General features: G+C 49.5%; 5 protein-coding genes and 1 long non-coding RNA gene across 8 annotated transcripts; 3 read left to right on the plus strand and 3 right to left on the minus strand.

Annotated features, from left to right (window-relative positions):
- Positions 1–4,391: 4,391 nt before the first annotated feature.
- On the plus strand, positions 4,392–11,039 carry LOC116956909 (uncharacterized). Its single transcript, XM_032978793.2, has 6 exons — positions 4,392–4,757; positions 5,232–5,496; positions 6,207–6,344; positions 6,737–7,016; positions 8,784–9,251; positions 10,074–11,039. The coding sequence occupies exons 2-5, from the start codon at positions 5,324–5,326 to the stop codon at positions 9,237–9,239; spliced, it is 1,047 nt and encodes a 348-aa protein (XP_032834684.2). The 5' UTR covers positions 4,392–4,757; positions 5,232–5,323; the 3' UTR covers positions 9,240–9,251; positions 10,074–11,039.
- An 892-nt stretch (positions 11,040–11,931) lies between these two features.
- On the plus strand, positions 11,932–37,380 carry LOC142906632 (uncharacterized). 3 transcript variants are annotated; one of them, XM_076054866.1, is made up of 10 exons: positions 11,932–12,520; positions 16,942–17,114; positions 29,205–29,849; positions 31,308–31,714; positions 32,738–32,833; positions 33,382–33,627; positions 34,239–34,261; positions 36,165–36,318; positions 36,616–36,752; positions 37,227–37,380. In XM_076054866.1, exons 3-10 carry the CDS (start codon positions 29,318–29,320, stop codon positions 37,279–37,281), a joined length of 1,650 nt encoding a protein of 549 aa, XP_075910981.1. In that variant the 5' UTR covers positions 11,932–12,520; positions 16,942–17,114; positions 29,205–29,317; the 3' UTR covers positions 37,282–37,380. The 3 variants fall into 3 exon arrangements, with proteins under 3 accessions (XP_075910981.1, XP_075910980.1, XP_075910982.1); XM_076054865.1 differs by having other exon boundaries at positions 16,961–17,114; XM_076054867.1 differs by lacking the exon at positions 16,942–17,114.
- A 16,989-nt stretch (positions 37,381–54,369) lies between these two features.
- Positions 54,370–90,839, minus strand: LOC116956982 (uncharacterized). The gene is made up of 10 exons (XM_032978894.2): positions 87,156–90,839; positions 72,781–72,874; positions 71,849–71,980; positions 68,878–68,982; positions 68,340–68,453; positions 66,566–66,639; positions 59,458–59,800; positions 58,726–59,253; positions 56,550–56,864; positions 54,370–56,131 (listed from the first exon to the last, which is right to left on the minus strand). The coding sequence occupies exons 1-10, from the start codon at positions 87,204–87,206 to the stop codon at positions 55,038–55,040; spliced, it is 2,850 nt and encodes a 949-aa protein (XP_032834785.2). The 5' UTR covers positions 87,207–90,839; the 3' UTR covers positions 54,370–55,037.
- Positions 90,840–91,465: 626 nt separating this feature from the next.
- LOC116956934 (uncharacterized) lies at positions 91,466–105,280 on the minus strand. The gene is made up of 9 exons (XM_032978821.2): positions 105,192–105,280; positions 103,876–104,010; positions 103,604–103,708; positions 100,690–100,800; positions 100,162–100,244; positions 99,545–99,887; positions 98,414–98,935; positions 97,536–97,862; positions 91,466–97,201 (listed from the first exon to the last, which is right to left on the minus strand). The coding sequence occupies exons 3-9, from the start codon at positions 103,644–103,646 to the stop codon at positions 96,060–96,062; spliced, it is 2,571 nt and encodes an 856-aa protein (XP_032834712.2). The 5' UTR covers positions 103,647–103,708; positions 103,876–104,010; positions 105,192–105,280; the 3' UTR covers positions 91,466–96,059.
- Positions 105,281–116,655: 11,375 nt separating this feature from the next.
- LOC116956935 (uncharacterized) lies at positions 116,656–137,616 on the plus strand. Its single transcript, XM_032978822.2, has 10 exons — positions 116,656–116,917; positions 124,479–124,572; positions 126,314–126,448; positions 128,407–128,511; positions 129,590–129,700; positions 131,010–131,080; positions 131,885–132,212; positions 132,413–132,928; positions 134,600–134,914; positions 135,649–137,616. Exons 1-10 carry the CDS (start codon positions 116,867–116,869, stop codon positions 137,268–137,270), a joined length of 3,348 nt encoding a protein of 1,115 aa, XP_032834713.2. The 5' UTR covers positions 116,656–116,866; the 3' UTR covers positions 137,271–137,616.
- LOC142906634 (uncharacterized) lies at positions 129,962–142,758 on the minus strand. Its single transcript, XR_012930399.1, has 2 exons — positions 142,627–142,758; positions 129,962–132,135 (listed from the first exon to the last, which is right to left on the minus strand). It is a non-coding gene; the product is annotated as an uncharacterized LOC142906634 (long non-coding RNA).
- Between the last annotated feature and the right edge of the window lie 625 nt (positions 142,759–143,383).

Raw genomic sequence — 143,383 nt, forward strand, 5'->3', positions numbered from 1 at the left:
CCATAAGTTGGCGTTCTCGTGCTCCATTGGGGGTTGGTCAATTCCCTCCCTGGTGTTAGCCGGGATGGCTCCTTTTTTGTTTAAAGGTTGAGGGAGCGGGGGGGGGGTTATGTATTGACTGAGGTGACAGACGGCTTACCTAAGACAAGCGTACGGGCAGGCCGACAGTCGGGAAGTCGGCGGCCATGGCCTCTGATTGGTGCAGAGAGGCCTCCGATTGGCGCAGAGAGGCCTCCAATTTGCGCAGAGAGGCCTCCGATTGGTGCAGAAAGACCTCCAATTGGCGCAGAGAGGCCTCCGATTGCCGCAGAGAGACCTCTGATTGGCGCAGAGAGGCCTCTGATTGGCGCAGAGAGGCCTCCGATTGGCGCAGAGAGACCTCCGATTGGCGCAGAGAGACCTCCAATTGGTGCAGAGAGGCCTCCAATTGGCGCAGAGAGGCCTCCGATTGGCGCAGAGAGACCTCCGATTGGCGTAGAGAGACCTCCAATTGGCGCAGAGAGGCCCCCGATTGGCGCAGAGAGGCCTCCAATTGGCGCAGAGAGGCCTCCAATTGGCGCAGAGAGCTTCCAGGGTGATTGGTCGGAAGGCGAGGATCAAAGAGATTGGGGGGCGGGGGGGGGGTGGGCGGAGATTCCCAAAACGTCAAATGTGGGAAGCGAGGGTCGAAGGCTGTCGGTGGAGGAAGGAAGGAGCATTGGCTACAGGGTTTGGGGGGATCGAAGCTTCACGGAGAGGTGTGGGGGGCTCGAGGATCGTGCAAGGGGACGGCTGGAGAGCAGACGGAGTTCGATTACCGAAGATCCAAGGCTGGGCCCAGGGAGTCCTGTGTCCAAATAAAGTCTCCGATCAAAGGTCAGCACGTGTGGGAGTCAATGCACGAGGGTGGATGGCGGTCGCGGTCGCAGTGAGCTCCTCCCGGCAGGCGAGGAGGCCGAGTTGGCTGGGTCACGGAGCCCGCATGCCCGGCCACCGCGTGGCCCGGCCACCGTGTGGCCCGGCCACAGAGTGGCCCGGCCACAGAGTGGCCCGCCCACAGAGTGGTGGTGGCCAGGTCACCACTTGCTCAAGCAGCTTTGTTTGGCCGGATAAAGGGGGCTAAAGAGGCGCTGGAGACGAGCTGGAATGATGGGTGAGTGGGTGAGTGAGTGGGTGCGTGGGTGAGTGGGTGAGTGGGTGGGTGAGTGAGTGGGTGAGTGTGTGAGTGGGTGAGGGAGTGATACGGGCTAGAGAAGAGATGGAGTGACGTGGTACAGGAAGATGTGGAGCTGAGTGGACTTGCCGATGACTGGTACCAGCGGTGTCAAGATCGACCTCTTTGGAGGAGGCTCGTGAAGGACGCTACTGGGCAGTTGGAGGCAGTCGCCCTCCGGCAACAACGGAGGGCCGAGGAGCGACGCTCACAACAACTCGCGGAGCACTGGGCGGATAAAACACAGCAGGTTGGCACAGTAGGGGGGGTACAGCTGGTGGTGCCACTCATCTCAGTCAGTACAACCCATGGCACCTGCTGGGTCTGTCCCGTGATCTCCTGCCAGCGGGCGTTCGACCCTTCACGTGGACTGAACGTGCACATAGCCTGGCACAAGCGCCATGGTGACGTCACCTCCACTTCGTGGAGCCTGGCGGTTGTTGTTGGAGGGAGCTTAAAATCAAATAGCAAGACAGAGAGCCCCGGAGATCCATGCAGACTCCGACGATGCAGGAGGTTTCTTATCTTAACTTGAATGTAAATGGCGCCCTATACGCGAGGCGCTTTACAAATGGGCCCTAAGTGGTCCAATAAGGGTGGCCAAAGGTGATGTGCTCGATCGGGATGGGGTGCGGGGGTAGGAGTTGGAATGGGAATTGCGGAGGGGTGGAGGGAAGGAGGCCCAGGGAGGACAGCGAGTGGCTTGAGGTCTTGAATGGATGGGGTGGAAACTGGACAGGAATGGTCTGAATCTATGGGCCTCTGTGAGTCTCTGTGTATCTCTGTGAGTCTCTGTGAGTCTCTGTGTATCTCTGTGTATCTGTATGAGTCTCTGTGTATCTGTATGAGTCTCTGTGTATCTCTGTGAGTCTCTGGGTATCTCTGTGAGTCTCTAGGTATCTGTATGAGTCTCTGGGTATCCCTGTGTATCTGTATGAGTCTCTGTGTATCTCTGTGTGTCTCTGTGTATCTCTGGGTATCTCTGTGTGTCTCTGTGTCTCTCTGTGTGTCTCTGGGTATCTCTGTGTGTCTCTGTGTGTCTCTGTGTATTTAGGTGTATCTCTGTGTGTCTATGTGTATCTCTGTGTGTCTCTGTGTATCGTTGTGTATCTCTGTGAGTCTCTGGGTGTCTCTGTGTGTCTCTGTGAGTCTCTGTGTATCTCTGTGTATCTCTGTGAGTCTCTGTGTATCTGTCTGAGTCTCGGGGTATCTCTGTGTGTCTCTGTGTGTCTCTGTGTATTTATTTGCATCTCTGTGTATCTCTGTGAGTATCTGGGTATCTGTATGAGTCTCGGGGTATCTATGTGTATCTGTATGAGTCCCGGGGTATCTATGTGTATCTCTGTGTGTCTCTGGGTATCTCTGTGTGTCTCTGGGTATCTCTGTGTATCTCTGTGAGTCTCTGTGTATCTGTTTGAGTCTTGGGGTATCTCTGTGTCTCTCTGTGTGTCTCTGTGTCTCTCTGTATGTCTCTGTATATATATGTGAGTCTCTGTGTATCTCTGTGAGTCTATGTGTGTCTCTGTGTATCTTTGTGAGTATCTGTGTATCTCTGTGAGTCTCTGTGTGTCTCTGTGTATCTCTGTGAGTCTCTGTGTGTCTGTATGAGTCTCTGTGTATCTCTGTGTCTCTGTGAGTCTCTGTGTATATTTGTGTCTCTGTGAGTCTCTGTGTGTCTCTGTGAGTCTCGGGGTATCTCTGTGTGTCTCTGTGAGTCTCTTTGAGTCTCTGTGTCTCTGTGAGTCTCTGTGTATCTCTGTGTATCTCTGTGCATCTCTGTGAGTTTCTGGGTATCTCTGTGAGTCTCTGGGTATCTCTGTGAGTCTCTGGGTATCTGTATGAGTCTCGGGGTATCTATGTGTATCTGTTTCAGTCTCGGGGTATCTCTGTGTATCTTTGTGTGTCTCTGGGTATCTCTGTGTATCTCTGTGTGTCTCGGGTTATCTCTGTGTCTCTGTGTGTCTCTGTGTATTTCTGTGTATCTCTGTGTGTCTCTGGGTATCTGTGTATCTGTATGAGTCTTGGGGTATCTCTGTGTGTCTCTGTGTGTCTCTGTGTATCTCTGTGTGTCTCTGGGTATATCTGTGTATCTCTGTGTGTCTCTGTTTGAGTCTCGGGGTATCTCTGTGTGTCTGTGTGTCTCTGTGTATCTCTGTGTGTATGGGGAGCGCTGCTCTGTGTATTTCGATTAGTCTATTTGTATCTGTGTGTATTTCTATGAATCTGTGAGTTTCTTTGTATCTTTGTAAGTCTCCGGGAGTCTCTGTGTATTGCTATGAGCCTCTGTGAATTTCTGTGCATTTCTATGAATCTCTGTGCATCTCTGTGCATCTCTGTGTATCTCTATACGTCTCTGTGAATCACTGTGTATCACTGTGTATCTCTGTGAGTCTTTGTATCTCTATGAGTCTCTGTGTATTTACCTGAGTCTCTGTGTATTTCTTTGAGTTTCTGTGTATCTCTTTGAATCTCTTTAAGTCTATTTGTATCTCTGTAAGTCTCTGTGAATCTGTGTATCTCTATAAGTCTCTGTGAGTCTCTGTGTCGCTGTAAGTCTCTGTGAATCTGTGTGTATCTCTGTAAGTATTTATATCTCTATGAGTCCCTGTGTATTTCTTTGAGTTTATGTGTATCTCTGTGTATCTCTTTGAGTCTCTGTGAGTCTTTAGTATCCCTGTAAGTCTCTCTGAATCTGTATATCTCTATGAGTCTATGTGAGTCTCTGTGTATCTCTGTGAATCTGTGTATCTCTAGGAGTCTCTCCCCCCCACCTCTCCCTCTCCCCCCACCTCTCCCCCACACCACCACGATCGCCAGCTACCGTGACCGGTCTAACACGGACACGCCCAGCCACTCAGCACCCACGGACGACTCAGCACAGATGGGGGCAGGAGGAGAGTAGCTCACGACCGCCCCCCCCCCCCCCATGATTACCAATAATCACCACCAATCACCAATAACCAATCACCAATAGTCATCACCAATAATAATAACCAATCACCAAACATCATCACCAATAAGCAATCACCAATAATAACCATCACCAATAACCAATCACCAAACATCATCACCAATAAGCAATCACCAATAAGCATCACCAATCATCAATAATCACCACCACCACCAGCGTCTCTGAACGAGCCCCAAAGCAAAACGCCCTGGGGGCTCCCCCGCTCGCCTATAAATGCCCTGGGGGCTCGCAGGCGCGACGGCTTCCTCGTGTTGTGGCAACTCATCGCGCCACCCCATGCGCTCCCGTGGGGACATCGCGTTATGCCATCTCTGTGACTCTTTGTCTAGAGTTTGTACAGCTACGTGATTATCTGTCTATGTCAATGTGAATATTCTGTCCGTGTACGTGAAATATATTTAACTAAAGTTTTTTTAACTCGCAAAAAGATACCCAGAGAGAGAGGGGGGAGGGGAGAGACGGAGAGTTTTAAACGTGAAATCGTTTTGGTGGTGTCCAGGGAGGAAAGGATCGTGATAATTCTTACTTTTTATGCACTTTTTATTTACTACCGAGTCCGAAAACGTCGCTGTTGGTGAGGAAACCGCGAGCCGGGTGAGTGGTGTGGGGAGCGGTGGTGCTGCGGTTAGCTCGCTGTGTGGGGAGCGGTGGTGCTGCGGTTAGCTCGCTGTGTGGGGAGCGGTGGTGCTGCGGTTAGCTCGCTGTGTGGGGAGCGCTGGTGCTGCGGTTAGCTCGTTGTGTGGGGAGCGGTGGTGCTGCGGTTAGCTCGTTGTGTGGGGAGCGGTGGTGGTCCGGTTAGCTCGCTGTGTGGGGAGCGGTGGTGCTGCGGTTAGCTCGCTGTGTGGGGAGCGGTGGTGCTGCGGTTAGCTCGCTGTGTGGGGAGCGGTGGTGCTGCGGTTAGCTCGCTGTGGTGTGTGGGGAGTGGTGGTGCAGGGGCTCTTGAATCGCCGTCACTGGCAGCAGCAGTCGGGGAGCTCGAGGCCGTCGTGATCGACTCTCGGAGTCTCTGCCTCCCCTGTGGGGGTCTCTGTCCGTGCAGTAATCCCCCCCCCCCTCCACCAACCCTAGCTGTCGCTACAGTGACTGGATCAGCGTCACAGGCTGTCACGTGCCTCGTCGCTGTCACGTGCCTCGTCGCTGTCACGTGCCTCGCCGCCGCCATGAGGGAGGAGATTGCGGCTGCGGTGTTCTTCTTGACGCGCCTCGCGCGCAAGGGTGAGCGCCTGGACGAGCGCCGCGTGGCGCGCCTCACCGCCAAACTCACGGTGGGCCTCCTTGACCGCTACAAGAACCACTGGTACCCTGAGCAGCCCAGCCGTGGACAGGCCTACAGGTGTGGGGGGGGGAGTGATTGGATTATGGGGTGGGTGTGGTGTGTCGTGGATGGGGTGGTGTGGTTTGGTCGTGTAGTGGTTAGCTCTGCGCTATGAACCCGGCGACCCCAGTTAAATTCCCGTTCGCCCACCCACTCCAGGTGACGACTATTAAAACCGGTTCTGGGCCTCGCCTAGATCGACTCGGCCTCAATTAAGTACCTGGTGCGGTGTCGTAAACATCGCTACTGGGGAGAGGCAAAGGCGGTCGGGCGGGCTGGTGCTGTGCCGAGCCAACCTCATTCATAGGTGCTGCTACGCGCTGATGGAACTTGCCCCATAAAGTATTTCGAGCTATACTGGAGGAAGGGGGGTCTTTGTGTTTGCTGGGTGCATGGACTCCTCGACTTAAGAACGAGTCGGGTTCCAGAGGTACTGTGTTCGAAAGTCTAGTAGTTTGCAAGTCAAACTTTACTCCTGTCAATTCCAAACGTGTTGTACGGCGTGTACACTAAACACGAAGTAGCTTTAAAAGTTAGATAATCGCCTGCAGATGTATATGCCACCTCTGAAATCTCTTGCACCGCGGTTGAACTTACGACTCTGGGTCACAGCAGGCGACTTGACATACAGGACGGTTTTGTTTGTATCTCCTGAAAGTTCGTAAATTAAAATCTTCTAAAGTAGAAGAGTCCCTTTTTTACTGTTCCTGCTGCTGATTCTGCTCCAGGTGCCTGCGCATGAACGGCATCGCGGCGGTGGACCCGGTGCTGGCGACGGCGTGTGAGGCGAGCGGCGTCGCCTACGTGGAGCTGTGCCTCCCGCGTGAGCTCACCGTCTGGGTCGACCCTGGGGAGGTCAGCTGCAGGTTTGACTCCCGCGACCATAGGGCCCCAACAGCATTGTCCCCCGTAGGTTTTGACTTGACTTTCGTGACTTGCTGGAATTCATATTCGTTGGTTCTTTCGGTGAAGTCGTGTAGATAGAAAAATAAGAAAAAAAACAGCGAATTTTTTTTTCCGTTTTTATTCACATTTTTTTTATCTACGTGACTTTACCAAAAGAACCAAAGAATGACTGCCCATGGGCTCGACAACACTGCCCTGCCTTCTGTCCGTGGTATTCCCTCCACGCCCCTCTTTCTCTCATCTCCCGTCTCCATCTCTCTGCCCCGGTTGGTGTCTTTCTCTCTCCCCCACCCTCAACACCCCCCCCTGGTCCCCAGCCAATCTACCTGTGTGTGGCGATTCTTCCGTGCAGGTACGGCGAGAAGAGCCACGCGTTCACTGTCACGAGTCTCGCTTGGGGCAGCGAGCCGGCCTCGCTCAGCATCAGCGCCGCCGTGGAGAGGGCCACTGGTGACTCCACCACCGGCTCCTCTCCCCCATCTTCTCCGGCCTTCTCCACCGTCGCCCTCACCGCCTCCTCCTCGTCGTCCATTTCTTCCTCCGTCGCGTCTCTCCACTCGGACGACGCCGCGGGGAACTTCCAGGCGGCGCAGCCAATCGAGACGGTTTGCAACCCCAACAGCGTCTACCAGGTGCGGGGGGGCGGGGGGTGCCTGGCGGGGTTCGGAATCGGATTATTTGAGATTGCAGGAGGAATCTGATGAGAACGTTACAACAACAAAAATGATGGTGACGCGAAGTACAGGAAGACGGGTAAACGCCTTGCACGGATGGACATGACATTTAAACCATCCCCATCTTACGGAGCTATTAACTTTATTTTTCAAAAGCGACCCTGGCTACCGCAATTGATAGCTCAACCAAAGTGGGGCCCCATCGTTTGGAATTTTATAGCAGCAAAATAATCCAAATATCCGAAACGCACGTTTTTCTCAAATGTGAAGGGGGTTAAAAAAAACCCAGAGGACTGACGAAATCCACGCGACCAACGGGGTGACGCAAACTCCAAATATTAAACAGCGGGCGTCTCGCCGGCTTATCACAGGGTGCCTGTGGTGTTCAGGCTTCGCTATCGAGGCTAGTTCAGGCGGTGATAATTATCAACTGCTCACCATCCCGATTGTAAACACACGCGGTAAGCCTTCTATTATTTTTATAAAATAATTTTGTCTGCTACAAATGTCCAAATGAAACAATTGATATCTTGGTGTGCTTTACCTGGGTAGGATGGTTTAGTGTTGTATCTGTTTTCTTTAATGTTCAAACGCCAAATATATACTAATATAAAAACGATTTTACCAGGTAAGGGCCCACCTGAGTTGCGTAGTTTTTTTTCAGAAGTAGCCTGGCTGCCACACAAGCTCAACGAAGTGGCTTTAGCGTGTGAATTTATAGCAGACAAACGCTGTAAAAAAAACACGTTTCTAAACGTGGAGGGGGAAAAACCGGGAGGCCCGGAAAAAAAAATCCAGGGAGGGACGCGCAAACTCCAAATATACATCCATAATAGAGGTTATTGGGTTGGATCACGTAAATCTAGATGCGTCGTTAAACCCGCCAACAGCCAATTAAGGTTTATCAATTAAACTAAACGTGTAATTCGGTAAGAGTACAGCAGTAATCGGTTGGGTGTTGCACAGTGAACTCGCAACATTTACAATTCTAGTACCGTGACGTTTCACCATTAATTACAACCGGCATCTGGCGATGGATCGGTTGCGACCTCCCGCATACTAGGCGAGCAAGATGGCCTCTGGCCGCCTATTGCAAGGCATCAAAGTCGACAAGGACCACACGTGCTTGTGGCCAAAGCATGCAAACACGCACACTCTGATAATTGAACACTCGGGAGGCTTTCGCCAACAAAAAGAAGTCCTTTTTGGGTTTGATCGTGTGAATATAAATGTAACGTTGTACTCGAATTGTAAATGTGGTGGGCTTACTCTGCAACACACCGGTATGAACTGGTAACCAAAATGGCACGTTTGTTCATGTGACAAACCCCTCGCTAATTGGCTGTCCGGGTGGTGGCAGGTTTGACGACACTTGTATTTTCGTGTCGCTCGAACCCCAAAAAACACCACCTGGAGCTCTGATAACGTTTTGTCACCAGGTGTCTGTGGTTAATTCAGACTTTGATGCCTTTCCAAGAGGTCTCTACTTTGCGTTTTAACATCTTAAGCACTTCCGTTTTATTGCCAGCCGGGGTTAAATGTCTGTTATTTTTGTTATTTTGATAGCACTACCAAAAATGTCCCATAGACTGCTAACGTGAGTTTTTTTTTTACAAATTGCAATTGTTTTCACTTTTATTTAATGCGTCTGTAGTTGCGCGTAATGCGGCAATCCGCTGTCTTAATGCGCTCCTGCACGCTCCGCCCCTCCGACCCCATGTTCAGGTGCAGCAGCAGCAAGCCCGCGCGTTCTCCGCATCGGTGCCGTCGTCGCTGTCATCGTCGTCGCTGTCGTCCTCCGCATCGTCGTCTGCCGCACCGGAGTGGGGATGCTCCCGCACGGACGCCTCTCTGCTGCTGTTCCCCTCCTCCACCGCTGCGTGCTTCACGGCGCTGACTCTGCCTCCCCATCTTCCTCCTCCCCCGCATCATCCTCCCACCCTGGCCGCCCGCCCTCCGCGCGGCTTCCCGGGCAAGGCGGCCCCCCGCCTCTGCCTGCCCCTGCGGCGTCGCGCCGAGAGGCCGCGTCCCTACGACGGCTGCCGTGGCGGCAGGAGGGTGCGAGCGGGCCGAGGGGCCGACCGTTTCCACTGGGTCAACCCGGCAACCCTCGCCAAGGCTGCGGCCACCGGCTGGAGGCCCCTGGCGGTCGACGCCTACAACCCCGTCTACTTCTGCTGAGCGCCACCCCAGGTGCGTTCGTCTTTGGTTGTGTGTGGGTGTAGTTGTGTGTGTGTGTGCGTTGGGAGTGGTAGTGTAGTGATTAGCGCTACGCTGCACTATAAACCTGTTCATCCGAGTTTGATTCCCGCTCACGGCCAACACCGGTGGGCGATCATCTGAAGCGGTCCTGGGCCTCCTCCCCTAGGGCGACTCGGCCTCAATTTGAGTACCTGGTGCGATGCGTAAAAAAAACATTGCAAATGGGGAGACAAAGGCGGTGTGGTGTTGGCCACCCACCCCATCGTGTGCCATTCCGGCCTTTATAGGTGCTACTTGCTATAACAGCACTTGCCCCAACAGTCTCTTCAGGCTACATGGGGATCTTTATTTTTGTCTTTTGATGGGGAGTGGTAATGCACAAGTTGGCGTTGTCCAGTGCTGGAGACCCAATGGTGGTCTTGAACGGTAACCCCGAGAATGCCGCTCCCGATTTATCTCAATCGGTCCTGGGCTTCCTTCCCCCCCCCCACCCCCAAGGTCGACTCTGCCTCAAATGGGTACCTGGGGCAGTGTATAAAACATCGCTACTGGGGGAAACTAAGGCGGCCAGAGATGGTACTGGCCACCCACGCCTTTGTGTGCCACAGTGCCCGGCCGCCATCAGTGCTGATACTCGCTACGAACAGCGCTCGCCCCGACAATCCGTTGGAGGCGATTTATGGGGGGGGGGGGGCTGGAACTCTTGGTTGCTGCCCATCGTTTGTGTGCGTACAAATCTCGATTTGTAAAGTGTGAACGTCTTTGGCACCGTACGTAAGCCAACGTACTAACGGTGCGGGTCCGTTCCCCAAGGCAACGCGCGGACCCTCCATGACTCTGGAGCTGCCGCTGCTGCTCCACGGCACTGCTCTTGGTGGGGGTGGGGCCTGGGTGGGGGTGGGGCCTGGGTGGGGGGCGTGGTTCGTGGGACGGGGGCGGGGCCTGGGTGGGGGGCGTGGTTCGTGGGATGGGGGCGAGGCCTGGGTGGGGGGGCGTGGCTCGTGTAGCCGAGTGCCATTGTGCACTGCCAAGATTAAGTTATCGAACCCTGGGCCATAATAAAAATATATATATAAAAAATACATTTGAGCCACATTTGGAAGTCGGGGTGGGGATAACTTTCAGCTTCGTGTCTTTTTTAAAAATGGTTTGAATTGTCTTTAACTACTTTTGCCGTGAGGTTTTTAAGCCATGAGGTTCAACTCGCACGTGAAAGCACTACATTCCAGGAATGGATAATCAACCAATCTTAAAAATATATTCTACTTTAATAAAGACGTCCAATAGCTCTTTAAGAACACTTGGCGTGCGTGACGGCTGGCGGTAATTGTGATTGTGTCGCCTTGCCATGAATAGTTTATATATTTTTTTACAGTAGTTTTATGCTTTATCTGTTTTTATATTGGCACTTTGATAAGCATGTTTACACAATGAACCACCACTCTCACGGTGTTTTTGTAGAGACGATTTGGATGCGGTGTTGGGCTCTGCACTAACTCACCCCCTGGGTCTGCAGATTAATGTGTGCATCGATTTGATTAACATCGCGTTTTAGAAACCGACAGATCCGCGATTGGCGTTCGAGAGTTGTTACACCTTCATTATTGAACACACGCGTGCACACACCAACGCATGCACATGTATTTTAAATATTCCAAACTGCGTTTAAGTTTGCCTAATTGCGTTCAGAAATAGAGTTTTATTTTATGGATGTTTTGGGGATTGGCGGGTAAAAAGATGACATTGTATGAAATAATAAAATGCTGGACTTTTTATAAATTTCTTTCAATCTTTCCCGGTTTGCGAATTCCCATCGTCGTGTGCATGGCCACTTGGCAGTGGTCCCCCACGAGCCGCCGCCAGACAATTCTCTATACACTGCACGATACACGACACCTATATAATACACTATACTACTATACACTATACTAGTAACCAATTGTTTAACGTGACGAACCTTAATGGCTGCGTCAGATGGTGGAGGGGCTACGACGCATACTTGTGCGATGTAACCCAATACACCTTTTGTGAGCACGTTTCTTGCTCCAATACTCAACTTTCATTTGAGGGCACAACGCTCTCTCCCTGTGGCCCAGGCTTTGGTTCGCGATGCTTCAACTTCATCCTCCCTCCAAGCGGTCCCTTTGCCTCGTGCCCCCCCCCCTTTTTATATCCCTCGGGTGCATTCAACATCGCTAGCACTGGGGAGACAAAGGCGGTCGGGCGTGGCACTGGCACCCCCTGTGCCACAGCGCTGTTAGCTTTCATAGGTGCCGCAACGACTCTACTAAAAGCACTTGCCCCTTATAGTCTGTAAAGGCTATACGGGGGGATATTTGTCCGTGTGTAAAAGTGTATCTGTCTATGGGGAGACAAAGGCGGCCGGGCGTGTTGGTGCTGGCCACCCCTCTGTGTGCGCCACCAGTGGCGGTCTTCAGACTGCTGCTAGCGAGTAGCAGCACTTGCCTCTGCGGCCCAGCTAAAGGCTACCCAGGGCACCTTTGTCTTTGATGTAAACGCGCACGGATGACGCGCCGCGTGGCATTCCCCGGGGTTCGGAGACCCCCTCCAACCCCCTACCCCCATCTACCCCGCTCCACCCCCCTACCCCCTCCTCCACCCCCCACCCCTCCTCTGCCCCCCCCCACAGGGAAACCGAAGATCTGTAACGAATCTGATCGGCCCAATATAGCGGCAGCATCGGCAGCAGGCATAGCGGGGATACCAGAGAAGGCAGCACCCACAGTGACTCACCCATAGAGATAGTCACTCATAGACATCACTCTCACCCATAGTCACTCACCCATAGAGATCACTCACCCATAGAGATCCTCACTTGCCCATAGACATCACTCATTTATAGAGATCCTCACTCACCCATAGTCACTCACCCATAGAGAACTCACTCACCCATCGAGATCGCTCACTCAGCCATAGAGATCCTCACTCGCCCATAGAGATCCTCACACAGACACATGCACAAACAAACCCGTAAATATCCTCATTCATAGAGATCCTCACTCGTAGAGAGCAGGGACTGAGACGGAGACAAACACAGACGGAGCGACAAGGACACAGATAGAGACACACACACAGATATATAGGGAGAGACACAGAGACAGACACGAGAGAGAGACGGTGAGAAGTTGGGGGTGGGGGATACTGGATGTGGTGGGCTGGGCGGGTGCCCACGTAACCGCGATGGGAGCCAGAGAGGAGTGCTGACAGAGAGCGCTGATTCTTCTGGCACGGACAGCGAGGTAAGGCACAGAACCCGACAGACATATACACACACATAGACAGACAGACACACATAGACAGACAGACAAACATATAGATACCTAGCCTTATACACAGACAAGACAAAGATCCCCCATATAGCCTTAACAGACTGTAGGGACAAGTGCTGTTAGCGAGCACCTATGAAGGCCGGTAACGGTACACGAGGGGGTGGGTGGCCAGCACCACGCCCGACCGCCTTTGTCTCCCTAGTGGCAATGTTTAAACACTGCACGAGGTACTCATTTGAGGCTGAGTCGACCTAGGGGAGGCCCGGGATCGGTTAAGATAATCGTCACTGGTGTTGGCCGTGAGCGGGAATCGACCCCGTGTCGCCAGGTTCGTAGCGCAGCGCGCTAACCGCTACACTACCGCTCCCCACATACATACACACACAGACACGCACACAGACACACACAGACACCTAGCCCTATACACACATACATACACGTATAGACCTCGTCCTACATAGACATACATACACCTAACTCTAGACACACAGACACGTACCTACGCCTATACGTACATACGTAGACACACAGCCATACACACAAATGCAAAGATCCCCCGTATAGTCTCAACAGACTTGGGGCAAGTGCTGTTAGCGAGCACCTATGAAGGCCGGCACTGGCACACGAGGGGGTGGGTGGCCAGCACCACGCCCGGCCGCCTTTGTCTCCCCAGTGGCGATGTTTACACATTGCACCAGGTACTCATTTAAGACTGAGTCGACCTAGGGGAGGCCCAAGACCGGTTCAAATAATCGTCACTGGTGTTGGACGTCTAACACGCACACACTGACCTACCACACACGCCTAACACAAACGCGCCTAACACACACAGGCCAAAAACACACACGTCTAACACGCACACGCCTAACACACACACTGACCAAACACACACACGTCTAACACACACGGACCGAACACACGCCTAACACACACACACACATCTAACACAGACCAAAAACACACACGTCTAACACACACACACACATCTAACACGCACACGCCTAACACACACACTGACCAAACACACACACTGACCAAACACACACACACACACGTCTAACACACACGGACCGAACACACACGCCTAACACACACACGTCTAACACAGACCAAACACGCACACGTCTAACACGCACACGCCTAACACACACACACAGACCAAACACACACACGTCTAGCACGCACATGCCGAAGACACACAGACCAAACACACACATGCCTAACACACACACAGACCTTATACACATGCGTCTAATATACACACACGCCTAACACACACATACCTAACACACATACGTCTAACATACACAAACGCCGAAAACACACCGACCTTAACACACTCGCACGCATAACACACACACGGACCTCGCACACACACACACGGACCTTAACACACACACGTCTAACACACACACACACGCCTAATACACACGGGCCTAACACACACACGGACCTGAACACACACACACGCCTAACACACACATGGGCCTAACACACACACACGCCTAACACACACAGGGACCAAACACATAACTAAAACACACACGTCTAACACACACGTCTAACACACACACGCCTAACACACGCACACTGATCTAACACACACGCCTAACACACACGCAAACTGATCTAACACACACACGTCTAACACACACACACGCCTAACAACACACGGACCTAAGACACACGCCGAACACAAACACACACGGACCTAACACGCACACTGATCTAACACACACTGATCTAACACACACACACGGATCTCACACACACTGATCTAACACACACACACTGATCTAACACACACATACTGATCTCACACACACGGGCCTAACACACTGATCTAGCACACACACACTGATCTAACACACACACACTGATCTAACACACACACACTGATCTAGCACACACACACTGATCTAACACACACACACACTGATCTAACACACACACTGATCTAACACACACACACGGATCTCACACACACTGATCTAACACACACACACTGATCTAACACACACATACTGATCTCACACACACGGGCCTAACACACACTGATCTAGCACACACACACTGATCTAACACACACACTGATCTAACACACACACACTGATCTAACACACACACATTGATCTAACACACACCACACACTGATCTAACACACACGGATCTCACACACACACTGATCTAACACACACACACACACTGATCTAACACACACCACACACTGATCTAACACACACTGATCTAACACACACACACTGATCTTACACACACACACTGATAGAGGTGATGGTACAGTGAGCTCCTGAACATTTGTTTTATTTTCTTACAATTCGTACATCTTCTGTGGTCACATCTGTTGCATTTTTATGGTGGAGGTCTTGCGATTAGCTACGCATCTTACATTATGAGACCTCCTTTGCCAGTAACAAGATATAGGAATAGGTTTTACCCTTTTACCCTTTTTAACCAATGGAGACTAGGCTCTAAGAAAAGCCGTCTCGGGTGTGGGCCAATCAAATTCAAGGACAGTGCATATTATTATCAGAGTTGTCTTTTTTGTCTGCATTTTGACTGCTTGTGTTGTGGTTATTGCAAACATGATGCCTTGAATAAAGGTGTCAGTTTTTGTGCCAGTTTAAAGGGTAAAACCTGTTCCTATAGCTACGCATCTTCTTCTTCATGTACGCGTCTCGGGTTTTTAGTAGTTGTTGTTGTGGTTGTTGTCAAGCTCTAATTGTTTGTGGTGGTGTGAGGCTTTGCCATCCTGGTGTGTAGGCGAGGTCTGAGTAGCCTAGGCCGGCCTCGCCCTTTGCTTAAACACCTGTTCCCATCTTGATTTGAAGCTTTCTTGACTGCAGGAATCCATACTCAATGGTTCTTTCGGTAAAGCCACGTAGGTAGAAAATTAATAGTTCACGGCGTTTCGATCGCAACACAAGCAATCGTCATCAGGTGGGACAACCACAGCAAGAAAAAAACTGCTGAAGTAGGCGCCTACTTTGATCGAAACCTCTCCTCTTTATTACACCTCGTTCATCACGCGTCTCTGTCGCCTTCTCCGTGTTCATTTAGCCGTGATAGTTGGCAATGTTTCGTTTATTTGTGTCGCGTTGCGCCTTGTGATGCTGCACCAGGCCTTTGAGGCCTAGCATCCAGGCAAGGCCTGTCTTTGGCAGGCCTCGCTCATTGTGTTTCTTTTTGTTCCCCCATCAGTCTTCACTGGATTTATATTTTCTGTTGTATGAAGATATAATAATAGGGTTTTAACTTCCCTGGCAGTGACAACACAGCAGGTGTTAAGATGTTTAAACACCAAATATAAAGTTTGAAAGAAATAATAGGTTTTACCCTTTCTGACAGTAATAACACAGCAGGTGTTGCTGTGGTTTTCACACCTGATGATGATTGCTTGTGTTGCAGTCGAAACGTGAGAATTTTATTGTTTTATATTTTTATTATTTTATTGTTTCCCTTCTACGTGACTACCAAAAGAACCAAGAATAGATATTAATATGTTCACACACCAATTAGAAAGTTTGAAAAAAGAATATGAATAGGTTTTACTCTTTCTAGCAGTAATAACATAACAGGTGTTAAGATGTTCAAACATTAATTAGAAAGTTTGAAATAAATAAGGATAGGTTTTACCCTTTCTGACAGTTATAAAACAGCAGGTGTTAAGATGTTCAAACACCAAATATAAACTTTGCGAGGAATCGTGACTGCATTAACCACGCACGATACTGGTGGCGAACATGCAAACCAAAACATGCTCTGATAGTTATAAATGATTCGTTGTCTTTGATACTGATTGGTCTCCACTGTTCACCTTTTGGCGTTGTCCTCCGGTCTGCCACTGGTGGTGAGACTTGGCCCTAAAGAAGGCCGCTATCTCTGGTAGGGACCAATCAGTTTCAAAGACAACGCATCGTTTATCATTATCAGAGCATGTTTTGGTTTGCATATCCACCACAAGTAGCGTGTGTGGTTAATGCAGACGATTCCTCGCAAAAGTTTATATTTGGTGTTTGAGCATCTTAACTCCTATTTTATTGCCAGAAAGGGTAAAACCTGTTATTGTTTTTTAATACTTTGATACAGGCAAATAATGTCCCATTTTACTTTCTGTTGTGTTTATTGCCCTCTCGTACTTTTTTTAAACGTCTCGTAGTTGGCTGTGTGTACTCTCCTCTCCACACCCCTCTCCTGCTTGACTGCAGTGTGTCCTGACCCATAAAAACATCAGAATAGCTGCAGTCGTGATTAATACATCTAGTGTTAGGTAATATAATGCTGTTCGGCTCTAGCTTTCATAGTGTCGTATTTTTGTTGGTGTAGCACTGTGTTATAGTTTTTTTTAACTTGCAATGGGCCACGTATACGAGCATAACATCTGCTGGAAAGTCGACTCCTGCAGCTGCCGGGCGCAACTCAATGCCGCGTCGCGCGCTGCTTTGCCTCGCCGGACGTGACCATCGAGGCACTCGCAGACGTCACCCGCAGACGTCACTCGCAGACGACGTCACCCCCAGCTCGCGACGTCACGTGCGCTGCCAAGGTTAGCAGACAAGGCGGTGTTTCTGCATCTCGACCGAGTCTGCTGCAGGACTGAACAATTAATCGATTTCAAATTGAAATCGCAGTTTGAAACAATGCGATTAGAAAATCGCAAAGGCTGCGGTTTTTTTGCGATTTGGAAAGTCTTATTACTTTCTTATTGGAATTGTTACTTTTTTATTATTATAACTTTATTTATTTAACTTAATTGTTCTATGTTTGATTGTTCTATTTAAATTAAAACATTTTAAAAAATACATGTTGGAAGCAATTAATATATTTTAAGTTATCCTTGCATTAGAATATATAGAGCAGTTCATATTTTGATGGTATCACGTGGTAATGCTCCATCACATGTTTTAAATCTATTACACAGTGAATATTGAACTGAAGCTTGACTTTAACAAATTTAATCGTCAATCAAATGGCAATATCTGTCAAGAAAGTCGCAATTAGAGATGTTCCCCAAATCGTTCAGCCCTCGTCTGCTGCAGTGAACCGCGGCTCTGGAGGCTGAACTCTGTCTCGGCGGGCTTCTTTGTACCGCTTGAGCCACTGACATCTCCACCCACAAGGATCGCTCTCGAATATTCCCCCCCCCCCCCCCCCCCGAACAATCCCTGATGAAATACTGGAGGAGAACATCGTCCAGCTTGGCAAGATCACGTCGCCTTTCTTACCCAGTCCCTATGGGGACCAAGATTCCAAGTGCTGCTCAATCCTCAAGAGCAATGCGAAGGGAGCTTCATTGTGAATTTTGAGGATATTCTTCTTTGGTTCTTTCGGTAAAGTCACGTAGAATGAGAATAAAATAATAAATTGATAAAATTTTATTGTGTTATTTTACTTTATCAATTTATTATTTTATTCTCATTTTACGTGACTTTACCGAAAGAACCAAAGAAGATGAATCCTTGCAGTCACGAAAGCTTTAAATCGAAATTTTAGGATATTGTTCACAGAATTTACGATGCTGCCGACATGCTAATGTGGGGGAAATACAAAGAGAAAAGAGATTCGAGGGTGGTGAAATTGCGATAGAGCCTGCAAACAAAGGCAGAGAGGCGCAGCAAGAACCGGTGGAAGCAGCAATGCATCTTCAGGCCGCGACTCCCATTGGCAAACGTCGGCTCCTACTCCCGAATTGAGTGTATTGATGCAGGGTGAAGCATCTCCCTGCCCTGCGTTGTCTTGCAAGAGGAAGTTCAACAGATCTGGTTCCAGCTTACACGAAGCAGAGGTGGGGGTGGAGGACGCAGTCGGTGGCATCTCTCCACCGGAGTCAGAGGAAGAACCTCGGAGCGACAAGGAGAGTGATGGAGAACATTGCTCAGAAGACGGCAGAAATGTGCACGCCTCGGTGGAAAAAGGCACGAGGGGGTCACAAGAAACGCCCACAAGCAGCGGCCCAATCCCTGCCCAAGAAATGGAGTCATCAATCGCTGAAGCTGAACAGCCAACGTGTGAAGGAACCAACGCCGAATATGCAAGATGACGAGGCCACATCAACAGGAGGGAATGATAAAAAAAATATTCAGGTGACATCAGCAAGCCTCAATACATGCACAAACAAAGCTCTTGACCCCTGCAGGGGATATATGCTCAGACAGCACCCAGCTAAATGATGTCGGGGATGGGGGGTGAATCTGCTACCCGGGAAGGAGAAGCAGCAGTCGCAAGTCCTGAGGAGCAGCACGGTGTGGGTGACACCCAAGAGCGCCATGAGGATCGTGAAGAGACGTGAACCCTAAAGGGCAGCAAGCCGTGGGCAATACCCAAGAGCGCCCAGGAAGTCGTGGGGACGTGAACCCCGATTTAGTTTCTGCCAACCGGTTTGCAGCACTAGCACTGGATAACTCAGATTCACCGAGTGACGAAGACGCTGGGGTTACGGCATTGGTACCCTGGAGCAAGGCGATGAGGCACTGACTTCTCCAGAGAGACTCCTGGAGTTACTCGAAAGTGTGCCTCGAACATAAAGAAGAAAACAGACTTTAACAGAGTGATCTCTTCCCTGCGGGGCGCTATACAACTCGGCCAGCGAGGTAAGAGGAAGATGGGGAAGAGCGAGATCACGAGACTGGACCGATTCCGTGAGGCTCTCTCCGGAAGTGAAAAGATGCTCAGATAGGGAGTGCTAGCTGACAGCTACGTGGCTCTTGGCGTCTTTAAATATAAATGGATGCAGAAGTGCACTTCGCAGATTCTGCGTAATTTGATTTGGCAAAAGAGCAAACGTGCTCGGTTGTCTTCCTACAAGGGACCAACCTCGTGGAGGAGGATGGGCCACGCTGGAAGGTAGACTTGGATTAGAAGATTTTCTTGTCACCTTTCTAACACAACTGCAGGGGCGGCAACTCTGCTGTCCCCAGGCTTCGTATCAGAAGAAGTCCATGGCAAAAAAAATGTAGTAGGTGGTAGAGTCCTTGTTGCAAAATTCCAAGGAACTACCGTTCACCTCATCAGTGTCTATGCACATACCTCTGATATAGGATACGGTTCTACTTTTGAAGCATATAGCCACACATTTGGCAGGTATCCCCGTGGATGAATGTGTTGTTGTAGGTGGGGACTTCAACTGCACAATTTGGATCAATGGATAGGTCTGGGATAGAGCGCTGCCCTCGTGCCAGCGAGCGACTCATCCGGCGGCTGAAAGACAATGGCCCTGATAGACCTGTGGAGAGAATGCCACCCCAACACAGCCGCATTCAACTTCGTTGGTAACAAAAGTTCTGCCAACTTCGTTGGCAGAACTTTCACTCGGTCCAGGTTGGACAGGCGCTACCCATCACATCATCATCTCTCTCCAATGCACTACGAGCAGACATTCGGCCAACACCTTTTTTCTGATCACCATCTGGGAACACATACAATAAGCCGCACGGCTATGAATCCCCTCTACAAAGGGTTGCTGCGAGACTTCCTTAATGAACTTACCCATGCCATTGCCCCTCGGATAAGGTCGGCGCTTCCATCGGTAGTGTCCAGGAACAGCTCAGTACTCGCCCTCCCAGTGAAACACTGCCGGTTAGGCCTTTAAATGCAGGAGGGCAGACGCCTGATTATCGAAGGTTGTCTCGGCAAGGCGGTTGCAGCTATAGAAGTCGATCTAAAAACCTGTCACAGGCGTGACCTCTGCCTCTTGATGGTTACATCACAGCCATCAGCAGACGGCACTCAGCATGTCTGGGGGCGGGTGCTTCATGCGAACAAAATGCCCCAGAGTGGAAGCTTTTCTACCCACAGCCGAGCCCTAACAAGCTTGGGGATCTAAGCTGGATGGTCGCCCATGGGGCTGGATGGTCGCCCATGCGGCGATTGCAACACAACGGTGTCCGGCCAGGTTTGTGGACACAGATTCCAGCTGCCCTCGCTGTGGAGATGAGAGCCGATCCCACTGGTTCCTTAGGTGACGGAGCCTCCTTGTTCCAACCGCCGAGGAACCTGTGGCTCAAGTTTCAGCTGCACTTCTTTCCCAGGCTCCTCTTGCGCCTAGGCCGCAAAGCCACTGGCAGTGAGGGGCGTTCGGGAGCCGCTGCTCCGCGCTCCGCTGAGCCACGGGAAGCTCGCCATTTGACCCTTACGGCGGGACCCCGGGGTTCCCATAAGCCCTCGGCTCTCGCATAAACTGCGTTGTGACATCGTCTTACGTTTTTTGAAGGCGAACGATACGGCAATCTATTCCTCTCAGCGAGCTCTACATGACGCGCTAATCAAACTTTCAAAGTTTTGTTTGTGACTACGGCAATTTTGGCAATGACAGGTGCTCGGTGAAGAACGAGAGGGTTGACTTCTGGCGGGTCGCGGCGTTTATGAGCGCGGAGGGGACGGAGTCGCCAAAAAGAATTAATTAATTACGAACTTTATTTGAAGCATTCACACCTGATGACGGATGCTTGTGTTGCAATCGAAACGTCGTTTTCTATTTTTTTTATTTCCTTTCGATGTGACTTCACTGAAAGAACCAAAGAGTAATTAATTACGATTTTGACTTCCGGTTATTCAAGACCCCAGGGTTTCGCCATAAGGTTAATTTGTAGAGCCGGCGAGCAGGCGGGGGAGGGTCACGAGGGCACGACTCTGGGGAGGCTGCAGCTTTTCCAGAAGCTTGTTGCGAGCGAGGTTCCGACTGCATTACCGATTTGCGCTCTTCACTAACGCGGTACCTGAGTTTGTGTTTCACAAATGGTGCGCTGGTGGGGTGCTCTGCTCAGTGGATGATAGAGGCACCGGGTCTAGATTAGCCGCTGCACGCACTGGTGGAGCCAGTGGGGGGGGGGGGGGGGGGGGTGGCACGTGCCCCCCCAATTATCCGAACGAAATCCCTAATTTTGATGGGATTATTGGGGTTTATTAGTGATTTATCCGCATTTTGCGACCCCCACTGCCACCGTGTGGCATATTATTACGTGCCAGGGACACTATGAGATGATAGGACAAAAGTCCTAGTCCATAATTGGCAATAAGTAACGGCAAAGCAGTTCCAAGCGACTCGGAGAATTGTGCGCAGTTGTGTATACAGTACACGACTTCCCTGAAGGCAAATACCTTCAGCGAGCGCGATGCCGATCACACGCGTCGAATACAGAGCAAGGGGCAAGCCCTTACTTACTAACAACTCCTTACTAACAACTCATATTTTTTATTGCTGGAGGGGTTGCCCCCCCCCTACCTGAAAATCCTGGCTCCGCCATTGGCTGCTGCACGTGTAGGCTTTGTTAATGCGCACGCGGTGGCTTTCAGTGATCACGGTTGCTTTACATTGAGTAAAATTAAATAGCATAATGGAAAAATATAAAAAATGGAATGATGATAAACGGACACCTGATCGTGTATTTGATGGAATTGAGACGTGTAACTGATTAGTACAAACAAATACACAGACCTAACACACAACAACCACCATTCGCCACTAAGTGGCGGTGACGTCACCACGATGCTTGTGCCAGGCCATGTGCACCTTGAGGCCACGTGAAGTGTCCAACGCCCGCGGGCAGGAGGTCACGGGGCAGACCCAGGTGCCACGGGTCGACTGACTGAGATGACTGGCTGGTGCACCATCTGTGCCCCTTACTGTGCCAACCTGCTGTGCTTTAGCCACCCGGCGCTCCGCTCGTTGTTGTGAGCGTCGCTCCTCCGCCCTCCGTTGTTGTTGGAGGGCGACTGCCTCCAACTGCCTAATAGCGTCCTTCACGAGCCTCCTCCACAGAGGCCGATCTTGACACCGCTGGTACCAGTCATCAGCAAGTCCACTCAGCTCCACGTCCTCCTGTACCACATCACTCCATCACTTCTCTAGCCCGAGCCGCACCCATTTAGCCCCCTCGATCCGGCCGAACAAAAGTTATTTCGGCATGCGGTGGCTGGCATGCGGGCTCCATGACCCAGCCAACGCAGCCTTGTCTGCCGGAGGAGCTCACCGATGGGACCTTGCCCAGATCTTTCAAGGATTTGTGAGCTCCTCACACAATCCAGCCTGGCTAAACCCTGGATCGATCGAAGGTAGGCCAGCCTAAATGTTTCCAACCGGCGAAGATGCTCCATTAAGGGGGTCCACGTTTCGCAAGCGTAGAGAAGGGAGGGAATGACCGTGGCCGAGAAGACCTGAAGCTTAGTGCGGAGCGACAGACCAGGTAGCTTCCACACAGCATTACGCAACCGATTAAAAGATATTGCCGCTCGACTGATTCGGAGTGAGAGCTCTGCTGTTAAACTGGAGCCGGTCATAAGCACACTGCCCAGGTATGGGAAACTCTCCACTCTCTCCACAACTGCTCCATCACCGATTGGGAGTTGTGGGGGTGGAGTGTCCGATGGTACAAAATAGCCAGGCAGGCGCTTAGTTTTGGTGGGGCTGATGGTAAGGCCGCATCTCTTCGTGGCATGCTTTTAGTCTCAGCAGCAGCGCCTCCAACTCCTCCTCTGAATGAGCAGCTATTACCAAATCATCAGCATACATAACGTGGTTGAACAATAGGGAGCCATCCCTTGACCGCACCTGGGCATCGATCAGCCTCCCATTTTATCTGTACCAAATGGAGATTCCCCCGGTACAGCTATTGAAAGCTTCACGAACTACGTGGTCAAAATAGATGTTAAATAATGTGGGAGCCAGAGGACATCCCTGTCGCACCCCAAGGTGTACAGGGAATGGCTCTGACTCCTGGCCACGTAGTTTTACCCGGGCCCGCTCACCATCATGAAGGTCCTTAATGATCGTGAGCAGAGGGTCAGGGACTCCAAAAGCATGAAGAACAACCCAGAGCCCAGGCCTACTGATGGTATCATATGCCTTGACCAGGTCAATAAAGCAGAGATGTAGGTCTTGTTGGAATTCCCTACACCTCTGCTGTAGCAGACGGACAGAAAATATGGCATCTGTGCAGGACCGCCCTTTCCTGAAACCGCATTGGGGCTCCGCAAGCCTCTCCTCAGCGTGCCTGGCGAGGTGATGTTGAAGAATCCTTGCCAGGACCTTTCCCGGCACACTGAGGAGTGAGATGCCCCTGTAGTTGTTACAGTCTGTGCGGTCCCCCTTCTTAAAGAGGGGGCCCACCAGGGCATCCTTCCAATTCTGCGGAACCCGTCCAGTGGTCCAGACTGTTGTTATGATGTCATATAGGGCAGTCTGTGCACAAACGCCACCCTCCCTCAGCATTTCGCTTGGGAGATCATCTCTGCCCGCTGCCTTTCCTGGTCTCAGACTCTGGATCGCCTTCAGTACTTCCTCAACAGATGGTACTTCAGCCAGCCACTCACAGGTGATGAATTTTTCCAATATTTGAGGCACCGCAGCCTCAGCAGCGACATCCTCACTTTGTGCCACGATGTTTTCCTGGCCGAGGGATTTTCCCTCCCCCAGGACCTCACAGAAATGCTCAGCAAATCTGCAAACTTGTTCCTGGGGGTCAGAGATTGGATCACCGTTTTTTACCCTAATGATGGTAATAGGTGTGGCACTGCAGGTTACTTTTTTGATGGAGTTAAATAGAGATTTGTGATCGAGGGCCACTAAGGCAGACGCCATCTCCTCAGCAACCCGCGACCACCACCCATCCTTGCAGCGCCTCACGGCTCTCCGAACCTCCGAGGGAAGGCTGCGGTAAGCCTCCTCATTCTCTGACGTGGGATTCTGTAGCCGATGACAGTGGGCCTGTCGCTTTTTCTCAACCATTCTGAACACCTCCTCTGTCATCCAGGGTCTCTGGGGAGGTCTGGACTGCGTACCCAAAGCAGCCATTGCCGCTGCATGAGTCACAGTCCTAAACCTCGCCCACTTACCCTCGACGTCAGGAGGAGTGGGGGACGATGCCAATCCCAGCCGCAAGCGATGATGAAATTCTCGCTTGCAACTTTCATCAGATAACTGATACCAGGCCACTTTAGGTTGGAATGGAGTCCTGGGTGTACACCCACCACCGGAGTGGAAGAATGGCAGGCTCATCTTACAGATGACTAGTCGATGGTCAGAGGGCAGATCAGCTCCACGGTAGGTCCTGGTGTCAAGGACATGGGCTCGCATCCGCTGGTCCGTCACTATGTAGTCCAGCAGATGTTCTTGCTTGTACCCGGCATGCATCCATGATGTTTTGTGGATGTGCCGATGCCGGAACAGCGTGTTGGTAATTACAAGCCCATGGGCTGCACAAAAATCTAGCAGCCTCCTACCGTTGTTATTGAGCTGATCTGGCCCATGCCCTCCAATCACTCCAGGCCTGGTGCCAGCATCATGACCAACTCAGGCATTGAAGTCACCCAACATGATGACTCTATCCTGAGGTGCCACTTTAGCCAGCACCTGTGACAGGAGGTCATTGAACGCATCTGACTCATCGGCTTTGCCTGCATTCCTCCACGGATGTTCGTCTTTGGTGGGGGCATAAGTAACCACGACCACCACTCCTCGCCGGTTGATGGGAAGGCGAGCCCAAAGTATTCTGGGGCTTACAGCTTCCCACACCTCACCGCCATGCTCCCACGCCCCCTTCATTATTTTGTTCAAAAGAAGAGCCACACCCTGTTGTTTGGCAGTCTGCTGCCCCGAGTAGAGGACTGTCCACCCCTCATGGTAGCAGGAGCTAGAACCGGTCCACCGGACCTCCTGAACGCCACAGAGATCCAGGCGGTACCGGTCCAGCTCCCGACAGAGGAGTGGCAGCCTCTCCTCCGCAGTGAGCGTTCGAACATTCCACATGGCCACACGAAGTGGCTTTTCGTTGTTTCTGGAGGAGCCCCGAGGGTAGAGATTCAATCTCCTGGCTCCGCCAATTGGGGTTTGGCCAGGAGACGTCATAGACGCCTGTCCCCCCGGGGCCTCTGGCACAAGCTTATTAGTTACATGTTTCAGTTTAACTCGTGGTTTAGTGGTAATTAATTGAGGGTGGAGGGGTTACCAGCCCCTCGCACCCGTCCAGAGCCCCCGTTTAGCCACTGTGGTGGACACAGACGCCATGAGGGGAGGAGCCAATCGGAATTGGCCCTCCCCCCACAGCACTGTCCAGGACAGAGTTGCCCGTCCGGCAACACACACTAACACACACACACTAACACACACTAACACACACACACTAACACACACACTAACACACACTGACCTAACACACACACTGACCTAACACACACACACCCACACTAACACACACACACTAACAACAACAACAACAACCGCCATTCGCCACTAAGTGGCGGTGACGTCACCACGACGCTTGTGCCAGGCTATGTGCACCCTGAGGCCACGTGAAGTGTCGAACGCCCGCTGGCAGGAGGTCACGGGGCAGACCCAGGTGCCACGGGTCGACTGACTGAGATGACTGGCTGATGCACCACCTGTGCCCCCTACTGTGCCAACCTGCTGTGCTTTAGCCACCCGGCGCTCCGCTCGCTGTTGTGAGCGTCGCTCCTCCGCCCTCCGTTGTTGTTGGAGGGCGACTGTCTCCAACTGCCCAGTAGCATCCTTCACGAGCCTCCTCCACAGAGGCCGATCTTGACACCGCTGGTACCAGTCATCGGCAAGTCCACTCAGCTCCACGTCCTCCTGTACCACATCACTCCATCTCTTCTCTAGCCCGTGCCGCGCCCGCTTTGCCCCCTCAATCCGGCCAAACAAAAGCTGTTTCGGCATGCGGTGGCTGGGCATGCGGGCTACATGACCCAGCCATCGCAGCCTTGCCTGCCGGAGGAGCTCACCGATGGGACCCTGCCCAGATCTTTCAAGGATTTGTGAGCTCCTCACACAATCCAGTCTGGTTAAACCCAGGATGGATCGTAGGCAGGTCAGCCTAAATGTTTCTAACCGGCGAAGATGTTCCATTAGGGGGGTCCACGTTTCGCAAGCGTAGAGAAGGGAGGGAATGACCGTGGCCGAGAAGACCTGAAGCTTAGTGCGGAGCGACAGACCAGGTAGCTTCCACACAGCGTTACGCAACCGATGAAAAGATATTGCCGCTCGACTGATTCGGAGTGAGACCTCTGCTGTTAAACTGGAGCCAGTCATAAGCACACTGCCCAGGTATGGGAAACTCTCCACTCTCTCCACAACTGCCCCATCACCGATTGGGAGTTGTGGGGGTGGAGTGTCCGATGGTACAAAATACCCAGGCAGGTGCTTAGTTTTGGTGGGGCTGATGGTAAGGCCCCACCTCTTAGTGGCACGCTCCAGTCTCAGCAGCAGCGTCTCCAACTCCTCCTCTGACTGAGCAGCTATTACCAAGTCATCAGCATACATAACGTGGTTGAGCAATAGGGAGCCATCCCTTGACCGCACCCGGGCATCGATTAGCCTCCCATTATATCTGTACCATATGGAGATTCCCCCGGTACAGCTATTGAAGGCTTCACGAACTACGTGGTCAAAATAGATGTTAAATAATGTGGGAGCCAGAGGACATCCCTGTCGCACCCCAAGGTGTACAGGGAATGGCTCTGACTCCCGGCCACGTAGTTTTACCCGGGCCCGCTCACCATCATGAAGGTCCTTAATGATCGTGAGCAGAGGGTCAGGTACTCCAAAAGCACGAAGAACGACCCAGAGCCCAGGCCTACTGATGGTATCATAGGCCTTGACCAGGTCAATAAAGCAGAGATGTAGGTCTTGTTGGAATTCCCTACACCTCTGCTGTAGCAGACGGACAGAAAATATGGCATCTGTGCAGGACCGCCCTTTCCTGAAACCGCATTGGGGCTCCGCAAGCCTCTCCTCAGCGTGCCTGGCAAGGCGATGCTGAATAATCCTTGCCAGGACCTTTCCCGGCACACTGAGGAGTGAGATGCCCCTGTAGTTGTTACAGTCTGTGCGGTCCCCCTTCTTAAAAAGGGGGACCACCAGGGCATCCTTCCAATCCTGCGGAACCCGTCCAGTGGTCCAGACTGTTGTTATGATGTCATATAGGGCAGTCTGTGCACAAACGCCACCCTCCCTCAGCATTTCGCTTGGGAGATCATCTCTGCCCGCTGCCTTTCCTGGTCTCAGACTCCGGATCGCCTTCAATACTTCCTCAGCAGATGGCACCTCAGCCAGCCACTCACAGGGGGTGACTTCATCCAATATTTGAGGCACCGCAGCCTCAGCAGGGTCATCCTCACTTTGTGCCACGATGTTTTCCTGGCTGTGGGATTTTCCCTCCCCCAGGACCTCACAGAAATGCTCAGCAAATCTGCGAACCTGTTCCTGGGGGTCGGAAATTGGATCACCGTTTTTTCCCCTAATGATGGTAATAGGTGTGGCGCTGCAGGTTACTTTTTTGATGGAGTTAAATAGCGATTTGTGATCACGGGCCACTGAGGCAGACTCCATCTCCTCAGCAACCCGCGACCACCACCCATCCTTGCAGCGCCTCACGGCTCTCCGAACCTCCGAGCGAAGGCTGCGGTAAGCCTCCTCATTCTCTGACGTGGGATTCTGTAGCCGATGACAGTGGGCCTGTCGCTTTTTCTCAACCATCCTGAACAACTCCTCTGTCATCCAGGGTGTCTGGGGAGGTCTGGACCGCGTACCCAAAGCAGCCATTGCAGCTGCATGAGTCACAGTCCTAAACCTCGCCCATTTACCCTCGACATCAGGAGGAGTCGGGGACGATGCCAATCCCAGCCGCAAGCGATGATGAAATTCTCGCTTGCAACTTTCATCAGATAACTGAGACCAGGCCACTTTAGGTTGGAATGGGGTCCTGGGTGTACACCCACCACCGGAGTGGAAGAATGGCAGGCGCATCTTACAGATGACTAGTCGATGGTCAGAGGGCAGATCAGCTCCACGGTAGGTCCTGGTGTCAAGGACATGGGCTCGCATTCGCTGGTCCGTCACTATGTAGTCCAGCAGATGTTCTTGCTTGGACCCGGCATGCATCCATGATGTTGTGTGGATGCGCCGATGCCGGAACAGCGTGTTGGTAATTACAAGCCCATGGGCTGCACAAAAATCTAGCAGCCTCCTACCATTGTTATTGAGCTGATCTGGCCCATGCCCTCCAATCACTCCAGACCAGGTGCCAGTATCATGACCAACTCGGGCATTGAAGTCACCCAACATGATGACTCTATCCCGAGGGGCCACTTTAGCCAGCACCTGTGACAGGAGGTCATAGAAGGCATCTGACTCATCGGCTTTGCCTGCATCCCTCCACGGATGTTCATCTTCGGTGGGGGCATAAGTAACCACGACCACCATTCCTCGCCTCCGGTTGATGGGAAGGCGAGCCCAAAGTAGCCTGGGGCTTACAGCTTCCCACACCTCACCGCCACGCTCCCACGCCCCCTAACACACACACTAACACACACACACTGACCTAACACACACTCACCTAACACACACTGACCTAACACACACACACTAACACACACTAACACACACACTAACACACACACTAACACACACACTAACACACACACTAACACACTGACCTAACACACACACTAACACAAACACACACAAACACACACAAACACACACACTAACACACACACACTGACCTAACACACACACACCAACACACACACACAGTGCAACTGGCAGCCGAGATCGTCGGTCTTACATCTCCGATAAATGTCGGATTAAAATCTTCTCCTTGTGTCTCGGCCCCTCGTGTCGTAGACACCGCAGAGTCTCCCGCGTGGCCCACGTGAGGAGATCATTTGTAGCAAAGAGGAGAGAAGAGGAGAGAAGAGGAGAGAAGAGGAGAGAAGAGGAGAGAAGAGGAGAGAGCCATGGACTCGGGACGGCCCGGACATCCAGAGGATGGAGTCGGAGGAGTCGGAGTCGGAGGGCTCGATTCTGCCCCCAGCACCGCCACTCCCCATGGGGAGTTCCGCTCTGAGACGGGGGTATGGGACAGGCACGAAGCCTCAACCCGCACTGCAGGCCATGAGAATGAGAATGGCGAGGTGGATGAGGTGGACGAGGAGATGGAGGAGGACGAGGAGGTGGAGGATGAGGAGGAGGATGAGGAGGATGAGGAGGAGGAGGATCATGAGGAACTGGAGGCGGAGTTTGGTAACGGAGACCGGCATGGTGACGAGGGCCGCCCGGGAGATGGGAAGGAGGTGGAGACGGAGGGACTGGCGGGGCGTGGAGCCACTGGTGGAGGTGGTGAAGGTGGTGAAGGTGGTGAAGGTGGTGGAGGTGGTGGACGTGGTGGAGGAGATGCTGAGGCGTGGGGTGTGATCAGCGGTGGCGCAGAGGAACGGCAGCAGCACGGAGCGGACAGCCTTCGCATCGATACTGCTGCTACTCATAGAGGTGATGGTGGAGGTGATGGTGGTGGTGATGGTCGTGATGGAGGTGATGGTAATCGTGGCGGTAATGGTGATGGAGGTGATGGTGGTGGTGGTGATGATGGTGGTCTTAGATAGAGCAGCAGCAGGGTGACGTCATCGTCAGTTAACCCAATCAGGTGCAGAGATCAGAGGCGGGGAGGGGGAGGGTATTGTAATTATATAATAGATTAGTAATCAGTTGTTATGATTAGTAATCAGTTATAGATTAGTAATTCGTTGTAACGTGTATTATTTAATATCTGAACCCAATTACTATACCCAATCCGGTGCTGAGATCAGAGGCGGCGAGGGGGGGGGTCTGATGGAGTTTGTTCACGTTGACACTGTTCATGTTGACACTGTTCACATTTACACTGTTCATATTGACACTGTTCACGTTAACACTGTTCATGTTAACACTGTTCACGTTGACACTGTTCATGTTGACACTGTTCATGTTGACACTGTTAATGTTGACACTGTTCATGTTGACACTGTTTGTGTTGACACTGTTCACATTTACACTGTTCACGTTGACACTGTTCACGTTGACACTGTTCACGTTGACACTGTTCACGTTGACACTGTTCATGTTAACACTGTTCACGTTGACACTGTTCATGTTGACACTGTTCATGTTGCCACTGTTCACGTTGACACTGTTCACATTGACACTGTTCATGTTAACACTATTCACGTTGACACTGTTCATGTTGACACTGTTCACGTTGACACTGTTCACATTGACACTGTTCACATTGACACTGTTCATGTTAACACTGTTCACGTTGACACTGTTCATGTTGACACTGTTCACGTTGGCACTGTTCACATTGACACTGTTCATGTTGACACTGTTCACATTGACACTGTTCATGTTAACACTGTTCATGTTGACACTGTTCATGTTGACACTGTTTGTATTGACACTGTTCACGTTGACACTGTTTATGTTGACACTGTTCACATTAACACTGTTCACGTTGACACTGTTCACGTTGACACTGTTTATGTTGACACTGTTCACGTTAACACTGTTCATGTTAACACTGTTCATGTTGACACTTTGTGTTGACACTGTTCACGTTGACACTTCATGTTAACACTGTTCACGTTGACACTGTTCATGTTGACACTGTTCATGTTGACATTGTTCACATTGACACTGTTCACATTGACACTGTTCACGTTAACACTGTTCACGTTAACACTGTTCATGTTGACACTGTTCATGTTGACACTGTTCATGTTGACACTGTTCACGTTGACACTGTTCACGTTGACACTGTTCATGTTAACACTGTTCACGTTGACACTGTTCACATTGACACTGTTCATGTTGACACTGTTCATGTTGACACTGTTCATGTTAACACTGTTCACATTGACACTGTTCACATTGACACTGTTCATGTTGACACTGCTCATGTTGGCGTTCAAGCTGCTGCTCCTAGCGATGATGGCAACGCTGGTGGCGACGATGGTGGCGGTGGCGACGATGGTGGTGGCGACGATGGTGGTGGTGGTGGCGACGATGGTGGTGGTGGCGACGATGGTGGCGGTGGCGACGATGGTGGTGGTGGTGGCGACGATGGTGGTGGTGGCGACGATGGTGGTGGTGGCGACGAATTGAATAACGGCGTTGACTTCGAAGGCAGCGAAGAGGACGACGACGACGCTGACGACGACGACGACGACGACGACGACGTCTGCAGGAGGCACGCCGGGGAGCCGCTGGAGTCGTTCTGCTGCGACGAGCAGCGCCTGGGGTGCCGCGCCTGCGCTGCCTCCTGTGCCGCACAGGGCCACCAAGTGGTCAGCGCCTACGAGGAGTTCGCCACTCAGCGGGTGGGTGGGGCCCTCCACCACGGCAACCCTACCCCACCCCACCCAACCCACCCACTTACCCACCCACTTACCCACCCACATAACCACCCACCCATTCACCCACCCACCAACCCACCCACCTACCCACCCACGCACACACCTACCCACCCACCCACCCACCAACCCACCCACCTACCCACCAACCCACCAACCCACCCACCTACCCACCAACCCACCCACCTACCCACGCACACACCCACCCACCTACCCACCCACCAACCCACCCACCAACCCACCCACCTACCCACGCACACACCCACCCACCTACCCACCCACCCACCAACCCACCCACCTACACACCAACCCACCCACCTACCCACCCACGCACACACCCACCCACCTACCCACCCACCAACCCACCCACCAACCCACCCACCTACCAACCCACCCATCTACCCACCCACGCACACACCCACCCACCTACCCACCCACCAACCCACCCACCCACCAACCCACCCACCTACCCACCAACCCACCCACCTACCCACCCACGCACACACCCACTCACCTACCCACCCACCAACCCACCCACCTATCCACCCACGCACACACCCACCTACCCACCCACCCACCAACCCACCCACCCACCTACCCACCAACCCACCCACCTACCCACCCACGCACACACCCACCCACCTACCCACCCACCCACCAACCCACCCACCAACCCACCCACCTATCCACCCACGCACACACCCACCTACCCACCCACCAACCCACCCACCCACCTACCCACCAACCCACCCACCTACCCACCCACGCACACACCCACCCACCTACCCACCCACCCACCAACCCACCCACCTACCCACCTACCCACCAAGCCACCCACCTACCCACCCACGCACACACCCACCCACCTACCCACCCACGACCCACCCACCTACCCACCCACCACCCACCCCCACCCTCCACCACCCCCGAGACGACCCAGGGGCAGGCCCCGGGGCGTCCTCATGCCGCCGCTCCGCACCCCTTCCACAGAGGGCTCTTGTCGACCTCCGGACGGCGCTGGGCGACCGCAGGAGGAGCGTGGAGAGCCACATCCACTACCTGCAGGGCAGCTGCACCAGCCTGCAGGTAAATACGCCTCCTACATCTCCTACAACTTCTCCTACACCTCATCCTTCACCTCCTCCAACACCTCATCCTACACATCCTATAGGTACCTACACCTCCTCCTGCAAGTTCCTCCACCTCCTGCACCTCCGACACCTCATCCTACTCCTCCACCTCTTCCATCTCCACCTCCATCTCCTCCACCTCTCCCCCCACTTCTGCCACCCCACCCACCCCCCTCCATTTCCTCCTCCACCACCTCCCACCACCCCCACCCCACTCCACCCACTTCACCTCACCCATCCCCACCCACTCCACCCCACCCACACTACCCCACCACCATCCACCCACCCACGCCACCCCACCCACCCCACCCACCCCACTCCACCCACTTCACCCACTCCACCCCACCCACCCCACCCACCCCACTCCACCCACTCCACCCACTCCACCCCACCCACCCCACTCACTCCACCCCACCCACACTACCCCACCACCATCCACCCACCCACCCCAACCCCACCCACCTACCAATTCACCCCACCCCACCCACCCACCGCCACCGCAAGGAGTCTGCGGAGCGTGTGCGCGAGCGCGTCCGGGACAAGTACGCGGAGCTGCGCCGCCTGGCGCGGGGCGAGGAGGCGGCGGTGCTGGCGCTGCTGGGCGAGGAGCTGCAGCGGGAGCTGCGGGGGGCCGAGCGCGAGCTGCAGGCGCTGCGTGGGGCCACGCTCCGGCCCCTGAGGGACGCCCACGGGAGGCTGGGGGAGCTGCTGCGTGTGGGGGACGCGGACGGGATGCTCGCCTTCCTCAAGGTGGGGGGGTGGTGGTGGGGGTGGGGGTGGTGGGGTGGTGGTGTTTGTGGGGGGTGGTGGTGGTAGGGTGGTGGGGGTGGAGGTGGGGGTGGTGGGGGGGTGATAGTGTGTAGTGTAGTGGTGTGTGGTAGTGTATAGTGTATAGTAGTGTAGTATATAGCGCATAGTAGTTTAGTGTATAGTAGTGTAGTGTATAGTGTAGTGTATAGTAGTGTAGTGTATAGTGGTGTAGTGTATAGTGGTGTAGTGTATAGTGTAGTGTATAGTGTAGTGTAGAGTGTAGTGTATAGTAGTGTAGTGTATAGTGTAGTGTAGTGTATAGTAGTGAAGTGTATAGTGGTGTAATGTATAGTGTAGTGTATAGTAGTGTAGTGTATAGTGGTGTAGTGTATAGTGGTGTAATGTATAGTGTAATGTATAGTGTAGTGTATAGTAGTGTAGTGTATAGTAGAGTAGTGTATAGTAGTGTAGTGTATAGTAGTGTAGTGTATAGTGTAGTGTATAGTAGTGTAGTGTATCGTGGTGTAATGTGTAGTGTAGTGTATAGTGTAGTGTATAGTAGTGCATCTCGCGACCACTCTCACCTTGTTTATTCTCTCTTCTGTCGACAGATCCGCAAGCCGAATTTCGACAAGTGAGTTACGGGGGGAGGGGGGTGTGTAGCATCTGTCGTGTGTGTAGGTTGTAGTTTGTGTAATGAGTACAGGGGTGTGTGTATTGTGTGTACATGTGCAGTGTGTAGGATGTGTCGCGTGTGTCGCATGTGTAGTGACTTCCTCTAAGACGCTAAGGTGGCACTTCTTTTATCTAATCTTGATTTGAAGCTTTCATGACCGCAGGAATCCATACTCTTTGTTTTTTTCAGTAAAGTGACGTAGTAGGTAGAAATAAAATAAAATAAAACAAATCATGACGTTTCAATCGCAACACAAGTGGTCGTCATCAGGCAAAGGAGTCAGCCTCTAAAGGCAAATTGTTTATGAAGGTTTGGGGATGCGCATTGCCCAAGTGTATCAACAATGCCAAAAGCACACGGGCTGTGCACGAGTGCCAATGCAGCAACAATGGCAATGTTACTGCTATATTGGCATTGCTACTGCATTGGCATTGTTGCTGCATTGGCATTGTTGCTGCATTGGCACTCATGCACTGCCCATGCTACACTTGTGCTACTCCCATTCCCAAACCTTCATAAACAGTTTGCCTTTAGAGGCTGATTCCTTTGCCTGATGACGACCGCTTGGGTTGCGATCGAAACGTCGTGATTTGTTTTATTTTATTTAACCGAGCACCCTTTGCACAATACACACCCTACACTGGTGCACACTCTTCTGTCGCAACTCTACGTGGGTCGCTCGCCTATACACAACTCTACGTGGGTCGCTCGCCTATACACAACTCTACGTGGGTCGCTAGCCTATACACAACTCTACGTGGGTCGCTCGCCTATACACAACTCTACGTGGGTCGCTCGCCTATACACAACTCTGTGGGTCGCTCGCCTATACACAACTCTACGTGGGTCGCTCGCCTATACACAACTCTGTGGGTCGCTCGCCTATACACAACTCTACGTGGGTCATGAGCCTATACACAACTCTGTGAGTCGCTCGCCTATACACAACTCTACGTGGGTCGTTCGCCTATACACAACACGAGTCGTCTGACACTGACGGCGCTGAACCGAGACAGCCAACTACCTTCTAGCATCACAATATCGAGTGAAGACGACAGCGACGATCTTCAAAAGCACGACGGGGTTTCCACTCCAAACGACAGCCCCGAGCTCTCGCTCAGGGCCTCCTTTTATGCTCCCAGGGGCGTGGCCTCGCTCCGCCCTGGCCACGCCCCATCTCTAGAGCCTACCAGCCAGTTCCCAAGCTTCCCCCATGTGCCCCTTCTGTAACCTTTCCACCAGATATCCCCTCTGGTGTATCACGTGGACTGCTGACGTCAGGGCTGCTGCAAGCCATAGATCCCCTTCCTTGCCATCAGCCACAGCTATGCTGTTACATTACTTATTCTATGTCACTACACATGTGTAGTGTGTAGTGTGTGCAGTGTGTAGTTTTTGTAGTGCGTACGTGTCTAGAGTGTAGTACGTGTAGCTGCAGTGTGTGCAGTGTGGGTGTAGTGTGTATGTGTGTACGTGTGTGGTGTGTGTAGTGTATGCAGCGTGTTTAGGGTGAACTATCAGCATCACCATCGTCATCACCAGCACCATCAGCGTCACCGCTGCATTGATGTTCATGCAGAGGCTGACTGCTGCTGCTGCTGATGAGACACTGGGTGTCGAAACCGGTCCAGAGTTCTGCTGTCGTGCACCCACCCCTACCCACCCACCCCTACATACCCCTACCCACCCCTACCCACCCCTACTCATCCCTACCCACACCGACCCCTACCCACACCCACCCTTACCCACCTCTACTCACCCCTACCCACACCCACCCCTACTCACCCCCACCCCTACCCACCCATACCCACCCTTACCCACCCCCTACCCACCCCACCTCCCCGTGACCCCCCCCCCCCAGGTTGTGGGCTGAGCCCCCCACGGAGCGTCCGCCGCTGTCCCGTGAGCTCAGCGCTGAGAAGGTGGCGCTGCTGGAGGAGGCAGTGGACGAGCGACTCCGCAGCTTCGGCTCCATCTCCGTGCCGGCGGCTGCCAACGCGCCCCCTTCCATGAGTGTGGGTGGGGGGTGGGTAGGGGGGTGGGTGGGGAGGTGGGGGGGTGAATGGGGTGAGTGGGTGGGCGGGCGGGTGAGTGGGTGAGGGAGTGAGTGTGGGGGGGGGAGTGGGTGGGAGGGTGAGTGGGTGGGTGGGCGGGTGTGCGGGTGAGTGGGTGTGCGGGTGAGTGGGTGGGTGGGAGGGTGAGTGGGTGGGTGGGAGGGTGAGTGGGTGGGTGGGAGGGTGAGTGGGTGGGTGGGCGGGAGTGAATATTTCATCCCTCCCCGTGCTGTCTTTGCCCCCCCCTTCCCCCACCAGACGCCCGCTCCCCCACGCTGGACCCCTCCACGGCCCACCCCAGGCTGCTGCTCTCGGCCGACCTGCGCAGCGCGGCGTGCGGGGAGCGCAAACAGCGCTGCGCCGACAACTCGGGACGCTTTGACTACTGGGAGCAGGTAGGCAACACCGTGCCAGGCTAGGTGCAGGAGGTCTCGGGACAGACCCGGCAGGTGACATGGATTGGCTGACTGAGATGACCGGTAGATCCACCTCCATCTGTGCCCCCTACTGTGCCAACTTGCTGTGCTTTAGTCGCCCGTCGCTCCGCTCGTTGTTGTGAGCATCGCTCCTCCGCCCTCCGTTGTTGCTAAAGGGCGACTGCCTCCGACTTTGCTGTTTTTTCCTGGATTTTTGCTGTTGCGTGTAGTCACTTTAAGATGTTTCTTGTTCGTGTTTTTGTTTGTTGCGGTTGAACCCGAGTGAAGAGCCGCATGGCTCACAGGGTTATACCTAATAAATGAAACTGAAAACTGAAAATTAAAACTGCCCAGCAGTAGCAGCGTCCTTCACGAGCCTCCTCCTCCACAGAGGCCGATCTCGACACGACCGGCACCCCACCCACCTCCACCCTCCCTACCACCCACCCCCAGGTCCTCGCCACGCAGGCTTACGGCCCGGGCCGCCACTACTGGGAGCTGGACGTGAGTCGCGCCGCTTACTGGCGCGCGGGCGCCGCCTACGGCAGCATCGCGCGCAAGGGCAGCGCCAACGCCTGCGGCCTGGGCCGCAACGCGGTGTCGTGGTGCGCGCGCCGCGCCGGCTCCAGCTACACGGCCGTGCACGCCGAGCGGCGCTCAGAGCTGGCGATGGGCGGCCGAGGGGGAGGAGCCTCTGCCGGGGGAGGAGCCAGAGCCGGGGGCGTGGCCGGGGCAGGGGGCGCCGGAGGGCGCGACGGCAGCGGCGGCCAGCAGGCTCGGCTGCGCCGGCTGGGCGTCTACCTGGACTACGACGCCGGCGAGCTGTCGTTCTACGACGCGGAGCAGCCCGCCGTGCCGCTGCACACGTTCCTGGTGCCCGGGGGGTTCACTCAGCCCCTGCACCCGGCCCTGAGGCTCAGCGGGTTCCACGCGTGCAGCTGCATCACCGTGTGCAGCCTGCGGGGCCCGGCGGAGCGGGGCGGAGACGAGGGAGATGGGGAGGGCAGCGACTGACGGACGACGCGGAGAGTGTGGGGTGGAGAGTGGGGGGTGGGGTGGAGAGGGGGGGGTGGGGTGGAGAGTGGGGGGTGGGGTGGAGAGTGGGGGGTGAGAGAGTGGGGGGTGGGATTAGAGAGTGGGGGTGGGAGAGTGGGGGTGGAGAGTGTGGGGTGGAGAGTGGGGGGTGGGGTGGGGTGGGCGAGTGGGGGGTAGGGTGGAGAGTGGGGGGTGGGGTGGGCGAGTGGGGGGTGGGGTGGGAGAGTGGGGGGTGGGGTGGGAGAGTGGGGGTGGGAGAGTGGGGGTGGGAGAGTGGGGGGTGGGAGAGTGGGGGGTGGGGTGGAGAGTGGGGGGTGGGAGAGTGGGGGGTGGGGTGGAGAGTGGGGGGTGGGGTGGGAGAGTGGGGGGTGGGAGAGTGGGAGGTGGGGTGGAAAGTGGGGGGTGGGTGGGAGAGTGGGGGGTGGGTGGAGAGTGGGGGGTGGGGTGGGAGAGTGGGGGGTGGGAGAGTGGGGGGTGGGGTGGAGAGTGGGGGGTGGGAGAGTGGGGGGTGGAGTGGGGGGTGGGGTGGGAGAGTGGGGGGTGGGGTGGAGAGTGGGGGGTGGGAGAGTGGGGGGTGGGAGAGTGGGGGGTGGGAGAGTGGGGGTGGGAGAGTGGGGGGTGGGGTGGAGAGTGGGGGGTGGGGTGGAGAGTGGGGGGTGGGGTGGAGAGTGGGGGGTGGGGTGGAGAGTGGGGGGTGGGGTGGAGAGTGGGGGGTGGGGTGGAGAGTGGGGGGTGGGGTGGAGAGTGGGGGGTGGGGTGGGAGTGTGGGGGGTGGGGTGGAGAGTGGGGGTGGGGTGGAGAGTGGGGGGTAGGGTGGAGAGTGGGGGGTAGGGTGGAGAGTGGGGGGTGGGGTGGGAGAGTGGGGGGGGGGTGGGAGAGTGGGGGGAGAGTGGGGAGTGGGGTGGGAGAGTGGGGGGTGGGGTGGAGAGTGGGGGATGGGGGTGGTGGTTTATGGGGGAGTAAGGGTCGCGCTGGGATTGGCTGATGACTGGAGGAGATTTGGTGGCAAAGGAGGAGTCGGAGTAGGAGGATTTGGGTGAATTTTCAGAAAAGTTCCAGAAATATCGGGCGGGTGGAGTGTGTAGGGGGGATTAGAGGGTGGAGGGAGGGTCAGTGGGGGGGGGGGGGTTAGGGGGGGCACACATCCCGGGGTGTGTGATGCGTGCGGATCCGAGGAACGCCCATTTGGCAGCGATTTGGTACTTGAGGTTGCACAGCTGGTGGTGCATCTGCCAGTCAATCCACCTATGGCACCTGCAGGGTCTGTCCCGTGACCTCGTGCACCTAGCCTGGGACCGTAGGGGGGCACGGGTGGTGCAGCTGCCAGCCATCTCGGTCGGTCAACCCGTGGCACCTGCAGGGTCGCGTCCCGTGACCCCCCGTGCCAGCAGCGAGCCTTCGACGCTTCGCGTGATGGCCTCAATTTGCACGGAGCCAGGCGACATCACCGTGGTGACGTCACAAAGGCAGATGTAGCTGCTGTTGTTGTTGACGTTGTTGTTGACGTGGCTGGGTATCCTCCTTGAGTAAACAACTCGGAGACGACCGTCCCCTGACGTTAGTTTCGCACAAAAACGTTTCGTGTTGCACCGCAGACAACGATGGAGGTTTGCACCGCTTAGGCCACCTGTGAGCGCTGTGACGGTGCCGCATTGAATCTGAGTCTTTGATAAATTATGTTAATTTCGCAGGCCTACACGCGGATTCATTATACGGCAAAAAGCTTTGCCTCTCGTCTTCCCATCTTGACTCCTGTCTCGTCTCCTGTCGCGGGTTGCAGGCCACGTGGCATTCCCAGCCTCCAATGAGGAGGCATCGAGGTTCAGTCGCACGCCATTTCTCTTCCTGTCGTGGACAGTGCAGTAACTTGACAGTAATTGTAGAGGAAACAGTACGTTAACTTTACAGGAAACAGTACGGTAACTTTATAGGAAACAGTACTGTAACTTTACAGGAAACACTACGGTAACTTTACAGGAAACTGTACGGTAACTTTACAGGAAACTGTACGGTAATTTTACAGGAAACACTACGGTAACTTTACAGGAAACAGTACGGTAACTTTACAGGAAACAGTACGGTAACTTTACAGGAAACAGTACGGTAATTTTACAGGAAACAGTACGGTAACTTTGCAGGAAACACTACGGTAACTTTACAGGAAACAGTACGGTAACTTTACAGGACACAGTACGGTAACTTTACAGGACACAGTACGGTAACTTTACAGGAAACAGTACGGTAACTTTACAGGAAACACTACGGTAACTTTACAGGAAACACTACGGTAACTTTACAGGAAACACTACGGTAACTTTACAGGAAACACTACGGTAACTTTACAGGAAACACTACGGTAAACAGGACGCCTTTTGGCGTCCTCTGGTCTAACACCGTTTTGAGACGAGGCTCGAAAGAAAGCTGTCTCTGGTGTGGACCAATCAGTTTCAAAGACAATGCCAATACTAGATTTAAGCTTTCGTGACTGCTAGGATCCATACTCACACATCCGCAGAGGTACCCCTTGACAAAGGAATTAGCATAGAATTTAGCATTGAAATAGCTGAGTGATTAGCTTGTAACTGGTTACAGAAATAGCTATGTTATAGTCAGAGCATATACATTCACCGAGGCACCTAGTACTAATCAAACAGGAGAATTTAGCGAAGCACAACCACGCTTAGACAGCGGACCTTTAAACTGTGTGCGAGCAAACAAGGTGTTCTGACAAAGAAATTAGCATAAAAATTAGCATTTGATTGGCCGATTTTAGAAAAGAGGTGGTGTACGTGCCGGTGGACTTGCCGTTTGGCACGGGGGGGGGGGGGGGGGAGGGGGGGAGGGGGAGTTTACCTATTGATGGTGTGAAAAGGAATTTATAAGAGCTGCGAAAGTTTGGGGTACCACTACTTGAAAAAATATACTGCACCATTGAAACTAGTTTAATGTTTAGTTCGATTTAGAACATCTTTCCAATGGTTGCTTAATTTGAAACCATCTTCTCGGTTGAAATTGTGTCTGTGTTTGTAGATCTGAATTGCTTCATGAACAAATCTCTGATAAAAGCACGTGGGTTTGCAAAGAACCTTGGTATCGGAGAAAATTATATCGTGATCCCCCACAGCGTTGTAACAGTGATCAGCCACGGCAGAAGAATTCCGATTTGTGCTCGCGAATTCGGTCAGAGACATGTCGCTTTGTCTCCCCGATATCGCAATCACCGCAGGTACAACTCAATTTGTAAACCCCGGGGTAGGAATGACATCCTTCACGGATGGGATCAGATCACGAATTTTGTGTACTGTATTGAACCGGACCTGGATCTTGTGTTTAGAATTTTGGAAATCTTTTTAGTAACGCCTGCTATATATGGAAGTGTGATGGTTTTGACCGGAGTATCAAGTGGTTGTTTCTGTATGGAGGGAGAAACAGCTTGGCGGATGGCACGGTCTGAGTAACCATTCCTTTTGAGGGCCAGGTGTACATGTTTTAATTCACTGGTCAGGTGGTGTTGGTCCGAAATGCAATGAGCCCTATGGTAAAAAGTTTTGATGAGAGAATTATTTTGGGCTGGGTGGTGGTGGGAATCAGGTTTCAAGTAGGAATCTGTGTAGGTGGGTTTCCTGTAGACAGAATGCCACAATGAGCCATCAGGTCTCCTCTCAAACAGAACATCTAAGAATGGTAGCTTGCCATCTTTCTCCACTTCCATGGTGAATTTGATGGCGGGATGTCTGGAATTGATGTGGTGTAGGAAAAGGTTCAGAGCTGGGAGGCCATGTGGCCAAATGAGGAAAGTGTCATCCACATATCTCTTCCACAGGGAAGGTCTGAGGGTGGAAGTCTGGATGGCGTCTGATTCAAATTTCTCCATGAAAATATTGGATATCACTGGTGATAAGGGGGATCCCATGGGGGTACCCTCATTTTGTTTGTAGAAGGAGCCATTCCAAGTAAAGTAGGTATTGTTGAGGCAGTGCCTAACCAGTGCAGGGTGTCGGGGTCTAGTCCATGTTGGACCAAATTTTCAATTATTTCAATGGTATCAGGTACTGGGACCTTGGTGAACAAAGAGACCACATCGAAGCTGACAAGAATATCGGCAGGGGACAGTACAACGTCTTTGACCATAGAGACCAATTGGGCTGAGTTAAGTACTGCTGAAGCGGTCTTGCCAGTGAAAGGCAGCAAGGTATCTGGCAGAAAACAGGCTAGTCTATAGGTAGGGGAGTTGATCGTGGATACGATGGGTCGAAGTGGGGTGCCTTCTTTATGAATCTTGGGGAGACCATAGAATCTAGGGGGTCTTGCAGCAGGTTTTAGGGAGGGACGTTTAGTTGGGTCGATTAGGGAGGTCGAACTTGTGATGATCTTGTTGGTTTTTATCGCTAGGCTATTAGTAGGGTCATTTTTTTATTTTTGAGTAACTTCCATCGTTGAGCAGATTCTGGATTTTGTTGTTGTATGAATCTTTATCCATAATAACAGTAGCGTTGCCTTTATCGGCTGACACACTTCCATATATAGCAGGCGTTACTAAAAAGATTTCCAAAATTCTAAACAAACACAATATCCAGGTCCGGTTCAATACAGTACACAAAATTCGTGATCTGATCCCATCCATGAAGGATGTCATTCCTGACTTACAGTACCCCGGGGTTTACAAATTGAGTTGTACCTGCGGTGATTGCTATATCCGGGAGACAAAGCGACATGTCTCTGACCGAATTCGCGAGCACAAATCAGATTTGAAACACGGCAAAACGAATTCTTCTGCCGTGGCTGATCACTGTTACAACGCTGTGGGGGATCACGATATAATTTTCTCCGATACCAAGGTTCTTTGCAAACCCACGGGCTTTTATCAGAGATTTGTTCATGAAGCAATTCAGATCTACAAACACAGACACAATTTCAACCGAGAAGATGGTTTCAAATTAAGCAACCATTGGAAAGATGTTCTAAATCGAACTGAACATTAAACTAATTTCAATGGTGCAGTATATTTTTTCAAGTAGTGGTACCCCAAACTTTTGCAGTTTTTATAAATTCCCTTTTCACACCATCAATAGGTAAACTCCTCCTCCCCCCCCCCCCCCCCCCGTGCCAAACGGCAAGTCCACCGGCACGTACACCACCTCTATTCTAAAATCGGCCAATCAAATGCTAATTTTTATGCTAATTTCTTCGTCAGAACACCTTGTTTGCTCGCACACAGTTTAAAGGTCCGCTGTCTAAGCGTGGTTGTGTTTCGCTAAATTCTCCTGTTTGATTAGTACTAGGTGCCTCGGTGAATGTATATGCTCTGACTTTAACATAGCTATTTCTGTGACCAGTTACAAGCTAATCACTCAGCTATTTCAATGCTAAATTCTATGCTAATTCCTTTGTCAAGGGGTACCTCTGCGGATGTGTATACTTTAACTTAGCTATTTCAATGAGCCATTTCAATGCTAAATTATATGCTAATTCCTTTGTCAAGGCGCTTTGTTTTCTTCTCACACAGCTTAAAGGTCGTGATCTAAGCGTGGCTTTTCTCACTCCAGCGCTGTCCTCCAGACAGTCTCGCCCCTTCACCTGACGAAGGCCACTTGTGTTGTGGCCGAAACGTCGTGATTTTTTGTTATTTTATTTTCACCTACGTGACTTAACCCAATAGAACCAAAGAGTACAATGCCAATATCTTATCAGAGTGTGTTTTTTGTTTGCTTTCTGACCACAAGTTTCGTGGTTAATGCAGACATGATTCCTTGTTAAAGATTTCAGATTGGTGTTTTAACATTTTTACACCTGTTTCGTTGCCAGTAAAAAGGGGAAAACCTATTCTCATGTTTTGGTACTGGCAAAGGAGGTCCCATTAAGTACGGTAACCGTACACTACATAATTTTTTGTTTATTCTATACCTTTACCGTACACGTTATATTCCTCACTAGGTTACTCTCATCGTATTTTACGTTCAAAATACTCTCCCGTCTAAGGTGTTGGGTTGATCCAGGGTAGCGCAAAACAACCGGAGGGGTGGGTGGGTGTCGTTTTGCGACCCGGGAACCAAACCACCTCCGAGTTCTCCCCGCAACGCCGTGGAGTTTGGGGATTTGCCAATTGTGGCGAGTTTCAAGAATGCTACCCCCCGCAGTGGGAAAAGGCTTGCCTCACAGGAGGGGCGTTTTATCCATGCCGTATGCATGTCATGACCCAGGGGTTGCGCAGTTGAGGTGGTACCGACGTAATAAAGGATGCTGAGTCTCTTCCCCCGTGTAGTGGTGGTGGTAGTGGTCGTGTTGGTAGTGGTCGTGTGGTTGTCCGCCTCCAGCAACAACGGAGGGCAGAGGAGTGACGCTCACAACAATGAGCAGAGCGCCAGGCTGCTAAAATACAACACGTAGGCACAGTAGGGGGTACAGCTGGTGGTGCATCTACTGATCATCTCAGACGGTCAACCCATGGCACCTGGGTCTGTCCTAAGACCTCCTTTCAGCGAACCTTCGACACTTCACGTGGCCTCAAAGTACACCTGGCCTGGCACAGGCGCCGTGGTGACGTCACCATCACTTAGTGGCATTGGCAGGGGTATTGGTATTGGTTGCTTGGTGTGAACCCCCCCCCTAATGGAACATCTTCGTGGGTTAGATAGATTGAGGCTGGACCTGCCTACGATTCATCCTGTGTGTAACCTGTAGGCTGTGTTGTGTGAGGAGCTCACAAATGTTTGAAAGATCTGGACACAGCCTCATCGGTGAGCTCCTCCGGCAGGCAAGGTAGCATTGGCTGGGCCATGTAGCCCGCATGCCCAGCCACCGCATGCCCAAACAGCTTTTGTTCGGCCAGATAGAGGGGGCTAAACAGGCCTGGCATGGGCTAGAGAAGAGATGGAGTGATGTGGTACAGGACGATGTGGAGCAGCTGAAGCGAGCTGCCACAAAAAAATAGCTCAATGAAGTGGCTTAGCTCGATATTTATAGCAGCCAAATAATCTGAATGCACATTGATTCTAAACGTGGAGGGAAAAACCGGGGGGACCCGGAGAAAATAAATCCACGCGACCAAGGGAAGAGAGACACGCAAACTCAAAATATAGAGCAGGCATCAGGATCGGGAACGAACCGACGACCTCCTGTATACTGACGAGGAAGATCACATCGAGCCATCGTGGTGATGAGAAAGAGAGAGACACAAACTCCAAATATACAGCAGCAAACATTGTCAGGGTCGGGATCAAAACCACGACTTCCTGTATACCAGGCGAGGTAGTTAACATCATCTAACCACCGTGGTGATGGGAGAGAGAAACATGAAAACTCAAAATATACAGCAGCAGACATCGTCAGGGTCGGCATTGAAACCACGACCTCCTGTATACCAGGCGAGGTAGTTAACATCTTCTAACCACCGTGGTGATGATGAGAGAGACATGCAAACTACAAATATACAGCAGCAGACATCGTCAGGGTCGGTATCGAACCCACCAGCTGCAGTATAGTAGGCGAGGTAGTTAACATCTCCTGGCCACGGCGGTGCCCCCAGATGGTTTCACTCGCACCCCCCCCTCCCCACCACTCCACGCCTACCTGTGCAAGAGCGGAGAGCATACACATGGCCCCTACCATCGGCCAACGAATATTGGACGAGCGGATGGAAGGGATCCGTGTGCCAAAACGCCCCGCGTGCCGTTTTTGAGCAGCCTCCTAATTCGCCTTCAACTGATATCGCCGCTTCTGATGTCCGTCGCCTTTCGGTGTGGAACGGCGCGCCTCGCGACTCTCAACGCCCCATGCCTTCCCAACTTGCTGCCGCCACCGTGGACTTTGGTCTGGCGGAGTCGATCAACCGGCGGTGTTGAACGAGCGCCATAAACGACACTCGCGAGTTGCAGGGTTTCGGGGGGGGGGGGGGGGGCATACGGTCGCTCCACAAACACCGTGTGGGTGAAGTTGGCTGGGTGTCGGAATGGGTAGTTGGGTGGGTGGTTGGGTGGGCATGTTGAAGACAGTCGCCCTCCAGCAGCAGCAACAACAGTGAAGCAGAGCACCGGGCGACTAAAACGCAGCGAGTTGGCACAGTAGGGGGCACAGATGGTGTGCATCGGCCACTCGTCTCATTCGGTCAACCCATAGCACGTGCAGGGTCTCTCCCGTGACCTGCCAGCAGCGAGCTTTTGACACTTGACGAGGCAGCCTCAAAGTGCACCTAGCCTGGCAAAGGTGCCGTGGTGACGTCACAATCGCTTCGTGACGAATGGCAGGTATTAGTGTAGCGGTTAGCGCTGCACTATGAACCCAGCAGAAACCCGAATTAAATTCCCGCTCATGGCCACCAACACCAGTATCGATTATCTGAACCGGTCTTGGGCCTCCCTTGGGTCGACTCAGCCTCAAATGCGTTCCTGGTGGGATGAGTAGTAAACATCGCCACAAGGGAGGCACCGTGGAGAACGCTTTAAGACGCAGAAGCCACGACGCATCTTCTTACGGCGATTCTAAAACACATTTGAACAGAGAGTCGGTCCGGCTTGGAGATTTTGTTACTCTCGAGTTGAGTTTGTGGATGTTCACCTGTTAAATGCCGGTTGCACGCAGCTGATACAAACGGCAAATGGTGTCTCTACTAAGAATGGGTTTGTACCCTTTCTGGCAATAATTAAACAGGAGTTGTGTTAAGATGTTCCAACCATCAATGACCAAGTTTAGAGGGATTGATTTGGATACCTGATGGGGGGTTCCGAATATAAAATAAGCTGTTATCATAATTTTGAGCAAGTTTTGAGACGTCAAGGCTTTGACATGAGACATTGACTGCGCTAATCGTTAAACTGTAGATGCACCGTCCAATCTCCACTGTAGGTAGATCTGAGCGTCATCTGCATAAAAGTGGTGGCTGAGCCTTTGATAATAAAGCTCCAAATGGGGCCAAATAGACAGAACGGGGTGGTACCTAAAGCTGATCCCCCCCAGAGGGACACCGCGAGGGTCTGTGTTAGTTGTGGATTTATAGGTGCCCATCGTGACAAATTGCTTACGGTTTGAGAGATTGGAGTTGAACCCTTTCACCATGGTGTCTGAGATCCCCGTCAAGACTTCCAGTCGGTTGAGAGTGAGGCACGGGGTGATCAAGGCTGCGCTTAGGTCAAGGAGGATCAGAGTACTTGGAGAATCGTCATCAAGAGCAATTAGGATGTAATTAATTATCATCACTAAGGCTGGTTTCAGAGATATAACCAGATCTAAAACCAGACTTAAATGGATCGAGTAGATTAATTATTGACGGCTGGTGTAAATGAAACTATGAAGCGACGGCTCGCTCAAGATTCTTAGATGGAAAAGGGAGATTTGAGATTGGGCGGAAGTTGCTAAGGACGGCTGAATCTCGACCCGGCATCTTGAGAAGCAGTGTTAGAGGAGGCTCTTGATTATCTGGGCTCATGACAGGGAAGACAGCCGTGGATAATCCAAAAGTATACATTTTTCACAGACCTCTATGCCAAAAAAATACGAATATAGGTGTAATGACGACTTGATACACTTCTCTTGATGTCACTTTATTGAAGATGCATTCACTTGACATCAGATGGAGACCCCACTGCACCAGCCCCAAGTCTCCTGCGCCCCTCCCTTATATACCAACCGAGGTCACGCCCCCCCTTCCCGAACCTTCTCGCTGAATCTGGACGCTCGCTCCACTGGCAGACTCTCCTCTTCCGTCACCTGACCATGCTCCCTTCTCGATTATTCCCGGAGCCACCAGTTCCTTCGCACTTAAAACCGATGCCCCTGTCATTACCTGCCGTGGCCACTAGGGCATTTGCACTGTAGGCCTGTCATTACCTCCCGTGGCCACTAGTCCACTCACAGCGCATGTAGGCTTTACTGTGTCATTACATGGGTATAGATTATATTTAAGAACATAGTTTAATACGTAGGCTTTCGCTACCAATATCATCCATAATAGTTTTTTTTTGTTAGAGCGCGTAAATATAAATGTGTCGTTAAACCCGCCACTACCTGACACAGCCAATAAGTAAGGTTTGTCACGTAAAGAAAATATGCCAATTCGTTATGAGTACAGCACACCGGTTTGCTGGAGACCAAAGGCAAAACATTTACAACCTGAGTACGACGTTTCGCCAGAAATTACAACTAGCTTCATCAGGCTAGTTAAACTCCAACACACTGATGTGCTGTGCTAGTAACGAATTGGCATGTTCTGTTTACCTGACAAACTTTGCTAATTGGCTGTCGGGTGGTAGCGGGTTTAACGACACATTTATACTCTTTAGTTCTTTCGGAAAAGTCACGGAGGTAGAAAAATAACAGATCAAGACGTTTTGATTGCAACACAAGCAATCGTCATCAGGTGGGACAACCACAGCAAGAAAAATCTGCTGAAGTAGGTTGTCCCACCTGATGATGATTGCTTGTGTTACGATCGAAACGTCATGATCTATTATTTTAAAGCCCACGTGACTTTATCGAAAGAACCAAAGAGTATGGATTGCTGCAGTCAAATTGACACATTTATACTTAAATTTTGATTTTAAGCTTCCGTGACTGCAGTGATTCATATTATTGGTTCTTTTGGTAAAGTCACGTTGAAAGGAAACAATAAAATAATAAAATATATATAAAACAATAACATTTTTATGACGTTTCGACTGCAACACAAACAGTCATCATCAGGTGTGAACACCAGCGGCAAGAACATTTGAAAGAAGTGGCGGTTTGTATCTGTTTATTTATTTATAAACGTTAGCACCACGGATAGCGATTTGACAGTTTGTTTGGATGAATGAGTCCATCTATGTTCGGAAAAGAGGAGGGGGGAGACGAAAAATTAATGTATGCTGTCTGAAAGCCACCGTAAGCATGAACAATCAATTAAGACCCGAAATGGTTTATCAAATCCTTACAATGATTGCTAAGCCAGAATCCATCTTCTCGGTTGAAATTGTCTCTGTGTATGTGGATAGCCCCATGAACAAATCTCTCATGGTAGCCAGATGGCTTGCAAATAACCTCTGTCTTGGAGAAGTCAATGTCATGTGAGCCTACTGAATTATAACAGTGATCTGTCATGGCCGAGGTGTTGGTCCTACCGTGTTTAAGGTCTGCTTTGTGTTCACGAATGCGGTCCGAGATATGTCGTTTGGTTTCTCCAATGTAACTACTACCACAGAGGCAACTTAGTTTGTAGACACCAGGGTACTGTATTTCTGGAATCACATCTTTTACAGACGGAACCAGATCACGGATTTTATGTAATGTGTTGAAACGGACCTGGATCTTGTGTTTATTCAAGATTTTGGAGATATTTTTTGTGATCCCCGCAATGTAGGATAAAGTGATGGCTTTGAAAGGCTCCTCAAGAGGGTCCTTCTTCATGGTTTGAGTGATAGCTTTGCGGATTGTATAGTCGCAGTAACCATTAGCCTTAAGAGCTTGGTGTACGTGCTTGAGTTCACTGCCTATGTGTTCCTGGTCGGATATGCATTGGGCTCTAGGGTGCAGAGTCTTGATGAGAGAATTCTTCTATGATGGATGGTGGTGGGAATCCGGTTTCAGATAAGCATCCGTATGGGTAGCTTTCCTGTATACAGAGTGGCTCATTGAACCATCAGGTCTCTTTTATTAGGACATCCAAAAAAGTTAGCTTGCCATCCTTTTCGACTTCCATGGTAAATCTGATGGCTGGGTGTATGGAATTGATGTGGTCGAAGAATTGGTCTAGAGCAGGCCGGCCATGTGGCCAGATGACAAAAGTGTCATCCACGTACCTCTTCCAAAAGGTTGGGCGCAGAGTGGCAGTCTGGATGGCGTCAGTCTCAAATTTCTCCATGAAAATGTTGGCTATAACCGGAGATAGGGGGGAGCCCATTGGGGTGCCCTCAGTTTGTTTGTAGAAAGTTCCATTCCAAGTGAAGAATGTATTGGTTAAGCAGTGTCTCACCAGGGGAGTACCTCAGTATGTAGTCCTTGATGAACCAATTCTTCAATGATTGCGATGGTGCAGGTACAGGAACTTTGGTGAATAAGGAAACTACATCAAAACTGACAAGCAGGTCGTCTGGGGACAGGGAAATACCCTTGATTATCGATACCAGGAGAGTAGAATTTTGTACCGCAGAGGTGGTTTTTCCAGTGAAAGGCCGCAGGATTTCAGACAGAAAACGAGCCAGTTTGTAGTTGGGGGAGTTGATAGTAGAGACGATGGGACGAAGGGGTGTATCTACTTTATGTATTTTTGGTAAGCCATATAATCTTGGTGGCCTGGCAGGAGAAGGTTTCAACGAAAACTGTTTAGTTTGATCAATTAATGCGGTTGAATCAGAAATTATTTTGTTGGTTTGTGTGACGAGGCTGTTGGTGGGATCTATTTTTATTTTTGTAAAGCTGCCATCGTCGAGTAATTCTTTAATTTTGTTGTTATATTCTATTTAATCCATGATGACAGTAGCATTGCCCTTGTCGGCTGAGAGGATTACAATGTCATCCCTCAACAAACTCCGGGATAAGAAGGCTCAGCTGATCGAGTCTCTCACCTTTCTGAAGAGATGCCGCGACTCTGGGGTAATCCCAATCGCATTTACACTGACCTCTGCTGCTGTAACTTCTTCCTATGCGAAACGAATTCTTTCCAAAACTAGCTTAGCTCTTCTCTCAGAGAAAAGCAGACTTATACACACCGAACTAGATCAGTTAGACAAGACACTCTACAAATCACACTTATCATTGACGGCAACAATGTCCACATCGGATTGGGAACATGTAGACAATGACTGCCTCTTCAGCTGATACTATGTCGACCAAATGTAAGGACAACCTGATTTCCAAATTTAACCTCCTCTCCAATAAAAGACTGGACCCACACACCAAAAAGCTAGACGTTAACAAAGTCGTAATTAATCGCAGTAACAGTTCTATTTCCGATGGTCTGAAATCCGTTTTAGCTAAAGGTTTAAACTTTGCAGTCACACCTTAACACATACCAGTTAATGATATCATTGCCCAAGTAGACTTGGCTCTCAAGGGCCTGGGTCACATCGTTGCAGACGTAGCAAGATCTGAAATCGCTGCAACCCTCAAAAACGCTGAGATGCCAGCTAGCAACCTCAGCAAAGATGAGCGTTTTGAATTAAATAAATTTAAAAAGAGGGATGACATTGTAATCCTCTCAGCCGACAAGGGCAATGCTACTGTCATCATGGATAAAATAGAATATAACAATAAAATTAAATAATTACTCGATGATGGCAGCTATACAAAAATAAAAAGAGATCCCACCAACAGCCTCGTCACACAAACCAACAAAATAATTTCTGATTCAACCGCATTAATTGATCAAACTAAACAGTTTTCGTTGAAACCTTCTGCTGCCAGGCCACCAAGATTATACGGCTTACCAAAAATACATAAAGTAGAAACACCCCTTTGTCCCATCGCCTCTACTATCAACTCCCCCATCTACAAACTGGCTCGTTTTCTGTCTGAAATCCTGCGGCCTTTCACTGGAAAAACCACCTCTGCAGTACAAAATTCTACTCACCTGGCATCGAAAAACAAGGGTATTTCCCTGTACCCAGACGACCTGCTTGTCAGTTTTGATGTAGTTTCCTTATTCACCGAAGTTCCTGTACCTGACACCATCGCAATCATTGAAGACTTGGTTCATCAAGGACTAAACACTGAGGTACCCCCCCTGGTGAGACACTGCTTAACCAATACATACTTAACTTGGAATGGAACTTTCTACAAACAAACTGAGGGCATACTCTTTGGTTCTATTCGGTAAAGTCACGTAAAAGTATAAAACAACAAAAAATAAAAATAAAAATAAATTCACGTTTAGGCCACAACACAAGTGGCCTTCATCAGGTGAAGGGACCAGACTGTCTCAAGGACAGCGCTGGAGTGAACACAGCCAAGCTCAGACCGCGACCTTTAAGCCTGTGTGAGAGGAATTAAGGTGCCTTGACAAAGGAATTAGCATAAAAATTAGCATTTAATTGGCGGACTTAGCATGATGAACGGTGTAGAGGGGGTGAACATGTGCAGATCGGCAAGGGGTGGAGGGGGAGTTTACATATTGATGGTGTGAAAAGGGAATTTAAGCAGCTGCGAAAGTTTGGGATACCACTACTTGAAAAATATAACCAGTGAATATATAAATATAACCAGTGAATGGATACTCTGACCATATCATTCCAGCGCTGTCCTACCAGACAGTCTCGCCCCTTCACCTGATGAAGGCCGCTTGTGTTGTGGCCAAAACGTCGTGAGAATATTATTGTGTTATTTTATTTTATCAATTTATTATTTTATTCTCATTCTACGTGACTTTACCGAAAGAACCAAAGAAGTTGAAAAATATACTATACCATTGAAAATTAGTTTAATGTTTGGTTCGATTTAGAACAACTTTCCAATGGTTGCTTAATTTGAAACCATCTTCTCGGTTGAAATTGTGTCTGTGTTTGTAAATCTGAATTGCCTCGTGAACAAATCTATGATAAAAACCCGTGGGTTTGCAAAGAACCTTGGTATCGGAGAAAATTATATCGTGATCACCCACAGCGTTGTAAAAGTGATCAGCTACGGCAGAAGAATTCGTTCTGCCGTGTTTCAAATCTGATTTGTGCTCGCGAATTCGGTCAGAGACATGTCGTTTCGTCTCCCCGATATAGCAGTCACGACAGGTGCAGATCAATCTGTAAACTCCGGGGTACTGTAAGTCAGGAATGACATCCTTCACGGAAAGGATCAGGTCACAGATTTTGTGTACTGTATTGAACCGGACCAGGTTCTTGTGTTTGTTTAGAATTTTGGAGATCTTTTTAGTAACGCCTGCTATATATGGCAGTGTGATGGTTTTGATCGGAGTATCAAGTGGTTGTTTCTGTATGGAGGGAGAAACAGCTTGGCGGATGGTATGGTCAGAGTATCCATTCCTTTTGAGGGCCAGATGCACATGTTTTAATTCACTGGTCAGGTGGTGTTGGTCTGAAATGCAATGAGCCCTGTGGTCTAACGTTTTGATGAGATAATTATTTTGCGTCGGGTGGTGGCGGGAATCAGGTTTCAAGTAGGAATCTGTGTGGGTGGGTTTCCTGTAGACAGAATGTCGCAATGAGCCATGTACTTTTACGTGACTTGACTGAATAGAACCAAAGAGTATGGATCCTTGCAGTCACGAAAGCTTCAAATCTAAAACTGAGGGCACCCCAATGGGCTCCCTCCTATCTCCGGGTATAGCCAACATTTTCATGGAGAAATTTGAGACTGACGCCATCCAGACTGCCACTCTGCGCCGAACCTTTTGGAAGAGGTACGTAGATGACACTTTTGTCATCTGGCCACATGGCCGGCCTGCTCTAGAACAATTCTTCGACCACATCAATTCCATACACCCAGCCATGAGATTTACCATGGAAGTCGAAAAAGATGGCAAGCTACCTTTTTTGGATGTCCTAATAAAAAAAAGATCTGATGGTTCAATGAGCCACTCTGTCTACAGGAAAGCTACCCATACAGATGCTTATCGGAAACCGGATTCCCACCACCATCCATCACAGAAAAATTATCTCATCAAGACTCTGCACCATAGAGCCCAATGCATATCCGACCAGGAACACATAGGCAGTGAACTCAAGCACGTACACCAAGCTCTTAAGGTTAATGGTTACTCCGACTATACAATCCGCAAAGCTATCACTCAAACCATGAAGAAGGACCCTCTTGGGGAGCCTTTCAAAACCATCACTTTACCCTACATAGCGGGGATCACAAAAAAGATCTCCAAAATCTTGAATAAACACAAGATCCAGGTCCATTTCAACACATTACATAAAATCCGTGATCTGGTTCCATCTGTAAAAGATGTGATTCCAGACGTACAGTACCCTGGTGTCTACAAACTAAGTTGCCTCTGTGGTAGTAGTTACATTGGAGAAACCAAACGCCATATCTCGGACCGCATTCGTGAACACAAAGCAGACCTTAAACACGGTAGGACCAACACCTCGGCCGTGGCAGTTCACTGTTATAATTCAGTAAGCTCACATGACATTGACTTCTCCAAGACAGAGGTTCTTTGCAAGCCATCTGGCTACCATGTGAGATTCGTTCATGAGGCTATCCACATATACAAACACAGAGACAATTCTGGCTTAGCAATCATTGTAAGGATTTGATAAACCATTTCGGGTCTTAATTAATTGCTCACACTTATGGTGGCTTTCAGACAGCATACATTAATTTTTCGTCTCCCCCCTCCTCTTTTCCGAACATAGATGGACTCGTCCATCTAAACAAACTGTCAAATCGCTATCCGTGGTGCTAACGTAAAAAAATAATTAAATACAAACCGCCACTTCGTTCAAATGTTCTTGCCGTTGGTTTTCACACCTGATGATGACTGTGTTGCAGTCGAAACGTCGTGAGAATTTTATTTTTTATATATATTTTATTATTTTGTTGTTTCCTTTCAACGTGACTTTAATAATACATTTATACTTGCGTGATCTAACTCAAAACCCCTATATTAAGAACATAGTCTGTGAATGCACAAAACAAAAATTTATAGTCAATGTATTGATTTTGTTTAATTACAAAAGTCCATACAAAAAACACAAACAATGGCCTAAAACTAACCATCGACCGATTTGATGCACGTGCTCAGTGATAACTTTCCTGCTCCCGAGCAGAAGATTCCGCCCAATAATTGGACAGTAGCAGAGCCACTCCAATCAAACTCTGCCCCTAGTTTATAAAGATATGCAAACTACTGTACTGTAGGGGCGATCACGTGGATTTCAGATCAACCGGCGCACACATTTGTTCGGTTTAAGCACGATGTGGCTTGTAATAAACATTTCCAAGGATAACGAGGTGTAACAGTTTTAGGTTATTAATGTGAGCTTAAGGGGATATCCATGAGTTATTAATTCACGTCAATCTCAGGTGCGCGGTTAATCCGCAGATTGGATAAACCCCACATGCGGATAATCAAGAGTCGACTGTAAAACGAAGGATAACGTAAACTCGTGCCAAGCTTCAAGACAGCTATCGTCGTTTCAACAAACAGTCGTAGCCATCGACATTCCTCCATCACTCGTCCACTCTCCTCCACATCACTCTCCTTCGCTCTCCGATCCTGCCCCACCTCACTCTCCACTCCCTCACTGCTACGCACACTGCTCTTTGTTCCTGCCTTACTCAAAACTTTCCCAAGCTTCTGCGTTATTCCTTTATGCTGTGTTTTACAGAACCCTCGGCTCCCTTCACCGTGTCCCCACTCTCCCCGTCAGTGCTTTCTATTGCTCCTCCACCCTGCACCTCGTTCTTTACGACTCCGCGCTTACTCACATCGCTCTTCTCTCCTCCGCTCTCCTTCACTCTCCCATCCTCTCCAACCTCACTCTCCATTGCCTTACTGCTGTGCTCATCTCTCTTTATTCCTGTTTTACTCAATAATTTCCCAACAAGGTTCTTCTTTATATCTTTAATTTTCACGTTGTCTGTAAAAGTCTCCACATCTGCCTTTGTCAAACCCTCGCTCTTCCCTGCAGCATTTACCGCTGCTCCTCCATCCTGTGCCTCGGGGTGAGGGTTCACTCTCGCGCTCTCCCACCCCTCGCTCTTCCCTGCCCCGCTATCCCCCACCTCATTCTTCTCTCCTCCACCCTCTCCCACATCACTCGCTACTCCAGTCTTACTTTGACGGCCATTTTCTGTAGCCCTCTCCTCATCATTACTCTTCCTCACCTCACCAGTCGCTCCTTCACCCTCCTCAAACCGTAGACTCAGGCGGAGTATGGTTACCGTTCCCTTGTGCACGCACAGGGCGGGGTAGAGAGGGCCTGGGAAGGCGGTGTCATTGAATGAGTGCAGCCGCCTCCTGGTGTCGGCACAGTAGAACGAGAGGAGCCCCTCTTCCCAACGCAGGTGGACGCCGATCTTCCTGGGAGGAGGGCGCACGGCCGCCAGTGCGGTGTGGAGGCCGCGGTGGCTCGCCACGTAGCCGCCCTCGCGTCTCCACAGGCACCAGGAGTCCGCGCCCGCGCCCAGGAGCCGCGCCTCCTCGCTCCCTCCACGCGGCAGAGTGGCGCACGCGACGCCCACTCTGAACTGCTCCGCGCTGCCCACGTCCACCTCCCAGTAGTGCGCGCCGCTGGAGAAGCCCTCGCGGCACAGGGCCTGAGCGCAGTTCTCAAATCGCTCGGGGTGGTGGGGGTAAGAGTGGTGCTCGGAGGACAGAGTCACCGTCCTGAGGTCGACGGAGAGGCGGAGGTCGGAGTTCACGGAATTGGGGTTCACGGTGGGAGAGCACCTTCCTGAAAACAAAGAAGAACAACAATTTGTTTGCATGCGTGTTGAACTTCCTTCGCACCGTACGCAGCCAACAGTGCTTATCGGAGGTGAACGTGTCAAATTTAAAACAATGAGATTATTATTTTACCAGATATCCGTTGCTGATTGTGGCTAAATACCTAAACTATCTGTAATTTAGCAGCATTTTGGTCATAAACGCCACCGTTTACAGCAACAGCATTGATATTGAAGCTTCGTCAGAGCCACAGATGATTGAGACTTCATGCCCACCTTGACGTCTCACTCTCCTGACAACCTTCCTAATGTACATCTTGTACACTGACATTGACAAATTATGTTACAACAATAACACCTGTAATGACTATAAACTGAAGCGTGCAAGAATGAGGTGTGCTTTTATTTAAGTGGTTTGTCTCTTACCTGATGAGTGTAACATGGCGAGGAAGTCTCTTTCATTACTTCTAGTGGCTTCCATCACTACCTCGAGCTCCCCGTCCTTCTTTACACTTTTAACTTCCTTGCGGATGAACTTTTCACACATGCTGGGGTATTTTTCCATGTAGGCCTTCCAGTAGACGTGCTCCTTGATGTGGCCCTGCATCAACATCTCATGCAGGACAAGATTGGGTCTCCTAGACAGCAGCAGTGCCCTCTGATAGCCCTCTGACTTAGACCCAGACGTGGATTCTGGACTCTTCTCAGGAGCGGAGGAGACGCCACCACTGAGGGGTTGGGCTGCGGAGTGAGAGAACAAAACGCGTGGATGAGAATTGGTGCCTTAGACTCTGCCTGAGCGTGTTTGTGGGCATTCACGATCCATGACAGTGGATGATGAGGAAGGGATGAATCTCTGATACAAAACCTTAAACTTTCAAATTATTCTCCTTTTGGTGAATGATGCTTTGCACCTTTAACGTGTTCTAGTCTGACACTGGTGAGACTAGGCCATGAAGAAGGCTTTGTCTGGTGGAGGTCAATCAGTTTCAAAGTTAATGCAAAAACTATCAAAGCATATTTGTCTGCATGTTCACCACAGGTACGTGGTTAATGCAGACTGGATTCCTTAAAAGGTTAATATTTGGTGTTTGAACATATTAACATCTTGATTTGAAGCTTTCGTACCTGCAGGAATCCATTCTCTTGGTTCTTTCGGTAAAGTCACGTAGATTGCTTGTGTTGTGATCGAAACGTCGTGAGATCTATTATTTTTTCTACCTACGTGTCTTTACCGAAAGATCCAAGAGTACATCTTTCCATCTGTTTTGTTGATAGAAAGGGGTAAAAGATATTCTGTTTCATGTTTCGTATCGTTTATGTATTTTGAGACTAACCCTACAGTTCTGGAAATGTCAGAATCATAATCAGGCTATGGATTAAATCTGTGGTACTTATTTCACTGGGGAATGTTTTAATGGGTGTTTTTAATAGCTTCTGACCGACAGTCATCTGTCACTGGGAAATCACCAGAATTATCCAATAATTATTCAGAAAGCTAACCATGAGGGTATATTTAGGTGTAGTGGTGTCTATTTCGAAGTATTTGCTGATGTTTTAATGTTCACGTAAATGTTTTATACCATTGATTTATCTCTGTAATGGACTTCCCCTTGGACTGAGAATATCAGAAGAGCGTAAATATTGGGCAGCCTGGAAACTTTCTAAATATTGTTTGACCAAATAACCAAAAGTTTGCTTCCGGATAATGGCTTTTAAGTATACACACACACATATATACACATATATACACACATATATACACACATATATACATACACATATATACACACATATATACAAACATATATACACATATATACACACATATATGTATATACACATATATACACACATATATACACACATATATACACATTCATACACACATATATACATACACATATATATACACACACATATATACACACATATATACACATATATACACACAGTGCAATACAAACTTTTGTATTTGCACCTTTTCGATGACCATAAAATTACGGATAAAAACTTGAACATGATTGAGACTGAGCTTAGTCCGACCAAAGTTTACATCTTGTGGTTATGAAATCTGCAGAATCCCACGATGACATCAAGCTCTGAATCGCTCTATTTATGGTGATGTTCAAGAGAACTGTGATGCTGCACCTGACAGAGTGGGAAAGCCCAATACCAGTTACTGTTGTGTACATAGCAAGATAAACAAGCAGACAATATGCCTCCTGCACTTGTATCGAGGAGTGCATCACTTCTGGGAACGCCCGAATTAATCATCAGATAGAGTCATCGTCTATAAATATTTGGCTGTTCACCAGCACTGGTTCTAGCAAGCCAGACTGCTGATGAGACACTGAATGTCCAAACCAATCCAGAGTTTGTGTGGAATCAATGCTGCTCAAATTATGCAATACCGGAAGGCCTTGTCGCTCATGGGATGATTACAAAGCACTTTATTAGTTACGTAGAGGGACAGACATTTGAAGGATGCATGCTGTGTGCTCGATAATGTCACCACTGATATTCTCCATAATGAAGCGAAATGGCTGTGTTGTGTTATTGTATACACGTGGACGTTCCCGGATTACAAATATGACCGTACCTATGGTGATCGATCCGCTGTGCAGACACACAGCAGGATAAAAAGGAAGTTTCTTGAACCAAGGGCGTCCCCACGTCAGTGTAAAAGTATGCAGAGGCGTCATGGTCTCGGCACAAACAAACGTGAGCTTCAAATTGTTACAGTCCAGGTGAAGCCCGATTCTCTGGGGAGGCACTGGCGGGTTCAGCACGGTGACTTCTCCATTGTGAGCAGCCACGAGCTCAGCGTCGCGTCTCCACACGCACCAGGACGCAGCGCTGTTTCCCAGATTACCTACCCCACCGCTTCTGGACACATTCTCACTAACAACACCGACCATGCATTCTTCTGCACAACCCACGTGCAGCTCCCAGTAGTGGCGATCGGAGAGGAATCTCTCAGAGCACAGCACCTGGGGGTGTCTCACAAACCTATCCCCGTGATCTGGGTATGGATGAGGATGAGTTGCTCTCGTCACCGTCTTGAGGTCCGTGGACAGGAGGACCATCTTGTTTGCTGTGTTAGGGTCGAATGTTGGTGAGCAGATGTCTGTAACAATGCAAATAATATCAGCGCTGTTACTGAGTGGTTCCCAAACTATGGGTCGTGAAGTATTGCTGGGTCGCAAGAGATACTGGGGTGGATCACAGTACAAGGCCCAGCTAAACATAAACGTTCGTATTTTTACATTATTTATAATATAACGTTACAGTAATACAGGTAATGCTGCAATGTTTGAGTTTATGTACTTACCTGCCTGTCTCTGCATGTCTAGAAATGTTCTCTTCCTGCTAATGAAGTCTTCATAAATGTCCCTGAACTTACTGCAGGCCTCCTCTCCTCTGTCTACCACGAGGGCGATGACGTAGTGTGCCCGTCGCGACATATCAGGGAGGCCGCTTGCTCTCCAGTACTCGGCCTCGTCGATGAGCTCCCGCAGGAAGAGGTCGAGCAAGAGGTGGGGCCCGACCCCACCGCCTCCACTCCCCAGCAGCTCTGAGCGGCGGTCACTCAGCCACGTCCACACGGCACCTCCACTCGAGGCCATCTTCTCTTGGATCATCTCCACAGCGTCTCTCACAACGACAACCTCCACCTGCGACACGGCCACTGTTAGGACGTGGACTCTGCAATGGAACTTGCAAGCACAGGGCCATGAGTTCAACTCCCGCCTGTGATGGAGTCAGCCCGCTGCCTTCTGTCTTGGGCTGGTTACAGTAGAGATGTGCACAGAGATTCCGTGGTCTCACCCAACAGAATATTGCTTCTCTCATCTCTTACTGCTCTGCCCCATCCCGTCCTCTTCACTCCCAGTCTCCACCGTCCCTTTCTGTGCCTCCCTTGTCACCCTGTGCCCTTCTCGCTCCCCTTCACTGGAACCCAATGCATCACGCAGAGCAATGATCTTCACCAACACAACAACAACCTGCAGCTACTGCTACTCCCTGCCCCCATCCCCCAGCCACGACAAGTCTACCCCAACCCCTTTCACTACCAAAACCTTTCCTTGACCATTCCCACCTGTCACCATAATTACACCACCACCACTTTTAAGAACAAGCCCACTAATTTTAGTTTTAAAACCACTATCTTAGGTACAATTTGAAAGCGCCTTGAATTCAGGCGCTATATAGCGCTGTGTAAGATGAGATTTCAGCTGGGTTCGTTCAGCTTTATCTCCGGCCAAGTTGGTCAGTAGTTGTGGAAAATTACAGAGGGAGTTAAACTAAACACTCAATATGTCCCGTGGAACGTGCAGAGATTTTGAGTTCAGATCCCAACTGTGGCCATCTCAAGCACTGCTTCCTTGGTGGTGTCTGCGACCGTTGTTGCTTGTGTTGCTGTTGCTGCTGTGTTGCTGTTATGTTGCTGTTAAATTGCTGTCGCTGGTGTATTGCTGCCTTGCCCCACGCTTGCACGACGACCAACGATTGACTTTGCTCCCCCCCCCCAAAAAAAATCAGTCATCGGTGAAATAAATGTGGAGAATGACGTAAAAAATCGGCGGGAATTGATGTGCAGTAAACCCTCAATTTAACGGACCCCCCCCTCCCATCCCATTCAACGGATCTCTCGGATGTAATGGACGACTTCTGCTGAATTGGTGTTTTGTCCAAAGATCAGACGACGACCAACGATGGACTTTGCCCCCCCCCCACTCCCAAACAGACTAAGTCCGGTAATGGGGAGGGATATCGGTCCGGTCAAATGCTCGTTTCCCCATAATGGGTGCACATTATATTACACTACACGTGGTTTTTTGTTGTTTGTTTAAAATCAGTCATAGGTGAAATATAAGTGGAGAATGATGTAACAATACATTTATGGTACTTTGGTCTTGAAATATATTTTACAATACAGTATCGTATATATAACATCACGACAAGGTGACCATTGATCGCTTCACGTTTGGACGGTTTCAACAGAATGGGTTGGTATGATGTTAGACTACAAACGCTTTACCATGTGTAATGAAATCCACGAGGGAGACGGGTAAATATTAACCCTCTCTGTCTCTTTCCAGCGTCCGCTTACACATCCATCGCTATGCCCTCTCTGCCCGCATCTGCCGCTCTTCCCCCCCCGCCTCTCTCTTCTTGCTCTTTTCTCCTCCAATCATGTCGCCCGTAGGGCCTTTCCTAGAGCGCGTCATGGGGTCAGCAGCTCGTCCTCCAATGGGAGAGCTGCGAGGCTCTGCTGTCAGTGACGTGCTCACGCCCCCCAACACATCTGCCCTGAGGAGCCTCCACATGTAACCCTCCACTCAAATCTGTATTCAAAGTTATTATTGCACTAGTATTATCATTACTATTATTGTGTTCATTTTTATCATGAAAAGCCTTACAATATTTTATAATGATAATTTACTGAACTGTAAGTCAGTAGTTTGCGTGTGGTCGGGTGTGATTTAATGCTACGTGATTTGGCCAATAACAATCGGATTCTGGATACCCCCTCCCTCCCTCCCCATATTATTCCGTTAAACCGAGTGAATTGTTTTACCATTTCTCTATTTTGCGCTCCTATTGTTTGTTTGTGTTTGTTTGAAAAAAATAAGAAATAGGTTTTACCTCTTTCTGGCAATAAAACAAGAGTCGTGTGAAGATGTTCAAACATCAAATCTAAACCTTTATGCAAGGAATCAAGTCTACATTAACCACACACACAGTACACGTGGTGAACAGGCAAGCAAAACATGCTCTGATAATATGATGCATCGTCTTTGAAACTGTTTGGCCTACAAAAGAGACGGCCTTCTTCATGGCTTTGTCTCACCAGTGTCAAACCAGAGAACACTAAAAGGTGAACAACAAACTTTGATCCTGGCAAAAAGGTCCCATTTTGTTCATCACTCGATGACCCCGTGGCTCCTACCGGACATCTGTACAAAAGAGCTCCATAGCTCATCAGATCCCTTCTCCTCCAGTCTCAATACAGATTCAGATTTTGATCAACAATAATCCATAAATTATATAAATATAATATTGGTTCTTTCGGTAAAGTCACGAACAGGGGAAACAATAAAATAATAAAAATATAAAACAATAAATTCTCACGACGTTTCGACTGCAACACAATCAGGTGTGAAAACCACTGGCAAAAACATTTGAAAAAGTGGCGGTTATTTTTTAACGTTAGCACCACGGAGAGCGATTTGACAGTTTGTTCAGATGGACGAGTCCATCTATGTTCATAAAAGAGGAGGGGGGAGACGAAAATAATGGGTGCGGTCTGAAAGCCACTGTAAGCGTGAAAAATAAATTAAGACCTGAAATGGTTTATCAAATCCTTCCAATGATTGCTAAGCCAGAATCCATATTCTCGGTTGAAATTGTCTCTGTGTTTGTATATGTGGATAGCCTCATGAACGAATCTTTCATGGTAGCCAAATGGCTTGCAAAGAATCTCTGTCATGGAGAAGTCAATGTCATGTGAGCCTACTGAATTATAACAGTGATCTGCCACGGCCGAGGTGTTGGTCCTACTGTGTTTTAGGTCTGCTTTGTGTTCACGAATGCGGTCCAAGACATGTCGTTTGGTTTCTCCAATGTAACTACGACCACAGAGGCAACTTAGTTTGTAGACGCCAGGGTAATGTATGTCCGGAATCACATCTTTTACAGACCACGGATTTTATGTAATGTGTTGAATCGTACCTGGATCTTGTGTTTATTCAAGATTTTGGAGCTCTTTTTTGTGATCCCCGCAATGTAGGGTAAAGTGATGGTTTTTAAAGGCTCCTCAAGAGGGTCTTTCTTCATGGTTGGAGTGATAGCTTTGCGGATTGTGTAGTCGGAGTAACCATTAGCCTTAAGAGCTTGGTGTACGTGCTTGAGTTCACTGGCTATGTGTTCCTGGTCGGATATGCATTGGGCTCTGTGGTGCAGAGTCTTGATGAGGGAATTCTTCTGCGATAGATGGTGGTGGGAATCTGGTTTCAGGTAAGCATCCGTATGGGTAGCTTTCCTGTAGACAGAGTGGCTCATTGAACCATCAGGTCTCTTTTTTATTAGGACACCCAAAAAAGGTAGCTTGCCATCTTTTTCGACTTCCATGGTAAATCTGATGGCTGGGTGTATGGAATTGATGTGGTCGAAGAATTGGTCTTGAGCAGGCCGGCCATGTGGCCAGATGACAAAAGTGTCAACCACGTACCTCTTCCATAAGGTTGCGCGTAGAGTGGCAGTCTGCATGGCGTCAGTCTCAAATTTCTCCATGAAAATGTTGGCTACAACCGGAGATAGGGGGGAGCCCATTGGGGTGCCCTCAGTTTGTTTGTAGAAAGTTCCATTCCAAGTGAAGTATGTATTGGTTAAGCAGTGTCTCACCAGGGGGGGTACCTCAGTGTTTAGTCCTTGATGAACCAAGTCTTCAATGATTGCGATGTTGTCAGGTACAGGAACTTTGGTGAATAAGGAAACTACATCAAAACTGACAAGCATGTCGTCTGGGGACAGGGAAATACAGTGAGGGAAAAAAGTATTTGATCCCCTGCTGATTTTGTACGTTTGCCCACTGACAATAAAATGATCAGTCTATAATTTTAATGGTAGGTTTATTTGAACAGTGGGAGACAGAATAACAACAACAAATCCCAGAAAAACGCATGTCAAAAATGTTATAAATTGATTTGCATTTTAAGGAGGGAAATAAGTATTTGACCCCTCTGCAAAACATGACTTAGTACTTGTTGGCAAAACCCTTGTTGGCAATCACAGAGGTCAGACGTTTCTTGTAGTTGGCCACCAGGTTTGCACACATCTCAGGGGGGATTTTGTCCCACTCCTCTTTGCTGATCTTCACTAAGTCATTAAGGTTTTGAGGTTGACGTTTGGCAACTCGAACCTTCAGCTCCCTCCACAGATTTTCTATGGGATTAAGGTCTGGAGAATGGCTAGGCCACTCCAGGACCTTAATGTGCTTCTTCTTGAACCACTCCTTTGTTTGCTTGGCCGTGTGTTTTGGGTCATTGTCATGCTGGAATACCCATCCACGACCCATTTTCAATGCCCTGGCTGAGGGAAGGAGGTTCTCACCCAAAATTTGACGGTACATGGCCCCGTCCATCATCCCTTTGATTCGGTGAAGTTGTCCTGTCCCCTTAGCAGAAAAACACCCCCAAAGCATAATGTTTCCACCTCCATGTTTGACGGTGGGGATGGTGTTCTTGGGGTCATAGGCAGCATTCCTCCTCCTCCAAACACGGCGAGTTGAGTTGATGCCAAAGAGCTACATTTTGGTCTCATCTGACCACAACACTTTCACCCAGTTGTCCTTTGAATCATTCAGATATTCATTGGCAAACTTCAGACGGGCATGTATATGTGCTTTCTTGAGCAGGGGGACCTTGCAGGTGCTGCAGGATTTCAGTCCTTCACGGCGTAGTGTGTTACCAATTGTTTTCTTGGTGACTATGGTCCCAGCTGCCTTGAGATCATTGACAAGATCCTCCCGTGTAGTTCTGCCCTGATTCCTCACCGTTCTCATGACCATTGCAACTCCACGAGGTGAGATCTTGCATGAAGCCCCAGGCCGAGGGAGATTGACAGTTCTTTTGTGTTTCTTCCATTTGCGAATAATCGCACCAACTGTTGTCACCTTCTCACCAAGCTGCTTGGCAATGGTCTTGTAGCCCATTGCAGCCTTGTGTAGGTCTACAATCTTGTCCCTGACATCCTTGGAGAGCTCTTTGGTCTTAGCCATGGTGGAGAGTTTAGAATCTGATTGATTGATTGCTTCTGTGGACAGGTGACTTTTATACAGGTAACAAGCTGAGATTAGGAGCACTCCCTTTAAGAGTGTGCTCCTAATCTCAGCTCGGTACCTCTATAAAAGACACCTGGGAGCCAGAAATCTTTCTGATTGAGAGAGGGTCAAATACTTATATCCCTCATTAAAAATGCAAACCAATTTATAACATTTTTGACATGCGTTTTTCTGGATTTTTTTGTTGTTATTCTGTCTCTCACTGCTCAAATAAACCTACCATTAAAATTATAGACTGATCAGTTATTTGTCAGTGGGCAAACGTACAAAATCAGCAGGAGATCAAATACTTTTTTTCCCTCACTGTACCCTTGATTGTCGATACCAGGTGAGTAGAATTTTGTACCGCAGAGGTGGTTTTTCCAGTGAAAGGCCGCAGAATATCACACAGAAAACGAGCCAGTTTGTACGTGGGGAAGTTGATATTAGAGACGATGGGGCAAGGTGTGTATCTACTTTATGTATTTTTGCTAAGCCGTATAATCTTGGTGGCCTGGCAGCAGAAGGTTTCAACGAAAACTGTTTGGTTTGATCAATTAATGCGGTTGAATCAGAAATTATTTTGTTAGTTTGTATGACGAGGCTGTTGGTGGGATCTCTTTTTATTTTTGTATAGCTGCCATCGTTGAGCAATTCTTGAATTTTGTTGTTATATTCTATTTTATCCATGATGACAGTGGCATTGCCCTTGTCGGCTGAGAGGATGACAATGTCATCCCTCTTTTTAATTTATATAATTCAAAACGCTCATCTTTGCTACTTGGACAATGATACCATTAACTGGTATGTGTTTAGGTGTGACTGCAAAGTTTAGCCCTTTAGCTAAAACGGATTTCAGACCATCGGACATAGAACTGTTACTGTGATTAATTACGACTTTGTTAACGTCTAGCTTTTTGGTGTGTGGGTCCGGTCTTTTGTTGGAGAGGAGGTTAAATTTGGAAATCAGGTTGTCCTTACATTTGGTCGACATAGTGGCAGCTGAAGAGGCAGTCATATTTTCTACATGTTCCAAATACGATGAGAGATTCGTTCTTGAGGCTATTCACATATACAAACACAGAGACAATTTCAACCGAGATGTATTCTGGCTTAGCAATCATTGGAAGGATTTGATAAACCATTTCAGGTCTTAATTGATTGTTCACGTTTACAGTGGCTTTCAGACCGCATCTATTATTTTCGTCTCCCCCATCCTCTTTTCCGAACATAAATGGACTCATTAATCTGAACAAACTGTCAAATTGCTCTCCGTGGTGCTAACGTTAAAAAATAATTGCCAATTTTTTCAAATTTTCTTGCTGCGGTTTTCACACCTGATGATGATTGCTTGTGTTGCAGTCGAAACGTCGTGAGAATTTTATTGTTTTATACTTTTTATTATTTTGTTTCCCTTCTACGTGACTCTACCGAAAGAACCAAGAATATGAATCCCTGCAGTCACGAAAGCTTTCAATCAAATTTATATAAATGATTACAAATGTTGTTATTTGTAATGTATTGGCGGGATTCCCTGCTATTCTCACGAGCATCGTTGCTCAGAGTGGCAATTGTGCGGCCTGTGGTGCTGTGGTGCTGTGGTCGGAGAGGTCACCTGTGGTTCCACTGGGGTTAGCTTGGGGTGATGGTCGCTATGCAGCAGTTGCATCTCAGCTTCGGTGTCCTTGGCTTGGGAGTAAAAACAGAATCAGAATATTGATTTACACTGCCGGAGGAGGAATCCAATGAGCTATTAAGCTTTTTATCATATATCACATAATGAAGTTTATTTGTTGAGTTGGATTGCATAAATATGAATGTCGTTAAACCTGCCAATGTCCGTCACAGCCAATTAGTAAGGTTTGTCATGTAAATAAAACATGCCGATTAGTTATTCTTGATTCGTTCGGTAAAGTCAAGTAGAACATTTTCTTGCTGTGGTTTTCACACCTGATGATGATTGCTTGTGTTGCAGTCGAAACGTCGTGATAATTTTATTTTTGATATTTTTTATTATTTTATTGTTTCCCTTCTACGTGACTTTACCAAAAGAACCAAGAATATGAATCCCTGCAGTCACGAAAATTTGTAATCAAAATTTATGCCGATTATATTCTTGGTTCTTTTGGTAAAGTCACGTTGAAGGGAAACAATAAAATAATAAAATATATATAAAACAATAAAATTCTCACGACGTGGCAGTTTCCAATGTTTTTGCCATTGGTTTTCACACCTGATCATGACTGCTTGTGTTGCAGTCGAAACGTCGTGAGAATTGTATTGTTTTATATATTATTATTTTATTGTTTCCCTTCAACGTGACTTTACCAAAAGAACCAAGAATATGAATCAATGCAGTCACGAAAGCTTTAAATAAAAAAATTATGCCGATTAGTTATTATTTAAGCACACTGCTTGTGTGTGTTTGGAAAGTAAACCCACAACATTTACAATTCGAGTACCGTGACGTTTTGCCGTTGGTTACAAGCAGCCTCATTCATCTACCAGTGATGTGTTTGGCCAGTTTTGTTGTTGTATGGCGTGGAGGGGCCTGGACATTGCTTTAAGCTGATTTGGATCGGCTGCCAGTCCTTCCACGATTGCCAAAGATGCCCTTCTTGGCATCCGGTGGTTCGACTTCGTCAGAAATATCACTGCTGGGGCGTCTGCGACCGGTGTCCTAGCGATCGAGAGCTCCGTTCGAGGGAGGAGTCTCCAGTGCCGTCATTCTGTGGACGCAGTCGCCCCGTGTTGATGTGCAAACTCACAGAGAAAATTGCGCCGATTTTAGTTGGCAGTTGACGTTTGCAAAGGGAAACTGCGGGACCCGACTCCCCCCGCCTCCCCGCCTCAAAGGAATGGAGCCGTCCTCCTCGTGGTCACCCCACCCCGTGAGAAGTGGCTCAAATAAATCACTGGAGACGCCGTGGTGTGTGTGGCAGCCAAGAGCAGCTCATGCGAATACTGCCGCAAGAGGTCTACATGTTTTGGCGCAAGGGCAGCCCCTAGACCAGCTACCAGCAAGTGGCAGGGCCCTGAGCAACCAGCACAATCGGCGCCGAACACCGCCCAAACCCCAATGGCAGATCTAGGCTGAGGGGTTTTTGGTAACCTGGGAAACATTTTGCCCCTATTTTCCATTCAATGTTTTTAAAGCTTTTTTTTAAACGGAGGCATTAATCAGTTTGTTCATCTGCCTATCCAACCAAAAACGGCTAAGCAATGTTTATACATTAATTATAATTCATATTACCTCTGTAAGCACACGGGAAGTGAAATAATGACAGCTTCGTTATTTTATTTGTATAATTTACTATAATTTGGCGCCCCACTAATATGGGGGTGCCCTAGGCGAGACCGCCTTGTCTGCCTGTACGGACGGGACTCACGTGGGCCTCGAGACCTTTTCCCTTGCAGTTTCTTCATCCAAAATATGAGGCCACCGAATCCAGCCAGAGTCAAGATCACGACGGGCACAACGGCCCAAATCCAACCCTTGGAGCCTACAGCACGAACACGCACACTGTTAGTGTAAAAGACAAAGATCCACCCCTCCCCCCCCCCCCCCCCCCCCCCCCCCCCCCCCCCCCCCCCCCCCGTTTCCTCTCGAACAGACTTGGGGCAAACGCTGTTAGCGAGCACCTCCTGAAGGCCGGCACGATCGCCAGCCCCGCTCCTGCCCAACCGCCTTTCTCCCCAGTGCTGATGTGTTTTATGACACACCACACCATGGAACTTAATTGAGGCTGAGTCCACCTGGGGGGGGGGGGGGGCCCAGGACCGGTTCACATAATCGTCAATGATGTTGGCCGTGAGCGGGAATCGAACCCGGATCGTGGGGTTCATAGCGCAGCATGCTAACCGCTACACTATCGCTCCTCAATTAAACACACACAAAGACACCGTTCTATATTTAACTCATCTTACCTTCAATGTCCTCGCAGGGCTGGGACAGACTCGGTCTGTGTAGTCCTTTGACGCACGTGCACACCGTGTCGCTAATCGTGCTGCACTGGCGTTCAAAGAGTTCGCCTGCAAGAACATCGCGTAACAAGATCACACGCGATGATACACCGACTACCACTGAGGGACTGTGCGTTGTTGTCTTGTTGACCTGGGTACAGGCCAGTTCTCAAGGGTTGGCAAGGAAAACCATATTACATTGAGTATTTCACTTAATGTTATGACTATTTGATTTATTTTATTCTACTTGACTTTACCAAAAGAACCAAAGAGTAATTCCTGCAGTCAGGAAAGCGTCAAATCAAGTTTTAATGTTCTGACTTAAGGTATCTGAGGAGAACCACCAAAGCAGGGACTTGTTGTTGTTGTTTTGGTGTGGGTTTGGACTGTTCTTGTCTTCGTGTTGTCTGGGACTGCTGTTGTAGTTTTACTTCCTTGCACAAAGCTTGCATTTTAGTGTTAACAAATCCGCAGGAATTCGTGTAGTGAGGATTTCTTTTTACTTATTCTTTATTGCTAGTGGCTTGCATTTTCTTTATTTAGAACTCCTATCGTTGTGTTTGTTTGGTGTTACTCACTAACCCCCCCCCCCCCAGCCCCTACTGGACATCTGTGATAAAGAGCTTCACAGCTCATCGGATTCCTCCTGGATAAATAAAGATTATTATTCTTAGTGTGGGTCCCGTGGTGTCAAGATGTTAACTACCTCGCCTGGTAAATAGGAGGTTGTGGGTTTGATCCTGACACATGCATATTTGGAGTTTGCGTGTCTCTTTTCCCCGTGGTAGCATCGATGTTTTTTTCTCCAGGTCCTCTAGTTTGTTCCTCTACATTTAGCATCGATATGCATTTTAGAGTCAATTTCCACGATGATGATAAACCACTTCGTTGAGCTATCATTTGTGATGGCCAAGTCGCTTCTGAAAGAGAGCTACATAGCTCAGTGGGCCTAAAAAATAGTTGATAGAGCATACCAGAGTTTCCCAAACTCCAGTCCTTGTGATCCACCACCGCTACACTAAATCTGTCCCCGTTCACCAATTAACTCCCCATGTCAAATGCGGCAAGTCCTCACTGGAACGCACTGCTCATAGGAGGTAAATACGTTCCTAATGTGGTGACAATAATGGTCGGTCTTCTTGGTTCTCTCGGTAAAGTCACGTAGAATGGAAATAAAATAATGAAATAAAAAAATCTCAGACGTTTCGGCCACAACACAAGTGGCCTTCTTCAGGTGAAGAAACAGGTGTATCAAGAAAACGGAACTTGAATAAACGCTGTTAAGCAAGGGCTGTGTCTTTTGAAACTGTGTGGGCGGAGTTGAATTAGCATGTTACACGCCCCACCTCCGGAGCGGGGGAGGGAGGGGGCTAGGAACAAAAGAGTTATGTTAAACATTACAATGTTATACTATTAACTATTACACTACATGTTATAAACCATATCATTAACCGTGGTGTGAGATGTATTAAGAGGCAATGCCAGCGAAAGGGCTGCGGTCTGAAGGTAACAATGATCTGCCACGGCCGAGGTGTTGGTCCTACCGTGTTTTGTTATAATTCAGTAGGCTCACATGACATTGACTTTTCCAAGACAGAGGTTCTTTGTAAGCCATCTGGCTACCATGAGAGATTCGTTCATGAGGCTATCCACATATACAAGCACAGAGACAATTTCAACCGAGAAGATGGATTCTGGCTTAGCAATCATTGGAAAGATTTGATTAACTATTTCAGGTCTTAATTGATTGTTCACGCTTACAGTGGCTTTCAGACAGCATACATTAATTTTTCGTCTCCCCCCTCCTCTTTTCAGAACATAGATGGACTAGTCCTTCTAAACAAACTGTTAAATCTCTGCGCGTAGCGCTGACGTTTTTTTTTTATAAGTAAATAAATACACCGTTTAAAAATAAATACATTTATGCAAACCGACACACCTGATGACGACCGTTTGTGTTATGGTCGAAACGTCGTGAGAATTTGTATTGTTTTATATATATTTTATTATTTTATTGTTTCCCTTCAACGTGACTTTACCGAAAGAGCTAAGAATATGAATTACTGCAGTCACGAAAGCTTTAAATCAAAATTTAAGTAGTATAATAATTAATGGTAAAACATTTAAATGTTTAACATAACTCTTTTTGTTCCCAGCCCCCTCCCTCCCCCACTCCGGAGGTGGGGCGTGTAACATGCTAATTCAACTCCGCCCACACAGTTTCAAAAGACACAGTCCTTGCTCAACAGCGTTCATTCAAGTTCCGTCTTCTTGATAGACCTGTTTCTTCACCTGAAGAAGGCCACTTGTGTTGTGGCCGAAACGTCGTGAGAATTTTATTATTTATTTCATTATTTTATTTCCATTCTACGTGACTTTACCAAAAGAACCAAGGAAATGAATCCGTGCAGTCACGAAAGCTTCAAATCGAAAAATAAAGGTTGGCTTAAGGCTTAAGATGCCGCTGTATATAAATATACATAAGGTAAGACAACTTTGTTTCTCGAGCAATCTTCCATTGCGAGCTCCCCCGCTGTAACTGAGCTTAACGGATGCATCAGATTGGAACGCACCAGCACAGAACAAATATAAAGATCCCCCATAGGGCCTTAGCAGACTGAGGCAAGCGCTGTTAGTGACGAGCAGCTAATGAAGTCCGGCAAGGCACAGTAGGGAGTGGGTGGCCAGCACCGCGCCCGGCCGCCTTTGTCTCCCCAGTGGCGATGTTTTTACACACCGCATCAAGTACTTATTTGCGGCCGAGTCAACCTAGGGGAGGCCCAGGCCCAGTTAAAATATTTGGCACTTGTCGGACGTGAACGAGAATCGAACTCGGTCTCTGCCAGGTTCGTAGCACAGTGCGACCAACCATTGTGCCACCGCTCCCACACTGGCACCATCACCTCCACCACTCAGTTTGGTTGGTATTTCTTACTTTTGTCGCAGATTTTGCATGCTTGGCAGCTCGTGAGGTTATTTGCGGAGTCTGTGAACGTTAATCCATCTATGCACGACAGGCAGACTGGGAACTGTCCATTCGTTGTGCATTCGTGTCTCTTGTGCGTCCCTGTTGATTTAAACAAACAAACATCATTGTTGTTTATAGAGTACAAGGGATGCCTCTACTTACGAGCGAGTTAGGTTCCAGATGTCTGTTCGTAAGTTGATTTGTTCCTCAATCCAAATTTACTCCTGTCGATTCCAAACGTGTTGTACGGCATGTACACTAAACACGGGCAATGGCTTTAAAAGTTGTATAATCTCCTGTAGACATAGATGCCACTGGTTCTTCACGTTCTGCAGAAGTAGATGCTGTGACTGCCATCTATTGTGCGGTGGTTGAACTTACGACTCTCAGTCCAAACAGGCAACTGGACATATGGACAGGTTTGTTTGTATCTCTGAAAGTTCGTAAGTCAAATGTTGGTAAGTAGAGGCGTCCCTGTATATCCGTTGCATAACAAAGGCCAATGGCAGTGTAACTCACAGTGGTAGCAAAGTGGACCGATAGCAGCTGTTTGTAGCCGAGTTCGATATCAATGGAATTGAGTTTACAAGTGTAAGGTAAAACAGTTGTTCAGTGAGGGTAATATTGTCATAGCAATACATTTCTTATCTGGTTTTGGCTTATTCCCTTGGGATATATTTTTTTAAACCGAATTTAAAGTTTTATTTGGTAAATTGGCGACTTCCCTAACACCACCATCCGAGGACTCGACGGTGCTGACTCAGCGTCCTTGACACGGCCCTTATGACACTCGGTGTGCTATTTGGTTGACTTGAATCTCAGTTGAATTCAAAGATTCTATTTTTACCAAAAATCCAAACTCAATTGGATGAATAATCCACGTCGCTTTGTCACGGTACCTGCAGGGCACAGATAGCAGCAGATGTTGGTGTCGGTTCTGTAACTTCCTATGGGGCAATCCACTTGATCGTCCTCTGTAGAAACTGGAGCAATCTGTACACGCGCACAACGTTAACTCACTTATACTGCCATACGTGCACCACGTTAACTCGCTTGTACTCAATGTTATGTGCAGCCATGCAGCCCTTAATGGCAGCGAGCACAAATGTGGGATTGCCTGGCTCGGAGACATGGTCACATGACCCTCAAGCGTCTCCACCACAAAACAAAGACAAAGAACCCCCGTGTAGCCTGAACAGACTGTTGGGGCAAGTGCTGTTAGCGCGCAGCACCTATGAAGGCCGGGACTGGGACACGAGGGGGTGAGTGGCCAGCACCACATCCGGCTGCCTTTGTCGCACAATGTACTCATTTGAGGCTGAGTCGATCTACGTGAGGCCCAGGACCGGTTCAGATCGTCAACGGTGTTGGTCGCTGTGAGCGGGAATTGAACTCTGTTGGGCCGGGGTTGTATAGCGCGGTGCGCTAACCACTGCACCACCGCTCCCCTATCATATCATCATTAATACATCTTAAAAATAACATAGGTGTTTACCATTTCTTGCAGGAATAAAACGAGAATCGTGCTAAGATGTTCAAATACCAAATAGAATATAACCTTTGTTAAGGAATCAAGTACTGCATGAACCACGCACAGCGCTTGTGGTGAACATGTAAACAAGCTCTGATAATAATATATGGCATTGTCCTTATACTGTTCGCATTTTGGTGTTCTCTAGACTGACACTGGTACAGAGACTCCGCCATGAAGAAGGCTGCTGTCGCTCTGGCGTAGGCCAATTGGTTTCAAAGATGATGCAAGTTTATCATTACGATTAAAGGCAATAACACACATTACAACTAATTACTAATTTACAACTTATTACTAATCATAACCATTGACTGATTACCAATCGATTATATAATTACTGCAACTGAATGAGTTAAATGATGACGTCACCCTGCTGCTCTATTTAAGACCGGGAGCAAGTGAGGGCTTTACCATTCTGGCGAATTGCCCGATGATGCTGGATGTAATTACCAGCGAAACGTCGTATTCAAACTGAAAATTTTGTGGATTCACTCTTCAACACACCGGTGGGCTAAAGTAGTGAACTAATTGTCTTTTTGATTTAAAGCTTTCGTGACTGCAGTAATTCATATTCTTAGTTTTTTCGGTAAAGTCACGTTGAAGAGAAACAACAAAATAATAAAATATATATAAAACAATACAAAAATTATCACGACGTTTCGACCATAACTCAAACGGTCGTCTTCAGGTGTGTTGGTTCGCGTAAATTTATTTTAAACGGCGCATTTATTTATTTATAAAAAAAACGTTAGCGCCACGCGCAACGATTTGGCAGTTTACCCAGGACTAGTCCATCTATATTCTGAAAAGAGGAGGGGGGAGACGAAATTTTTTTATAATGTATGCTGTCTGAAAGCCACTGTAAGCGTGAACAATCAATTAAGACCTGAAATGGTTTATCAAATCTTTCCAATGATTGCTAAGATAGAATCCATCTTCTTGGTTGAAATTGTCTCTGTGCTTGTATATGTGGATAGCCTCATGAACGAATCTCTCATGGAAGCCAGATGGCTTACAAAGAACCTCTGTCTTGGAAAAGTCAATGGCATGTGAGCCTACTGAATTAGAACAATGATCTGCCACGGCCGAGGTGTTGGTCCTACCGTGTTTAAGGTCTGCTTTGTGTTCACGAATGCGGTCCGAGACATGGCGTTTGGTTTCTCCAATGTAACTACTACCACAGAGGCAACTTAGTTTGTAGACACCAGGGTATTGTATGTCCGGAATCACATCTTTTACAGACGGAACCAGATCACATATTTTATGTAATGTGTTGAAACGGACCTGGATCTTGTGTTTATTCAAGATTTTGGAGATCTTTTTTGTGATCCCAGCAATGTAGGGTAAAGTGATGGTTTTGAAAGGCTCCTCAAGAGGGTTTTTCTTCATGGTTTGAGTGATAGCTTTGCGGATTGTATAGTCGGAGTAACCATTAGCCCTAAGAGCTTGGTGTACGTGCTTGAGTTCACTGCTTATGTGTTCCTGGTCGGATATGCATTGGGCTCTATGATACAGAGTCTTGATGAGAGAATTCTTCTGTGATGGATGGTGGTGGGAATCCGGTTTCAGATAAGCATCCGTATGGGTAGCTTTCCTGTAGACAGAGTGGCTCATTGAACCATCAGGTCTCTTTTTAATTAGGACATCCAAAAAAGGTATCTTGCCATCTATTTCGACTTCCATGGTAAATCTGATGGCTGGGTGTATGGAATTGATGTGGTCGAAGAATTGGTCTAGAGCAGGCCGGCCATGTGGCCAGATGACAAAAGTGTCATCCACGTACCTCTTCCATAAGGTTGGGCGCAGAGTGGCATTCTGGATGGCGTCAGTCTCAAATTTCTCCATGAAAATGTTAGCTATAACTGGAGAAAGGGGGGAGCCCATTGGGGTGCCCTCAGTTTGTTTGTAGAAAGTTCCATTCCAAGTGAAGTATGTATTGGTTAAACAGTGTCTCACCAGGGGGGGTACCTCAGTGTTTAGTCCTTGATGAACTAAGTTCACCAAGCAAATCCGCAAAGCTATCACTCAAACCATGAAGAAAACCCCTCTTGAGGAGCCTTTCAAAACCATCACTTTACCCTACATTGCTGGGATCACAAAAAAGATCTCCAAAATCTTGAATAAACACAAGATCCAGGTCCGTTTCAACACATTACATAAAATCCGTGATCTGGTTCCATCTGTAAAAGATGTGATTCCGGACATACAATACCCTGGTGTCTACAAACTAAGTTGCCTCTGTGGTAGTAGTTACATTGGAGAAACCAAACGCCATGTCTCGGACCGCATTCGTGAACACAAAGCAGACCTTAAACACGGTAGGACCAACACCTCGGCCGTGGCAGATCATTGTTCTAATTCAGTAGGCTCACATGCCATTGACTTTTCCAAGACAGAGGTTCTTTGTAAGCCATCTGGCTTCCATGAGAGATTCGTTCATGAGGCTATCCACATATACAAGCACAGAGACAATTTCAACCGAGAAGATGGATTCTATCTTAGCAATCATTGGAAAGATATGATAAACCATTTCAGGTCTTAATTGATTGTTCACGCTTACAGTGGCTTTCAGACAGCATACATTATAAAAAATTTCGTCTCCCCCCTCCTCTTTTCAGAATATAGATGGACTAGTCCTGGGTAAACTGCCAAATCGTTGCGCGTGGCGCTAACGTTTTTTTATAAATAAATAAATGCGCCGTTTAAAATAAATTTACGCGAACCAACACACCTGAAGACGACCGTTTGAGTTATGGTCGAAACGTCGTGAGAATTTTTTATTGTTTTATATATATATTATTATTTTGTTGTTTCTCTTCAACGTGACTTTACCGAAAAAACTAAGAATATGAATTACTGCAGTCACGAAAGCTTTAAATCAAAATTTAATCGCCTCTACGGGGAGGGTTTTCACATAACTTTAAGATCCTTCAACAAACTCCAGGATAAGAAAGCTCAGCTGATCGAGTCTCTCACCTTCCTGAAGAGATGCCGCGACTCTGGGGTAATACCAATCGCATTTACACTGACCTCTGCTGCTGTAACTTCTTCTAATGCGAAACGAATTCTTTTCAAAACTAGCTTAGCTCTTATCTCAGAAAAAATCAGACGTATACGCACCGAACTAGATCAGTTAGACAAGACACTCTACAAATCACACTTATCATTGACGGCAACAATGTCCACATCGGATTGGGAACATGTAGACAATATGACTGCCTCTTCAGCTGCTACTATGTCGACCAAATGTAAGGAAAACCTGATTTCCAAATTTAATCTCCTCTTCAACAAAAGACCGGACCCACACACCAAAAAGTTAGATGTTAATAAAGTCGTAATTAATCGCAGTAACAGTTCTATTTCCGATGGTCTGAAATCCGTTTTAGCTAAAAGTCTAAACTTTGCAGTCACACCTAAACACATACCAGTTAATGATATAATTGCCCAAGTAGACTTGGCTCTCAAGGGCCTGGGTTACATCGTTGCAGACGTAGCAAGATCTGAAATTGCTGCAACCCTCAAAAACGCTAAGATGCCAGCTAGCAACCTCAGCAAAGATGAGCGTTTTGAATTATATAAATTAAAAAAGAGGAATGATATTGTAGTCCTCTCAGCTGACAAAGGCAATGCTACTGTCATCATGGATAAAATAGAATACAACAACAAAATTAAAGAATTACTCGACGATGGTAGTTAGCCACGCTGAGATCACAACCTTTAAGCTGTGTGAGAAGAAACAAAGCACCTTGACAAAGGAATTAGCATATAATTTAGCATTGAAATGGCTACCATGGCTAGCCGTTTTTAGCATTGAAATGGCTACCATGGCTAGCCATTTCAATGCTAAATTATATGCTAATTCCTTTGTCAAGGCGCTTTGTTTCTTCTCACACAGCTTAAAGGTCGTGATCTCAGCGTGGCTTTCTCACACCAGCGCTGTCCTCCAGACAGTCTCGTCCCCTTCACCTGATGAAGGCCGCTTGTGTTGTGGCCGAAACGTCGTGAGAATATTATTGTGTTATTTTATTTTATCAATTTATTATTTTATTCTCATTCTACGTGACTTTACCGAAAGAACCAAAGAAGAAGAATCCTTGCAGTCACGAAAGCTTTAAATCAAAGGTTACGACACATTTATAAATAACGCGATCTAACCCAAAAACCTTTATTATGAATAATATTGGTCGCGAAAGCCTACGTGTGTAGAGGTGTTAGCTACGCGCTGTTGCGTAACCTGCGTTGCCACCAGGGCGGTGCAGCATTACCCCTGGGTACAACGGTTGGGGTCAGTCGCGGTGAAACGGATCGTGGCCAGGGTTTGGTGCGAACCAATCAGACGGTTCCACGTGGGAATGTATGATTGGTTCTACCTGGCCACGAAGGGGTATAAGACGGGTGACCCAACGGACCTCGGGGAGTTCTCTCCCTGCACGAAGACAGAAGACTGGGCTGAAGCCTAGCTAGGATCCTGGACCAGCCTTCCAGCCCTTCTAAGGGCTAAGGCTCGGCATACCCAGTGGTCAGGACCCACCGGGCCAGCGGTGGGTCAGATAGCCTCCCCTAGGTCCTAGCCGAAGGACTAGGATAGCGGTAGACGTGTGAGTCCCGCCAAGTCCGGAGGTTGTACCTCCTTAGGTATCAAGGAGGTTAGCGGTAGACGTGTGAGTCCCGCCAGGTCCGGAGGCTGTACCTCCCTAGGGTATTGGGTGAGGGGACCGAATATCCCTCTGTGTGTGTTAAGCGTTGTATAAGGAAACCTCCGGACTTGGCGGGACGTGTGAGTCCCGCCAAGTCCGGAGGTTGTACCTCCTTAGGTATCAAGGAGGTTAGCGGTAGACGTGTGAGTCCCGCCAGGTCCGGAGGCTGTACCTCCCTAGGGTATTGGGTGAGGGGACCGAATATCCCTCTGTGTGTGTTAAGCGTTGTATAAGGAAATAATACAATAAACAGAGTGTGCCTCCTAAAGAAGTCTGCTCGTCCTTACAACACTACAACTGGAGTCATAAGCGGTTGGAAATGGAAACCAGAAGTTCAGCCCACACGCGGAGCCAGAACGAAGATAACGCTGTCTCACCTGCAAGCACCGCCAGCTCCGCTGAAAACGCTGCCGCGTTGACGGCCGCCCAGCCACCGGTTGAGCAGTCGGTTGCTCCCCCTGCCATGGGGGACGGACTCAGGGCAGCACACGGCCGTCTCGCTCAACTCCTACACGCCGCGGCCTCCATTCTCGAAGAGATCAACTTGGAGGTTGCGGGCAGGCCGAGTCAACCGCCGGCAGACGTTCCCGCCACCGGCCGGGGCAGACATTTTGATTTTCCCGCCGGGGAACCACGTGATTCCACCGGAAGCGGAAGCCAGGGGCATCCTGGGAACGCGGGGGGCCAATCACAACCCGCAACGTCATCAGCACGCGACGCTGCGGATTCAAGTTCCTCAGCGGACGCCGCGTCATCACTGTACCGACACGGTACAGTAGACTCTATCGGCCGGGAAATCGCTGATCTCCGGCTCGAGACGGTGCAAGCTGAGGGAGAGACGACGTCCGCCCTCCAACAACGCCTGCCCATCTTCCGAGAATTCACATCTGAAGGGGGCGACTAGGCGGCGTTCCAGCGTCGCTTCCTGAGCCACCAAGAGATGGTGGGCTGGTCGGACGCACAGGCGCTCCGAGCACTACCGGCCACTTTGGATGACGACGCTCTCGCCTCGCTCCTCACCATCCCCAGGCAACAAAGGGCGACTCTTCAATCGGCCCTCCGACTGATGTCCGACGTGTACGGGCCTCCATCCGACGTCCGCAGCCGATTTTACGACAGGCGACGCCGCCCTAAAGAGTCTCCGTTGGCATTCCGGACCGCTCTACTGGCGATGGCAAGAGCGGGTTACCCTCGCATGGACGACGAGGCCATCGATGCCATCGTTCTCCAGAAGATGCTGGAGCTGGCGCGCGAGCTGCGCATCGTCATCCAAGCGGTGGACGACGACAGTATATGCTCGCTACGAGCCGCTCGGTCCATCCACGCACATCTGTTGCTCCACACGGAATCGACCATCGCCGCCTTGGCTTCGACGTCAGAGCCTGCCAGCAGGGACGCCGAGTTCTCCCCCGACCGGGCCTTCATGGCGACCGGGTCAACGGGCCGGCGATCGTCCGACCACGCTGGTCGCCGCAACGACCAGCAGCGGGGACGGCCTGCTCCACGCGGCGACGTGACATGCTTCAACTGTGGCCGACGAGGCCACATCTCCTCTGACTGCCGTGCGCCTCGACGACGCCCCTCCGCATCTCGGGGCCAGGACTACAGGACGTCCACGGCATCGCGGCAAAACCAGGCAAGTCGCGACGCCTCTCACGCTCGGCCCTCATTCACACCATACACACTGCAACGCACCATAAGAAGGGCTCGCGATTCAGCGTGTGATGGGGAGTATTCTGGCGTTTGTTCGTGGCCACTCGGACCTGGGCAGTGGTCTGAGTTGGCCCATAGGGTAGTCGCGGCGACGGCAGGTTCGTCCGTGGTTGTCGGATCAATCGAGGGTGTGGAATTTCGCGTGTTGGTCGATACTGGTGCGTCGGCTACGATCATTTCGGATCTGATTTACAATATACTGCCCGTACGATGCCGCCCCTTGGAACGGGTTTCTATCCCGTGTTTCGCCGCTAATGGCAGTTCACTTGGCATTATTGGGCAAATTCGGGCGCAAATTTCGATTGGAGACATTAAATTGGCAGGGCCTATTTTGGTCTCTTCTTCCCTCGCCGTGCCGTGTTTGTTAGGCACTGATTTTCTCGCGAAAATGCCTATTAAGATCCTTGTAGATCAAGACTGCATCGAACTCCCGTCGGGTCGACGGATGGCGTTCTTGCCCACACCCTCACATCCGTGCATGGCTAGTGCCTCGGTGCAGGCGTTTGTTGCGAGCACAGTCCGCATTCCGCCAGGGACACAAATGCTCGTGCCCTTGCAACTTAAAAAACCGCTAGCCCCGGAGGCCTCGGCACATGGCATTTTGCTGGGGCCTTCAAACGCAGCTGCTAAGGGGTTAGATTTGGTGGCTGCACAGACCCTCGTAGCAGCCGACAGGGAGCCGTTCTTGCAGGTTTTGAATGTCGGATTGTCCACAACCGTCATTCCGCAAGGAACTGTGCTCGCTCACGCGACCCCGGTGCCGTTGGGGACCGGAGTCGCGGGACACGTGCATGACACGCCGCAGGTCCCACCTCCTTCCGAATCGGATGAGAGATGGTTGGACGCGCTCTGCACAGATACGGGTGATCTGTCTCATTCGCAGCGAATTAAATTGCGCGCTCTTCTGCGAGAATTTTCCGATGTCTTTAGTAAATCTAAATTTGATATTGGCTGCACCAAGCTGCTGTGTCACCACATTGATACTGGTGACGCTGCCCCGATTCGACAAAACCCGTTTCGGCTTAGCCCGGCGGAGAAACAGCATGTTAAATCGGCTGTGGATGACATGCTGAAGGCCGATATAATTTCTCCCTCCACTAGTCCCTGGGGTGCTCCAATAGTGCTGGTCAAAAAGCACGATGGCAGTCTCCATTTTTGCGTTGATTTTCGGCGCCTAAATAAAATCTCGGTAGCGGATGCCTACCCTCTCCCTCGTATGGACGAGTCATTGGATGCCCTGGCAGGGGCGCACTATTTCTCCACCTTGGACCTTCTGTCGGGGTTTTGGCAACTCCCCCTCGACGAATCGTCAAAACCTAAGACTGCTTTTCGGACACCACAGGGCCTTTTCGAGTTTAATAGATTGCCCATGGGTCTCCACTCGGCCCCAGCGACGTTCCAGAGGCTCATGGAGCTGGTCCTCGCTGGGCTCCAGTGGGACTCATGTCTCATTTATCTTGACGATGTCATCGTCTTTAGCCGCACGTTCGGCGAACACATCGAACGGTTGCGTGCTGTCTTCTTGAAAATGCGGGCCGCTAACTTGAAATTCAAGCCGCAGAAGTGTCACCTTCTGCGTGAGTCTGTGCGCTATCTGGGCCACATAGTTAGCCGCTCGGGCATCTCTACCGACCCTGAAAAAACCAAATGTGTTCAACATTGGCCGACCCCTACATCTGCGGGCGATGTTCGTAGTTTTATTGGTTTTGCGTCGTACTACCGCCGGTTTGTTGCTGGCTTCGCGACGATTGCCAAGCCGCTCCACGCCCTTACGTCAAAAGGGGTGGCGTTTCATTGGGGGGACGCAGAACAGGCCGCGTTCGACTCCTTGCGGAACGCACTCGTGACGGCACCGTCCCTTGCGTACCCCGATTTTTCCGTGCCATTCGTGTTGGACACCGACGCTAGCAATACGGGGATTGGGGGTGTTCTGTCACAAAAAGTTGATGGCATTGAAAAGGTTGTTGCCTATGGTAGCAGAGTCTTGTCTTTTGCTGAACAAAGATACTGTGTGACCAGACGTGAGCTGCTGGCCATTGTTTTTTTTATTCAGCAGTACAGGCCGTACCTGTATGGTCAGCATTTTACCGTGCGATCTGATCATTCGGCTTAACAGTACGCTCTGCGGGTTGACCAACCGTCCGGGCAGCTTTCTCGGTGGCTCGAAGTCCTTCAGGACTACGATTTCAATGTCACTTACCGTAGGGGTGCACAACACACGAATGCCGATGCGTTGTCTCGCCTTCCGCCGGCTCAAAAATGTGCGTGTTTTTTGGGCTCGGGCCGTTGTAAGCCGCCACTGCCTGCGCAGGTCGCGCCTCTCACAACGGTGTCAGCCGCACTTCCCGCCGCCTCAGCGCCGATGTTGGATCATGCAGATCCAATGGCTAGTGACGATTTGCTGGGGCTAACTTTGGCCGAATGGGGTCGGCACCAGGGCGAGGACATGTCGTTATTGAGGTTGCGTCGCCACGCAAATAATGCAGCTCCAAGACAGGGCAAATTTAATTCATTTGTCATGAAGCGCGGCTTGTTGATGCATTGGGATGCTGACTCGTGTCAACATAAAATCGTCGTGCCATCTGCCTTGCGATGCAAGGCCGTATGGGCGGCGCATGAGCGTTTATTGCACCTGGGTGTTCATAAGACTATTGGGTTGTTGCGGTTGCAATTTTTCTGGCCAGGCATGCTGCGCGACGTCACTGACATTTTGCTGGGATGCACCCATTGTGCGCAACGTAAACCGCCGGCTAAACCGGTATGTCCACCCCTGCAACCCATTTCGGTCTCTCGTATAAATGAGTTGGTGGCTCTCGATATTTTGGGCCCTTTTCCTACTACGCCACGGGGTAATAAGTACCTTCTGGTTGGGGTAGAGTATTTTACACGGTGGCCTATGGCCTGGGCCCTCCCCAACCAGTCGGCGGCGGCCGTTGTGGACGCCTTTGTTCAAGGCTACGTCCTGGACAAGGGCGCACCAGAACGGTTGCTGACCGATCAGGGAAGAAATTTTTCGGGAGCCTTGCTGACTGATGTGTGCCGCCTGTTGGGCACTAAGAAAGTGCGCACTTCGCCCTACCATCCCCAAACCGACGGCATGGTGGAGCGCCTTCATAGAACTCTCACCGCTATGTTATGCCATCAGGTCGATGAATCCTACCTCGATTGGGACTTGCAGGTTCCGGGGGTCCTCGCCGCATACCGTATGGCACCTCACGCGGCGACGGGATTTTCCCCGTTCTTTCTAATGTACGGCAGGGATGCCTTTCCTCCCGCCGACGTTCGGCTGGAAATCGAACAGCCACCGCAAAAGTCAAAGCTCGTTGACCACTTGCGATTCAACCTCCGTAAGCTGGCCGAGGCACGGGAGGCCGCCAATGAAAATTCGGCTTCCCGCCAACGGGCGAATTTGCGACTGCGGGACTCTCGGTCGTACACGCATCGGTGGGCACCGGGAGACAGGGCATGGCTCCACTGCCCCCAGGTGCCGGTGTCCACGTCGGCCAAACTCCTCAGACCATGGCAAGGCCCGGTTGAGGTAGTGGAAGTCCTGCGTCCCCAATGTGTTAAAATTAGCTGGGGACGGCGTCGCGGGTGCGTTCACCCCTCTCGGTTAAAACCCTTTGTCACGCCACGCGTCCCTCCACAACACACACGACATGGGGGCCGAGTGTGCGACGCGTCCGACGAGCCGGATGTTGCCCCGTTGGTGCCTAACCCGCAGCGCAGGCGTGTCATTTCTCCTGCAGATGACGCGGGAGTGACGGCTCCATGCAGGCCACGTTCGGCCTCAATGGACCGTGGAGCAGCAGGTGTCCCCGTGGAGATGCCTAAAGGCCCACCGGATGCTCTGGCTCATCCTCCTCCTTCCCTTGTGCCGCCGACAAAGCCTGCCATCCCCTACGATGGCCCCGCGAAACGCACGCGCGCGAAATCTCGCCGGTTGTTATAATGTTTTTTTTTGGCATGTCTAGTGCCTTGTACATACGTTATGTTGTTAAGGGGGGTATTTATAGGGGTTTAATTGTTCTTGTTGTTCGTGAGGCACACTCACAATTCTTCTACCATTGGTAATTTCGGAGTTTCCCATTGTTGCAGCCGGGACGGCTGGAGCTTCCGAAGGAGGGGGTGATGTAGAGGTGTTAACTACGCGCTGTTGCGTAACCTGCGTTGCCACCAGGGCGGTGCAGCATTACCCCTGGGCACAACGGTTGGGGTCAGTCGAGGTGAAACGGATCGTGGCCAGGGTTTGGTGCGAACCAATCAGACGGTTCCACGTGGGAATGTATGATTGGTTCTACCTGGCCACGAAGGGGTATAAGACGGGTGACCCAACAGACCTCGGGGAGTTCTCTCCCTGCACGAAGACAGAAGACTGGGCTGAAGCCTAGCTAGGACCCTGGACCAGCCTTCCAGCCCTTCTAAGGGCTAAGGCTCGGCATACCCAGTGGTCAGGACCCACCGGGCCAGCGGTGGGTCAGATAGCCTCCCCTAGGTCCTAGCCAAAGGACTAGGATAGCGGTAGACGTGTGAGTCCCGCCAAGTCCGGAGGTTGTACCTCCTTAGGTATCAAGGAGGTTAGCGGTAGACGTGTGAGTCCCGCCAGGTCCGGAGGCTGTACCTCCCTAGGGTATCGGGTGAGGGGACCGAATATCCCTCTGTGTGTGTTAAGCGTTGTATAAGGAAATAATACAATAAACAGAGTGTGCCTCCTAAAGAAGTCTGCTCGTCCTTACAACACTACACGTGTATAAAACGATTTATGATTATACTGGTCCACAAACACTGGGAGTGGGACTAGGCCATGAGGAAGGCGACTATCTCTGGTTTAGGCCAATCAGTTTCCAAGACAATGCCATGCATTATTATCAGAGCATGTTTGCATTTCAACACAAGTACTGTGTGGTTAATACAGTACTCGTTTCTCGAGCAATCTTCCATTGCCAGCTCTCGCGCTGTAACTGAGCTTAACGGATCTGTCCGATTGGAATGTGCCAACACAGAACAAATACAAAGATCCCCCGTAGGGCCTTAGCAGACTGTTGGGGCAATTGCTGCTAGTGACAAGCAGCTAATGAAGGCCGGCGAGGCACACTTGGGGGTGGGTGGCCAGCACCACGCCCGGCCGCCTTTGTCTCCCCTGTGGCGATGTTTTTACAAACTGCATGAAGCACTTATTTGCGGTAACCGCCACACCATTAACTTTTTTTTAAATCGGGCCTTCTGAAAGGCCCTCTTATCATTTTAGTCGACGGACAAACGCAACGCCGGGCTTTTATAATCGGAAAAAAGAACTGAGGCCACGTGCACACCGCCCCGTGATGTAATTGCACACGTGACGTCGCCTTTGGACCGTGACGCAAATCCATGCGCTTGTGGCCCCACCCCCGCCGCTCCAAGACGCCATCTCACGCGTGATGCCACCTCGCTCGCAGCTGGGCGAACCACGGAATCGGTGCCTACCCCCACGCCCCGTCCAAACCCCACGGGCAGATCTCATAGCTGTCGACGCATACGGTTCAGTGCCAGATGAAGCTCGTGCGAGGGGGCCTGGCGCGTGCGATGTTATAACGGGGCCCTAAATAAAATATATATTAAAACACGTATAACAAAAAATTACTTGCATAGTAAAGCAATTGTATTTTTTCATTTGCTATATGGCCAGATAATACGACAAATCGCTAACCTTAAACCCGGTTGTGCATAAAAGTTGAAGGGCGGTAAGAGTACTATAGTAGTAGAGCAAGTGCAGAGTCCACTGAACCGGACTTGATAGCCCAGTGAAAGTGCATCCAGCACTGTGACGGTTTAGCCCGCGTGCTCGTGCAGGGATCTCGAGTTCCGAGGTCCATGTTGGGTCGGGCCCTTTCCATGCGGGACAAATGTTTCGTCGAATTTGTTTGTGTTTAGATGGGACTTTGTATGATGAACGTTTGCGATTTATTAGTGGCACGGGTTGACCAATACAGTCTATAATAAGGTAGGCGCTGATAAGGGGTTGACAGGTATATTGTGGTGTAGTGTATCGTGCAGAGAGTGTAGTTTAGAGTGTAGTGTGCCTTCCCTCCGCGCGCTGGTGTCGATGCCAAACATTGACCCGATGTTGAGGCCTCCTCATGGCTTGCCGCAGTCCAAGCCTGCCTTGCCTGGTTTCCCTACCCAAAACCCCCCGGGCATCTTCGGGCAGGGGACATCGAATGAGGGAGTGGAGGAAGTCCACGGTCCTGTGACACAATGAACCAGCGTCTCGTGCACCTCCTGTTGGCTCCTCGCTACGTGTCAAGACAAAGATCCCTAGCACAGACTATGAAGGCCACCGGCACGGCACACGAGGGGGGGAGGGGTGGCCAGCACCACGCCCGGACGCCTTTGTCTCCCCAGTGCAAGCGATGTTTACAACGCACCGCTACACCAGGTACTCATTTGAGGCTGAGTCGACCTAGGGGAGGCCCAGGACCGGTTCAGATAATTGTCACTGGTGGTGTTGGCCGTGAGCTGGAATCGAACTCGGGACGCCAGGTTCGCAGCGCAGCGCGCTAACCACTACACTACCACACAGACAAAGATAAAGACAAAGATCCCCCATATAGCCTTAACAGACTGTAGGGGCAAGTGCTGTTAGCGAGCACCTATAAAGGCCGGAACGGTACACGAGGGGGTGGGTGGCCAGCACCACGCCCGACCACACACAGACACACAAAGACACGTACACACAGACACACAAAGACACGTACACACACACGTACACACAGACACACGTACACACACAGACACACAAAGACACATACACACACACGTACACACAGACACACAAAGACACGTACACACACAGACACACGTACACACAGACACACAAAGACACGTACACACACACGTACACACACACAGACACACAAAGACACGTACACACACGTACACACACAGACATACGTACACACAGACACATAAACACACGTACACACACGTACACACACACAGACACACGTACACACACACAGACACACAAAGACACGTACACACGTACACACACAGACACACGTACACACACAGACACACGTACACACACACAGACACACAAAGACACGTACACACGTACACACACACAGACACACGTACACACACACAGACACACAAAGACACGTACACACACAGACACACGTACACACACACAGACACACGTACACACACACGTACACACACACAGACGCACAAAGACACGTACACACACACGTACACACACAGACACACGTACACACACACATACGTACACACACACAGACGCACGTACACACAGACCCACACACACAAACACACACAGACACACGCAACTTACCAGCATGAGTGTGCAGGTTAGGAGCGTGGTGACCAGGCGTAATTGAGACATGGCCCAGGAGTTGTCCACACGGATGTGTGGATGTGAGCGAGAGGCGATGGACTCCCCTTGAAGCTCGCGTCGGGGTTCTCCCCCTGACTGATGAGGAGGACGAGGAGGGTGCGGCACGGCTCAATGGACTTTGAGTTCAATAAAAACGCAACTGGCAGAGGCCATTACAAGTGTAGGTGGTGGTGGTGGGGGTTAGATGGTTGACAAACAGGTGGACAGAAGGCACTGAGCACACGTGTCTCATGGTTTAGTGGGGGGGGAGGGGGGCTGTTGGAGTCTCAACTTGGTGAACACCATCGGGGTTGACTGTTGGAGTCTCAACTTGGTGGACACCATCGGGGTTGACTGTTGGAGTCTCAACTTGGTGGACACCATCGGGGTTGACTGTTGGAGTCTCAACTTGGTGGACACCATCGGGGTTGACTGTTGGAGTCTCAACTTGGTGGACACCATCGGGGTTGACTGTTGTAAGCTCAACTTGGTGGACACCATCGGGGTTGACTGTTGGAGTCTCAACTTGGTGGACAACATCGGGGTTGACTGTTGAAAGCTCAACTTGGTGGACACCATCGGGGTTGACTGTTGAAGTCTCAACTTGGTGGACACCATCAGGGTTGACTGTTGGAGTCTCAACTTGGTGGACACCATCGGGGTTGACTGTTGGAGTCTCAACTCCCCTGAAGATGGATGTCTCCGATGAGCTTCTCGACACAAGCAGCGCTCACGATAGTTCTGATTTGGCCAACGCCGGAGACAGCCGCCTCTAATGCAGACTCGATGCCTTGTTGTGATCGGGGAGCCTATTTGGTGTTTGAACATCGTAACGCCTCCTGTATTCTTGGCGGGATGAGTCGAGACGATTATTTTTTTCATCACCTTGATACTGGCAAAGCACGGACCCAGAGACAGCACTCGCGATCGTGTAATGAGTCAAAGTGAATACGCTTATTGACATGAGGAAGATCGTACGGACATGGAAAGAGAGACAAACTGCATGGGGAACTTACACATTGAGCAATGCCAGGGAAAGAATCATACAGAGAAGCGTCGTGTGGTGGCTGGACACGGCGTGGATCACACGGGCAGTGTGGAAGACCGAGTAAAGGGGTCAATGTGTGTTAGTTCGTGGGAACAGTCACCAAGTGATAGCGATAGAAGAGTGATACGGAGGTGACTGACTGCTGGTGAGGGAGTGAGTCGAGTGATTCACTGAGTGTGTTAAGTAGAATACTATTAGCACAGCGAGTTATGAACTGTGTGCTCCACCCCAGATATTATAACAGCAGTGGGCTTTCGCGACTAATATTCTTCATAACAAATAATAAAGTTCTTCTTATTCTACTTCCGTCCAACCTATTTAGTCTGGCCAATATTCTGCACAGGCCACCACTTCTGGTGTTGGCATTGCCAAATCTTGAGGAGGGTAATGTGGTGCTGCAGGGCATCTCAGGAGAACATCCGTGGTTTGCTTCTCCTGACAAGCACATTGCTCGGTTGCACAGAAGCCCCGTGATTTCACGAGAGGGTTGCAACTTGACGAAACCCACTCTCAGTCAGTGTAGGCTCCGCCATGTGTGCCATTTGCAATTGGAGCCAGATGCGAGCTCCTCACTGGGGATCATTCCTCGCTGGCTCCATTCAGCAGTTTTGTCACTCGATGTTGTCCCATTCTTTACAACAGAGGGAAGTTCTTGCAGATTCCGGCGATGTGGGCACTGGTACAGTGGAGCACAAGAAGCAGTTTCTCGATGACAGACGACGGTGGGCTGGCTGATGGCCATGATGGACGTCCCCCTCTAGGACTTGCCGGTCGTGGTCACCTGACACCCTCCTCCTGATGTTCGGGGCCGCTATGCCAGAAAGTGCAAATAGGCAGGGAACAGGGGTGGCTCTCAGGCACCCTGCCATGAGTCTGCACGTGTCAGAGTGGTGTCGACATGTTGACTGTGGGTTGAGCGTCCCCAGGTAGAGCATGCATATTCAGCCACAGAGATACAAAGTGCTAAGGCCGTGATGCGTACTGTGGATGGATGTGCTCCCCACTTTGAATTTGCGAGCTTTTGCAGAATGTTGTGTTGTGTGTTGACCTTGGCTTTGGTATCAAAAGTTGTACTTGTAGCTGAGTATACGATCCAGTGTTACCCCGAGGTACACTGGGTGACCCTGGTGTTCCAGGCTCTGGCCTCCCCAGGTGACATTCAGGTGTCGCTCTGCATCCCAGTTTCTCAGGTGGAAGGCAAAGATTTGGTTTTATGCGGGTTGGGTTTGAGATGATTATTTAGGTAGCATCTTGATATCTCGTCCAGTGCCCTCTCCAGGATATTCTCTGTGTTCTCGAAATTCCTCTGCTGTGTGTTGACACAGAGGTCGTCAGCATAGATGAATTGCTGACATTCAGCAGGAAGTGGCTGATCGTTGTAGATATTTAATTAAAGTGGGGCGAGCATACTGCCTTGTGGTAAGCCGTTCTTTTGAGAACGCCATCTACTTTTCTGCCCGTATAGCTCCCCATAGAAGTCACCAAAGTGATAGCGATAGAAGAGTGATACGGAGGTGACTGACCGCCCGTTACGTTTAATTTAATTTAGCACAGCGAGTTAGGTACTGCGTGCTCCGCCCCAGATATGATAACAACAGTTTTTGTTTACGTCTTTAAGTAGTTGGCTTTCGCGACCAATATTCTTCAAAATAAATTTGTTTTGGTTAGATCGCGTGTCGCTGGTGGTAATCGCCAGCGAAACTTCGTTAACTCAAATGATAAATGTTGTGGGTTTGCATGCACATATGTATAGCGGTCTGCTGAAGTTAAAACCAATTGGCACGTTTCGTTCCCGTGACAAACCTTACTCATTGGCTGTGTCGGGTGGAGGTGGGTTTACGACACATTTATTTTTACTCAATCGACCCCAAAACGCGTTATTATGAATGGCAGTTGATTTCAAATGTGGCTGAACTCATGCTGCCATGTATAGGAGTGATAATTGTTTATAATTCACCATGGCGTTAGCATCAATAACAATGCCAATCTTCGTGAAGCCTCCTTTGGTGAGTAATAAATCCATCGCATGACAGCTACGATGCTTGTGCCCAGCAGATCAAAGGTTTTACTATAGATGTGAATTTCATTGCTGTGACCAAGCAAGTGGATAAGGCTGGCTCGCATGATTGAATCTTGTACCCCAGCCTGTATGGATATTGAACTTATACTCTTTGGTTCTTTCGGTAGTCACGTAGGTAGAAAATAAAATAAATCACGACGTTTCAGGCGCAACACAAGCGTCCATCATCAGGTGGGATGGCCGCTTGTGTTGCGTCCAAAACGTGATTTATTTTATTTTCTACCTACGTGACTCTACCGAAAGAACAAAAGAGTATGGATTCCTGCAGTCACGAAAGCTTCAAATCAAGATTACGTTGAACTTCCTTCCCAAGCCATTGGCATGGGTGATAAAGCTACGCTCCCAGAAGCCAAACCTTACTCCGAAGTCAACCATCACTCTGAAGTCAACCATCACTCTGAAGTCAACCATCACTCTGAAGTCAACCGTGACTTAATGTACAGCTAATCCACCACATCAGCATCGCCCACAGTGAAAATTATCTTGTAAAAGTAAAATAAGTAAAAAACCACGACGTTTCGATCACAACACAAGCGATCGTCATCAGGAGGGAGACAAAAACGATCACTTGTGTTGTGATCGAAACATCGTGGTTTTGTTCATTTTATTTTACGGAAAAACCCAAATAATATTAATTCCTGCAGTCACGAAAGCGTTAAGTCAATAATATGAAGGTTGAAGTTTGAGATAATCGGTAAACATAAATAAAGGCGATGTAGGTACAAAAAATAAAGTCTCTAAACCGGTTATTATAATTCCCATGACAACACTCTACAGATGTAGGGGACTGCAAAGAGAAAGTGTTAAAGTGTCCACGTGGAGGTCGTGAAGAACGGGTGGCCGTAGTGGAGTGTCTATATAATTAACTAGCTGTACTACCCGGCTTTGCCCGGGACTTGGATCCACCACGCGCGGCCGCCTTTGTCTCCCCAGTGGCGATGTTCACACCAGGCCCATGACCGGTTCAAATAATCGTCACCGGCGGTGGCCGTGAGCGGTAATCGAACTCGGGTCGCCGGGTTCGTAGCGGAGCGCTAACCACTACACTACAATGCGTTACGCTTCCACATGCGCGGGTCACGTGACAGATTTGACGTCACAGCTCACTTGCCGTGAAAAAACTATATACATTGAGCTCCCCCCCCTAAAAAACAAGAGTTTATTTTTATAATTTATACATGGTGTACAGTCTGGAAAGTACCCACACGGCAAATTTCAAGTTTTTTGCATGTCGGGAAGTACGCTAAACATTTTGAACAGACACACATAATCACAACTTTGCCTTTTATATATGGAGATGAATGAATTCGTTACCTCGACGCGTCGTTACGATTAGAGTCACGTGACGCAGTGGGGGTGGAGGGCGCTGTCCAGTTGGGGGTGGGGCCGAGAGGCTTTGTGAGCAGGGCGAGGCCGCGGTCTGGGCGCTTGCCCGGGGACCAACGTCTACGAGGTGGAAGACATCGGGGCCGACTCTTCACGGAGCTGTAGCTACGTTACTCCTAAGACGATAGAGACTTCGCCTTGTTAGAGATGGACGTCTCCACGGAGCTTCTTGACACAGCCACTCCTAGATCGGGTCACTTTAGCTTCACGAAGCCCAGGGCCCCTGCATTGTCATAACCTGGCCCTTGACAATGCAAGTACAATCGTGCGTCTGTTCATATTAATATTATCATTTATTTCCATGCATATTCAAATTGGCAGTAAAATGGATTGTTGTATATGTGGGTGTGTGAAAATTTGATGAAAAATAATGAAAATTAAATGAAATTTCAAATTTTCATAATTTATCCGAAATTATGTTAATTTGTGTAATTATGCATATAATTGTGCTAATTCGAGGTAATCGTATCAATTTATACGAGTGGATGTGGTTATGTTAATGATACCCTTTATGATAATTCAGACCCCGCCTCGTTGACGAGGTGGTGTTATCAATTGGGATAATGCAATCAATCGTATGCAGTTATGCTAGTGTCAATTCGGCTTCGTTGTCTAACTTCGTATTATCGATCACTATAATACAATGATTCTCGCTTTGACATTTATTGAGTGGATTAGTGTTTATGTTTTAGGTCCCAAGTTCATATCATTCTCGCTTTAACATTTACTAAGTTCATATCTCATCGCAGGATACAGATCTTATGCAAAAATTTCAGGAAAGAATCACACGACCACTTCTGTATTAATCAATTTTCTATTTAAACCTTAACTATAATATAGTATGTGAACTCTCAATCTCGGAAGTTCAACACGGTATCAACACAGTATCATCAACGACTGTACGATCTCACTTTGACAACGGCACATGGATCCCGCATAAAGCGATTGTTGTTAGTGAGAGAGAGAGTCATCAAAACATGCTGGCAAGCTATTCTAACAAAAACCTTATACATTATAACATGAACGACTATTATGCTTGGAATAGTCAGCACAGTATCACAGGCGATTGATTAACATGCAACGGTATTCATATAAAAAGACGATCAAACAGTTATCATTTCCAAAGGCATAAATGTAACAACAGATCCACCGGACAGATTATAGGATTACCGAAATGGCTTAGAGTGAGGGTGTGCGGCGGAACGTGCTATCTCACGGGAGATTAATCAATTCGTGAACAAGATTGTATGATCAGAAAATCGGTGTAGCACGATTCCTCCCCGGGAGCATAGCTCCGTGGCGAAGGTGCCAAGGATGAATTCGTATTGATGGATCGGTTGGTAACTTATGCGATTAGAAGTACAGCCCACTAAACAAAATATTAAGGAGGAAATATTACGAATATACTTTAAGCGACGGATGGTTATCACTCGTTCTCGTTGCGATGCCTTCACGGCCAGTCCGTTTTACGGACTTGAGTGTGTTTGTGTGTCATGAATTGTGTGGAGTAGTCAGTGTTCGGAATTAATTCTTTGCGTTAAGCAGACGTCAGATTGGTCGTGTAGTGGGGGGGGCATAGCGCATCATCGTATCGTTGAGTTCTCTTTATAGGTTGATGTGTGAGTATGGTTGGTCTTCTTGCGTCAACATACCGCGACGTTGGGCATCCCTTGTATGAAAGGGATACTCGCTCTCTTTAGAGCGGTGAGAGTGCGTGCGTGGGGGGGTGCATCATACGGGTAGCGGTACTCCTCCACACGGCGGCCAGCCTCTTGTCCACGGCCGGGTAGGAGAGTTGGCACGCGGACAACTCCTGGTGCAGCTCGAACACGCGCAGGCAGCAGAACTCTCTCCGCTGCTGGATGGCTGCGCTGCTCTCTGGTGGCTGATGACGCTCTGTGGTTGACGGCGCTGGTGGCGCGAACAGTGGCGCGCGCTCCCTCTCCCTGAAGATGCTCAAAGGCGCTCGTGCTGGTTCGCTGACAGCAGTTTCTCTCCGCTGCTGGATGAGCTGCATCAGCACGCTCCCTCTCCTTGAAGATACGCGAACGCTCTCGTGCTGGTTTGTTGAAAGCAGGTTCTCCACTGCTGGATGACTGCACTGCACGCGCTCTTCTCTGGTTTGCAGAAGCTCTTGCTTGGTGCGTCGATCGCGCTGCAGCTGGACTCAATGTAGAATAAACTTTCAGCGATACTCTGTCTTTCAGCTCTTTGAAATCACACTCGGTGGCGCCTCACTACCCTGCTAGTCTTGCCATCGTCAGTGGGTAGCGACGGGGCCCCTTTGGCCTCCGCTCGCCGCCCCCTGCTCTGCAGCTCGCCGGCTGGCGACCTGTTGCTCTCGTTCCCGGTTTGAACTGCTGATGAGTCGAGCCGACCTGCCCCGCCGGTCGCAGCTCGCTCCTGAGTCGACCCACCGGTCGAACTCTCTGGTGAGTCGACCCCCCCCCCCCCCCCGGTCGAACTGAATTCGCTTGTTGGAGCGTCTCACTTTATGTCAAAATCTCTCCTCTTGGCTCCCCCCACAAGGTGGGGCTTCTTTTGATTTAGCGGTGTGTCATGGTCTGGAGCGTGTGTCCGTCCGTATGTGTGTGTCCTTGTGTGTGCCATTTACGGCATATTCCGCTGTCACCCTCCTTCCATAAAACACCAAAAAGTAAAACAACCAGACGTTACAAATTGTCTCGAAGGCGTCTCTCGGTCTGCCTCTCTGTTTGCCGGTGCGGGAGGAAGGGCAAGCTTCCCTCCCTGCATCATGTCCCCGACACACAAGGGAATGGTTAAAAAGTTTTAAGTTAACATTTCCTTTCATCACAGTTCCACAGTTATGATTCTGTATGTAACCCAAGGTCTGTGTTAGCTTCCCGTTGGTGTTTGACTCGTGTTTTCGCGAGCGTATACACACTCCTACCCCGCGCTGCGGGGAGACAAAGACGGCCGGGATCTCCCTTTCTCACCGACCCTGGGTTTAACATCGCCCAAGTCATGCAGTTTATGTTTGTGTAAGCGTAGTATAGTTCACGGTGAATAGCGCCAACATGAATGTTATGGATTAAATAATGTATTGTTTTATCTTACTTAAAAACTTGCTGGGGTTTTTGCTGACACGCTGACATTCCAAGCCCCCGCCCTTATTCCTGCTCGCGCGTGGTCCGCTGTCTTGCTGACGCCGCCAATTCAAGGCCTCATTAATTTCCGTCACTCTGTGTAGGTGAGGGAATGTCAACCTTGGAGTCAGTTCTGGTTTTCGTCTGCCTGCTTCAGCACTTGGTCTGCTCCCTCTGACCCTGGGAGTTTGTGAACTGTCAACAGTAGGTCATGGCGAATGGCTTTTCATGACCTCCACACGGCATGCTGAGGCCTTGGGACTGTTTTTATTCATTATTAAAATAAAAATAAAAGAAATATGTATCGAAAAATTACTTGTTAATATTAAGATGGAAAAGGGGTATATATACAACAGGATTTATATTTGCTCTGCTATCATTGAGACGTTCATTCTTGCATTCTCATGTTGCATTGCGGTTTCTGTTGTCCCTTCAATATCAGTGAACTCCACCAGGTGGTGCAACATCACACGTCATGCTCAGAATCTCCGACCAATTACAGCTGCACCTAAAGAATAATTTTAAGAGTTTGAAGGAAATGAGTCGCTTAAATGTAACACGTGGGCCATCTTGCTCTATTTAAGACCGGAAGCAGGAAGACTTCTTCACAATCCGAGCAAATCTCCTGATGAAGCTGGTTGGATTCACCGTGAAACGTCGTACTGCATGCAATGAACATGGTTTGGGTTTACTCAACATCAAACCCATGTGCTGAAGTAATAGCTGTTGGCTCGTTTTGTTGATGTAACAAACCTTACGAATTGGCTGTCAGGTGGTGGTGGGTTAACGACGCATTTATATTTATATGATGTAACACAAAACCCTTTATTATGAATACGATGAGTTACGTCAAAAAACAAATGTAACGTGGTGCTACGCTTCGTGTAGCCATCAATTCTCTGCAATTCAGAATCTGGATTCATCGTGGGGCGAAGACTTCATCTGAAATCTTAAACACCTGCACAGTCGGCGTTTTGTGTCTCTCCACTCTCACGCTCCTCCGTCTCACCTCCTCCTGCACCTCCTCCTCCTCCCCACTCTTCTTCTCTCCTGCACCATTCCCAGCATCGCTCTCCTTTACTTCAACCTCTCCCACCTCACTCGAAGCTCCTGTCAAGTTCCAATAAACCGCCCCCATAATTGTCTGAACTCTCCCTTCATTCTCTGCGTCATCTCCACCACTTCTCACAGTTTCTTTCACTTCCCCAGCACCATTTGCCCCCATTCCTCCACCGCCCACCTCAATCTGTGACGCTCTCCTCTACACCACTCTTCTCTCCTTCAATCTTTGCTAAGCCAATGTTCACGTCCCCAAGTTTAGTTACGTCGCTCTCTGCCCCGCTCATCGTGCCCCTACCAGCCCCACTCGAGTTTTGTGTTGCTCCGTTGCTGGCCTCACTCTCCCCAGCAGCACCTCCCCCAGTTCCTCCATCCCCCACCTCAATCTGCGATGCTCCACCCTCCTCTACTCCACTCTTCCCTACTCCACTCTTCTCTACTCCATTCTTCTCTACTCCACTCTTCTCTACTCCACTCTTCTCTACTCCACTCTTCTCTACTCCACTCTTCTCTACTCCACCCTCCTCTACTCCACTCTTCTCTACTCCACTCTTCTCTACTCCACTCTTCTCTACTCCACTCTTCTCTACTCCACTCTTCTCTACTCCACTCCCCGCTACTCCACTCTTCTCTACTCCGCTCTTCTCCGCTCTATTCTCCACGACCTTGCTGTGCAGCTCCACATTCTTACTCGTGTCGCTGTTCACTCCCACACCTTCTACCATACCTCCCTTCACTCCCCCACTCTCCTCCACCTCACCAGTCGCTCCTTCACCCTCCTCAAACCGTAGACTCAGGCGGAGTATGGTTACCGTCCCCTTGTGTACGCACAGGGCGGGGTAGACAGGGCCTGGGAAGGCGGTGGCATTGAATGAGTGCAGCCGCCTCCTGGTGTCGGCACAGTAGAACGAGAGGAGCCCCTTTTCCCAACGCAGGTGGACGCCGATCTTCCTGGGAGGAGGGCGCACGGCCGCCAGTGCGGTGTGGAGGCCGCGGTGGCTCGCCACGTAGCCGCCCTCGCGTCTGCACAGGCACCAAGAGTCCGTGCCCGCGCCCAGGAGCCGCGCCTCCTCTCTCCCTCCGCGCGGTAGAGTGGCGCACGCGACGCCCACTCTGAACTGCTCCGCGCCGCCCACGTCCACCTCCCAGTAGTGCGCGCCGCTGGAGAAGCCCTCGCGGCACAGGGCCTGAGCGCAGTTCTCAAAGCGCTCGGGGTGGTGGGGGTAAGAGTGGCGTTCGGAGGACAGAGTCACCGTCCTGAGGTCGACGGAGAGGCGGAGGTCGGAGTTCACGGAATTGGGGTTCACGGTGGGAGAGCACCTTTCTGAAAACAAAACAAGAACAACAATTTGTTTGCATGCGTGTTGAACTTCCTTCACACTGTACGTAGCCGACCATGATTATTGGAGGTGCACGTCTCAAATTTAAAACAATGAGATGTTTATTTTACCAGAGAAATCGTTGCTGATTGTGGCTAAATACCTAACCTATCTGGAATTTAGCAGCATTTTGGTCGTAAACGCCACCGTTTATAGCAACAGCATTGACATTGAAGCTTCGTCAGAGCCACAGACGATTGAGACTTCATGCCCACCTTGACGTCTCACTCTCCTCACAACCTTCCTAATGGTGTCCTATTTAAGTGGTTTGTCTCTTACCTGATGAGTGTAACATGGCGAGGAAGTCTCTTTCATTACTTCTAGTGGCTTCCATCACTTCCTTGAGCTCCCCGTCTTTCTTTACACTTTTAACTTCCTGGCGGATGAACATTTCACACTTGCTGGGGTATTTTTCCATGTATGCCTTCCAGTAGACGTACGCTTCGATGTGGCCCTGCATCAACATCTCATGCAGGAAGAGATAGGGTCTCCTGCACAACAGGGGCACCATCTCATTCCGCACAGGCATCAAACTGGCCTCGTACTCGTCAACCTTCTGGATAACGTTTTTGCGGCCAGTGTTGACATCACCACTGAGGGGTTGGGCTAAGAGAGGGGTGAACAAAAACACGCTAATGAGAGACGTGAGGGAGTCCGAGCAAATGCTATGTCCTCAGCCACAGGCAATGGCTGGGCAAGAGCAGCTTCATTCCTCAAGGTATTGCTGCGTTTCAGTATCTTGAACAATGCCTCTGAGTGCGAGTTTTAACGATCCACAGGAGTGGATCGTAAAAAATAGATGAAGCTACAAAATACAAAATCTGACGTGTTTTGAAGCTTACACAATTCTCCATTTTTTTTTATCAATCTTTGTGATGTAAATATTATAATTGATTATATTACTACCAGCCATCTTCAGCTGGAGAATCTCTAAACATGCGTAGCGTTTAGTTTGGCTGTCAATTTGTTGGATGTTTTCACATCACATGTAGAGTGATCATTACGTGGCCTTACCCAAAACTCAATTATAAATCGTACTACTAGCGACAACAACCTCGGTATTGCCATTTCAAGATTGATGTTTAAGCTGATATCAGGTGAACCCTACTGCCAATAACTGAGTCATGTATGTTAATTATTTGAAAGGCTGATCTCACCAATGGTAATCGATCCACTGAACAGCAACACTGCAGGATGAAGCGTAACGGAGCGTTCCCACTCTTCCAAATAAAAATCGTGCAGAGTCGTCATGGTCTCGGCACAAACAAACGTGAGCTGCTTAATTTCAAAGTCCAGGTGAAGCCCGATTCGCTGGGGAGGCACTGGCGGGTTCAGCACGGTGACTTCTCCATTGTGAGCAGCCACGAGCTCAGCGTCGCGTCTCCACACGCACCAGGACATTTTAACCCCGTCCAGCCCAGCAATAAATTCTTCTCTCTCCATCGCATTCTTCCCACAAGCGACACCGACCATGTATTGCTCTGCACAGCCGACGTGCAGCTCCCAGTAGTGACGCCCGGAGGAAAATCCCTCCGAGCACAGCGCTTGGGGGATGGCCTCAAACCTGTCCACGTGATATGGATACAGTTGATCAGCTGCTTTCGTTACCGTCTTGAGGTCCGTGGACAGCAGTAGGCACCCATTTGCTGTGTTAGGGTCGTATGTTGGCGAGCAGATTTCTGTAACAATAAAAATAATTAATGGCATCAGATGAATGAGATCAGGCGGCGTTGATGATGCTGCCAGGGGCACCACCGCTGCTGCTGCTGTGCTGGGTGAACGGTTGGGTCACGGCAGTGGGGCACTCTTCAGGGACGGACGCGTGGAATATAACCCAATTAACATAACAAGGCACAAACACGGTTGCTGTGGAGGATACTGAGCGGTGTTGATGTCGTTATTGATGTCATCATCATCAACAACCAAGATCAATCGACTGCCACATGAAGGCCTTCAAGCCGTTTCCATCTCTCACACACCCGGGATGTAATAATCCACCGACCACCTGCACACAAACTCGTTTAATTGCTCCGTCTCCTCGGCGGGCCATCCTCTGGTTGCCGCTCCACCGCTATATTTGACCATCGCCTCTCATCCCTTCTAACGGCGCATTCTGTCCCAGCACACTTGCTCCTCTTCACCGTTTGAATGATGCAATCTGCCAACCTGCCCTGACCAGCGTGGTCACCACTCTCAAACACCACCACATGACCTACACATCTTATTAACCATATTACTTTACAGTGATACAGATAATTCTGCAATGTACGAGTCATTTATGTACTTACCAGCCTGTCTCTGCATGTCTAGAAATGTTATCTTCCTGCTACTGAAGCCCTCGTAAATGTCCCTGAACTTCCCGCAGGCCTCCTCTCCTCTGTCTACCACGAGGGTGATGACGTAGTGTGCCCGTCGTGACGCATCAGGGAGGCCGCGTGCCTTCCAGTACTCGGCCTCGTCGATGAGCTCCCGCAGAAAGAGGTCGAGCAAGAGGTGGGGCCCGACCCCACCACCTCCACTCCCCAGCAGCTCTGAGCGGCGGTCACTCAGCCACGTCCACACGGCACCTCCACTCGAGGCCATCTTCTCTTGGATCATCTCCACAGTGTCTCTCACAACGACAACCTCCACCTGCGACACGGCCACTGTTAGGACGTGGACTCTGCAATGGAACTTGCATGGATTGGACACAAGGAGAATGAGGAGCAAAGAGAGACGGCAAAGATTGAAAATGATGAGGGCGAAAAGACGACACAGAGAAAGTTACAAACGTGGCAAGATACAGTGAGGCAAGACCATGAAGAGATTTGTAGACCAGAGTGAAGAATTGGAACATGCAGCGTTAGTAGCCGATCGTTTGCCTGGAGTGCGGTGGTGGTGGTGGTGGTGTGGTAGGAGTTGTCACCTGTGGTTCCGATGGGGTTGTCTTGGGGCGATCGTCGCTACTCAACGGTTGCCTCTCAGAGTCGGTGGCATTGGCTTGGGAACCTTCATCATAGGACACAAACACGGGCATTGTGGTTACACAGGACCAGTTCTGAGGGCAGGGAACGTCCGGTCTGTGAAATCATGACTAGAATAGAGAGGGACACAACCAGACTGGCGGCGTTGAGGAGCAGCGTCTGACTGGAATCAGATTAAAGATGCCATGACCCAGTAGCCCTGTGTTATTGATCACTCCGTATTCAGTGTGTGGTTAGATTGTACTTATGAAACGTGTGATTACTTCATGTGAATATATTCATTACCAATTGAAAATGAATCAACAGCAGCGAGTGTTAGGGTGAAATCAGGTTGCGGTGTTGGTGTTTTTTGGTCGAAAATAAATTTTAACGTAAAGTGCTTGCATGTTTCTTATCCACTTGTCAAAACAGGTCATAGACATTGTTTGACAACAGAGTGAACACTATAAGAAGATGACAATGGAACTCACCCGCATGTTGAGATTTTTTCACTTTCTTAACCCAATATACGAAAACAGCAACTCCACCCAGAGCAGCAATAAAAATGAATACGGCGACAACCCAAATCCAATGCAATGAGCCTACAACACAAAACACACACGTAATATAATGTTATATATATGCAATATTTACACTCGCATAACAACAAGATGTTCTACTCAGTGTTGAAGACAGTGCCGGTGGAATTGAGCTAGGCCAGTAGAAGGACTCAAAACGAAATTTGTTCAAATTAATGGGGTGACTGCAAGTTTCACCGCCGCTCTTCCCACCATGGTAACTTTCTCTAGTGTAGCTGCCCAGGGCTCTTCTTATTTTTCTGACCGTCCTTTCACTGCCTCCCACTTTGCTCTATGTTGCCCTCCTCTCGATGTTCGTGTTGTTGTTTGTTGTTGTTTGGTTGTTTGTTGTCGTAACTTGCTGACCCCCCTGCCGCTCCTGGACATCTGTGAAAAAGAGCTTCATAGCTCATCGGATTCCTCCTCCTGTAGTCTAAATAAAGATTCTGATTCTGCTGAAATGCATATGCTCCAAGCCCCGCCCAAACATGCTGATATTGATGGATGTGTAGTGACAGGGTGCCATCTGCTGGCCATGGGGGCTAACTACGGGTATAGGTGCGTTATAGAACGACACACAAGCAACCATGAGGGGGGTGTCACTGGGCCAAAGGCCAAGGAAGGGATCGATCTGGAAGCTCCTGGAACCAGCGAGAGAGTTCCATAAGAGGGGCGTGGCCAGGGGCGGGGCTTCGCCATGCTGGGGGGATATAAGGGAGAGGCAAACGGGGGTTTGAGGCTGTCGTGGGGGCTGTGGTCGCTGTCAACGCTTCCATCTCTTCGTCTTCATCGTCATCGTCGCTGCATAGCCAGCCGGCTACAGTCTGCATTGTCGTCGTCGCTATATAGTCAGTCAGCTATATAGTTGTATGTCACCAATGTGGCTGTATGGGTGGCTAAGCTAAAAGTAACTCAGCGCTTATGTTATTCCGTGACCCTGTCCTTAAAGTATCGAGAAATAAATAAGAAACCCTCACTTCTCGGAAGTCGTCTCACTACAGATGTATAACACGTAGGAGGCTTTCACAACCAATATCATCCATACGCGTTTTTTTTGGGTGGGATTTCATAAATATAAATGTGTCATTGAACCTGCAACCACCCGACACAGCCCAATTAGTAAGGGTTGGCACGTAAACAGAACGTGGTGCCAATTCGTTGCTAGTTCAGCACACCGGCTGTGTGTTGAAGAGTGAACCCACAGCATTTACAATTCGAGTACGACGTTTCGCCAGTAATTACAAACCGGCATGTATAGGTTTGAGGGGTCTAAGCCCCCTTAGCCCTAGCCACCTACCACCATGCAATTGCTCTATGACTCATGGAGATGTGGAAAGATGAACGTCTTCAATTGCACACAATACGCGGGCAGGAGTTTTAATTTGGTTGATGAGGCCAAACCACCAATGTGGCAAGTTCTAGGCCCAGCAGTAGGGATTCTTTCCCAGAATGGGCATTAATTACCAAGTCACTGGCTGAATAACCAGCTGGAATCCATCTCTTACCTCACTTCGGTATTGTATCTTTACCAGGTGGGAATTCCATTGGTACGGCACGATGTCATAAAAGCAGCCTTAACACCCCCCCCCCCTCATTCACACCTCCTCAGCAGAGGATCCAACAACAACTCATTCACCGTTATTGGCTCCTTTCTCTGCAAACATGGAAGGTCAGCTCCCTTTGCCCCGTAATGTTGTTTGGACTCCTTGCTTCTGATAGCTCAGTGGGCCTTACTTGTGTAAAATAAAAATAGCTTTCAAGAATCTTTCGTTTTAGTTAAGTTTAATTTTGGCATAAAACTAGCCACGTGGCCGAACACAAACAAATAATGATGAACGTATTGGCAACGAAAATCTACGTTGTAATTTAACCCACACCATTGTACAACACAACTTGTGTCTTACCCAGGCCCAGATTTGGACTTACTGAGGGCCCTAAGCTATGTAAAGCTTAGGGTTCGTAACACGTAGGAAGGACAAGATCAATGGTCCTGCATAATGTGCATGCATAATGTACGTTCACTCAAGAGCTTAGAAGTTTGGTCACCACATCTATGCCTCTATATAAGGAACGAAACAGGTGGACTTCACAAAGCTGGCTGTCGCCTGATCAAGCTAGTTGTAATTACTAGCAAAACGTCGAACTCAGTTTGTAAATGTTGTGGCATGGCTCTCCAACACACCTGCGTGCTGTACTAGTGGCAAATTGGCATGTTCTGTTTATGTGACAACCCTTACTAGTTGGCTGTGTCGGGTGGTGGCGGGTTTAATGACACATTTATATATTTACGCGATCTAACCCAAATAAACTCTATTATCGAGTAATGCCTGTATATTTGTTGTCATATCCGAATGAAAATAACCGCTCTAGACAGTAATTTTTCCCCTACCTCCTTAATTTTCAACCGATTATGTAAAACTGTAAATGTATTATTTTGGGGAATTTAGAGCCCCCCCTTGATAATGTGATGCCCTAAGCTGTAGCTTATTTAGCTTCAATGAGTTGGCTCCTAAATATCTGACCACCAATCTACTTAAGTTTTATATTCCACTGCGAAAAAACCGTACATCTGCTGATTCTCACCCGTTTTTTACTGCAGGCTTTCTCCAAAACTCGACATGGAGCTCATTACTATAGAACTGCTTGTTGTTGTTGTGTTTAGTTTGTTGTCCTTCCCCCACACCTCCAATTATCATGGTTGGCTTACGTACGGTGCAAAGAAGTTCAACGCACATACTTGCACACAAAGCTCTTTGAGACCCTGTGCGAATAGCGCTGCAGAAACCAAGTTAATCGTTATCTTGCCTAAATCCGGCGCCGGTCTCACCTTTAAGAACCTCGCACGGCTCGGACTGGCTTGGTCTGTGCATTCCTTCCACACACTCGCACACCGTGTCGCCAGTGGTGATGCACTTATGCTGAACAACCTCCCCTGTCAAAGAAAGTCGCGCGAACACAGCGTACAATTGGCAGTGCTTAACGAAGGGCATTTAAGAGATGGGCCTCAATAGAACGCGTGATCACACGATGTACTGACACCACCACTGTTGGGAACACAGCATCATGGGTGTGAGAGTTTAATAAGAAAACGACGAATACTTTGCTCGTCGCAGACTCTGCATCCTTGGCAGCTGGTAAGGTTATTTGCCGAGTCAGTGAATGTTGATCCGTCGCTACATGAAAGGCAGACTGGGAAATGTTCCTCAAATGAGCAGTCTTCAACCTTCGCTGTCCCTGTTGGGTGAAACAAAGGTTATTATGTTTTTTCAATTTAAAGCTTTCGTGACTGCAGGGAATCATCTTCTTTGGTTCTTTCGGTAAAGTCACGTAGAATGAGAATAAAATAATAACATAAAAATAAGACAATAAAATTATCACGACGTTTCGGCCACACCACAAGCGGCTTTCTTCAGGTGAAAGAACAGAACTGTCGGGACGACAGTGCTTCAATGAGTGCTGCTGAGATTCGTGGTTTCTGTTCTTTCACCTGAAGAAGGCCGCTTGTGTTGTGGCCGAAACGTCGTGAGAATTTTATTGTCTTATTTTCATTTTATTATTTTATTCTCATTCTACGTGACTTTACCGAAAGAACCAAAGAATATGTTGTTGTTTATCTCAGTTGCTAAAGAGATGACCGAAGTCAATGAATCTCACCGTGGAAGCAAAGTGGAGAGGCAGGTGAGGGGTTTTGAATTAGCTTCTATCTGAGGGCTCAGAGCAATAATTTGATTGTTTGCTACCACCTGAGAAGTCAAAATTTGAGCCTCAGCAACGCGTTTAATAGCCAATTAACGTGAATTATACGCAATAAATTAGTTCAATGTGCACGATTTCACATCATCCACTTTGTAGCCAACTACGTTAAGTTAAAATAAACTGAAATAATATTTTACTTTACCAGGTAAAGCTCACTGATCTATATTGCTTTTTTCAGAAGCAACTTGTCCACAAATGATAGCTCAATAAATCATACCAGAATCTTTACTTATGCTGGAGAAAGCAAAGATGTCCAGATGGGGCGGGTCAGAAAGTTACAACAACAAACGATCCAAAAAATTATCGTCGTGCAAAGTATAGGAAAGGTAAACAAAAATCACAACAATAAATACGTAAAATAGATCAAGTACATGGGTTCAAACTGCACGAGTACATCAATTCCCAAGCTTATCACGTGGAAATTTATAGCAGCAGCCAAATTATATGAAACTCGTGACGTTGATTTTAAATGTGGAGGGGAAAACCGGAGGACCGGGAGAAAAACATCCACGTGACCACGGGGAGAGAGACGCAAACTCCAAATATACAGCAGCGTCAGGGTCGGGATCGAACCCACGGCCACCGCTGCATCGCAGGCGTTTATTCTGTATCCTAATTTCGACTTTCGTTCCGACAAATAATCCACGTGTCTTCGTCACCTGGGGGGCACAGCTGGCAGCAAATGTTGGTTTCGGTTCTGTACCTTCCTGGGGCACAGCCATCTTGATTGCCCTCTGCAGAGAGTGGGGCCATCTGCACACACACAGCACGTTAACTCACTCACACTCACACGTGTACCACGTTAACTCACTCACACGTGTAGCACGTTAACTCACACTCACACGTGTACCACGTTAACTCACACGTGTACCACGTTAACTCACACTCACACGTGTACCACGTTAACTCACACGTGTAGCACGTTAACTCAAACACACTCACACGTGTAGCACGTTAACTCACACTCACACGTGTACCACGTTAACACACTCACACGTGTAGCACGTTAACTCACTCACACGTGTACCACGTTAACTCACTCAAACTCACACGTGTACCACGTTAACTCACTCACACTCACACGTGAACCACGTTAACTCATTCACACTCACACGTGTACCACGTTAACTCACTCACACGTGTAGCACGTTAACTCACTCACACTCACACGTGTAGCACGTTAACTCACACACACTCACACGTGTACCACGTTAACTCACTCACACGTGTACCACGTTAACTCACACTCACACGTGTACCACGTTAACTCACACTCACACGTGTACCACGTTAACTCACACTCACACGTGTAGCACGTTAACTCACTCACACTCGTACCACGATAACGCACACTCACACGTGTACCACGTTAACGCACTTACACTCGCACGTGTACCACGTTAATTCACTTATGCACCACCTGTGCCCCCTACTGTGTCAACATGGCACAGCTGATTATAAACACAAAGACAAAGATCCCCCGTTTAGTCTCTAAAAGGCTGTTGGGGCAAGTGCTGTTAGGGAGTAGCACCTATGATGGCCGACACAGCACACGAGGGTGTTGGTGACCAGCACCAGGCCCGGCCGCCTTTGTCTCCCCAGTGACGATGTTTACTACACGCCACACGAGATGCTCATTAGAGGAGGCCGAGTCGACCTAGGGGAGACCCAGGGCCGGTTCCAGATAATTGTCACTGCTGTTGGTGTTGTCCCTGAGCAGCGCAGCGTAGCGCTACCTACTACACTACCCTCAGTCACAATGCACATATACACACACAGAGACGCATACACACACAGACACACAAAGATCAAAGATAAAGATCCCCCGTATAGCCTTAACAGACTGTAGGGGCAAGTGCTGTTAGCGAGCACCTATGAAGGCCGGATCGGTACACGAGGGGGTGGGTGGCCAGCACCACGCCCGACCGCCTTTGTCTCCCTAGTGGCAATGTTTACACACCGCACCAGGTACTCATTTGAGGCTGAGTCGACCTAGGGGAGGCCCGGGACCGGTTCAGATAATCGTCACTGGTGTTGGCCGTGAGCGGGAATCGAACCCGAGTCGCCAGGTTCATAGCGCAGCGCGCTAACCGCTACACTATCACACACACACAGACAACAACAACAACCGCCATTCGCCACTAAGTGGCGGTGACGTCACCACGACGCTTGTGCCAGGCTATGTGCACCCTGAGGCCACGTGAAGTGTCGAACGCCTGCTGGCAGGTCACGGGGCAGACCCAGGTGTCACGGGTCGACTGACTGAGATGACTGGCTGATGCACCACCTGTGCCCCCTACTGTGGCAACCTGCTGTGCTTTAGCCACCCGGCGCTCCGCTCGTTGTTGTGACCGTCGCTCCTCCACCCTCCGTTGTTGTTGGAGGGCGACTGCCTCCAACTGCCCAGTAGCGTCCTTCACGAGCCTCCTCCACAGAGGCCGATCTTGACACCGCTGGTACCAGTCATCGGCAAGTCCACTCAGCTCCACGTCCTCCTGTACCACATCACTCCATCTCTTCTCTAGCCCGTGCCGCGCCCGCTTAGCCCCCTCAATCCGGCTGAACAAAAGCTGTTTCGGCATGCGGTAGCTGGGCATGCGGGCTACATGACCCAGCCATCGCAGCCTTCCCCGCCGGAGGAGCTCACCGATGGGACCTTGCCCAGATCTTTCAAGGATTTGTGAGCTCCTCACACAATCCAGTCTGGTTAAACCCAGGATGGATCGTAGGCAGGCCAGCCTAAATGTTTCTAACCGGCGAAGATGTTCCATTAGGGGGGTCCACGTTTCGCAAGCGTAGAGAAGGGAGGGAATGACCGTGGCCGAGAAGACCTGAAGCTTAGTGCGGAGCGACAGACCAGGTAGCTTCCACACAGCGTTACGCAACCGATGAAAAGATATTGCCGCTCGACTGATTCGGAGTGAGACCTCTGCTGTTAAACTGGAGCCAGTCATAAGCACACTGCCCAGGTATGGGAAACTCTCCACTCTCTCCACAACTGCCCCATCACCGATTGGGAGTTGTGGGGGTGGAGTGTCCGATGGTACAAAATACCCAGGCAGGTGCTTAGATTTGGTGGGGCTGATGGTAAGGCCCCACCTCTTAGTGGCACGCTCCAGTAAGAGACACACACGCACAGAGGCACATATACACAGAGACGCATACACACACAGACACACACAAACACACACACAGACACACACACAGAGACGCATACACACGTACACAGACACACACACAAACACACAGACACACACACACACACGCAACTTACCAGCATGAGTGTGCAGGTTAGGAGCGTGGTGATCAGGCGTAATTGAGACATGGCCCAGGAGTTGTCCACACGGATGTGTGGATGTGAGCGAGAGGCGATGGACTCTCCTTGAGGCTCGCGTCCGGGTTCTCTCCCTGACTGATGAGGAGGACGAGGAGGGTGCGGCACGGCTCAATGGACTTTGAGTTCAATAAAAACGCAACTGGCGGAGGCCATTACAAGCATCCAGCAGTGAACAGCACTCACAATAGCGCTGATTTGGCCAACGCCAGAGACAGCCGCCTCTAATGCAGACTCGATGCCTTGTGATAGGGAGCCTATTTGGTGTTTCAACATCGTAACGCCTCCTGTATTCTTTGCGGGATGAGTCGAGACGATTATTTTTTTCATCACCTTGATACTGGCAAAGCACGGACCCAGAGACGGCACTCGCGATCGTGTAATGAGTCAAAGTGAATACGCTTATTGACATGAGGAAGATTGTACGGACATGGAAAGAGAGACAAACTGCATGGGGAACTTACACATTGAGCAATGCCAGGGAAAGAATCATACAGAGAAGCGTCGTGTGGTGGCTGGACACGGCGTGGACCACACGGGCAGTGTGGAAGACCGAGTAAAGGGGTCAATGTGTGTTCGTTCATGGGAACAGTCACCAAAGTGATAGCGATAGAAGAGTGATACGGAGGTGACTGACGGCCTGTTATGTTGAATTTAATTTAGCACAGCGAGTTAGGTACTGCGTGCTCCACCCCAGATATGATAACAGTTTTTGTTCACGTATTTAACTAGTTGGCTTTCGCCACCAATATTTTTCAAAATAAATTTGTTTTGGTTAGATCGCGTGTCGCTGGTGGTAATCGCCAGCGAAACTTCGTTAACTCAAATGATAAATGTTGTGGGCTTGCACACACACCATGCAGAGGGTCTGCTGAAGTTAAAACCAATTGGCACGTTTCGTTCCCGTGACAAACCTTACTCTGTGGCTGTGTCGGGTGGAGGTGGGTTTGCGACATTTATTTTTACACAATCCAACCAAAAACGCGTTATTATGAATAACAGTTGTTTTTAAAATGTGGCTGAACTCATGGTGCCATGTGTAGTGGAGTAGATAATGCGCATAGGAATTGGCCATATACAGTACATACAGACAGACAAGGAGAACGGGTCACACGAGGTCGAACAGGTGGTCGAGTCGCGAGTGGCGTAAACAAACCCAAGTAATTAAGGGAGTCGTGGCACGAGGGCTGTGATTGGTCAAGAGTATGTTAGCGTTAAGTGGTGGCGTCTGAATGTCTGATGAAGGGGACAGGTGTGGGCTGGCGGGAAACGGGCAGCGAGCCACGTGGCAATTAATTAAGGCTAATGCGAGAGGGGATAAAACGCAAGGTGGTTTGAACGGAGAGGAGTTGCTGTTGGAGAGTTGCTGCTGGGGAGTTGTGTTGGAGAGTTGTTGCTGGGCAGTTATTGGCGAGAGGTGAAGAGATACGAAGAAGACAGCTGGAAATGTTAGGGAAGAATAGATATAGAGCCATACCCCAAAGACAGTAAATAGCGATAGGGAGAGTCAGCGTTAGCGGAGATAGATAGAGTCACTGTGTGTGAATAGATGGAAGTCACTGCGTGTGAAGAGATAGCGGCGATACTGTGTGTGAGGAGATAGAAGACGAACCACTGTGTGTGGAAGGGAAACCACTGTGTGTGAAGAGATAGGCGAAGAAACACTGTGTGTGGAAGGGGATGCACGGACGATGCTGAAGTAAATCGGAGTGTCCGAGTTGGCGGAGCACGGAGAGAATTACTGTGTGTACGGAACGATGGAATAAAAGTGACAGCGGAAAAAGAGACGGTTGTCGTCCGAGTGAATTCACGGCACTACATTTGGTGTAAGAAAAAGTACGGAACACGCCACGATGTCAAGGAAAGCGGCAAAGAAAAGAAATGTGCCAGTGGACTCGGGCGGCGACAGCGACAACGACGATTTGCCGCCCGGCCAGATGGCCGGCAGTACTCCGGACGGTGACAGCGGTTCGGGTGGTGCTGAAGGCCCGGGATCGCCGGAGGATTGGCAAGTCCTCATGACCCAGTGGGAGGCCAGAATGGAGAAGTTGTCAGAGGAATTCCAGAATTTCTTGATGGAGAACCGCATTCAACTACCCGTACCGGGTCCACCGCCGGAGGTTGCCGCTCAGCCGGAGCGGTTGGAAGATTCTGACGACGAAGACGACCAGTCGGAGGGACCGCCACGACGGCTACACGTACAACGATTTGAGGCCAAAGTGGGAAATTGGACGGCATTCATACGAAGATTCCGTGCGGCTTACGAGTCCCTGAAGTGGACGGAGAGTGCCGCGTTACGAGCACTGCCGACGGCATTGGATGATGACTCCTTGGCGACTTTTAACGGACTCCCTGCCGCTGTCAGAAAAATATTGGACGGTGCTATTGCGGCAATGAGGAAGGTCTACGAGCCGCGGTCGGTCGCCAAACGTCGATTTCAACAGAGGAAACGGGAGGCCACGGAGTCCCCCCTGGCATTTCGCAGCGCCTTGCTGGCCCTCGCCCAGGTTGCGTACCCGGCGATGGACGAGGAGGGCTGGGACTCCCTGCTGCAAGAGAAGATGTTACAGCTGGCAAAGGAACTGAAAGTCGTCTTGTCGCTCCCGGACAAGGATGATGACGACGACGTGTCATCGTTGCTGATCGCCAGGAACATACAAGTCAACCTTCATATACGAGACGAACCAGCGGCAGCGGTAGCGCAGCCGTCGCTGACGACCCCTGCCGGGGCTGCGAGCACGGTGGCGGTGGTGGTGGACGAGGCGCCGCCGATGGCAGCGGCAGCCGGAGTGTCGACCGGAGACCGACGGCATCGTCCCGGGGCATATGGAGACGGCGTGCATCGGACATGCTACGAGTGCGGGCGGAGGGGTCATCTCGCCCGCGACTGCTTGAGACGAAGAGGTGGTCCTCCATGGACGCCGAACAACTACAGTGGGCAGTTCCCCCAAGACCAAGGATCCCGTGTGAGTCGAGATGCATTCAATACATGGCCGCCCTATCCACATCACTTATCCGCGTCATCTCAACCGTATTCATCGGGTTCGGATAGTACGCATGGCCGGGATATGTGGGGCGCGTTGGTACATCGTGTGTTGGGGGCCGCGCCGGGATCGTCGGATGTGATGGCATGTATTAAAGGTGTTATGGTACGGGTTATTGTGGATACCGGGGCGTCGGCAACTCTCATTTCATTGCAAACTTTTCGGTTGCTGCCGACGTCGCCTGGATCATTAGCGCCAGTGGAAGGGCCATGTGTAGTGGCAAACAGGGGTAGTTTGGGCATTATGGGCTGCGTGGTTGCGACAATTCAAATTGGGGAGGTTATTGTGACAGGAAGTGTTTTGGCTTCAACGGCCTTGGCGGTACCGTGTTTGTTGGGCACGGATTTTTTGCAAAAGATGCAAATTAAGATTTCAGTGTAAAAAGGTTGTTTGGAATTACCGTCGCGGAAATGTATGAAATTTTTGGGGACGCCTTCGAAATTTGCGGTGGCGAACGCTGTGGTGCAGGCCGTGGTGAGCCGCACCGTGCGCGTCCCGCCTGCATCGCAAATATTGGTTCCGCTACGGTTAAAGAAGGAAGTGCCTTGGGATGAGCTACAGGAGGGAGTGCTGTTGACACCCTCAAATGCTGTGTCGAGAATGCCCACCGTGGTAGGAGCTTTGACCATAATACCAACTTATTGTGATCCCTTCATTCAAATTGTAAACGCGGGGTACGAAGAGGTTGTTATTCAAGGGGGCACTACGTTGGTGCACGCAACGGGTGCGCCGGGTCCAGAAACAAAAATATGTTTTGCTACGGGGCAGGATGAAATGTTGTCAAGGGAGGAGGACGATCCGGAATGGTTAAGGGATCTTTACGAACAAAACCCAGAGTTATCGCCTGTGCAACGGTCGAGGTTGCATGCGTTGCTAGTGGAATTTAAGGATGTGTTGAGTTCAGGGAAACACGACGTGGGTCGAACGACGTTGTTGCAGCATCGGATTGACACGGGGAACGCACCCCCGATCAGGTTAAATTCGCATCGTGTAGGTCCTCTTGAGAAATAATGTATTCGGCGATCTGTTGATGAAATGCTAGAGCAGGATATTATCGCCCCATCGTTCAGCCCGTGGGGAGCCCCTATTGTCCTCGTTAAAAAACGTGATGGAACCATGCGATTTTGTGTTGACTATCGGAAATTGAATAAAGTTTCGGTGGCGGAAGCGTACCCGCTTCCACGAATTGATGATTCGCTGGACGCCCTGTCCGGCGCCAGAATCTTTTCAACCCTCGATTTGTTGTCGGGCTTTTGGCAATTGCCCCTGGATAAAGAGTCAAGACCTAAAACGGCATTTCGGACACCACAAGGATTGTATCAATTTAACGTGCTCCCGATGGGACTCCACTCAGCGCCGGCGACCTTCCAGCAATTAATGGAACTCGTGTTGTCGGGCCTGCAGTGGGAGTCATGTTTGATATATTTAGATGATGTGATTGTTTTCAGTAGGAATTTCGATGAACATTTGCAATGGCTGCGCGCCGTTTTTGGCAGAGTGCGGCGCGCTGGATTGAAATTTAAACCACAGAAGTGCCAATTGTTGAGAACATCGGTGAAGTATTTGGGGCACGTCGTTAGTGCGTCAGGAGTGGCCACTGATCCGGAAAAGACGAGTTGTGTGCGTACATGGCCAGTGCCGAAAACAGCAGGGGAAGTGCGTAGCTTTGTGGGCTTTGCGTCGTATTATCGGCGGTTCGTTAAGGATTTTGCCACGATTGCTCGACCATTGCATACGCTGACCGGGAAAGGTGTAAAGTTTCAATGGGGGATTGCTGAACAAAAATCGTTTGAAGTGTTGCGGGCCGCACTGGCGGACGCACCGCCGTTGGGATACCCGGATTTTACGAAGCAGTTTATACTTGACACGGATGCCTGTGATACGGGCATAGACGCGGTTTTGTCACAAATGGTTGATGGCGTCGAGAGAGTGGTGGCATATGGCAGCCGGGTGTTATCGCCGGCGGAGCAAAAATACTGTGTGACGCGTAGGGAATTATTGGCAATTGTCCATTTTGTGCGCCAGTACCGACCGTATCTATACGGCAGGGAATTTTTGATCCGCACTGATCACGCGGCGCTACAGTACTCGCTGCGCGTGGATCAGCCATCGGGGCAAATGGCTCGCTGGATTGAGACCCTCCAGGAGTACTCTTTCACGATCCAGCATAGGAAAGGGACGCACCATGTAAACGCGGATGCTTTGTCGAGGTTGCTGCGACCGGCTGAGACGTGTCGGTGCAAAGAGGGCTCGCTGCGTTGCGGCCCGCCGCTGCAGGAGGTTCCGCAAACGGTCGCTGCAGCGGGTTCGGGGGTGCCAGGGATAGTCCCTGGAGCAGAAATTGGACTGTTGGGGTTGTCATTGAAGCAGTGGAAGCAACTGCAGGTGGAGGATTCCTCGCTGACCAGGATGAGGCTGCGTGCCTCTCGTTCAAGGGGATCGAAGGATCGCCCATTTTTGATGTTAACAGAGGGGTTGCTTGTTCGCTGGGATGTGGAAGCACAAACATTTTGTATTGTTGTCCCGAAGGTGTTGCAGGGGAAACTGATTAACGAGGTACATGAGAAATTGCTGCATCTGGGGGAGAAGAAGACCGTGTTGACGGTGGGGAGTGAATTTTACTGGCCGGGAATGTTTAACGATGTGAAACAGCATGTAAAAGCGTGCCAGGAATGTGCACGGAGGAAATGTGCACGGCCATATCGTGTCCCTTTGCAATCGATTCAAGTTTCGAGAGTGAACGAAATTGTGGCACTGGATATTTTGGGTCCGTTTCCCGTCACCCCCCGAGGGCACAGATATTTGCTCGTTGGGGTGGAATACTTAACTCGTTGGCCGATGGCATGGCCGCTAGTAGACCAGTCAGCGACATCGATCGCTGAGGCTTTCTTGAATGGATATGTATTAGATAAGGGGGCCCCGGAACATTTGCTTACTGACCAAGGCAGAAATTTTTTATCGAAATTGATTAAGGACGTGTGTGACTCGCTGGGGAACAAAAAGATTCGGACGTCCCCATACCACCCGCAGACTGACGGCATGGTCGAGCGGCTGCATAGGACGCTGACGTCCATGCTTTGTCACCAAGTAAACACCGCTCAAGATGATTGGGATCTGCATGTTGCAGCGATGCTGGCCGCGTCTAGATTGGCCCCGCATGCCTCAACGGGGTACTCGCCATTTTTTCTGATGTATGGACGGGAACCGGATGCGCCGGCTATTGTGAAATTGGGAATTCGAAAACGGGAGAAATCTACGACGGTGCCTGCTCCGATGCAGGTGGCTTTGGACCGTCTAAGGGAAGCCCGAGAGGCTGCATTGCAAAATACGGCACGACGACAAGCCGCTAACGAAAGATTGTTCGGCAGGCAGCGGCCACGAGAGCAATGAAGTGTTGGAGATAAAGCCTGGTTACACTGCCCCATGGTGCCGGTGGGAACGTCCCCGAAATTTCACCGCCCCTGGCAGGGGCCCGTTGATATTGTGGAGGTTTTACGGGATCAGAGTGTCGTCGGACATGGTTTGTTCACCCGTCGCGCCTGAATAAATTTGTGCTACCATATGATGCGTCATCCCCCATCCGAGAGCGGCCTGTTTTGGATGTGTCCGACGAACCTGTGGGGAGGTCACAAGTGCGCGTGTCCCAGAGATCTGCCCCCCGTGTGCCTGCAGGATCGCCCTTTTTGGGCAGGGTTACTGACCGGACGCCGATTGAACGGCCACAGATCCGGTCCAATGGCCGTCCCGACCGGGAACGACGGACAGCCCCGCCAGCTGAGTGTCGCTGGGACAGGGATGGGCGTAGGGTTCATTGGCAAGACGAGCGAGGCCCTCCCTTGCCGCAGGGTATCCCGTGCAGGGGAGATGGACCGGCAGCGGGAACCTGTTCCAGGAGGAATACAATACATTGACTTTGGGGGTTGGGAATTCTGTATAAAGGTGTTATGTGCCTGTCGTTGCATGATTGTACAAAATGGTTGTATATTGCAAATACGTTATGTATATATGTTGTCATCGTTCCGTCTGCTTCACTCCATTACTCCAAGTCGAGTATATCGTAGCCGGGGACGGCTAGGTTCTTTCATCACGGGGGGGGGGGGGGGGGGTGATGTAGTGGAGTGGATAATGCGCATAGGAATTGGCCATATACAGTACATACAGACAGACAAGGAGAACGGTTCACACGAGGTCGAACAGGTGGTCGAGTCGCGAGTGGCGTAAACAAACCCAAGTAATTAAGGGAGTCGTGGCACGAGGGCTGTGATTGGTCGAGAGGCTGTTAGCGTTAAGTGGTGGCGTCTGAATGTCTGATGAAGGGGACAGGTGCGGGCTGGCGGGAAACGACCAGCGAGCCACGTGGCAATTAATTAAGGCTAATGCAAGAGGGGATAAAACGCAAGGTGGTTTGAACGGAGAGGAGTTGCTGTTGGAGAGTTGCTGCTGGGGAGTTGTGTTGGAGAGTTGTTGCTGGGCAGTTGTTGGCGAGAGGTGAAGAGATACGAAGAAGACAGCTGGAAATGTTAGGGAAGAATAGATAGAGAGCCGGACCCCAAAGACAGTAAATAGCGATAGGGAGAGTCAGCGTTAGCGGAGATAGATAGAGTCACTGTGTGTGAATAGATGGAAGTCACTGCGTGTGAAGAGATAGCGGCGATACTGTGTGTGAGGAGATAGAAGACGAACCACTGTGTGTGGAAGGGAAGTCACTGCGTGTGAAGAGATAGCGGCGATACTGTGTGTGAGGAGATAGAAGACGAACCACTGTGTGTGGAAGGGAAACCACTGTGTATGAAGAGATAGGCGAAGAAACACTGTGTGTGGAAGGGGATGCACGGACGATGCTGAAGTAAATCGAAGTGTCCGAGTTGGCGGAACGCGAAGAGAATCACTGTGTGTACGGAACGATGGAATAAAAGTGACGGCGGAAAAAGAGACGGTTGTCGTCCGAGTGAATTCACGGCACTACACATGTATAGGAGTAATAATTGTTCAGAATTCACCAAGGCATTGGCATCGAAAACAATGCCAATCCTCGTGATGCCTCCTTTGGTGAATAATAAAGCCATCGCATGGCAACTCAGATACGATGCTCGTGGCAAGCAGATCAAAGGTTTCACTGTGGATATGAATTTCATTGCTGTGACCAAGCAAGTGGATGAGACTGGCTCGCCTGAATGAACCTTGTATCTCAGTTCCTATGTGGAACCTACTTCGCAGTGTACAGAGCCAACCTTGTTAGTCGGCTGAAGATTATCAAACAGAAAATCCCCCAATGTTACTTTTGCGAGTACATACGCTGATAAAAGTGAATCACACGAATACTTTACTTGACCACAAAGTTCGAATGGGGGGTTGATAAACTCCCCGCCAACCCTCTCGCCTTCAACGTGACCAACCGGCTGTGAACAGCTCAGCCAAGTCCACCGGTGCTGCATTAAAGCAACGCTGCTGAAGAAATCCCTGGAAGGCTGTGTGGCCGATGGGATGTGTAAAAACATTTTTTTTAATCCTATGGAGAAACATCTACGGAAAGGAGACCTATTGTTCTGCTTATTTACGGTTTCTTATTTCTATATCTTATTGAAACGGCGCCTTAGTCCAAGACGATTTACCATAATTCTAAGTGTGCATACGATAATGGTGGTTGAATTAAAGAGTGGGGTTCTTGTTGAGGGTGTTGGTGGAGTTATGGTGACTTGGGATGACAGGTGGGAGTGGTGGAGTTGAGGGATTGGGGTAGTGAAGGATGTTAAAGCACACCAATATGGGTTAGATCGCGTTACACAATCTAACCACAAAAAAACTTTATTATCTGAAACATTTTCATTGAGCTTAAAGGCCAAAGTCCACTGAGCCGAGCCGCACCCTCCACGTCCTGAGTCAGGGGGGAGAACTTCAAGGGGAGTCCATCGCCTCTCGCTCACATCCACACATCTGTGTGGACAACTCCTGGGCCATGTCTCCATTCCGCCTGCTCACCACACTCCTAACCTTCGCAGTCATGCTGGTAAGATGCGTGTGTGTGTGTCTGTGTGTGTGTCAGTGTGTGTCTATGTGTGTGTGTCAGTGTGTGTCTATGTGTGTGTGTCTATGTGTGTGTGTCAGTGTGTGTCTATGTGTGTGTGCGTCAGTGTGTGTCTATGTGTGTGTGTGTAAGTGTGTGTCTATGCGTGTGTGTGTGTCAGTGTGTGTCTATGTGTGTGTGTCAGTGTGTGTCTATGTGTGTGTGTCAGTGTGTGTCTATGTGTGTGTGCGTCAGTGTGTGTCTATGTGTGTGTGTCAGTGTGTGTCTATGTGTGTGTGCGTCAGTGTGTGTCTATGTGTGTGTGTGTCAGTGTGTCTATGCGTGTGTGTGTCAGTGTGTATCTATGTGTGTGTGTGTCAGTGTGTGTCTATGTGTGTGTGTCTGTGTGTGTCTATGTGTGTGTGTCTGTGTGTGTCTATGTGTGTGTGTCTGTGTGTGTCTGTGTGTGTGTCTGTGTGTGTGGGGAGCGATAGTGTAGCGGTTAGCGCGCTGCGCCATGAATCCGGCGATACGGGTTCGATTCCCGCTCACGGCCAACACCAGTGACGATTATCTGAATCGGGCCTCCCTTAGGTCGATTCAGCCTCAAATGAGTACCTGGTGCGGTGTGTAAACATCCCCACTCGGGAGACAAAGGCGGCCGGCCGTGGTGCAGACCACCCACCCCCTCATGTGCCGTGCCGGCCTTCATAGGTGCTCGCTAACAGCACTTTGCCCTACAGTGCTAAGGCCACTTGGGGGATATTGTTGACATAGTAGGGGGGCACAGTAGAGGGGCAAAGGTGGTGCATCTACCGGTCATCTCAGTCGACCTATGGCACCTGCTGGATCTGTCCCGTGACCTCCTGCCAGTGGGTGTCTGACACTTCACGTGGCCTCAAAGTGCACCTAGCCTGGCACAAGCGCCGTGGTGACGTCACCTCCACTTAGTGGTGAATGGCGGGTGTTGTTTATAATCAATATTAGTGTCGAATATTCGAACCGCTGGGGATACAAAAGCGGTCGAGCGTGGTCCTGGCCACCCACCTACGTTGTGTGTTGTACCGGCCTGAATACATGAACGCTCACAGCACTTGCCCCAATACGGGGTTAGGGGCGCAGGCCCCCCCCCCCCCCCCGCGTGAATTTTTGTTAGCACAGTTTAGGGCACTAAATCGGCACAAAAATATTCGACAAACGCAAGATAGAAAGATCACTGCGAGATCTCACGTGATTGCCGTCCTCCAAACAGTTCTTTTCGCAAACTAACTTTTTTTACAAAATGTAACTTTAAAATAGAAATTGCGTTTTTCTATGGTATTAAAAGATAAAATACATTAATGTTATACGGTACTATACATATGTTTTATGCATTTGTGAGTTACTAAACGTTTTGTGTGTCGTCTGCGGCTTTCGGAAAACTCCCAAAAAATCCCCAGAAAATTCCATTTAATTTCTTACACCGATCCCGCGATATATCGACACCACGGTGGGGAAAGTTGCGATGCAGAAGGGTCGACTGTATAAGTGAGTTAACGTGGTACACGTGTGAGTGTAAGTTAACATGGTACTCGTGTGAGTATGAGTGAGTTAACGTGGTACACGTGTAAGTGTGAGTAAATTAACGTGGTACACGTGTGAGTGAGTTGACGTGGTACACGTGTGAGTGTGAGTGTGTTAACGTGTTACACGTGTGAGTGTAAGAGAGTTAACGTGGTAAACGTGTGAGTGTAAGTGAGTTAACGTGGTACACGTGTGAGTGTGAGTTAGTTAACGTGGTACACGTGTGAGTGAGTTAACGTGGTACACGTGTGAGTGTGAGTGTAAGTTAAGGTGGTGCACGTGTGAGTGTGAGTTAACGTGGTACACGTGTGAGTGTGAGTGAGTTAACGTGGTACACGTGTGAGTGTGAGTGTGTTAACGTGTTACACGTGTGAGTGTAAGAGAATTAACGTGGTACACGTGTGAGTGTGTTAACGTGGTACACGTGTGAGTGTGAGTTAACGTGCTACACGTGTGAGTTAACGTGGTTCACGTGTGAGTGTGAGTTAACGTGGTATACGTGTGAGTGTAAGAGAGTTAACGCGATACACGTGTGAGTATGAGTGAGTTAACGTGGTACACGTGTAAGTGTGAGTGTAAGTTAACGTGGTACACGTGTGAGTGTGAGTGGGTTAACGTGGTACACGTGTGAGTGAGTTATCGTGGTACACGTGTGAGTGTAAGTGAGTTAACGTGGTACACGTGAGTGTGAGTTAGTTAACGTGGTACACGTGTGAGTGAGTTCACGTGGTACATGTGTGAGTGAGTGAGTTAACGTGGTACACGTGAGTGTGAGTTAACGTGGTACACGTGCGAGTGTGAGTGAGCTAACGTGGTTCACGTGTGAGTTAACGTGGTACACGTGCGAGTGTGAGTGAGTTCACGTGGTACACGTATGAGTGAGATAACGTGGTACACGTGTGAGTGAGTTAACGTGGTACACGTGTGAGTGAGTTAACGTGGTACACGTGTGAGTGTGAGTGAGTTAACGTGGTTCACGTGAGTTAACGTGCTACACGTGTGAGTGTGAGTGAGTTAACGTGGTACACGTGTGAGTGAGTTAATGTGGTACACGTGTGAGTGTGAGTTAACGTCCTACACGTGTGAGTATGAGTGAGTTCACGTGGGAGTAAGTTAACGTGGTACACGTGTGAGTGAGATAACGTGGTACACGTGTGAGTTAACGTGGTACACGTGTGAGTGTGAGTTAGTTAACGTGGTACACGTGTGAGTGAGTTAACGTGGTACACGTGTGAGTGTGAGTGTAAGTTAAGGTGGTGCACGTGTGAGTGTGAGTTAACGTGGTACACGTGTGAGTGTGAGTTAACGTGGTACACGTGTGAGTGTGAGTGAGTTAACGTGGTACACGTGTAAGTGTGAGTGAGTTAACGTGGTACACGTGTGAGTGTGAGTGTGTTAACGTGTTACACGTGTGAGTGTAAGAGAATTAACGTGGTACACGTGTGAGTGTGAGTTAACGTGCTACACGTGTGAGTGTAAGAGAGTTAACGTGATACACGGGTGAGTATGAGTGAGTTAACGTGGTACACGTGTAAGTGTGAGTGTAAGTTAACGTGGTACACGTGTGAGTGTGAGTGGGTTAACGTGGTACACGTGTGAGTGAGTTAACGTGGTACACGTGTGAGTGTAAGTGAGTTAACGTGGTACACGTGTGAGTGTGAGTTAGTTAACGTGGTACACGTGTGAGTGAGTTCACGTGGTACACGTGTGAGTGAGTTAACGTGGTACACGTGAGTGTGAGTTAACGTGGTACACGTGCGAGTGTGAGTGAGCTAACGTGGTTCACGTGTGAGTTAACGTGGTACACGTGCGAGTGTGAGTGAGTTCACGTGGTACACGTGTGAGTGAGATAACGTGGTACACGTGTGAGTGAGTTAACGTGGTACACGTGTGAGTGAGTTAACGTGGTACACGTGTGAGTGTGAGTGAGTTAATGTGGTTCACGTGAGTTAACGTGCTACACGTGTGAGTGTGAGTGAGTTAACGTGGTACACGTGTGAGTGTGAGTGAGTTAACGTGGTACACGTGTGAGTGTGAGTTAACGTCCTACACGTGTGAGTGAGTTCACGTGGTACACGTGGGAGTAAGTTAACGTGGTACACGTGTGAGTGAGTTAACGTGGTACACGTGTGAGTGTGAGTGAGTAAACGTGGTTCACGTGTGAGTTAACGTGCTACACGTGTGAGTGTGAGTGAGTTAACGTGGTACACGTGTGAGTGTGAGTGAGTTCACGTGGTACACGTGGGAGTAAGTTAACGTAGTACACGTGTGAGTGTGAGTTTGAGTGAGTTAACGTGGTACACGTGTGAGTGTGAGTTAACGTGCTACACGTGTGAGTGTGAGTGAGTTAACGTGGTACACGTGTGAGTGTGAGTTAACGTGCTACACGTGTGAGTGTGAGTGAGTTAACGTGCTACACGTGTGAGAGTGAATTAACGTGGTACACGTGTGAGTGTGAGTGAGTTGACGTGGTACACGTGTGAGTGTAAGAAAGTTAACATGGTACACGTGTGAGTGTGAGTGAGTTAACGTGGTTCGAGTGTGAATGAGTTAACGTGGTACACGTGTGAGTGTCAGTGTGTTAACGTGGTACACGTGTGAGTGTGAGTTAACGTGGTACACGTGTGAGTGAGTTAACGTGGTACACGTGTGAGTGTGTTAACGTGGTACACGTGTGAGTGAGTTAACGTGGTACACGTGTGAGTGTAAGTTAAGGTGGTGCACGTGTGAGTGTGAGTTAACGTGGTACACGTGTGAGTGTGAGTTAACGTGGTACACGTGTGAGTGAGTTAACGTGGTACACGTGTGAGTGAGTTAACGTGGTTCACGTGTGAGTGTGCGTGAGTTAACGTGGTACACGTGTAAGTGTGAGTGATTTAACGTGGTACACGTCTGAGTGTGTTAACGTATTACACGTGCGAGTGTAAGAGAGTTAACGTGGCACACGTGTGAGTAGGAGTGAGTTAACGTGGTACACGTGTGAGTGTGTTAACGTGGTACACGTGTGAGTGAGTTAACGTGGTACACGTGTGAGTGTAAGTTAAGGTGGTGCACGTGTGAGTGTGAGTTAACGTGGTACACGTGTGAGTGTGAGTTAACGTGGTACACGTGTGAGTGAGTTAACGTGGTACACGTGTGAGTGAGTTAACGTGGTACACGTGTGAGTGTGCGTGAGTTAACGTGGTACACGTGTAAGTGTGAGTGATTTAACGTGGTACACGTCTGAGTGTGTTAACGTATTACACGTGCGAGTGTAAGAGAGTTAACGTGGCACACGTGTGAGTGTGAGTGAGTTAACGTGGTATACGTGTGAGTGAGTTAACGTGGTACACGTGCGAGTGTGAGTGAGCTAACGTGGTACACGTGTGAGTGAGATAACGTGGTACACGTGTGAGTGAGTTAACGTGGTACACGTGTGAGTGAGTTAACGTGGTTCACGTGTGAGTTAACGTGCTACACGTGTGAGTGTGAGTGAGTTAACGTGGTACACGTGTGAGTGTGAGTGAGTTAACGTGGTACACGTGTGAGTGTGAGTTAACGTCCTACACGTGTGAGTGAGTTCACGTGGTACACGTGGGAGTAAGTTAACGTGGTACACGTGTGAGTGAGTTAACGTGGTACACGTGTGAGTGTGAGTGAGTTAACGTGGTTCACGTGTGAGTTAACGTGCTACACGTGTGAGTGTGAGTGAGTTAACGTGGTACACGTGTGAGTGTGAGTGAGTTCACGTGGTACACGTGGGAGTAAGTTAACGTAGTACACGTGTGAGTGTGAGTTTGAGTGAGTTAACGTGGTACACGTGTGAGTGTGAGTTAACGTGCTACACGTGTGAGTGTGAGTGAGTTAACGTGGTACACGTGTGAGTGTGAGTTAACGTGCTACACGTGTGAGTGTGAGTGAGTTAACGTGCTACACGTGTGAGAGTGAATTAACGTGGTACACGTGTGAGTGTGAGTGAGTTGACGTGGTACACGTGTGAGTGTAAGAAAGTTAACATGGTACACGTGTGAGTGTGAGTGAGTTAACGTGGTTCGAGTGTGAATGAGTTAACGTGGTACACGTGTGAGTGTCAGTGTGTTAACGTGGTACACGTGTGAGTGTGAGTTAACGTGGTACACGTGTGAGTGAGTTAACGTGGTACACGTGTGAGTGTGTTAACGTGGTACACGTGTGAGTGAGTTAACGTGGTACACGTGTGAGTGTAAGTTAAGGTGGTGCACGTGTGAGTGTGAGTTAACGTGGTACACGTGTGAATGTGAGTTAACGTGGTACACGTGTGAGTGAGTTAACGTGGTACACGTGTGAGTGAGTTAACGTGGTACACGTGTGAGTGTGCGTGAGTTAACGTGGTACACGTGTAAGTGTGAGTGATTTAACGTGGTACACGTCTGAGTGTGTTAACGTATTACACGTGCGAGTGTAAGAGAGTTAACGTGGCACACGTGTGAGTGTGAGTGAGTTAACATGGTTCACGTGTGTGTTAACGTGGTACATGTGTGAGTTAACGTGGTACACGTGTGAGTGTGCGTTAACGTGCTACACGTGTGAGTTAACGTGGTTCACGTGTGAGTGTGAGTTAACGTGGTATACGTGTGAGTGTAAGAGAGTTAACGTTGTACACGTGTGAGTGTGAGTGAGTTAACGTGGTACACGTGTGAGTGTGAGTTAGTTAACGTTGTACACGTGTGAGTGAGTTCACGTGGTACACGTGTAAGTGAGTTGACGTGCTACACGTGTGAGTGTGAGTGAGTTAACGTGGCACACGTGTGAGTGAGTTAACGTTGTACACGTGTGAGTGTAAGTGAGTTAACGTGGTACACGTGTGAGTTAGTTAACGTGGTACACGTGTGAGTGAGTTAACGTGGTACACGTGAGTGTGAGTTAACGTGGTACACGTGCGAGTGTGAGTGAGCTAACGTAGTACACGTGTGAGTAAGATAACGTGGTACACGTGTGAGTGAGTTAACGTGGTACACGTGTGAGTGAGTTAACGTGGTACACGTGTAAGTGTGAGTGAGTTAACGTGGTTCATGTGTGAGTTAACGTGCTACACGTGTGAGTGTGAGTGAGTTAACGTGGTACACGTGTGAGTGTGAGTGAGTTAACGTGGTACACGTGTGAGTGTGAGTTAACGTCCTACACGTATGAGTGTGAGTGAGTTCACGTGGTACACGTGGGAGTAAGTTAACGTGGTACACGTGTGAGTGAGATAACGTGCTATACGTGTGAGTGAGTTAACGTGGTACACGTGTGAGTGAGTTAACGTGGTACACGTGTGAGTGTGAGTGAGTTAACGTGGTTCACGTGTGAGTGTGAGTGAGTTAACGTGGTACACGTGTGAGTGTGAGTTAACGTTCTATACGTGTGAGTGTGAGTGAGTTAACATGCTACACGTGTGAGTGTGAGTGAGTTAACGTGGTACACGTGTGAGTGAGTTAACGTGGTACACGTGTGAGTGAGTGAGTTAACGTGGTACACGTGTGAGTGAGTTAACGTGGTACACGTGTGAGTGAGTTAACGTGCTACACGTGTGAGTGAGTTAACGTGGTACACGTGTGAGTGAGTGAGTTAACGTGCTACACGTGTGAGTGAGTGAACGTGGTACACGTGTGAGTGAGTGAGTTAACGTGCTATACGTGTGAGTGAATTAACGTGGTACACGTGTGAGTGTGAGTGAGTTAACGTGGTACACGTGTGAGTGAGTTAACGTGGTTCACGTGTGAGTTAACGTCCTACACGTGTGAGTGTGAGTGAGTTCACGTGGTACACGTGGGAGTAAGTTAACGTGCTACACGTGTGAGTGAGTTAACGTGGTACACGTGTGAATGTGAGTGAGTTAACGTGCTACACGTGTGAGTGAGTTAACGTGGTTCACGTGTGACTGTGAGTGAGTTAACGTGCTACACGTGTGAGTGAGTTAACGTGGTACACGTGTGAGTGTGAGTGAGTTAACGTGCTACACGTGTGACTGTGAGTGAGTTAACGTGCTGTGTGTGTGCAGATGTTCCCACTTTCTGCAGACGGCAATCAAGATGGCTGTCCCCCTGGAAGGTACAGAACCGAGACCAACATCTGCTGCCAGCTGTGCCCCTCAGGTAACGAAGCAACTAATTGGACAATCATCGACTTACCGCCATAATTAGTTCATGAATTCCCATGCGGTCAGTGTTATAAAATATGTTACAGTTCAATAACAAAAACTGTATACATTTTGATTTAAAGCTTTCGTGACTGCAGGGATTCATATTCTTGGTTCTTTCGGTAAAGTCACGTAGAAGGGAAACAATAAAATAAAAATATATATTGTTTATTGTATCCCTTCAACGTGACTTTACCGAAAGAACCAAGAATATAAAAACTGTATAGTACATTAAACATAAAATTAGTAACATGAATAGAAAAAGTTACTTTTCCACTCACATTGAGTACTGATTTTGGCTTGCTTGTCGCAAGGGTGCGCAATGAGTCACCACAATTGCACAAACACAAAGAGACGCACAAATGACACACAATCAGACACACAAAGACACACACAAGGAGCACACACACACACCTGACGTAACTTGCATTGTCATATTCCTGCCCTGACCACACTCTCTCCTCGTGTGACTCTGCTTTGGAAACTCCATTCTTCTTGGTTCGGTTCATCCTGATACAACCCAACTCAATTTAGAATCAGAATCTTTATTTAGACTGCAGGAGGAGGAATCTGTTGAGCTTATGAAGCTCAACAGATTCCTTCACCGATGTCCAGTCGGGGCTGGGGGGGGGTGTCACAAAGTTACAGCAACAACCACAATACGATAGCAGTGCAAAGTAGAGGTAAGCAAGTCACTATAAGCAAGTATAAATAAAGTATATAAGTGTCACGGTGTTATTGGGCCAAGATGCGCCGTTGTCATGCGGTAGCCGGCAATGCCGGCCTCGTGTCAATAGGGGGCAACAGAGGGGCTGAGCCCAGTGCTGAGAGTCTCTGTGCCATTTGGTCCAACGGTTACCCTATGGAGCGGTGTGCAAGAGGGGCAGACCCCAGGAGGGCGGCTGGGGGATGACGTCATCCCCGGATCCTTCTCGAGGGTTCAAGAAGGAAGGCGTGGCCGGGGCGGAGTGAGCCACGGCTCGGTATAAAAGCCGGACCTCTGGACGGTCCGGGGAGTCGTCGAAACCTCCTGGAGACTGAAGAGTCCCGAGGGCAGAGCCGTACCCCTGGCAAGGGTCAGCTCCAGCTTATTTACCAGTGAAGGTTCCAGCTTCACTCGGGGAGGACTTGTAGATTAGCCAGTAAGAGGCGTATTAGACTGGAGGGCACACTCTCCATAGTGTGTCGTGTGTGAGGGGCCGTACCCCTCTTTGTTTACTGTTAATTGGTAAAATAAACCCGTGTTGCCTCAGATAAGTTTCATCCCTGTTTTGACCCCACTACGTAAGTACAAATTATTACTACGCTCTTGTTTCTAAAACAGGATGCGTTTAAAAATCACCGGACTAGTGCGAACGCCAAATTACACGCGCACTTTTCGCCGGATCGCACTTTATATTATCTGCTTTATTAGCGTAGCTATGAGAAAGGTAAAAACGCGCGGTATTTTCATTGTTTAAATTGTATCGCGTGTATTGATGTGCTGTATATAATACTTGACACTGAAATCAAGCATAGCTACTTTTGTGGTCACACGCACACGGTGCCGATCGCTGGACTGGTTACATCTTTCGAGTAATCGCACGCTGGTTAATCGATGATCAACTGTACATTCTAAACCCTTAATCGGTTTCCCTTGCCATTGCTGTCACTGTGAGTTTCCAATATAGAAAAATAACAATGTGTTCACGCAACAGGAACGTCTAAGGATGAAGATTGCAGATCTGATGGAGAGTTTCCGGTCTGCCTGTCATGTGCCGATGGAGAATCATTCACAGTCTCGGCAAACAACCTGACCAGCTGCAAAGCATGCAAAGTCTGCGAAGAGCAAAGTATTTGTTTTTATTATTCAACTCACCCACCCATGGTGCCGTATTCCCAGCAGTGGTGGTGTCAGTACATTCCCTGGTCATTGACTCCCATCTCTGAAGGTGCCTTTGTTGTAGCATAAAACACTGACGATGGACAAATATGTGGGGAGCGGTGACATAGCGTTTAGTGCAGCGCGCTACGAACCTGCTCATGGCCTACGTGAGTGACGAATGTCTGATCTGGTTCGAGGCCTCCCCTAGGTCCGCTAAAACTTTATTATTCTACTCGTTTATTTGCATTGGATGTACTATACAGGACCCACCATTGTAACCTTTGCTTAAAATCCAATCTCACATTACTTGATCACATCTCAAAGTAAATCAAATCCAAAATAGGGGTTTTATACAGAAACAAACATTTGATTCTTATTAAATTGTGCCTGCAATTTATTGAAGCGATCATTCTACCACTTTTTGACTACTGTGGCGCGGCTTAAAAATCAGCTACTCATGAAACACAAAACAGACTAAACCAGCTTTATCATTCTGCTCGTTTATTTGCGTTATAGTGAGTAGTCCATCCCACACTAGACTCAGGTTATAGTGAGTAGTCTATCCCACACTAGACTCACGTTATAGTGAGTAGTACATCCCACACTAGACTCACGTTATAGTGAGTAGTCCATCTTTCACTAGACTGACGTTATAGTGAGTAGTACATCCCACACTAGACTCAAGTTATAGTGAGTAGTACATCCCACACTAGACTCACGTTATAATGAGTAGTACATCCCACACTAGACTCACGTTATAGTGAGTAGTACATCCCACACTAGACTCACGTTATAGTGGGTAGTACATCCCACACTAGACTCACGTTATAGCGAGTAGTACATCCCACACTAGACTCACGTTATAGTGAGTAGTCTATCCCACACTAGACTCACGTTATAGTGAGTAGTCCATCCAACACTAGACTCACGTTATAGTGAGTAGTACATCCCACACTAGACTCACGTTATAGTGAGTAGTCCATCCCACACTAGACTCACGTTATAGTGAGTAGTCCATCCCACACTAGAAACATGTTATAGTGAGTAGTCCATCCCACACTAGACTCACGTTATAGTGAGTAGTCTATCCCACACTAGAAACACGTTATAGTGAGTAGTCCATCCCACACTAGACTCACGTTATAGTGAGTAGTCCATCCCACACTAGACTCACGTTATAGTGAGTAGTCTATCCCACACTAGACTCACGTTATAGTGAGTAGTACATCCCACACTAGACTCACGTTATAGCGAGTAGTTCACCACGTGCGTGTTGCACTAAGTTTCAGAGCCTACACCAATGGCTACCTAGTGGGATGTATGCGTACTTTCTGTACTCGGGTAGCAGAATCATCGCCATCACGATCCATGGTGGGATAGCCCATAGTAGGTGTCCACTGCACATTTCTTCATGTTTTTCCACTTTCTTCCGTCTTGTAGTGCCAATAAGCTCAAGTAGTGGCCACATCTTTCTGGCACCAATCTCTGATGTAATCGTCAAGCCATTCTCAGTTATGTCTTCCTCTCTTTCGGTTCTTCCCATTTCTTCGAACAACAACCGCCACACTTTTCATTTTCCTTTTGTTGTTGTCCCAGAAAAGTCACATTAAGCCAAATGTTTGACCGAATGATGGGTGGTTCACAACGAAAATCTTCCACTTTACCCAATGCACATATGGGTCTAAACGAGCTGCCAAAGCTACGTCAAGGTAAATCCACGATTCTTATAATGACGTGGAAATAATGCCGGCACCTCGAATAGCCAAACCGAGTCACAATTAGGGATATTAGGGTCCTGTGGAGGAAATGGAGTCCCAAGTATAAAAATGAACGCAAACCTATATTTAAATGCAAAACTTACAGATTGTTACAACTCGTGGTGCTGATTGTTTGGCGATTGGCGTGTGTCTTGGTATATTCTTGCAGATGAGATTTTCGAGCGTCCTTGCACCACCGTTCACGACACGGTGTGCACGTGCCCAGAGGGACTACAAAGAGCAAGCCAGTCCCTGCTTTGTGAGGAAATCACAGGTCAGACACAAGTTGCATTGTATACATCGTGTGTTCGTGTTTAAATTTAGGTTGCATATTGGAAGCGGTAGTGCGGTGGTTTGCCCACTGTGCTTTGAACCTGGAGATCTTGGGTTCACTTCCCAGCCACAGCTAAAATCAGTGGCGATTATCTGAACCAGTTCTGTGCCTGCGCTACGTCGACTCAGCCTTAACTGAGTACCGGGTGAATGTATAAACAGTAGTAATGGGGGGCGTGGGTGGTGCTGGCTTCACCACCTGCTCAAGTGCCGTGCTGGCCTTCAAAGGTGCTCACTGCTAGGACTTGCTCCAACAGCATGGATAGGCTGCTGGGAGAAGCTTCAGATTTGTCATCTTGTTTACGCCTGTGAGCTTTTATGTGAAGCTGCCGTGTGACAGAAACATCAATAAATCTTGCGCTAGAGTCATCGATTTAACCGGCGTCATTGGTGGTCCTCTAGATGCACGCGGCAGTGCGTGAACACCTGCGTTGTGCCGTTGTGCATGTTGAGTCTGTTGCGTTAACGCACTAAAGAAACATGGTAAATCAATCGTTCTCAGAGTCGGTTCATTCAGACCTTCCAGCGGATGCAGCGCTCTCACAGCACTACTCGTCAGCACGGAGAGGAGAATTTTAGCGCGTCAAACTGCAAAAATGTAATTGGAAAGAGCATGCATTTTGATTTAAAGCTTTCGTGACTGCAGGGATTCATATTCTTGGTTCTTTCGGTAAAGTCAATAAAATAATAAAAATATTAAACAATATTGTTTGATTTTTCGATTTAAAGCTTTCGTGACTTTAATGATTCATCTTCTTTGGTTCTTATTTTATTTTTATCAATTTATTATTTTATTCTCATTCTACGTGACTTTACCGAAAGAACCAAAGAAGATTAATATTGTTTGATATTTTTATTATTTTATTGTTTCCCTTCTACGTGACTTTATAGAAAGAGCATGTTTGCTGCGGGCCTGAGCCCGTGTTGGAAATGAAATGTTCCAAGCGCCAGTCACTCCTTTTTGTAATTTATACTTCATGTGTGTGTGTATATAAACAGTGGGCTTGTTTGTGTTGTAGGCTCAAGGGGTTGGATTGGGGCTGTCGTCATCGTCATGATCGCTACGCTGGGTGGATTTGCCGGCCTCGTCTATTGGATAAAGAGATCTAAAAAGCGTCCACATGCAGGTGGTGAGTCGTCCTCTCGTGGATCGCAATGCATCCATTGGTCCCCCGTGTTAATAATTTGACATAAACCTTCATTCATCCGAGTCTCCCTACGTTCTGTGATATTAAGAAGCTTCAAGTTAAAGTGCCTTCCCACTCGAGTGAGTATGGGACGATGGTTCTTGCAATAACATCTCTCGATGATGGAATAATTAGGGTTAGTGAGAGCGTTTACAGTTCTAGGGGGTGTCCTGTATGGTGTAAATAATTAAATACACACATTACTACATTCAAATCTGACTTTAATTACCACTCGCGCGTCCGGTTAGAATGGTTGGTAATGTATGGTGCAAAAGATGTTCAACATACATCCACACTACGATATAATAATGAACCAGATATTTACAATTAGAATGTAATAATGAACACTCATGGACAGATTAGTCCCAGCCACTGTCACCGATGTCGAGGCGAAACGGCTGAGGCTCGCTGGATGTGGAAGGATGAACAGATTCGGAGATGCTCCACAGGGCGTTTTCTTTGCTTGTTTGGGAAACGATTCTGACGAGCGAGCGAGCGAGCAGAGCGCGTGGATGATCGCGGGCACCAAATTCCACACAGCAGAGAGGTAACGTGCACAGCTTCAGAATTGCCAGCGCAGAAACGCACGGCAATTGTACAATCTTGCAACGGATGGGGACAGCGGCTAATTTGTGCTTGAAGGTTTAATAGTTTACAAGTTTGTGTGAATGTCACGCTGGAATACAGCGAGTCCTCGTTTAACGCGCAAGTAGCAGTGGATGCGTTCCTGAAGAGGTTCTGCATGAAGTGAAAAACGCGTTAATGATGAAGTGTGGCGAGATACGATGAACTACTACGCACACCACGCAGTGAGATGGAGGGACTAGTAACGGAGGCTATGCCGCCAATGCGTTAGTGTATCACTCCGCTTATCGCATCACTGCACCACTCAGCCAGGCAGCTCAATGAAGTAGTTCGTCATCAATTGCTCAGACACTGCGTTATAATGGTGCATGGTCCGTGTTAGAATGGTGCATGGTCCGTGTTATAACGGTGCATGGTCCGTGTTATAACGGTGCATGGTCCGTGTTATAACGGTGCATGGGCCGTGTTATAACGGTGCATGGTCCGTGTTATAACGGTGCATGGTCCGTGTTAGAATGGTGCATGGTCCGTGTTATAATGGCGTGCGTTCTGGGTTGTGTGATGAGCGTTGCCTAATAGAAGAAGCGCGTAGTAGCGGAAGCGCGTCGCTGTGTGAAGCCGACGTGCTGAGCTGTATGATGAGCGTTGTATTTTACTACCCAAACAGGGGTGACCGATGTGGAGCTGCAACCGCTGCAAGAGGAGACTCACCAAGAGGCACCCACAGAGGAACCACAGGTGACACTCCGACAGCACCGTCAGACTAAATCACTCTCTGACAACCGTAGTTTGAACAGTGAACCCAATGTCAATGACTCATTCTCCTACAGCGACGTAGTTTCAGCTGCAGAGTATCTGTCAGTGTAAACACATCAAGTTGCGAGGAATAATGAAATAAAAAATATAAAAGTGTTTTCCTGATTGATTTAAAGCATATCGCTACAGGCCTGAGCCCATGTTGGAAATTCCATGTTCCTTGGAACAGCCTCTCCAATTTGCAATCTACTTTGCTCAGCCACTGAGGGTGTAACGGGTTTCTTTCCTCATTGCTGTTGCCCCGTGTCCCCCGGTACCTTCGCCGTTCCGCTGTAATGTGCAATGATGCCTACTTTGTTGAGGGCGATATTGGCTCGTAAAATAAAGATTTATTGACAAACCCTGGGAGTTACAAATACACAACAATCTTGACTTGCAAGTATAATTTATCAATTATTGGCATAATCTTGATACTATTGCTGTTAACTTTTTACTATATGAATCAGTTGCTTTGTTAGAGTTTACTTGATTGTTTAGCTGGCTTTACATCCTATCATTTTCCACCTCTGCAGATCAGCTTGGGCTGGATACCGGTGATAAAGAGATTCACAGCTCATCAGATTCTTGCAGAGTAACTCAATGTCTGTGTCTGTGCACATCTCTACTGTAGCCAGCCCTGGACAAAAGGCAGTGGGCTGACTCCACCACAGGTGGGAGTTGAACTCAGGGCCCTGTGCTTGCAAGTTCCATTGTAGAGTCCACGTCCTAACAGTGGCCGTGTCGCAGGTGAGAGACGCCGTGGAGATGATCCAAGAGAAGATGGCCTCGAGTGGAGGTGCCGTGTGGACGTGGCTGAGTGACCGTCGCTCAGAGCTGCTGGGGAGTGGAGGCGGTGGGGTCGGGCCCCACCTCTTGCTCGACCTCTTCCTGCAGAAGCTCATCGACGAGGCCGAGTACTGGAAGGCACGCGGCCTCCCTGATGCGTCGCGACGGGCACACTACGTCATCGCCCTCATGGTAGACAGAGGAGAGGAGGCCTGCGGGAAGTTCAGGGACATTTACCAGGGCTTCAGTAGCAGGAAGATAACATTTCTAGACATGCAGAGACAGGCTGGTAAGTACATAAATGACATTGCAACATTACCTATATTACTGTAACGTTATATTATTAATAATGTATAATTACGAATGTTATGTTTCACTGGGCCTTGTTCTGTGATCCACCCCAGTACCTCTTGCGACCCACCAATGCTTCACGACCCATAGTTTGGGAACCACTCAGTAACAGCGCTGATATTATTTTCATTGTTACAGACATCTGCTCACCAACATACGACCCTAACACAGCAAACGAGATGCTTTTCCTCTCCACGGACCTCAAGACGGTGACGAGAGCAACTCAACCTCATCCATACCCAGATCACGTGGATAGGTTTGTGAGACACCCCCAGGTGCTGTGCTCTGAGAAATTCCTCTCTGGTCGCCACTACTGGGAGCTGCACGTGGGCTGTGCAGAGCAATACATGGTCGGTGTCACCCGTGTGAAGGATTTTATTAAAATAAAAAAAACTGAACAAGATCTGGGACACAACGCTGCGTCCTGGTGCGTGTGGAGACGCGACGCTGAGCTCGTGGCTGCTCACAATGGAGAAGTCACCGTGCTGAACCCGCCAGTGCCTCCCCAGCGAATCGGGCTTCACCTGGACTTTGAAATTAAGCAGCTCACGTTTGTTTGTGCCGAGACCATGACGCCTCTGCACACTTTTACACTGACATCCAAGCTTCATTTTCATCCTGCCGTGTGGCTGCACAGCGGATCGATCACCATAGGTACGGTCATATTTGTAAACGGCAACGTCCACGTGTGTACAATAACACAACACAGCCATTCGCGTCATTGTGGAGAATATCAGTGCTGACATAAATGAGCAGAGACAGCACGCATCCTTCACGTGCTTGTCCCTCTACGTAAATATTAAAGTGCTTTGTAATCTTGACTTAAAGCTTTCGTGACTGCAGGAATTAATATTATTTGGGTCTTTCGGTAAAGTCACGTAGATGGTTCAAAGAAAATAACATCGCAAGTGGTCACCTGAAGACGACCGCTTGCATCGCGATCGAAACGTCTTAGTTCTGTTTTATTTGAAGCTATCCAGGTTGACTTTACTCCGTGAATATGATTTGTAATCATCCCATGAGCGACAAGGCCTTCCGGTATTGCTTAATTTCAGCAGCATTGATTCCACACAAACTCTGGACTGGTTACGACATTCGGTGTCTCATCAGCAGTCTGGCTTGCTAGAACCAGTGCTGGTGATCTTCCAGATATTTATAGACGATGACCCTCTCTGATGATTAATTCGGGCATTCCCAGAAGTGATGCACTCCTAGATACAAGTGCAGGAGGCATATTGTCTGCTTGTTTATCTTGCTATATACACAACAGTAACTGATGTTGGGCTTTCCCACTCTGTCAGGTGCAGTATCACAGTTCTCTTGAACATCACCATAAATAGAGCGATTCAGAGCTTGATGTCATCGTGGGATTCTGCAGATTTCATAACCACCAAATGTAAACTGTGGTAGGAACAAGCTCAGTCTCAATCATGTTCAAGTTTTTCTCCATAATTGTATGGTAATGAAAAAGATGCAAAAGTTTGTATTGCACTGTGTGTATATATATACTTAAGAAAAGCCATTATCCTTAAACAGACTTAATTACTGTCATTTGATCAAACAGAATATTTTAGAAAGTTTCCAGGCTGCCAAAAGTTTACACTTTTCTTATATTCTCAGTCCAAGTAGAAGTCCATTAGAGACATAATGTAAGACAATTACACGAACAATAAACATCAGCAAACGCTTCAAAGTAGACACGACTACATCTAACTATACCCTCATGGAAAGCTCTCAATAACTGTTCTGGTAATTTCCCAGTGAGAGATGACTGTCAGTCAGACGCTATTAAAACATAACCCATTAACACATTCCCCAGTGAAATAAGTGCCACAGATTTAATCCACAGCGTGGTTATGATTCTGACATTTCCCAAACTGTAGGGTTAGGCTCGAAATACATAAACGATTACAAATATTAAAAATAAGAATATGTTTTACCGTTAATTGCAATAAAAAAGATGTTAAGATGTTCAAACACAAAATAAAAACCTTTTTTAAGGAATTAAGTCTGCATTAACCACACGTACCTGTGGTGCACATGCAGACAAACATGCTTTGATAATACGTGGCATTGTCCTTGAAACTGATTGACCTACAACAGAGAAAGTCTTCTTCATGGCCTAGTCTCACCAGTATCCGACCAGAGAATGCTAAAAGGTGTAAAGTATCATTCACCAAAAGGAGAAGAAATTGAAGGTTTTGCATTAGAGATTCATCCCTTCCTCATCATCCACTGTCATGGATCGTGAATGCCCACAAACACGCTCAGGCAGAGTCTAAGGCACCAATTCTCATCCACGCGTTTTGTTCTCTCACTCTGCAGCCCAACCCCTCAGTGGTGGCGTCTCCTCCGCTCCTGAGAAGAGTCCAGAACCCGCGTCTGGGTCTAAGTCAGAGGGCTATCAGAGGGCACTGCTGCTGTTTAGGAGACCCAATCTCGTCCTGCATGAGATGTTGATGCAGGGCCACATCAAGGAGCACGTCTACTGGAAGGCGTACATGGAAAAATACCCCAGCATGTGTGAAAAGTTCATCCGCAAGGAAGTTAAAAGTGTAAAGAAGGACGGGGAGCTCGAGGTAGTGATGGAAGCCACTGGAAGTAATGAAAGAGACTTCCTCGCCATGTTACACTCATCAGGTAAGAGACGAACCACTTAAATAGAAGCACACCATTAGGAAGGTTGTCAGGAGAGTGAGACGTCAAGGTGGGCATGAAGTCTCAATCATCTGTGGCTCTGACAACGGTTCGCTCTGTCAATGCTGTTGCTGTAAATGGTGGCGTTTACGACTGAAATGCTGCTAAATTCCAGATCGTTTAGGTATTTATCCACAATCAGTAATGGATTTCTGGTAAAATAAATATCTCATTGTTAAAAATTTCATATATGCACCTAAATATGCACGATAAGCATGGTTTGCTATGTACGGTGCAAAATAAGTTCAACAAGCATGCAAACATATCCTTGTTCCTGTTCATAAGAGGTTTTTGGGTTAGATCGCATAAATATACAAATGTGTCATTAAAACCCACCTCCACCCGAAACAGCCAACTAGTAAGGGTTGTCACTAAACAGAACGTGCTGATTCGTCACTAGTACAGCACACCGGTGTGTTGGAGAGACAAGCAACAACATTTACAAACTGAGTACTGTTGTGGCTTGGCTCTCCAACACACCGGTGTGATGTACTAGGGACGAATTGGCACGTTCTGTCTACGTGACAACCCTTACTATTTGGCTGCGTCGGGTGGTGGCGGGTTTTAATGACACATTTGTATATTTACGCGATCTAACCCAAAACCTCTAATATGGATGCTATTGGTCGTGAAAGCCTGCTACGTGTTAAATTGTTCTTGTTCTTCTTTGTTTTCAGAAAGGTGCTCTCCCACCGTGAACCCCAATTCCGTGAACTCCAACCTCCGCCTCTCCGTCGACCTCAGGACGGTGACTCTGTCCTCCGAGCGCCACTCTTACCCCCACCACCCCGAGCGATTTGAGAACTGCGCTCAGGCCCTGTGCCGCGAGGGCTTCTCCAGCGGCGCGCACTACTGGGAGGTGGACGTGGGCAGCGCGGAGCAGTTCAGAGTGGGCGTCGCGTGCGCCACTCTGCCGCGCGGAGGGAGCGAGGAGGCGCGGCTCCTGGGCGCGGGCGCGGACTCCTGGTGCCTGTGGAGACGCGAGGGCGGCTACGTGGCGAGCCACCGCGGCCTCCACAGCGCACTGGCGGCCGTGCGCCCTCTTCCCAGGAAGATCGGCGTCCACCTGCGTTGGGAAGAGGGGCTCCTCTCGTTCTACTGCGCCGACACCAGGAGGCGGCTGCACTCATTCAATGCCACCGCCTTCCCAGGCCCTCTCTACCCCGCCCTGTGCGTGCACAAGGGGACGGTAACCATACTCCGCCTGAGTCTACGGTTTGAGGAGGGTGAAGGAGCGACCGGTGAGGCGGAGGAGAGTGGGGGAGTGAAGAGAGGTGTGGTAGAAGGTGTGGGAGTGAACAGCGACACGAGTAAGAATGTGGAGCTGCACACCAAGGTCGTGGAGAATAGAGCAGAGAAGAGTGGAGTAGAGAAGAGTGGAGTAGTGGGTAGTGGAGTAGAGAAGAGTGGAGTAGAGAGGAGTGGAGTAGAGAAGAGTGGAGTAAAGAAGAGTGGAGTAGAGAAGAGTGGAGTAGAGAAGAGTGGAGTAGGGAAGAGTGGAGTAGAGGAGGGTGGAGTAGAGAAGAGTGGAGTAGAGAAGAGTGGAGTAGAGAAGAGTGGAGTAGGGAAGAGTGGAGTAGAGGAGGGTGGAGTAGAGAAGAGTGGAGTAGAGAAGAGTGGAGTAGAGAAGAGTGGAGTAGAGAAGAGTGGAGTAGAGGAGGGTGGAGTAGAGAAGAGTGGAGTAGAGAAGAGTGGAGTAGGGAAGAGTGGAGTAGAGAAGAGTGGAGTAGAGGAGGGTGGAGCATCGCAGATTGAGGTGGGGGACGGAGGGACTGGGGGAGGTGCTGCTGGGGAGAGTGAGGCCAGCAACGGAGCAACGCAAAACTCGAGTGGGGCTGGTAGGGGCACGATGAGCGGAGCAGAGAGCGACGTAACTAAACTTGGGGACGTGAATATTGGCTTAGGGACGAGTAAAGGGGAGAAGAGTGACGTGGAAACCAGTAGGATAGTGAAGGTTGATGGTGGAGGAGGGAAGAGTGGTTTGGAGGAGAGTCGAGTGTTGCATAATGAGTCGGAGGATGGAGGTACTGGGAGAAATGCTCATGGGAAGAGTGGCGATGTGGAGCAACACATCGTGACGACTGAGAGTGGTGGTGCAAAGGGTAAAGTGAAAAAGGATAAATCAATTGCGAGTAGACGTAAGGGAATAGGAATGGCTGTGAATAAAAGTGCGAGAATGAAAAGGAAGGTGGATGGAGCAGTACACAGTGACAAGAGTGACAGAAAGGTCGTGGAGAATAGAGAGAAGAGAGGAGTAATGGAGAGTGGAGTAGTGGGGAGTGGAGTAGAGAAGAGTTGAGTAGAGAAGAGTGGAGTAGAGAAGAGTGGAATAGAGAAGAGTGGAGTAGAGAAGAGTGGAGTAGAGAAGAGTGGAGTATCGCCGATTGAGTCGGAGGATGGAGGTACTGGAGGAAATTGTGCTGGGAACAGTGGCGATGTGGAGGAACACACCGTGACGACTGAGAGTGGTGGTGCAAAGGGTAAAGTGAAAAAGGATATTTCAATAGCGAGTAAACTTAAGCGAATAGGAATGGCTGTGATTAAAAGTGAAGGAATGAAAAGGAAGGTGGATGGAGCGGTAAACAGTGACAAGAGTAAAAATGTTGACGTGGACCACAAGGTCGGGGATAATGAAAGAGACGAGAGGAATGTCGAGGTGGGGGGTGGTGGAATGGAGGGGGGTGGTGATGGGGAGGGAGGGGATGCAGATAAAAAAAAATCTGAGGCGACTGGGAGAGACGCTGTGATAAGTAGAGGGCGTTTTAAATCACTGAGTGGTGAGAGTGAAAGTGAGGGAGTGAATAGTGAGGTGGATGAAAGTGGAGAAGTGAAGAGCGCTGCGGGGGGGATGGTGGAGGGGAGAAGAGTGGAGTCGAGGAGAGTGTCACAGATTGAGGTGGGGGTGGAGGAATGGGGGAAAATGGTGCTGGGGAAGTAAAGGAAACTGGGAGGAGTGGTGGGGATGACGCAGAGAATGAAGGGAGAGTGCAGACAATTATGGGGGCGGTTTATTGGAACTTGACAGGAGCTTCGAATGAGGTGGGAGAGGTTGAAGTTAAGGAGGTCGATGCTGGGAATGGTGCAGGAGAGAAGAAGAGTGGGGAGGTGGAGGAGGAGGTGTAAGAAAAGGAGAAGGTGTAGGAGGAGGTGTAGGAGGATGTGTAGGAGGAGGAGGTGTAGGAGGAGGTGTAGGAGGAGGTGTAGGAGGAGGAGGTGTAGGAGGAGGAGGTGTAGGAGGAGGTGTAGGAGGAAGTGTAGGAGGAGGAGGTGTAGGAGGAGGTGTAGGAGGAGGTGTAGGAGGAGGTGTAGGAGGAGGAGGTGTAGGAGGTGTAGGAGGAGGTGTAGGAGGAGGAGGTGTAGGAGGAGGAGGTGTAGGAGGAGGTGTAGGAGGAGGTGTAGGAGGAGGTGTAGGAGGAGGAGGTGTAGGAGGTGTAGGACGAGGTGTAGGAGGAGGTGTAGGAGGAGGTGTAGGAGGAGGAGGTGTAGGAGGAGGTGTAGGAGGTGGTGTAGGAGGAGGTGTAGGAGGAGGTGTAGGAGGTGTAGGAGGAGGTGTAGGAGGAAGAGGTGTAGGAGGAGGTGTAGGAGGAGGTGTAAGAGGAGGTGTAGGAGGAGGTGTAGGAGGTGTAGGAGGAGGTGTAGGAGGAGGTGTAGGAGGAGGAGGAGGTGTAGGAGGAGGTGTAGGAGGAGGTGTAGGAGGAGGTGTAGGAGGAGGAGGTGTAGGAGGAGGAGGTGTAGGAGGAGGAGGTGTAGGAGGAGGTGGTGTAGGAGGAGGTGATGTAGGAGGTGTAGGAGGAGGTGTAGGAGGAGGTGTAGGAGGAGGAGGTGTAGGAGGAGGTGTAGGAGGAGGAGGAGGTGTAGGAGGAGGAGGTGTAGGAGGAGGAGGTGGAGGAGGTGTAGGAGGAGGTGGTGTAGGAGGAGGTGTAGGAAGAGGAGGAGGTGTAGGAGGAGGTGTAGGAGGAGGTGTAGGAGGAGGTGTAGGAGGAGGAGGTGTAGGAGGGGGTGTAGGAGGAGGTGTAGGAGGAGGAGGTGTAGGAGGAGGTGTAGGAGGAGGTGTAGGAGGAGGAGGTGTAGGAGGAGGAAGTGTAGGAGGAGGTGTAGGAGGAGGTGTAGGAGGAGGTGTAGGAGGAGGTGTAGAAGGAGGAGGAGGTGTAGGAGGTGTAGGAGGAGGTGTAGGAGGAGGTGTAGGAGGAGGTGTAGGAGGTGTAGGAGGAGGAGGTGTAGGAGGAGGAGGTGTAGGAGGAGGTGTAGGAGGTGTAGGAGGAGGTGTAGGAGGAGGTGTAGGAGGTGTAGGAGGAGGTGTAGGAGGAGGAGGAGGTGTAGGAGGAGGTGTAGGAGGAGGAGGTGTAGGAGGAGGAGGTGTAGGAGGAGGAGGTGTAAGAGGAGGTGTAGGAGGAGGTGTAGAAGGAGGAGGTGTAGGAGGTGTAGGAGGAGGTGTAGGAGGAGGTGTAGGTGTAGGAGGAGGAGGTGTAGGAGGAGGTGTAGGAGGAGGTGTAGGAGGAGGTGTAGGAGGAGGAGGTGTAGGAGGAGGAGGTGTGGGAGGAGGAGGTGTAGGAGGAGGTGTAGGAGGAGGTGTAGGAGGAGGAGGTGTAGGAGGAGGAGGTGTAGGAGGAGGTGTAGGAGGAAGTGTAGGAGGAGGAGGTGTAGGAGGAGGTGTAGGAGGAGGTGTAGGAGGAGGTGTAGGAGGAGGAGGTGTAGGAGGTGTAGGAGGAGGTGTAGGAGGAGGAGGTGTAGGAGGAGGAGGTGTAGGAGGAGGTGTAGGAGGAGGTGTAGGAGGAGGTGTAGGAGGAGGAGGTGTAGGAGGTGTAGGACGAGGTGTAGGAGGAGGTGTAGGAGGAGGTGTAGGAGGAGGAGGTGTAGGAGGAGGTGTAGGAGGTGGTGTAGGAGGAGGTGTAGGAGGAGGTGTAGGAGGTGTAGGAGGAGGTGTAGGAGGAAGAGGTGTAGGAGGAGGTGTAGGAGGAGGTGTAAGAGGAGGTGTAGGAGGAGGTGTAGGAGGTGTAGGAGGAGGTGTAGGAGGAGGTGTAGGAGGAGGAGGAGGTGTAGGAGGAGGTGTAGGAGGAGGTGTAGGAGGAGGTGTAGGAGGAGGAGGTGTAGGAGGAGGAGGTGTAGGAGGAGGAGGTGTAGGAGGAGGTGGTGTAGGAGGAGGTGATGTAGGAGGTGTAGGAGGAGGTGTAGGAGGAGGTGTAGGAGGAGGAGGTGTAGGAGGAGGTGTAGGAGGAGGAGGAGGTGTAGGAGGAGGAGGTGTAGGAGGAGGAGGTGGAGGAGGTGTAGGAGGAGGTGGTGTAGGAGGAGGTGTAGGAAGAGGAGGAGGTGTAGGAGGAGGTGTAGGAGGAGGTGTAGGAGGAGGTGTAGGAGGAGGAGGTGTAGGAGGGGGTGTAGGAGGAGGTGTAGGAGGAGGAGGTGTAGGAGGAGGTGTAGGAGGAGGTGTAGGAGGAGGAGGTGTAGGAGGAGGAAGTGTAGGAGGAGGTGTAGGAGGAGGTGTAGGAGGAGGTGTAGGAGGAGGTGTAGAAGGAGGAGGAGGTGTAGGAGGTGTAGGAGGAGGTGTAGGAGGAGGTGTAGGAGGAGGTGTAGGAGGTGTAGGAGGAGGAGGTGTAGGAGGAGGAGGTGTAGGAGGAGGTGTAGGAGGTGTAGGAGGAGGTGTAGGAGGAGGTGTAGGAGGTGTAGGAGGAGGTGTAGGAGGAGGAGGAGGTGTAGGAGGAGGTGTAGGAGGAGGAGGTGTAGGAGGAGGAGGTGTAGGAGGAGGAGGTGTAAGAGGAGGTGTAGGAGGAGGTGTAGAAGGAGGAGGTGTAGGAGGTGTAGGAGGAGGTGTAGGAGGAGGTGTAGGTGTAGGAGGAGGAGGTGTAGGAGGAGGTGTAGGAGGAGGTGTAGGAGGAGGTGTAGGAGGAGGAGGTGTAGGAGGAGGAGGTGTGGGAGGAGGAGGTGTAGGAGGAGGTGTAGGAGGAGGTGTAAGAGGAGGTGTAGGAGGAGGTGTAGGAGCTGTAGGAGGAGGTGTAGGAGGAGGAGGTGTAGGAGGAGGAGGTGTATGAGGAGGAGGTGTATGAGGAGGAGGTGTAGGAGGAGGTGTAGGAGGAGGTGTAGGAGGAGGTGTAGGAGGAGGAGGAGGTGTAGGAGGAGGATTAGGAGGTGTAGGAGGAGGTGTAGGAGGTGTAGGAGGAGGTGTAGGAGGAGGTGTAGGAGGTGTAGGAGGAGGAGGTGTAGGAGGATGTGTAAGAGGAGGTGTAGGAGGAGGTGTAGGAGGAGGAGGAGGTGTAGGAGGAGGTGTAGGAGGAGGTGTAGGAGGAAAACGTGTAGGAGGAGGTGTAGGAGGAGGTGTAGGAGGAGGTGTAGGAGGAGGAGCAGGTGTAGGAGGAGGAGCAGGTGTAGGAGGAGGTGTAGGAGGAGGAGGTGTAGGAGGAGGTGGAGGAGGTGTAGGAGGAGGAGGTGGAGGAGGTGTAGGAGGAGGAGGTGTAGGAGGAGGAGGTGTAGGAGGAGGTGGTGTAGGAGGAGGTGGAGAGCTAAGAGCGTTAGAGTGGAGGGACACAAAACGCCGACTGTGCAGGCGTTGAGAATTCAGATGAAGTCTTCGCCCCGTGATTAATCCAGATTCTCCAGTGCAGAGAATTGATGGCTGCACGAAGCGTAGCAGCACGTTACATTTGTCTTTTTTTACGTAACTCATCGTATTCGTAATAAAGTCTTTTGAGTTACATCGCGTAAAAATAAATGTGTCGTTAACCCACCACCACCTGACAGCCAATTCGTAAAGTTTGTTACATCAACAAAACGTGCCAATCAGCTATTATAAGAATTGGGCTTTCCCCTTTTTCTGACAACAAACTGAAAACTTTTTACGAGGAATCATGTCTCCATTAACCACAATACTTGTGGTCACAATGCAAACAGAAAACACACTCTGATAATATATTGGCATTGTCCTTGAAACTGATTGGTCCACACCAGAGACAGCTTTCTTTTATTGTTTTTTGTTTGCATTCTGACCACAAGTATTGTGGTTAATGCAGTCACGATTCCTCGTAATAAGGATCAGTTTTGTTGCCAGAAAAAAGGGGAAAAACCTCTTCTTATACGTTGGTACCGGCAAAGGAAGTCCCATGGATCGGCTATTACTTCAGCACATGGGTTTGATGGTGAGTCAACCCATAACATTTACATTGCATGCAGTACGACGTTTCACTGTGATTCCAACCAGCTTCATCAGGAGATTTTGCCCGGATTGTGAAGAACTTTTCCTGGTTCCGGTCTTAAATAGAGCAAGATGGCCCACGTGTTACATTTACGCGACTCATCTCCTTCAAACTCTTAAAATTATTATTTAGGTGCAGCTGTAATGGGTCCGAGATTCTGAGCATGACGTGTGATGTTGCACCACCTGGTGGAGTTCACTGATATTGAAGGGACATCAGAAGCCGCAATGCAACATCAGAATGCAAGAATGAACTGCTCAGTGATAGCGCAGCACATAGAAATTAATGTCACGGACAATTTAAATATGCATAGAAAAAGACGATAATATGAACAGACGCACGATTGTACTTGCATTGTCAAGGGCCAGGTTATGACAATGCAGGGGCCCTGGGCTTCGTCAAGCTCAAGAATCCCGATCTAGGAGCCAAGAAGCTCCGTGGGGACGTCCATCTCTAACAAGGCGAAGTCTCTACCGTCTTAGGAGTAACGTAGCTACAGCTCCGTGAAGAGTCGGCCCCGATGTCTTCCACCTCGTAGACGTTGGTCCCAGGGCAAGCGCCCAGACCGCGGCCTCGCCCTGCTCACAAAGCCTCTCGGCCCCACCCCCCAACTGGACAGCGCCCTCCACCCCCACTGCGTCACGTGACTCCAATCGTCACGACGCGTCGAGGTAACGAATTCATTCATTCATCTCCATATATAAAAGGCAAAGTTGTGATTATGTGTGTCTGTTCAAAATGTTTAGCGTACTTCCCGACATGCAAAAAACTTGCAATTTGCCGTGTGGGTACTTTCCAGACTGTACACCATGCAAAAATTATAAAAAATAAACTTTTGTTTTTTTAGGGGGCGGGGAGCTCAATAATGTATATAGTTTTTGCACGGCAAGTGACCTGTGACGTCAAATCTGTCACGTGACCCGCGCATGTGGAAGCGTAACGCATTGTAGTGTAGTGGTTAGCGCTCCGCTACGAACCCGGCGATCCGAGTTCGATTCCCGCTCATGGCCACCGCCGGTGACGATTATTTGAACCGGTCCTAGGCCTCCCCTAGGTCGACTCAGCCTCAAACGAGTAACTGCTGTGGTGTGTGAACATCGCCACTGGGGAGACAAAGGCGGCCGCGCGTGGTGGATCCAAGTCCCGGGCAAAGCCGGGTAGTACAGCTAGTTAATTATATAGACACTCCACTACGGCCACCCGTTCTTCACGACCTCCACGTGGACACTTT

This window comes from Petromyzon marinus, chromosome 68, assembly GCF_048934315.1.
Source record: "Petromyzon marinus isolate PM22_M1 ecotype Great Lakes invasive population chromosome 68, UKy_Petmar_22M1.pri1.0, whole genome shotgun sequence".
NCBI classification, from domain to species: Eukaryota; Metazoa; Chordata; class Hyperoartia; order Petromyzontiformes; family Petromyzontidae; genus Petromyzon; species Petromyzon marinus.

Bases quoted from the DNA above. Each gene is read 5' to 3' on its own strand.
- LOC116956909 (XM_032978793.2), top strand. From the start codon at position 5,324: ATGAGGGAGGAGATTGCGGCTGCGGTGTTCTTCTTGACGCGCCTCGCG. The intron at 5,497-6,206 runs GTGTGGGGGGGG...ATTCTGCTCCAG, and splicing joins AGCCGTGGACAGGCCTACAG to GTGCCTGCGCATGAACGGCA. The intron at 6,345-6,736 runs GTTTGACTCCCG...TCTTCCGTGCAG, and splicing joins CCTGGGGAGGTCAGCTGCAG to GTACGGCGAGAAGAGCCACG.
- LOC142906632 (XM_076054866.1), top strand. From the start codon at position 29,318: ATGGACTCGGGACGGCCCGGACATCCAGAGGATGGAGTCGGAGGAGTC. The intron at 31,715-32,737 runs GTGGGTGGGGCC...CCCCTTCCACAG, and splicing joins AGGAGTTCGCCACTCAGCGG to AGGGCTCTTGTCGACCTCCG. The intron at 36,753-37,226 runs GTAGGCAACACC...ACCCACCCCCAG, and splicing joins GCTTTGACTACTGGGAGCAG to GTCCTCGCCACGCAGGCTTA.
- LOC116956982 (XM_032978894.2), bottom strand. From the start codon at position 87,206: ATGTCTCAATTACGCCTGGTCACCACGCTCCTAACCTGCACACTCATG. The intron at 71,981-72,780 runs GTACCGTGACAA...TTAAATCAACAG, and splicing joins CTGCTATCTGTGCCCTGCAG to GGACGCACAAGAGACACGAA. The intron at 56,865-58,725 runs GTACGGTCATAT...CTCACTCCGCAG, and splicing joins CAGCGGATCGATCACCATAG to CCCAACCCCTCAGTGGTGGC.
- LOC116956934 (XM_032978821.2), bottom strand. From the start codon at position 103,646: ATGCACAGACCAAGCCAGTCCGAGCCGTGCGAGGTTCTTAAAG. The intron at 100,245-100,689 runs GTGAGTTCCATT...CCTATGATGAAG, and splicing joins GAAAAAATCTCAACATGCGG to GTTCCCAAGCCAATGCCACC. The intron at 98,936-99,544 runs GTAAGTACATAA...TTATTGTTACAG, and splicing joins AGACATGCAGAGACAGGCTG to AAATCTGCTCGCCAACATAC.
- LOC116956935 (XM_032978822.2), top strand. From the start codon at position 116,867: ATGTCTCCATTCCGCCTGCTCACCACACTCCTAACCTTCGCAGTCATG. The intron at 126,449-128,406 runs GTATTTGTTTTT...ATATTCTTGCAG, and splicing joins CAAAGTCTGCGAAGAGCAAA to ATGAGATTTTCGAGCGTCCT. The intron at 134,915-135,648 runs GTAAGAGACGAA...CTTTGTTTTCAG, and splicing joins CGCCATGTTACACTCATCAG to AAAGGTGCTCTCCCACCGTG.